The 144179-nt window shown below is 43.5% G+C and overlaps 1 protein-coding gene and 1 long non-coding RNA gene across 4 annotated transcripts; both read right to left on the bottom strand.

The window, feature by feature from the left end:
- Positions 1 to 28672: 28672 nt before the first annotated feature.
- On the bottom strand, positions 28673 to 104218 carry LOC140193833 (guanine deaminase-like). The gene is made up of 14 exons (XM_072250987.1): positions 103919 to 104218; positions 96125 to 96213; positions 94798 to 94972; positions 92848 to 92935; positions 88951 to 89056; positions 72855 to 72882; positions 69151 to 69258; positions 67676 to 67783; positions 66715 to 66812; positions 62227 to 62294; positions 57217 to 57363; positions 37590 to 37708; positions 37465 to 37492; positions 28673 to 31592 (listed from the first exon to the last, which is right to left on the bottom strand). Exons 1-14 carry the CDS (start codon positions 104048 to 104050, stop codon positions 31525 to 31527), a joined length of 1362 nt encoding a protein of 453 aa, XP_072107088.1. The 5' UTR covers positions 104051 to 104218; the 3' UTR covers positions 28673 to 31524.
- A 12796-nt stretch (positions 104219 to 117014) lies between these two features.
- On the bottom strand, positions 117015 to 127873 carry LOC140193832 (uncharacterized). 3 transcript variants are annotated; one of them, XR_011884957.1, is made up of 4 exons: positions 127527 to 127873; positions 121088 to 121208; positions 120550 to 120712; positions 117015 to 118743 (listed from the first exon to the last, which is right to left on the bottom strand). It is a non-coding gene; the product is annotated as an uncharacterized lncRNA (long non-coding RNA). The 3 variants fall into 3 exon arrangements; XR_011884956.1 differs by lacking the exon at positions 121088 to 121208 and having other exon boundaries at positions 117015 to 117830; positions 118629 to 118743; positions 127527 to 127869; XR_011884955.1 differs by lacking the exon at positions 121088 to 121208 and having other exon boundaries at positions 127527 to 127858.
- Between the last annotated feature and the right edge of the window lie 16306 nt (positions 127874 to 144179).

Below are 144179 nucleotides of genomic sequence, written 5' to 3'. Positions count from 1 at the left end.
GAGAGGAAATTTGGTAGAGGTATAGGAGTTGATAAAGGGCATAGAGTGCATAGTCAGCACCTTTTTTCCAGGGTGGCAATGGCAAATACAAGAGGACATACTTTTATGGTGATTAAAGGGAAGTATGGTGAGGTATGGTGGGGTGGGGGAAAGAGAGGAGGTGAGATAACTGGGGTAGTTTTTTTTAAAAAACACACACACACACACACACACACACACAGTGGAAAGTGCCTGTAATGCACTGTGGCAGGTGGTGATAGAGGCACATAATTTCGGGACATTTTAGATACTCTTAGATAGGCACACAGATGAAAGGAAAATGGAGGGCTATGTAGGAGGTAAGGATTACATTGATCTTGGAGAAGGTCATAACGTTGGTAAAACATCATGTGCCAAAAGGACCGTACTATGCTACATTCTTCTGTGTTCTATATTCCAAAATAGATCAATAACCCAGAAAGAGATTACTGAGTGTACACAGTGGCCATTTTATTAGGTACATCTGCTCATTAATGCAAATATCTAGTCAGCCAATCACATGGCAAAAACTCAATGCATAAAAGCATGCAGATATGGTCAAGAGGCAAGTTATTGTTCAGACCAAACATCAGAATGGAGAGGAAAAGTGATCTAAGTGACGTTGTCAGTGGAATGATTGCTGGCACCAAACGGGATGGTTTGAGTATCTCAGAAACAGATTTCCTGGGGTTTTAACACACAACAGCCTCTAGAGTTTACAGAGAATGGTGCACAAAACATCCAGAGAACAGCAGCTCTATGGGTAAAAGGGCCTTGTTAATGAGAAAGGGCAGAGGAAAATGGCCAGACTGGTTCAAGTGGACAGGTAGGCAGCAGCAAGTCAAATAACCACATGTTACAACAGTATACTGAAGAGCATCTCTGAAAGCACAGCACATCGAAGTGAAGTGGATGGGCTACAGCAGCAGAAGCCCTGTAGTTAATAAAGTGGGCATTGAGTGCATTTTGTGGTTTTATTTATGTGACTCGGCAGAAGGTACTCAAGATTGTATTTTATTTTAGAGAATTTATAAAATACAAATTTTTCAGAATAAAGAGAAAGTCTAACCACTACAATAATATAAATTGTTCCACTTTGTAGCAACAGCTCAAGTTAATAATAATGCCAAATTTTCACGAATTCAAATAATACTTGTGTCATTAATAGAAATTATACCCTACATATGGTTAGGTCACATCTTTCATAATTCTCTAAGTCATTAGTTTAATCAATTGCCTCATTATGATAAAGACATCTGTGTTTAGACCTGAGCGCACAGTGTATGAGCATCAGCTGTTCACAACATCCACTGCTGCACATTCAGTTCAGACAGTGGATCTGGTGGACTGAAACTAGCAGTCAATATGCTTGCACTAATTTCTCCACTCTCTCTTTCACAGTATTATTCTGACAATATTACATGTTCCTATCTGTGCAAAGCAGCTAGAAAAACATGCTTTGGTTGACATTCATGTCAGATATACTGAACCTAGTATACAGTTATGTAACCAAACATAGTAACGATCAAGCTGTTTCATTTATACTGGCTGTTGCTCAATCCTCAAGATTCAAGCTAGAAAAGTTCAGTTCTCCCTGGGCTGTCATCTGTTTGCTCTTCAATGGTGCATTAGTTTGTTGGTTGGATACACAAGTTAAAGTCTCAATGGACTTTGCTCTGTCGCTCTCATCATCACCATCAAAATCAGAGTCATCAGTACATTCAGCATCTCCATTGCCTTCGCTCCCTTTTATGCAACTTCTTGTGTCAGGATCTGTTTCAGCATCACCTTCTCTATTTTGGGTTTCTGAAGAGGACAATCTGAGAAGTGGGGAGAAAAAGATACGTCAGCTTCCTTATTCAGCAAACATGAACAGAAGGAAAACAATACATGATTATTTTTGTCCCAATATTATCGAGAGACAATTTCTTTTATTAAAAAAGAGTGTAGTCAGAGTTGCAATTGCAATAGCCAATTTTCATCCATCAGGTTCTTCAAAGAGAAGTCAGAAATATTAAGCAGAGAGCAGTTATTATCTATCTACAACTGGTTGTGAATTGACCGAATAACTAATCCATTTCAGAGGTGTCAATCAGATTGCTGTGGGACTGGTATTTGAAGCCAAGACAAATTAAGCACAGATGTTCTACCCAAATAAGGAAGGGTTTTCATGGGAGTCTGAATGTTTTACAACTTTTTATTCCAGATTTCAATTTAACCAGGTACCATGCTAGGATGCAAATGCATGTCTGCAGATCCGTAATGCAGCCTCTTGAAACGGGTACAACCAAATATCCACTGTGGTGTCCATCCTTGACAAGATAAACACTCTCTCATAACACCAAGGAAAATTCCTCTGCTCTTTTCTACAGAGTACCATGGAGGTTTATGTTCACTGGAGGGTATAGCTGTTATGAACTTGGATTTTAAGAAGGCTTTTGACAAGATGCCACACAAGCCCATGATATTGCAGGAAAGATTCTAGCATGGATAAAGCAGCGACTGATTGGCAGAAAGCAAAGAGTGGAAATAAAGGGAATAAAAGAGCAGGTTGAAAAAGTAATTGTAGGATCTGGGGCTTTATGAAGAGAGGATTTAAGAGCAAAGTCATAATGAGCCTTCATAATACTTGGTATGGACAGAATGGCCTCTTTCTATGCTATGGTTATTCTGTAATGGTGGTCCTCTTCAGCTCCCCGTTGGAAAATTTATCTGTAGAGCAGTTTCCAGCACTCCAGTTTTTGTACAGCTCGTCTTCCTTTTGGCACATTGATTGTATTGTTGTCCTACTGTGAATGCCTGCAAAAATAACCCAGGTTGTACAGTATATGGTGACATACATGTACTTTGATAATAAATATATTTTGATATCTTGTCCTGTGAATTGGATCATCACAGTGAAGCAGCAGGGCAAGAACAAGCCCTACCCACAAAACTGAAGAAACTGATAGTCAGCTCGTAAATGCTGCTGGGGTGGCTGACTCTCAATGCCATCAAAATCGATGCTAGAAGTCTCTCCTCACATGACAGGACATTTCCCCTCACATGACAGGACAGTATAGAAGTCTCAGCTTTTTAATGGAATGAATTTGAGAAAGAGTATAAATGTCGTCACTACTAAACAGACATGTTTAGTGCTTCCAATCATGGTTGAATTTCTGACATAAAAATGTGGTTGAAATAGTCATGTCCCAAATGCACACGTCACTGTTGAGGCCAGTATATTGATCCAACCTCTCCCCCCTACCCCCATCCTTTTTCCCTCTGCTCCTAACCCACACAATTCTTCTGACATCATCACCAGCCCCCATTACCTTGTTTCTTTCCCCTCCCTCAGACATTCAATCTACACATCACCCACACATTCCTTCCAGAGATTCCCTCCCCCACTGTTTCCAAATGCCCATCTCCATAGCCTCAAAGGGACATAGGCTATAGATTCGGGGGAGTAGATTTAGGACGGAGATGAGGAGAACTGCTTTTCCTCGGACAGTGGTGAATCTGTGGAATTCTCTGCCCACTGAAGCAGTAGAAGCTACCTTAGTAAATATATTTAAGGCAAGGTTGGATAGATTTTTGCTTAGTAGGGGAATTAAAAGTTATGGGGGAAAATGGCAGGTAGGTGGCCAGATCAGCTATGACCTTATTGAATGGCGGAGCAGGTTTGACGGGCCAGAGGGCCAACTCCTGCTCCTATTTCTTATGTTCTCACTTGATTCCATGTTCCACCTTCATTTATCATCAGATTCCGTTATCAGCACCCCTTAAGGTTTCTAACCATCACCCCTGTTACCATTTCTACTTTCCCTTCCTCCACCTGCCTATTACTCTTGACTAGCTAGCTCTTGACTCACCTCCTTATACTGGACATCATCCGCCTATCGTTCACTGCAGATATACACTGCGGTGAAGGGATATGTAGGCAGCTTGCCAGTGTCAGGAAATACTGTAGAACCTTATCTCTTAGTTTCCCCTACCTTTCTGCTTCTTGTAGTATTTTTACTATACAAGAACATCTACATCAGTGTTTACTCCAGAAATTACCAACGGTTCACAGGAAATCTGGGCCAAAGGAAGATGTTAGAGTGCCACCCGACAGCAGAGAATGATTTAGCACACAGCACTTTTCAATCTCAATAACATGTTGCTGCCAGTTCCCAAATGTAAGAAAATACAAAGATTTCTGTATTTAGTTGCATTAAGTATCTGAAACATCAAATGTTATGCTTTTCATTGTCTCCTACCAAAAATCTGCAAAGAACAGCAAAGCAATCAAAAATACCAAAATGATTTTTGTTTAGCAGAAGGTATCAACAGACACAGAGCCATTTGATCAGATTGAATTGATTTATAAATGTATCATCTCTGTCTCACTCTCTCCTCTGGATCAGAATGCTTCCTCTCAAACTAAGCTTCCTTAGCTGGATGCAAAATATCCAGTGTCACAGTTAGAAGAGCAAAGAATCTCTCCCCTGTGTCCCAAGGTCATTACCTATACTCCACAGCCATTAAAATACAGTACATTAACTCCCCTAGGTTGTAGGAGACAGGTAACTGGGTGACTGTCAGGAGAAGTAGAGGAAATGCACAACAAGTGCAGAGTACACCTGTGGCCATTCCCCTCAATAATAAGTATACAACTTTAGATACTGTTGAGGGTGACGAACACAGTGACTATCTCTAGCATGGAATCTGGTGCTGTAGCTCAAGAGTTGGGAGGTGAAGAGGATTGCCCTGTTGATTGGAGATTCTATAGTTAGAGGAACAGAAATGAGAGTCTGTGGGTGCAATAGAGACACCCAGATGGTATATTGTCATTCTGGTACCAGGGTCAGGGGTATCTTAGATCAGGTCAATGGCATTCTCAAGGGCAAAGATGAGCAGCCAGAAGTCTTGGTGCATATTGGCCCTAATGACATAAGTAAACAAGGTGAGGAGGCTGGGAAAAGAGCTTTTAGGGAGCTAGGTAGAAAGCAAAAGAACAGGATCTTTAGGGTAGTAATCTCTGGATCGCTGCCTGTGTCACGCGCCAGTGAGGACAAGAATAGGATGATTTGGCACCTGATTGAGTGACCAAGGAACTGGTGCAGGGAGCAGGGGTTTAGATTTATAGATCACTGGGATCTCCGCTGGGGAAGGTATGACCTGTACAAAAGGGTAGGGTTACACCTGAACCCAAAGGAGTCTCATATCCTTGCAGGCAGGTTTGCGGAAGGGTTTAAACTAATTTGGCAGGGGGATGGGAACCAGAGTGATAGTGCTGAGGTCCAATCACAAACAAGAGAAAATCTGCAGATGCTGGAAATCCAAGCAACACACAAAATGCTGGAGGAACTCAGTAGGTCAGGCAGCATCTACAGGAAAGAGTACAGTCAACGTTTTGGGCTGAAACCCTTCATCAGGACTGGGGGGGGGAGAAAAAAAGAGTCAGAGTAACAAAGCAAGGGGGAGGGGTGAAGTAAAGAGCTGGGAAGTTGACTGGTGAAAAAGATAAAGGGCTGCAGAAGGGGAAATCTGATACTGGAGGACAGAAGGCCACGGAAGAAAGAAAAGGGGGAGGAGCACCAGAGGGAGGCGATTGGCAGGCAAAGAGATGAAGTGAGAAGAAAATGGGATTGGGGGAATGGTGAAGTGGAGGGAGCATTATTGGAAGTTCGAGAAATCGACGTTCATGCCATCAGGCTGGAGGCTACTCAGATTGAATACAAGGTGTTGCTTCTCCAACCTGAGTATGGCTTCATCACAATTGTTCGTGATTGGAAACTTGGATGTCCAGCACCTGCAGGTTTTTTTCTTGTCTGTGAGTGAAAGTCGTTATGAGGCCACACTAGCCTGTAGAACCTACCATCTCCAATGCTGGCAGGCATGGACATCTCCAGACCACGTTACCTGCTGCCGACTTCAGTGGTTCTAACGATCCTGAGCAGATTCAGAAACCAGACTCCATCGCCATCGATGGGGGTTCCAACGACCTCAGACGCCCTCAGTGGCGATTGTGCAACCTCCAACTCTGCCTCCTGCCTTGACCAACAGCATCTCCAATCCAGGTTTTCACGTGCTGCCACTGGAAACGTCTCCCTTTCCCCCACCACCACTGCAATCCCGTGTCCCTCAGGTCCCACCGCCAGCTCCTGGGTCTGCAGAGACTTCCTTTCATACCACCTTCCCTGAACACTCCAACCCTCCCCCCGACACCATCAACCCTCTTCCCCGCTCTGATCCCAGCTCTCATTCGTGCCGAGTCTTCACCATCTCCTCTGACATACCCCTTTCTGAGGCAGAATGTTCTGTCCTCAGCAAGGGCTTCACCTTTGTCCCCCTGCACCCACACCTCTGAGTTTCGCGCCTGCCATGACACTGAGCTCTTCTTCTGCCGCCTCTGCCTCCGGCCTACTTCTTTGGCAAGAGCTCTCCACCCTGCACTGATGACCTTTCTCCTGTTTTCAACCCTCTTCCTCCTCCTCCTCCTCTTCCTGGAGGCACCACTCTGGTCTTCTGCTTACTGATCTTTTCATTGTTAACTGCTGACGTGACATCAACCGTCTTGACTTCACCACTCCCCTCTCCAATTCCAATCTCACTTCTCTCCACTTTCTTTGCACCAATCCTAACCTCACCTGAAATCCACAGATTAGTGGGGGGGGGGGGGTGTGCTGTAGTAGTCTGGAGGACTAACCTCTACCTTGCTGAGGTCCAGTGACAACTGTCAGAAACCTCCTCTTACTTAACCCTCGAACAGAACCCCACTAAGGAGCACCAGGCCGTTGTCTCCCACACCATCACCAACCTTATTAACTTGGAGGATCTCCAATCCACTACCTCCAACCTCTTAGTTCCCTTACCCCGCACCTCCCGTTTCTACTTCCTACCCGAGATCCACAAACCTGCCTGTCCAGGTAGGCCCATTGTTTCTGCTTGTTCCTGCCCCACTGAACTTGTACCTGCATACCTTGGCTCAGTTTTATCCGCACCCCCCCCCACCCCACCCCACCCCCGGTTCAGTCCCTTCATGACACTTTGCACACTCTTAATTATTTCAATGATTTCAAGTTCCCTGGCTCCGAGAATCTTACTTTTACTATGGATATCCACTGCCTTTACACCTCCATCCTCCACCAGGAAGGCTCAAAGCTCTCCATTTTCCATTTCTTTCTGGACACCAGACCCAACTAGTTCCCCTCCACCACCACTCTCCTCCATCTGGCAGAACTTGTCCTCTCTCTCAATAATTTCTCCCTTAGCTCCTTCCACTTTCTCCAAACAAAAGGTGTAGCCACCGGTACTCGCATGGGTCCCAGCTATGACTGCCTTTTTGTTGGCTATATAAAACAGGCTGTGGTCCAAGCCTACACTGGTGTCACTCCCCAACTTTTCCTACACTTCATCAATGACTGCATTGGTACTGCGTCCTGCACCCACGTGGAGCTTGTCCACCTTGCCTCCAAATTCCATCCTGCCCTCAAATTTACCTGGTCCATTTTCAACACTTCCCTCCTCTTTCTCAATCGCTCTGTCTCCATCTCTCGAGACAGCTTATCCATTAATGTACCATAAGCCCGCTGACTCTCATAGCTACCTGAATTATACCTCATCCTTCCCTGTTACTTGTAAAAACACTATCTCCTTCTCTCAATTCCTTGGTATTGACCGGATCTGCTTTCAGGATGAGGCTTTTCATTCCAGAACCAAGATGTCCTCCTCCTTCAAAGAAAGTGGCTTCCCTTCCTTCACCATCAATGCTGCCCTCAACCGCATCTTTCCATTTCAGACACATCTTCCTTCACTCCATCCTCCCGCCACCCCACCAGGGATGGGGCTCCTCTTGTCCTCACCCACCACCCCACTAGCCTCCGCGCCCAGCACATAATCCTCCATAATACCCGCCATCTCCAGCAGGATCCCACCACCAAGCACATCATTCCCTCCTCCCCCCCCCCACCACTTACTGCTTTCCACAAGGATCGCGACTCCCTTGTCCGTTCGTCCCTCCCACTGATTTGCCTCCTGACACTTATCCTTGCAAGCGAAACAAGTGCTACACCTGCCCCTAGTTTATGTTCACCCGAACCCAGAGAGGCAAAGGTGGATGAAAGAAAAGTTGTGGAGAAAGCGTGCCAACAAGTTTCTTCAGTACTTGAGGATGGTAGTGTACACTGTTGGCATTCAAACCACATCAGGGACATCCAAGTGAAATCCCTCATTCTAGAACATGCTAGTGAACAAGATGGATTGGCACTGCAACTTATCCAAGCAGAATTCCCAGTTGAAAGACGAATCTGGACCAACACTCGATCCTGGTGTTTCTGGACAGCGCCAATCAGTCCAGACCAGAAAACTGGTGGAATATTATCAAGCTGGCTTTGCCTGAAGATCTACAGATGGAGAGATGTCCTATCCACCAGATAGCAGTTTATTGTTAAACTGGGAGCTTAACATCCACTGTATCAAACGGACAGGCAGGTAGGCAGAGGGGGTGGCGTGGCTCTGATGGTAAAAAATGAAAAGAAGTTACATAGGTGTTGAATCATTGTCATGTAGCTCAGAAACTGCAAGGGTTAAAAGACCCTCATGGGAAGTTGTATACAGACACCCCAAATAGAATCAGAATCAGAATCCTTTATTATCGCCAAGTATGTGGACACATACAGGGAATTTGATGCCAGTTTCCCTGAGCTCTCGTTCTACAGAATCAAAAAGCAAACAAAACAATAGTGCAAATACTCGTGAATTATATGCAATGAGGTAAGCCTGTGTATAGAAACATAGAAAATAGGTGCAGGAGTAGGCCATTCGGCCCTTCGAGCCTGCACCGCCATTCATTATGATCATGGCTGATCATCCAACTCAGAACCCCGCCCCAGCCTTCCCTCCATACCCCCTGACCCCCGTAGCCACAAGGGCCATATCTAACTCCCTCTTAAATATAGCCAATGAACTGGCCTCAACTGTTTCCTGTGGCAGAGAATTCCACAGATTCACCACTCTCTGTGTGAAGAAATTTTTCCTAATCTTGGTCCTAAAAGGCTTCCCCTCTATCCTCAAACTGTGGCCCCTCGTTCTGGACTTCCCCAACATCGGGAATAATCTTCCTGCATCTAGCTTGTCCAATCCCTTTAGGATCTTATACGTTTCAATCAGATCCTCCCTCAATCTTCTAAATTCCAACCAGTACAAGCCCAGTTCATCCAGTCTCTCTTCATATGAAAGTCCTGCCATCCCAGGAATCAATCTGGTGAACCTTCTTATGTACAGGTGGACTTGGTTTATAATAGACTAAAATTCAAGTGTTCATAAGACTGTTGGCATACGGAAAGAAACTGTTCTTGTATCTATTTGTCCTGGCATACAGTGATCTAAAGCGCCTGCCAGAAGGAAGTAGTTGGAACAGGTGATGTCCAGGGTGTGATGGGTCTACAATGATGCTGCTTGCTCGCTTCCTGACTCTGGATGCATACAAGTCCTGGATCGAGGGCAGCTTCACACCAATAATCCTTTCTGCAGCCCTGACAGTTCTTTGGAGTCTATTCTTGTCTTGTTTGGTAACTGATCCAAACCAGACAGTGATGGATGAACAGAGAACAGACTGGATTATTCCTGAATAGAATTGAATCAGCAGCTCCTGAGGCAGGTTGTACTTCCTGAGTTGACATAGGAAATACAACCTCTGCTGAGCCTTTTTGATAAGAGTATCCGCGTTGGGTGTCCACTTCAGGTCCTGGGAGATTGTGACACCCAGAAACCTGAAGGTCTCCACAGCAGACACAATACTGTTGAGTATAGTGAGTGGGGGGAGTATTGGGGGGCTCTTCCTAAAGTCCACTGTCATCTCCACAGTCTTGAGCGTATTTAGCTCCAGATTGTTCTGACCACACCAGAGGGCCAGCTGTTCCACCACCCGTCTGTATGCAGACTCATCACCATCTCAGATAAGGCCAATAACAGTTGTGTCGTCTGCAAACTTCAGGAGTTTAGCAGATGGATGCTGTGAGGTGCGGTCATTAGTGTAAAGGGAGAAGAGCAGTGGGGGAAGCACACATCCCTGGGGGGCACCAGTACTGATTGTCCGGGTGCTAGAAATGATGCTCCCCGGCCTCACTTGCTGCACCCAGTCAGTCAGGAAGCTTGTGATCCACTGACAGATGGCGGGGGAGACAGTGAGCTGGGTGAGTTTGGAGTGGAGGATTTCTGGCACGATGGTGTTGAACGCCGAGCTGAAGTCAACAAACAGGACCCTTGCAGAAGTTCCTGGGTTGTCGAGGTGTTGTAGTATGTAATGCAGTCCCATGTTGACTGCATCATCCACTGACCTATTTGCCCGATAAGCAAACTGCAGGGGGTCCAGCAGGGGGCCTGTGATGTCCTTCAGGTGAGCCAACACTAGTCTCTCAAAGGACTTCATGACCACAGATGTCAAGGCAACAGGCCTGTAGTCATTTAGTCCTTTGATAGTGGGTTTCTTAGGGACTGGAATGATAATCGAGCGCTTAAAGCAATGAGGGACTTCACACAGCTCCAGTGATCTATTGAAGATCCGTGTGTAGACGGGGGCCAGCTGATCAGCACAGGTCTTCAGGCAGGAGGGCGACACGCCGTCTGGGCCTGGCGCTTTCTTGGTCTTCTGCCTCCAGAACAGCTGACTCACCTCCCTCTCACAGATCCTGAGTGCAGGTACAAGAGGGCTGAAGTGAAGGGGAGGGTAGGGGGAGCAGTTTTTGTAATGTGGGGTGAGAAAGCGGATACTGAGATATCGGGGTGATGGATGATGGGGATTGCAGGTAGGTCTGTGTTTTGGCTGGGGCGAATGAAGGTGTCGAATCTACAATAAAACTTGTTCAGATCGTCAGCCAGTTGATGGTTCTCCACAGCCTGGGGGGAATGGTTTCTTGTAGTTGGTGATCTCTTGGAGCCCCTTCCACACTGACACTGGGTCATTGTCTGAAAACCTGTTTTGCAGTTTTCCAATGTAGCGCTTCTTCGCTGCCTTATTCTCCCTTGTCAGTGGGTACCTGGCTCGTTCATACAGAAGCCTGTCCCCTCTTCTGTACGCCTCTTCCTTCTCCCGACGAAGCTGCCCGAGTTGTGATGTGGACCAGGGCTTGTTGTTGTTGAATGTGCAGAAGGTTTTTGCTGGAATGCACGTCTTCACAAAAACTGATGTATGAGGTCACGATGTCAGACAGGTCATGAAGATCTGTAGCTGCAGCCTCAAAGACACTCCAATCCGTGCAGTCGAAACAGGCCTGAAGTTCCAGCTTTGACTCGTTGTTCCATCTCCTGACTGTCCCGATAACAGGCTTAACCAATCTTAGTTTCTGCCTGTATGTGGGGAGAAGGTGAACCAGGCAGTGGTCAGAGAGTCCCAAGGCTGCCTGTGTAACAGAGCAATATGCATCCTTTATCGTCGTGTAGCAGTGGTCTCGTATGTTAGTGTCCCTAGAGGGGCACTTAATATGTTGTCTAAATTTTGGCAATTCGTGGCCAAGGTTTGCTCTGTTAAAATCACCAAGAACAATGAGCAAGGAGGCTGGATGTTTGTTCTCCACTTTAGTTATCTGGTCAGTCAGGTGTTGTAGCGCCTCCCTGACGCAGGCCTGAGGTGGAATGTAGACACCGACCAGAATAATTCACCAGAACTCCCGCGGTGAATAAAACGGTCTACAGTTTTTAAGAATTGTCTCTAGATGTGAAATGCATGATTTTCCTAATACTGTGACCTCCGTGCACCAACCTTCGTTTATGTAGAAACAGATTCCGCCTCCTCTCCCTTTCCACGAGAGTCCCGCATCTCGGTCCACTCGAAAGAGTTGGAATCCCAGAAGTTGCAGTGAGTTGTCCGGGATGTGCTCACCCTGCCAAGTTTCAATAAAGCACAAAGCGGTGGATCTGGAAAAATCGCCGCGAGTTTTATTGAGTAGCAGTTCATCCATCTTGTTGAGAAGAGAACAGACATTTGCCAGGTGAATCGACGGGAGCGCAGATCGAAATCCCCGCTGTCTGTTTAACGAGCGTGCCAGCTTGCTTCCCTCTACGGCATCTTGCACACAGACCAGTCAGAGCTGCTGCAGCACCTCGGACCAAAACCTCCGTAAAAGTATCCATAAACGGTGGAGAACAGTTGGTGGCAGATTCACTAATCTTTAGAAGTTCCTCTCTGCTGTATGTAATCAGAGAGGAATCACAGGAGACAGGGCAAATCAGAAAAAAAACAGCAACAGTACCAGAGCAACACACATCAAAGTTGCTGGTGAACACAGCAGGCCAGGCAGCGGGCCGAGACCCTTCGTCAGGACTAACTGAAGGAAGAGTTAGTGAGAGATTTGAAAGTGGGAGGGGGAGGGGGAGATCCAAAATGATAGGAGAAGACAGGAGGGGGAGCTTCTGGCCCAACGAGCTGTATCGCCCAGCAACTCACCTATTAACCATAACCTAATCACAGGACAAGTTACAAGGCCTACTAACAGGAACATCCTTGGGATATGAGAGGAGAGCGGAAGGGGAGGGAAGTACAAACTCTGAGCAGTAATAGCATTTCATGACCTACAACAACTAGAAGGACAAAGACAACAAAAGCATGGGATCAGAACCATTCAAAACTTGTCTCCCAAACCACAGATTAATTGGATTTAGAAATATATCACCAGTCACTCATTGTCACTGGGTCAAAATCCTGTAACACCCTCCACATCTCAAGGACTGCAGCAGCTCAAACTGAGCTCACATCTCTTGAATAAATAATAGATATCATATTAAACGTCTTTTATTATCAAGTGCCTTTTAGAAATCCAAATGTACAATATCAGTTGGTTCCTTTATATCCACTCTACTAGTCACAAAACTAAACTCTAAATTTGTCAATTCACCTTGCTTTATTATGGACCTTAACAATATGGTTCTACTGATGCTATTACTTGCCAATGACAAATTTTCTCCTTCCATTCTTGAATATATTTGTTATATTTGTGGTTTTTCCGATCCACTGAAGCCTATACAGAAATTGGGAAATTTCTCTGAGTACAACTATTGCATCTGTTACTAATCTGCCATTTGCATTTTAGAATGCAAACCATTAGGGTCCGAGGAACTATCAACCTTTTATCTCATTACTTTGCAGCTCTTCCTTTGAGATAGCAATTGCTTTAAATCCCCCTTTTCATAAAAGATCTTCTATCATTATTTGGATGCTTTAGACTCTTATCATAAAAAAACAAAATATTTGTTCAAAGTCTCTGCCATTTCCTTAATTTTCCAAATTTCTGCACGAAGGAACAAAACTTCAGCAACTTTTCATGTATGTGGATATGAAGAACAAGAGGTGGGTAAGAGATAAAATCTTGCTTTCACTGTCTGTAAGGACTGAAAGGTGTTATTTTCAGGATAAAACAGTTCAATGAAAACAGCTGTTAACTCCACTCCTTTTAAAATAACTGCATAAGCCAGCACAAGCTACTTACAGATGCACAATCTCCTCCTTCTTCCCACATTTGGCACAGAGCTCCAGCTTGAAGGCACATGGTTTACACATAATGTGGTACGAATCCTTCACCGTCTTCTGAAGGCATTTAACGCTAAGAAGGATTTTGAATAATCAAAAAGTCATGAAAAAGGTTCCAGACAATATTTCAAATAAGAACAGAGGCTCAGCCTATAAGTAGTGTTTTAGTAGGATCTTTAAAAAAAACGCTTGAGCAACTTGAAATAGAGGTATTATATTAAAGAAAGAGGCAGATCAGTCCATTTGATTTGCCATGGTACAAGTCACTTGGTTGAATTCCAAACCTCCTAGTTTCCACATTAATGCAATTATTTAATGTTTTCAAAGGAAATGACCCAACTTGAATAATCGTACTTTTGCTGAGCTGCAGAGATAATCCATCATCATTTTCCACACTGTATCTGGTTCATAAACTGCAGTAGGTCACTGCTTAACCTTTTTAATGGTTACTGATTGTAACAATGATGAGCTTGGTTTAAGATTGATTAAAAGAATCACCTTCAAAAGACAATGTTCACACCTTTCTCTTTCTGGTCTCTACTGATCTTGTAAACCCAAAATGTTCTGGGTTACATTTCATAGTGTCCAACCAAAGAAAAACAAAATCATTGTTTAGCTAATGAACACCACTCTGCACATCGTGTACAGTTCAGGCCACTCCATTGCAGGAAGGGTGCAGAAAATGTCCATCGAGAATGCTGTGTGGAGTAGAAAGCGTTACTTATAAGATTGGACAAACTTGTATTCTCTGGGGTGTTAGCGGCTGAGAAGAGAACTTAGAGGTTTATAAAAATATGAGAAGCATAGATAGCAGGAATCTGATTTCCAGATACTACCAGGGACATAGCTTTAAGGTGGAAGGAGGAATGTTTAAAGGCAATGTGCAAGGCTTTTCCCCACCACAAATAGTGGTGGTTGCCTGGAATGTGCCGTCAAGGCAATAGTGAAAGCAGATATGACAGTGGAACATGAGGAACATTCAGTGAGGCAGATTAGCACAAGGAATGGAAAAATATGAATTTGTAAAGGCAGGTAGGTTTAATATAATTTGAAATTATGGTCAGCACAGGCACCATGTGACAAAGCTTCTGTTCTTGTCCTATGCTCTGAGAAATGTCTAGCTGCAGAACTCCTCCTTCCCCTCCCCCACCTCACTTGACAGGCATTGCATCTACTTCATACCCCGCACATTGATTGTGAATTCACTGGAATTCAGAAGGATGAGGGGGGATCTCATTGAAACCTTTCGAATGTTGAAAGGCCTAGACAGAGTAGAAGTGTAAAGGATGTTTCCCATGGTGGGAGAGTCTAGGACAAGAGAGTACAGCCTCAGGATAGAGGGTTGCCCTTTCAAAACAGAGATGCAGAGAAATTTCTTTAGCCATAGGGTGGTGAATTTTTGGAGTTTGTTACCACATGCAGCTGTGGAGGCCAGGTCACTGGGTGTACTTAAGGCTGAGAATGATAGGTTCTTGATAGGACATGGCATCAAAGATTACGGGGAGAAGGCTGGGAACTGGGGTTGAGGAGGTGAGGAAAAAAAGGATCAGCCATGTTTGAATGGTGGAGCAGACTCAATGGGCCAGATGGCCTAATTCTGCTCCTATATCTTATGGTCTTATGCAGGGAGAAATCCTACAGGAACCAGCAGTGAGAGACTGAGAAGTTAATAAAGAGGGAGAAAACTGGCAGATGATAGCAAAACAATCAACGAGGGGTTTCATGAATATAGAAAAAGCAAGAGGTAGCTGATGTAAATGTGGGACCTCTAGAGAGAGAGAGAGAGATTGGGGAATTAACATGGACAGATAACGTAAATCAATACTTTGCATCGGACTTCTGTTGGATGACAAGGATGTCAGATGAACTGAACCCAATGGTAGAAATGACTGCAGTGATAGTGGAAATATTGGTTGAACTTTATTTTTAAATCTCTGAGTTCTGGGAAGAAACCAATGGATTGTAAAACTGTGTGTGTCTAAGGTAAGAGGGAGATAAAAAGCAGGAAGCTACAGGCCTGTTAGTTTAACATCTGTTGTTGTCAAGATGCTGAAGTATTATCAAAGAAGAAGTGCCCATTTATTTAGAGAGGCCTGATGTCATCAAGCCAAGTCAATATGTTTTTTTGAAAGGTAAATCATATTTGACAAATTTGCCAGAGTCCTTCAGGGATGTAATAAAAACAGTACACAAATTTGGATTTTCAGAAGGCACTTGATAAGGTTGGTGCACATGGCATTAGGGGGAGCACACTGGTGTGGACTGAAGATTGTTTATCACACAGAAGACAGAGAGTTGAAGTTACCAAGACTCCTTTATTTCAGACTGAAAGGGTATAACTAGTGGGAGTGCCCTAAGGATCAATGCTCGTCCTATAGTTATCTATGATTAAACCAGAGGAGGAGGAGGAAGTAAAGTCCTTAGTACACAGGCTTGCCAATAAGTTTGGTGATAAGCATGGTTTGGTGATATTAGGACTTTGTGACGCTCATATAAATAGACTGTGTGAGTGGAAAAAAAAACTTGGCAAATGTCATTAGACGTGGGGGAATTGTGAGGCTATCCATTTCACTAATGGGAGTATAAAAGTGAAATATTATCTAAATAGAGAATGAACAAAATACTGAACTATAAGACCATAAGACATTAGAGCAGATTTACACCATTTGGCCAAGGTAATCTGCTCTGCCATTTCATCATTGCTGAACCAATTTTCCTCTCAGCCTCTCCCCTTAACCCTTCATACCCTGACCAATCAAGAATCTGTCAACCCCTGCCTTAAATATACATAAACACTTGGCTTCCACAAAGAATTCCACAGATTCACCACTGTCTGGCTAAAGAAATTCCTCCTCATCCCCGTTGTTAAAGGATGCCCCTCTATTCTGAGGTATCTGGGTGTTCTTATGCTCAAAGCTCAAAAATTTAGCAGGCAGGTGCAGCAAGTAGTTTGGAAGGCAAATGCCATATTGATGTTTATTGCAAGAGGGTTAACATTTAGAAATAAGAAAGTACTGATAAAGCCAAGCCTGGAGGATTATGTACAACTTTAATCCCTTTGCTAAGGAATGGACATAAAGGTAGTCCAAAAGTCCAAAAGATATTCACTAGGCTAATTACTGGGATGATAGTGTTGTCTTATCATTCAGTGACTAAAGAAAATATAGTTTGAAGTTGAGAAAAAAAGAGGAGTGATTTCATTAAAACATCATGAAAGGACAGGATGGGGTAAATACTAAGATGTTTTCACTTGGGAGAATATTGAATGCAACCCACAGTTATAAGACTAGGGGCAGTGAGTTAAATCTGAGATGCATAGGAACAACTTCTTGCAGTGGGTATTAGGTCTCAGTAATTCTCTACCTGAAGGGTTACGGAGACTATGCCATCAGTGCGATTTAAGAAGTAGTGGGCAAATGTACGAAAGATGTATGAAAGACTGGGGAAGTGAAACTGGCAGAAAAAGTGAGTTGATCTCATCTGCCCAGTCCGCCGGAGCTAACTTTGCATGTCCCTATCTCAGCAGAGTATGAGGCTGCCGGCTACCCTCACTTGGTTTAGCCTGCCTGTTGAAGAGATGTACTGGGGTCTGGCTGCCATCACATGGAAACAGCTACTTGCAGCTATAGGTGAGAATTGAGCATCCAGTGGGAGCCAAAGGTGAATGAGCTGCCCCAGAATGGACGCTACAAGCTCCTTCAGTGGTTCTGCCCCTCACTGGACACCCCACATACCCCAAACTGTTTACATTAATCCTGTATTAATGCAATTAATTCTCTCATCACTTCATCCAGATTCCCCCACCTGAGGACAGGTTATGGTGGCTAGTTCATCAACCAACTTGCCTGTCTTTGAGATGAAGAAGGAAACCAAAGCACATGTGGATACGATCACAGGGCGAATGTCTGAGTTCCCCACCGTTAGTTACAAGGTCAGGATCTGGTGTTCTGATGCAGTAACTGTGCCAGCTGTGTCACTCTTCCCCCTCTTGTTATGTCACTATTCGCGCTGCCTCCAATTCCATCCTTGCTGACATAAGACCAAACTTCATAGGTACAAACTACAGCTTTTGTTGAAAAGTCAGGAAGAATCAAAAAGGGCATCATCTTGAAATTCCCACTTTGTCCATATTGTGATGGATAGTTCCAAAATCTGCCCAGACCCATGCAAGGCTGATCCAAGTTATTTTATCAGTCACTCTTCCTGTTCTTTCATTGTTTGCAGCCTTCTAATTCCATACATCTCATTGCATCATACTGCAAACTCCTCTTCACTAATTGTCCCACACCTCACTGAGCTGTAGGCACCCATGTTGTCAATGTTGCCCCTCAGACAAATTCCATCTATGTCTCAGCCTGCCCAGTCTCTCACTGGTCACCTGCGCTCAGGATGATATACAGTAACCAATTAACCACCAACCATCTTCTGGATTGCCAGCACAAGCTGGATTACCCAAGCAGGAAACTCCTCCAGTCAAGCAAACACTACAGTCACTGAAGCTACAAGGAAGCGGGAGACAAAAGAGAGTGCAGCCGCTGGATTCTGAAGCAACGATCAATCTGCTGGAGGATCTGTGGAGGGAGATGGGTAGTCAATGTTTCTCCACGGATGCTGCTTGACCCGTTGAGTTTTTTCCATCAGATTGATTCTTGCAAGGAAGCACCTCTATTCTCAGCACTACACTACTTTGCTCGTGCTCAGAATACATCTATCTGTCCCGTTTCCCCACTTACCTCCGTGGAACATATTTTCTCTTTCAGATGCCCATTAATTTCCCCCAGCTCTTCTGCAACCCATTCCTGTGAAACCTCCGCTACCACACACTACCATCAATTGCATCATCACAAAACAGGAATACTATGCTTGATTCTTTCCCTCCAACCTGAACAACATCAGTGACTTCAAGGTCTGGGGACCCTTCGCAGCCTGGGCTTCTGATTACGAGATGTTCAGAAGATCTGGTGACACTACTATTACCAACATCAGTTCCAAACAACCCAAGTGGACCCTGGATTCCATCGCCATCAATGCCGGTTCCTACGACTCCGGACACTGTCAGACTGCAAAATTCATGGCCCCTAGTTCCAGCTCCAGTCTGAATCTTGATCGTCAGCACCTCCTAGCTGAGACCTTACTTGCTGCTGCTAGATGCCCAGTCCCCCCTTCCCCAACCACCACTCTGCAACCCCATGTCTCTCAGGCTGTACCATCAGCTCTTGGGTTCTCAGAGACTCCGTCTTCCTCTTGCCCCACCTCCTCTGAACATCCCAACCTTCCTTTCAACTTTGATACCACCAGCTCTAATCCTAGCCGTGTCTTCATCATTCCCTCCAGCCTTCCTTCTCTGAGGCAGTACTACATGTGAGTAAGAGCCTCACATTTGTCCCCCTTTGCCTGCACCCCAGTGAGTTCCACACCTGCCACGACTCAGAGCTTCTCTTCCACTGCCTCTGTCTCCGAGCCCACTTTGGCAGGGATTCCACTCGCCGCGCTGATGTCCCCTTCTCCCAACCTCAACCCTTTTTCTCTTCGTGGACCCCTGCTCTGGTTCTTTTCCTGCTCTGGATCTCTCATCTCGACTTGCAGATGAGTTATCAACTATTTTGACATGAGCATTCCTCTCTCCTCCTCGAACCTTCCCCCCTCTGAATGCACTGCCCTCCACTCTCTCGGCACCAATTCCAACCTTACTATCAAACCTACAGACAAAGTGGGTACTGTTGTACAGAGACACACTGACCTCTACCTTGCTGAGGCCAGGCAAAAACTCGCAGACACCTCCTCATACCTACCTCTCAAAGAGGACTTCCACTCCAGACTATCAGAAAACTGTCGCCGACACCATCACTGATTTCATCCACTCTGGAGAACTCCCAGTCACTGCCACCACTTCCCTTATCCTGCACTGCTTGCTTCTGCCTCCTACCCAAGATCCACACATCTGACTGCCTAGCTAAGCCCACTGTCTCCGCCTGCTCCTGTCCCACTGAACTCATTTTCTCCTATCTCGATTCCATTCTATCCCCCCTTGGTTCCAACCAACATCCCCTCCTACCAACATTCACAACTCTTCTCATCTCTCGATCTCTTCAGTAACTTTCAATTCTCTGGCCCTGACCACCTCATTTTCACTGTGGATCTTCTTCCCCTTACCCCACCTTTTTATTTTGGTATCTTCTCAGTCTTGAAGAAGGGTCTCGGCCTGAAATGCCAACTGACCATTCATTTCCATTGATGCTGCCTGACCTGCCAAGTTTCTCCAGCATTTTGTGTATGTTGCTTTGGATCTCTCCAATATGACACAATTTCTAATTCACTCAACCACTCTTCCTTCTTGCCAACCCAGCCCAGAGCCCAGGTCCCCCAGCCTATGAGTTGTTTGGCCCTCTCTGCCTCTGCACCCGCCATTTTCCTATGTGCAGTGTCAGCACTGGCTCTGATCCCAGGTAGAACATTTCATCACATGGTTTTAATCATAGTCATAGTCATAGTCATACTTTATTGATCCCCGGGAAAACTGGCTTTTGTTACAGTTGCATCATAAATAATTAAATAGTGATATGTAAACTATGCCAGGAAATATGCTGGGATTATCTTTTAAAAGTTTCCTGCCAAACAACATTGTAAAAATGTATCTTTGTTGGCAGAAATGAAACCCATAAAAGAAGATATGAATGCACCTGTGTCAATTTGGTTCAAACTTTGTGTTTGTCACTCTATAATGAAAATGAACTGCAGATGAAGATTGCTCCCTGAAGTGGAGGACAATGATAAGTGGTGTGTCTCAGAAGTCACCGGTAATGAATCTGAGAGACCTCGTGCACTGTTCATTGAAGATCACATCACAGGATAGAGAGGGTGATGAAGAACAGGCATTTAACATGCTGACATTCATCAGCCGATGCATTGAGCATAGGAGTTAGGACATTATACTGCAGTTCTATAAGTTGTTAGTGAGGCTGTGCTTGGAGTACTGTGTACAGTTTTGGTCTCCAGTTATAGCAAAGACAACGCTAAAGCGGAAAGAGTGAAGAAAAAAATGATGAAGATGTTGCCAGGTTGAGAGAGCCAGAGTTACAGGGGCAAGTTGGCAAGTCTATGTCTTTATTCTTTGAAACATGGAGAAATGAGTGTTTGAGGCAGGTACAATAGTATCATTAAGAAGTACTTGAACAGGTAGATGGAGGGTTTGAGCCAATTGAAAGAAATCTTGACTATCTGTTGGACAACATAGTTGGCATAGGTTGATTGGACCAAAGGGCCTGTACTTGTGCCGTGTTGCTCTGTGACTCTATGACATGGCCTGGTTAATAAGTTAATAAGTTGGTTGAGTCTGGGGAAGCATAATGAACAGATCACAGAAAAAGCAGGATTTCCCGGTGGCCAGCCATTTCAATTCTACCTCCCATTGCCATTCCGACATGTCAGTCCATGGTCTCTTCCACTGTCACAATGAGGCAACACCTTATATTTCATCTGGGTAGCCTCTAACCTGAATCCATGAATATCGATTTCTCCTAGTAATCAAATTCCCCACCCCCTTATACCCCACTCTTTCTTACATCTTCCGACCTATCATCTCCCCCCGGATCCACTCCTCCTTCCCCTTCTCCTTTAGTCCACTCTCCTCTCCTATCAGACTCCTTCTTCTCCAGCCCTTGAACTTCACTGATCATCTTCTAGCCAGCTTCCTTGCCCTCACTCTCACCTTTTTATTTTGGTACCTTTCCCCTTCCTTCTCAGTCTTGAAGAAGGGTCTCAGCCCGAAATGCCAACTGTCTACTCATTTCCGTAGATACTGCCTGACCTGCCGAGTTCCTCCAGCATTTTGTGTGTGTTGCTTTGGATCTCTAGAAGATGTTGCAATTTCTATCTCTCCCAAACACACTCTCCTCCAAAACTCACCCAATCATGGACTCCAGTCCAAATCTTCTATTATTCCACTCACCCAACCACTCTATTTAACCCTGACTCCAGTCCTCCTTATAAACTCCCTTCCTGACACTGAACATTATTAAATGCCCTATCTATCCCTCTCACTCGACCATTCTCCTCTCTTGTCAACCCAATTCAGAGCCCAGTCCCTCAACCTATGAGTTGCTTGGCATCCTCTCCCTCTGCACCCCCTACTTTCCTATGTGCCAGTGTCAGCACTAGATCTGATCCCAGGTGCAACATATCACCACATGGTTTTATGCTGTGATCATCCTTTAAGTTTCCTGCCAAGAATCATTGCAAGAATGGGTAATAAATACCTTTGTTGGTAGAAATTAATCCCGTAAATGATAAAAATGCATGTGTGTCAGTTTGGTTCAAACTTTGTGTTAGTCAATCTATATCGAAAGTGAACTGGAGATAAAGTCGAAACCAATGACAATATACCACAACTCTTTCTCTAATCTCTGCTTTCTTCAACATCAGATTTTTGTGTTTTCCCTTTCACTTCTGTGCTTTCCCATTAAATCCTGTGTCTTCTGGCTTTCTTGGCTTGGTTCATTACCAAAACGGCTGCACTTCAGTTGATCAACATGAACTTGTGAAAGTCATACGGAAGAATTTTGCAGGAATATATCCACAAGTGTTATTTCTGTGCAATTCCATAAGGCTGTTTATAATGTCCACCTCAAAAGGCTGCCAAGTTGAAACTTTGTGGAACTGAAGATGAACCAGTTTTTATTTCAGAAGGGTTACAAGAACAGGCCAGGGGACTACAGACAGGTCAGACTGACATCAATAGTTGGGAAGTTAGAACTTAGAACATAGAACATAGAAACTTACATCACATTGCAGACCATTTGGCCCACAATGTTGCGCCAACCATGTAACCTACTCTAGAGACTGCTTAGAATTTCCCTAGGGCATAGCCCTCTATTTTCCTAAGTTCCATGTATCTATTTAAGAGGCTCTTATAAGACCCTATTGTATCCGCTTCCACCATTGCTGCCGGCAATGCATTCCACACACCCACCACTCTCTGTTTGAAAAACTTACCCCTGACATCTCCTCAGTGCCTATTTCCAAGCGTCTTAAAACTATGCCCCCTTGTGTTAGCCATTTCAACTCTGGGAAAAAGCCTCTGGCTATCCACACGATCAAAGCCCCTCATCATCTTATACACCTGTGTCAGGTCACCTCTCATCCTCTGTTGCTCCAATGAGAAAAGGCCAAGTACACTCAACCTATTCCCATAAGGTATGTCCTCGAATCCAGGCAACATCCTTGTAAATCTCCTCTGCACTCTCTCTATAGTGTTCACATCCTTCCTGTAGTGCGGTGACCAGAACTGAACACAGTACTCCAACTAGGGACTGACCAAGGTCTTACATAGCTGTAACATTACCTCACGGCTCTTGAACTCAATCCCATGGTTGATGAATACCAACACACCATACGCCTTCTTAACAGCGCTGTCAACCTGCGCAGCAGCTTTGAGTGTCTTATCAACACTGACTCTAAGATCTCTCAGATCCTCCACACTGCCAGGAGTCTTACCATTTATATTATACTCTGTTTTCAAATTGGACCTACCAAAATGAACCATTTCACATTTATCTCGGTTGAAGCCCATCTGCCACTTCTCAGTCCAGTTCTGCATCTTATTGATTTCCTGCTGTAGCCTCTGACAACCCTCCAGACTATCCACAAACACCACCAACCTTAGTGTCATCAGCAAACTTACTAACACACTCTTCTACTTCTTCATCCAGGTCATTTATAAAAATCACAAAGAGAAGGGGTCCCAGAACAGATCTCTGCGGAACACGACTGGTCACCGACCTCCATGCAGAATACGAACCATCTACAACCACCCTTTGCCAATCTTTGCAAAGTTAATGGTGGAAATTCTGGAAGATATAACCTACAGATATTTGCAGGGACAAAGTTTGCTTTGGAGGAGACAGCATGACTTTATGCATAGAAGATCATGTTTGATGGATTATTTAAGGTTCTTATTTTGAAGGGGTAAACAGAAGGGTAGATGAGGGTTGACCATAAGATATTGGAACAGAATTTGGCCATTCAACCCATTGAATCTGCTCCAGTAGGGCAGAGTATATTGGGTATTTGGATTTTGGAAGACTTTTGTCAAGGTCCCGCATGGCAAGCTGATCTGGAAGGTGAAGTTCCTTGGAATCCAGGAAGAGCTAATTAGGTGATTCAACATTTTCTCAGTGGTGGTCGAAGATGGTTTCCCGCAATGGAGGACAATGATAAGTGGTGTGCCTCTGGAGTCAGTTATTGGGATCCGTGTTATTATGTTAATGGTTTTGGATGCAATTGATTGCACGAGGCTCAAATAGTGAGTTTTCAGATGGAATGAAATTAGAAGGTGTTGTTGAGAATGAAGAAGATTATCATAGATGATGGGGGGTCTTTATCAGTCAACAAGTTGAGCCGAAAAGTGGTAAATGAATTGCAATACAGGTAAGTGTGACATGATGCATTTGGGAAAGCCAACCCACCATAGAACATTTACTATGAATGGTAAGACACGACAGAGCATCATGAAACGGAGCCACCGAGGAATACAAGTGCACCGTTCATTGAAAATAGGGTTGCCAACTTTCTCACTCCCAAATAAGGGACAAAAGTAGCAGTCAAATCCTGACGAAGGGTCCCGGCCCGAAACATCGACTGTGCCTCTTCCTATAGATGCTGCCTGGCCTGCTGCGTTCACCAGCATTTTTTGTGTGTGTTGATGGGACACTTGTGTTTACCCCGAGAAAGACTACCATAACCATGAAGCCTTGCGTGGGCACCTGTGTGCGCATACATGACGTGTGCATGCGTGTACGTGCCGGTTTTTTTCTACAAATCGGTTTTGGCTTAATCTTTCCGATTCTGTTAAGTGAAACTACACTGTACATACATTATTTCTACTTTATATAGGCTGTGTATTTATCATATCATTCCTGCTTTTACTATATGTTAGTGTTATTTGATATGATTTGGAAGGTTACTTTTTGGGTCTGGGAACGCTCAAAAATTTTTCCCATATCAATTAATGGTAATTGCTTCTTCGCTTTACGCCATTTCGGCTTACGAACCGTTTCATAGGAACGCTCTACCTTAGTGGGGGAAATACGGGATAAGGAAGGTTCCATATGGGACAAACCAATTTATCCCAATATACAGGATGTCCCAGCTAATACAGGACAGTTGGCAACCCTAATTGAAAACCACATCACAGGGTAGAGAGGGTGATTAAGAACAGGCATTTAACACTCTGGCATTCATCAGTCAATGCACTTGGCATAGGAATTAGGACATTATATTGCAGTTTTAATAAGTTGCTAATGAGGCCATGCCTGGAGTACTGTGTACTAGTTACACGAAAGACATTGCTAAATTGGAAAGTGTGAGGAAAAAAATTATGAAGATGCTGCCAGATCAAAAGAGCCAGAGTTACAGGGGCAAGTTGGCAAGTTCTCTATTCTTTGGAACATGGGGTAAAGAGTGGTGACTTCGAGAAATTTTTAAAATTATGAGAGACACAGGCAAGATGGATGATAACAGCCTTGTCCCCGGTGTAGGGAAGTGTAAAACTAGGAGGCATAAATTTAGGGGATGGTTTAAAAGCAACCTGAGGGGCAACATTTTCATGCAGAATGCAGAGAGTCCATGGAACGAGCTGTCAGAGGAAGTGGTTGAGGCAGGTACAATAGTATCATTTAAGAAGCACTTGAACAGGTATGTGGAGGGGATGAGCTTGGAGGGATGTGGGCCAAATGCAAGAAATTTTGACTATCTGCTGGACAACATAGTTGGTTTGGGTTGATTGGACCGAAGTATGTGTATTTGTGCTGTGTTACTCCATGATATGGCCTAGTTAATAAGTTAATAAGTTGGTTGAGTTTGGGGAAGGATAATGAACAGATTTCCAGAAAAAGCAGGATTTTCCGGTGGCCACCCATATTAATTCTACTTCCCATTCCCATTCCAACATATCTGTCCATGGCATCCTCTACGGTCGCGATGACATCACTCCCAGGTTGGAGAAGCAAGATCTTGTATTCCGTCTGGATAGCCTCCAACCTGATGGCATGAACATCGATTTCTCGATTTTCCAGTAATTGTCCCCCCTTCACCATTCTTCCATTCCCATTTCCCTCTCTCATCTTATCTTCTTAACTGCCCATCACCTCCCTCTGGTGCTGCTTCCCCTTCCCTTTCTTCCATGGTCTTCTACCCTCTCCTAACAGAGACCTCCCATCTCCAGCCCTTTGTATCTTTCAGCAATCAACTTCTCAGCTCTTCACTTCACCCCTCCCCCTCTCCCAGTTTCATCTATCACCTACAACCTTGTACTTCTTCCTCCTCTCTCCCCACCTTCTTGCTCTAACTTCACAACTTTTTGTCCAGTCCAAATGAAGGGTCTTAGCCCAAAATGTTGCCTGTTTATTCTTCTCCATACTCACAACACGCTGGAGGAACTCAGCAGGTCAGGCAGCATCCATGGAAAAGATCGGTCGACATTTCGGGCCGGAACCCTTTGTCAGGACTGTAGGGGGAAGGGGCAGAGGCCCTATAAAGAAGGTGGGGGGAGGGTGGGAAGGAGAAGGCTGGTAGGTTCCAGGTGAAAAACCAGTAAGGGGAAAGATAAAGGGGTGGGGAAGGGAGGCAGGGAGGTGATAGGCAGGAAAAGTGAAGAAAGAATAGGGGAAAACATAGTAGAAGGAGGCGGAACCAAGAGGGAGGAGGTGGGCAGCTGGGGGAGGGGGCAGAGTGACATAGGGATAGGGGAAGGGAGGGGAAGGGAGGGGGAGGGAATTACCGGAAGTTGGAGAATTCTATGTTCATACCAAGGGACTGGAGACTACCTAGACGGTATATGAGGTGCTGCTCCTCCAACCTGAGTTTAGCCTCATCATGGCAGTAGAGGGGGCCATGTATGCACATATCTGAATGGGAGTGGGAAGCAGAGTTGAAGTGGGTGGCTACTGGGAGATCCTGTCTATTTTGGTGGACAGAGCAGAGGTGCTCGACGAAGCAGTCCCCCAATCTGCGCCGGGTTTCACTGATGTAGAGGAGGCCGCACCGGGAGCACCGGATGCAATAGATGACCTCAACAGACTCACAAGTGAAGTGTTGCCTCACTTGGAAGTACTGTTTGGGGCCCTGAATGGTGGCAAGAGAGGAGGTGTAGGGACAGGTGTAGCACTTGCGCTTACAGGGTTAAGAGCCAGTTGGGAGATCAGTGGGGAGGGACGTGTGGACCAGTGAGTCACGGAGGGACCGATCCCTGCGGAAGGCAGAGAGGGGTGGAGAGGGGAAGATGTGCTTAGTGGTGGGGTCCTGTTGAAGGTGGCGGAGTTGTGGAGGATAATGTGCTGGATCCGGAGGCTGGTCGGGTGGTAGGTAAGGACAAGGGGAACTCTGTCCCTGTTGTGGTTGTGGGAGGATGGGGTGAGAGCCGAAGTGCTGGAAATGGACGAGATGCAGGTGAGGGCATCATTGATGACAGCAGAAGGGAAACCACGATCCTTAAAGAAAGAGGACATTTGAGATGTCCTGGAACTGAAAACCTCATCCTCGGAGCAGATGCAGTGGAGATGGAGGAACTGGGAATAGAGAATGGCATTTTTGCATGTGGTGGTTGGGAAGAGGTATAGTTGAGGTAGTTATGAGAGTCAGTGGGCTTGTAGAAGATGTCAGTGGACAGTCTGTCTCCAGAGATGGAGACCGAGAGATCGAGAAAGGGGAGAAAAGTGTCCGAGATAGACCAAATGAATTTGAGGGCTGGGTGGAAGTTAGAAGTAAAGTCGATGAAATTGACGAGCTCAGCATGGGTGCAGGAAGCAGCACCAATGTAGTCGTCAATGTACCGAAGGAAAAGTTGGGGAGCAGTACCAGAATAGGTTTGGAGCACAGACTGTTCCACATAATCAACAAAGAGGCAGGCATAGCTGGGGCCCATGCGAGTTCCCATAGCTACAGCCTTGGTCTGCAGAAAGTGGGAAGAGCCAAAAGAGAAGTTACTGAGTGTGAGAACCAGTTCCGCCAACCGGAGGAGGGTAGTGGTGGTGGGGAGCTGGTGAGGTCTATTATCCAGAAAGTAGCGGAGGGCTTTGAGGCCTTCTTCATGGGGAATGGAGGTATATAGGGATTGGACATCCATAGTGAAAATGAAGCTGTTGGGACTGGGGAACTGGAAGTTATTGAAGAGGTGGAGGGCATGGGATGTATCCTGGATGTAGGTGGGAAGAGACTGAACTATGGGTGACAAAATGGAGTCCAGGTAGGCAGATACAAGTTCGGTGGGACAGGAGCGGGCAGAAACTACGGGTCTGCCGGGACAGTCAGGCTTGTGGATCTTGGGGAGGAGGTAAAACCGAGCGGTACGGGGTGTGGGAATTATGAGTTTAGTGGCTGAGGATGGAAGGTCTCCAGAGTTGATAAGGGCGGTGATGGTACGGGAGACAATGGTTTGATGTTTTTTGGTGGGGTCCTGTTCCAGGGATAAATAAGAGGAGGTGTCAGAGAGCTGCCGTTTGGCCTCAGTGAGGTAGAGGTCCGTCTGCCAGACTACTATAGCACCACCTTTGTCAGCACCCTCCCCCAGCTGCCTACCTCCTCCCTCTTGGTTCCGCCTCCTTCTACTACCCATTGTGTTTTCCCCTATTCTTTCTTCACCTTTCCTGCCTATCACCTCCCTGCCTCCCTCTCCCCACCCCTTTATCTTTCCCCTTACTGGTTCTTCACCTGGAACCTACCAGCCTTCTCCTTCCCACCCTCCCCCCAACTTCTTTATAGGGCCCCTGCCCCTTCCCCCTACAGTCCTGACGAAGGGTTCTGGCCCGAAACGTCAACCGATCTTTTCCACGGATGCTGTCTGACCTGCTGAGTTCCTCCAGCGTGTTGTGAGTGTTGCTTTGACCCCAGCATCTGCAGATTATTTTGTGTTTTTTATTCTTCTCCATAGATGCTGCCTGACCTGCTGAGTTCCTCCATCATTTTGAGAGTGGTGTCAGGCTCTTATTACTGATGCCCATAATGATCTGTGACGGGTCCACAGTTAGTTCCTATCTTGATTCAGATGATGTGATTGAGCCTGAAGTTAGTTTGATTCAAGTTAAGGTTGCACATTTGCTCTTGGATGATGCGAGCATTTAGTTTTGTACTTCACTGCAATACTGACACAACAGACATATTTCAATAGCATTTCAAGCTCTTAAATTTCTGTAACAACAGTTTTTATTTGACATAAAAGACAGAGCATTTTAATGATCAATGAAAATATCATGCTTGCTTAAACAATACAGATATGCCACTTTGCAAAGTTTTTAATAGGTACATGCCAGTGTATAAACCAGTTGTGTCTTGATTGACAACATGAATTTGCAATGGAAACAAACAAAGACGTAGCTTTAAAAACATAAACCTTTTCCCTCTATATTCCACATTTGTGCTTGAATCCAAGTTCTTCTCATGTTTCCTTTCCTACCATTAGATAGTTACACAGCTGCCCACATTCTTCATTGCAGTGTTACAACCTGGCATGTGGCTTAGTACAAAGGGAGACCTCAATATCTTAACGTGAAAAGAGCAAGGCAATGTAAGTACTATTCTGTTTTTATGTAATTGAAGGGTAAATTTGTTTATGGGGTTTCAAATTCATTTAAATAATTTGCTTTTGGTTTGCATAGCTTGGAACCAAATCACATTGTTCAAATTTGTTGCCGTCAATTGAGCTGAATGTTTGATCCATATTTGCACTATCATGTCACACCTTAGTTATCTGCTTCAGCTCCTGCCTCAGTACATCCATAGACTTATTGCCATTAGTATGACTGTTCAAACACTGTACAATTCAGTCACCATAACTTTGATTCTGGAAAATTCAAGTCATTCAAAAATTCTGTTGCTTGCATTGCAGTTCATGCCAATTACTTACAGGCTTAAGCTAGACCCTAGTTCCTGCCCTTATCCTACTATATCTCTGTCATTTACTTCAGCAGTATAAAATAATTTATTTTATTAGATAATTAATGGCTTATTTGTTCTAGCCACAGCATTTCCAAACTAATTCAATCCACCTTTGTTGCCCATGCCTTCAACTAGCAAGACTCAAAGTTCTGATACTCTCTCTCTAAACCTATCTCCTTGACCAAGTCTTCCGCCATGTTATAACTTTTGCAGTTCAGTATCATTGCTTTTGGATGGGTTAAGAGAGTTGTTATAATTGGATGCTATTGTTGTTATTGCTGTTGGACTACTTGCTCCTCCACCCCCAGTACACCCACTTCCTCAAACCAATCAGGAAATCTTCAACAGTTACACAAGTTTTCATTCACTGAGACACCAGCTGTAGAATTGCAGAATGCATTTAAACCTTTATACACAATTACACATGATTTGACTGTCTGATTCCAAGCACTTTGCCTTAAGAGGAATATTAAAGTTTTGACCAGGATACAGGGCAGATCAAGCGGGATGGTCCCAGGGATGAGAGACTTTGGTTACCCAGGGAGCCTGGAGAAATGGAATTGTACATTTCTCGGCAGAGGAGGTTAATTGGGGGATTACCAGAAGAGTTAGAAACCAAAGGATGTAGCTGGCAATTGTGAATGCAGCCCAGTCCATCATGCAAACCAGCCTCCCCTCGACTGACTCTGTCTATACTTCTTGCTGTCTTGGAAAAGCAGGACCCCTCCTATACCCCAGTCATTCTCATTCTCTCATCCACCCCCCCCCCTCCTCCACTGGGCAGAAGATACAAACGCTTGAGAACATGTACCACCAGGCTTAAGGACAGTTTCCATCCTACTGTTAGCCCCACTTATATGCTAAAGATGATCTGCCTATCTACCTAGTCATGGCAAATCAAGAGCTAGATGGCATAGGTTTAAGATAATGGGGGAAAGATTTAATAGGAATTTCAGGGGCAACTTTTTCATTCGTGTAGAATGAACTGCCAGAGGAAATGGTTGAGGCAGGTACATTAACAATATTTAAAGTGTATTCAGATAGGTACATTGATGGGGGAAGTTTAGAGCAGGGGTTTCCAACCTTTTTTGATAACATGGATGCCAATGATTAACCGAGGGGTTCGTGGACTCCCGGTTGGGAACCCCTGGTTTAGAGGGATACGAGCCAAATGTGGGCAAATGGACATCCTGGGTAGCATGGACAAAATATTTCCCCTCAGGTCGCTAATAAATCTCTCCACTCTTGTCTTAAATCCCTTTGTCTACCCCTGCACTTTCTCTGTAACCACAATACTACCTTCTGCATCCTGATTGTTTTCCCTTTTGCACAATCTCGATACATGGAATGATCTGAAGGATGGCAAGCAAAAACCTTCACTCTGTCTCAATACATGTATCAATATGAAACAATTAACAACGGTTCAGTTTGAGTGCTCTATTCCTGTATGACTCTATAATCCAACTGAAAGTGGGAGCAGATTCCAGGGGCTTTATTGTTTCCATCTACTCCTATTTCTCACATTCTTAATTATTTAAAAAGAAAAAGAAACTATTTTCACTCTCTGTGCTCTATCACACTCCCTGTCTCTGCAAATGCTTGTGTTACATCTTTCAGTCCTATGTCAGCTTTCCTTTCCTAAGGCAGTCCTCAGGAAGTGTGACTGAGCTCAGCATCCTGGAATTAGATAATACCAAGATCACAATCCTAGGATTTGGGAAGACTGAGCTCACAGTCCTGAATTAGGAAATGCCAGACCTGTCCTGCTCCCAGTTTCCAAGGGATGATGTGAACCCCTGTCAGTGAGGTTCACATCAATGGGAAAGCCAATGGAAGGAGCAAAATAATCCAAAAAAGCCAAGGGGAAATGTTACAGCTGAAACTCTGCAGAGCGCCAAACCTAAGGTGCAAATGTGAATTAGTCTGGCTGAAAGAAATTGTCATTTAAAGCCTTAGATATTTTTTTTAAATGTCAGCTCAGTAAGCAAGCAAGTGTGTATAGCAGGACAAAGATGCCTCTTATATATCAGAGGCTCCCTGTGATTGGACAGATTATCTATCAATGCCTGTGTTCTGTGATTCTTAAACTAGGCTCTGGAAAAAGGAAACACTTGCTTGCCAGCCACATAGACCTCCGACATGTTCCGGTCGTCTCCTGTAACAACACAAATATCAAAGGAATGAAGCACATTTTCATTCTGGAATGGTTAACTGTAAAAGGAAATGGTCTTTCTATACTAAGCAAAATGCTGTTGACTCTTCAGTCTGCTTCCACTGCAATGGTCTGCAATGCAATGATGTTCTCACATGAAAAAACCTTCTAGTTTCTTGAAGTAAATACAGGATTTGGGAATGCTGAGCTTGTGATTCTGGATTAAGGAAAATTGAGCTCATGGATTTCATTCCTCCTTAAACCTGAGCTGATCCACACTTTGCTACCCGTATCCTAACTTTAGAATCAGATTTATTGTCACTGACATATGACGCGAAATTCATTGCTTTGTTGCAGCAGTACAATGCAAAAACATAAAAATCTATAAATTACAGAAAATAAATAAACAGTGCATATAAAAAGGAATAATGAGGTAGTGCTATTGGGTTCATGAACCATCCAGAAATATAATGGTGGAGGAGAAGAAGCTGGTCCTAAGTCACCGTGGGTGTCTTTGGGATCCTGTACCTCCACCCTGACATTAGTAACAATAACCATGACCAGGATAATGAGGCTTCTTAATGATGGATGCCACCTTCCTGAGGCACTCCGTCTTGAAGATGAACTCAGTGATGAGAAGCCTTGTACCATGGTGGAGCCAGCTGAGGCCTCAAGCCTCTGCAGCTTCTTGCGATCCTGTGTTTTGGCGTCTCCATATCAGGCTGTGATGCAGCACTCAGAGTGCTCTCCTTTGTACATGTACAATCGGTCTCCATGCTACAGGACTGCTTTGACGACGTCAACTGGAATGTCTTTCATAATGAGGACGTCTTGGAGTTCACGGATGGGGTCATGAGCTTCATCTGGAAGTGCATCGAGGATGTTGTCCCCCAGAGGTCAGTCAGGAACGTGTCTGAATGACTGACGTCCTGTCACACTCACCTCAATAATAAGCAAATGTTTTGAGAGGCTGGTCAAGGACTTCATCTGCAGCATGCTACCACCCACACTGGACCCCCTACAATTTGCCTACCAACACAACTGATCGACAGATGCTGTAATAGCCACAGCTCTGCACACCATCCTTACACATCTGGAGAAGGACAATGCTTATTTGAGAATGCTGTTCTTCGACTACAGTTCAGCATTCAACACCATAATTCCCTCCAGGCTTGACAAGAAGCTCAAAGACCTCAGCTTTCACCCTACCTTGTGCAGCTGGAACCTGGACTTCCTGTCAGATCGCCAGCAGGTGGTAAGAGTGGGCTCCCTCACCTCTGCCCCTCTGACCCTCAACACAGGAACCCCTCAGAGCTGTGTACTAAGCCCCCTCCTTTACTGTCTGTATACCCATGACTGTGCTGCCACCCACAGCTCCAATCTGCTAATTAAATTTACTGATGATACTACATCGATTGGCCTAATCTCAAATAATTATGAGGCAGCTTACAGAGAAAAAGTCATCATCTTGATACAGTGGTAATAAGAAAACAACCTCTCCCTCAATGTTGCAAAAACAAAGGAGCTGGCTGTGGAATACAGGAGGAATGGAGAAAGGTTAACCCCTATTGACAGCAGTGGATCCGGAGTTGAGAGGGTGAACAGCTTTATGTTCCTCGGCATACACATCACTAAGGATCTCACATGGTCTGTATATATTGGCTGTGTGGTGATAGAAGCACAACAGCACCTCTTTCACCTCAGACGGTAGTTGGTATGGGCCTCCAGATCCTAAGAACTTTCTACAGGGGCACAATTGGGAGCATCCTGACTGGCTGTATCACTGCCTGGTATGGGAACTGTACCTCCCTCAATCGCAGGACTCTGCAGAGAGTGGTGCGGACAGCCCAGCACATCTGTGGATGTGAACTTCCCACTAGTCAGGATATTTAGAGTGACAGGTGTGTAAAAAGGGCATGAAGGATCATTGGGGACCTGCGTCACCCCAACCACAAACTGTTCCAGCTGCTACCAACCGGGAAATGGTACCGCAGCATAAAAGCCAAGACCAACAGGCTCCGGAACAGCTTCTTCCACCAGGCCATCAGACTGATTAACTCATGCTGATACAGTTGTATTTCTATGTTATATTGACTGTCCTGTTGTACATACTATTTATTACAAATTACTATAAATTGCACATTTAGATGGAGACGTAACGTAAAGATTTTCACTCCTCATGAATGTGCAGGATGTAAGTAATAAAGTCAATTCAGTACAGAATTTTGTAGCAGTCTGGTGACGTTCTAATTCTCCTGAAACACTTACTGAGTAGAGCTGCTGGCGTGCCGTCATCATGATTGCGTCAATGAGTTGGTCCCCGATAGATCTTCTGAGATGGTGACTCCCAGGAACTTGAAGTTGCCCACCCTTTCCACTGCTGATCCCTCAGTAAGAGGCCCTCAGCTGCACCAAGCCCTTTTCACATATCAGCTCCTGTTGACCGACCCTGGCTCCCGGTCTGGTAACAGCTGATTTATAAAAATCCTTCATGGTCTTAGTGTCCTGATAATCCCTGCAGCCTTCTCTGGTTCTGTGATCAGACAGCACGGCAGCACAGTTAGTATAGCTACTGCCTCACGGCTCCACTGTCTCTGGCTCAAAGCTGAACTCAGCTAGTGTCTGTCTGGAGTCTGCGCTTCCTCCCTTGAGTCAGGAGTTCCTTCTGGGAGCTCCAGCTTCTTTCCCTGTCCTAAAGGCATGCAGTTAATTGATGACTGTAAATTGTCCCTAGTATCTAGTTTGAATCCAAGAGGAAGATACTGACACGATGAAGGGAGCCCTGAACACTACCAGAGATGGAGGACCTCCATTGCTGCCCTAAACACCAGTGGCGTAATGGGCAGTAAAATGCATAGTTTGAATTGGGGGTGGGGAGTTGATGGGAATGTGGAAAGTATAAAATGGGATTAGTGTACATGGGTGCTTGGTGGTCAGCACCAACTTGATGGGCCAAACAACTTCATTCCATGCTGTAAGAAGAGGGATTTCTTCAGCCAGACAGTAGTGAATCTGTGGAATTTGTTGTTACAGAGGGATCGATATGCCCAGTCATTGATGCATTTAGGTATTGATACATTCTTGATTAGTGTGTGTGTGTGTGTGTGTGTGTGTGTGTGTGTGTGTGTGTGGGCGGTTAAGGGTTACAGAGAGAACGCAGGAGAATGGGGTTGAAAAAGAGCAGTCAAGATTGAATGATGGAGAAGATTAGATGAGGCTGAATGACCTAATTTTGCTTCTATATTTTATGGTCTTAGGTGCCTATGATTCAAAACTCTGTGATCTTTGTAGACTTGTATGTATGCTTTAGTTAATGGAGATGGGGGTCAAGCTGCTCTGTAATTCTGTCACTACACCTCTCTTTAAGTACCTTAATCCATCAGACCATTGTCTCCTGCACCATCACCAACCCCGTCAATTCTGGAAATCTCCCATCCAATGCCACCGGACTTGTAGTTCCCTTACCCTGCACTGCTCATTTCAACCTCCTACCCAAGATCCACAAACCTGATTGTCCAGGTACACCCATTGTTTCTGCTTACTCTTGCCCCACTGAGCCTGCGTCCGCAAAGCTCAATTCCATTTTACCCCCTTGGTTCTGTCCTTTCCCACCTACATCTGCAACACTTCACATGCTCTCGATCTCAACAATTTTCAATTCCCTGGACATGACTGCCCCTTTTTCACCATGGATGTCCAGTCCCTATGCACTTCTATCCCCCATCCAGTAGACCTTAAAGCTCTCTACTTCTTTCCCAACAACAGACCTAACCATCTCCACCACCACCCTCCTCTGACCGATGGAACTGTCCTCACACTCAACAATTTTTCTTTTGGCTCCTCCCACTTTCTACAAACTCAGGGTGTAGCCATGGGCTTCTGGATGGGCCCTAGCTCTGCCTGCTGTTTTATCAACTACGTGGGACAGTCCATGTTCCAAGCCTTCCCTGGCAATACACCCCAGTTCTTTCTACATTGATGATACATTGATTACTGCATTGGTGCTGATTCATGCACCCATGTTGAGCTCATCTATTAAATCAACTTCCATCCTACCCTTAAATTCACTTGGTCCATTTCTAACATCTCTCTCCCCTTTCTTGTTCTCTTTGGAGACAAATTGTCCATCGATACCTTTTATAAACCTATTGATTCCATGGTTACTTTGACTGTACCGCTTCCCAACATGTAAAAATAGCATGTCCTTTTCTCAATTCTTTTGCCTCGACTACACCTGTTCCTAGGATGAGGCTTTCCTTTCCAGAACATCAGATATGTCTCATTCAACAAGCGGGGTTCCCTTCCTCTGCCATTGATGCTGCCCTTACCCACATTTCCTCCATTTCCCAGACATATACACTTACCCTCACCTTCCTGCCACCTTAACAGGGATACAGTTCTCTTGTCCTCACTTACATCACCATCCCATGAGCCTCCACATCCAACACATCATTCACAGCATCCTCCACCATCTGGTATTAAACATTTCAACTCTAGGAAACAGATACTCTCTGTCCACTCAATCTATGCATCTCATAGTCTTGTAAGCCTATCCCCTCAGCCTCCAGAGCTCCAGCGAAAACAACCCAAATTTATCCAACCTCTTGTGATAGCACATGCCTGCTAAACTAGGCAGCATCCCAGTCAACCTCTTCTGCACTCTCTCCAAAGCCTCAACATACTTCCTATGGTGGGGCAACCAGAACTGTAGGTATTACTCCAGATGTGGCCGAACCAGAGTTTTATAAAGTTGCAACATAATATCCTGACTTTTGAACTCAATGCCTTGACTAATAAAAGCAAGCAACCAGAAAGACATCCCAAGCTATTTGACCAGTGCAGAACAGCCAATCATGGAAGTACAGAAATTTACAGTATTTAGTCTATGAGCAGCTGATAACGTCATTCAGATCAATCTGTCTGCAGCTTTCAATCCATGACTCTGTCTCTGAACCAACATATGACCTGTGGAACTAGAGGAGCCAACACACTTGACCAATGTTATACAACCATCAAGAACGCTTGGCTGGCTGTACAACTACTTCTGGCTTATAGGCAGAGACTGAAGACGGCAGTACCAGTGGTGAGGACCAAGAAAATGTGGTCAAGGGAGGTGGAGGAGTGCTTGGAGGATTGTTTTGAGTCCGTGGACTGGACAATATTCAGGGATTCATCTTCGAATCTGAATGAATATGCCACAGTTGTCACCAACTTCATCAAGACTTCATGAAGACCTGTGTAGATAAATCTGTCTTTGAGAACATATCAAACATACCTAAACCAAAAAGCTGTGGATGAGCCAGGAGATTCATAATCTGGTGACGACTAGATCTGTAGTATTCAAGACCAGTGATCCAGAACTATACAAGTCCAGGTGCGACCTACAGAAGGCTATTTTAGCAGTGTGAAATAAATATTCATTTAATTGCCCTATTTGGTTCTTTTTCACATTTATAATAATTTTTATGTATTTACATCGTACTGCTACCGCAAAACACCAAATTTGACATCATTGATTTATCAGTGATAATAAATCTGATTCTGCTAAATCTGAAATTAAATTTGTCTTGACTAATCTTTCCTGTTTTGTTCCCTGGCAATGTCCTTGTTAATTATTTCTATACCATCTTCAGTGCTGTCACAAAGCTTCTGAAGTTAAAAAATAAAATTTGACATCAAGCTGTAAGGAAATATTAGGAAATTAGCTACAAGCTAAGGAAAGAATGAGGTTTTAAACAGTATTTTAAAAAAGGCAAACTTTGACTTGCTAAGCTCCTCCAGCATGTAGTGTGTGTTGTTTAAAAGTGAGTCAACTAATGCTTATAGTTTAATGAAATTGAAGTGGCATTTGTAATTAAATTGTTTCACAACTCACCTAAGAATAGAAACTTCTGAAAGATATCCTGTAAAATCAGCAAAGAGAAATTCAGTGACATGTGAAAACACAAACGCTGAAATGCTTTCCAACTTTGCTTAGGAATGGGTTCACAGAATCCTTACCATCAGGGTGTCCTCAGGAGATATTTCAAACGGAGAGCTTGGGATGCCAGTGTTGATCAGAATAGCATCAAAGTCCTTTCCCACCTCAAAGTTTCCCGTCAGCTTATCGAGGCCCAAAGCTGTAAAAAGCAAAATTATCCTCCATAAAGAACGTGTATAATTTATAAAAGGGAACACAGTTACATGAAGGGCCGGAGCCTCGGTAGCATAGCAGTTAGTGCGACACTATAACAGCTCAAAGTTCAAATCCGGTGTCCTCTGTAAGGTGTCTGTACGGCATCCCTGTGGAATGCGTAGTTTTTTCCCGGGTGCTCTGGTTTGTCCCTCAGTTCAAAGATATACCATGTAGGTTAATTGGTCATTGTAAATTGTCCCATGGTTAGGTTAGGGCTAAATCAACTTGTCATATGTATGGAAATATTGAATAAAGGACTCCCGAGTTTCCTCAAATTTGATCAAGGAATTAACTGTGCTACTCCTCATTTTTTTTCTAGGTTTAAACAAGCTATAGTTTGAGAAAACCATTGAAATGTAGTAGGGGGATCAAAATCTTTCCATTTAAATAAAATGGATCTTCTGGCCATCAGCGTAACAAATGCTATCAAACGGCAGGTTGAAGATGATAAATAATTAGAATCAATCATTGGTAATCTAAAAATTGCAGTAATAGGATGGAGTTGTAAATCAATATATAAAACTGCTGAAACAATACCAAAGATATCTTTCCAGTATTTTTTCAAAAGAGGGCAGGACCAAAACATATGGGTTAAAGAAGCAACCTCAGAATTACATCTGTCACACATAGGGTTTATATGGGAATAAAAATGGGCTAATTTATCTTTTGACATATATATAACTTAAGTTGATTTTCTTTTTGAATCCTTTTTCCTAATATCTAATTGTTTATGGAAGGAGCAACGGAGTCAAGGACAGAATAATTAATTATAATTGACAAATTATGGCAGCCCAGTTTTTTTTTTCTGTTTTGTTTTCTGCTTAGCTTAGGGGTTTTTTCTTTTTGTTTTTTTTTTCTTGAACAATCCTTTTGAACTTTTTTTTCGGTTTCAATTATCGAGAGATCGGGAGGACCTGTCTGGATATGATATTTGAAACTTACGTTTGTATATATGATTGCTATTATTGTAATCCTGTTCTCTTGGTATTGTTATTATTGATATGTTCATTTAACTGATTAGAATGCAATAAAACGATTTGAAAAGGAAGGTTAAGGCTAAATCGGGGTTGTTGGGGATTGCCGGGATGGCAGAGCTCGAAGGGCCGGAAGAACCTACTCTGCGCTGTCTCACTAAATGAAAAATTAAACGAATAGACAGGATTGTTACCTTGAAGCGGAATGCTTAATAGATACTAGAGAGGTTGTTTAACCTCTTGCTTCTCTGATACCCACCAGCTTTAAGCAGGTTCTATTATACCAGTGCCCAAGGAGAATATGGCAACCTGACTCAATTACAATGATCCAGTTGCACTTACATTCATTGTGATGAAGTGCTTGGAGATGCTGGTGATGAAACTTATCAACTCTTGCCTCAGAAGTGACTTGGATCCTCTCCAATTTGCCTACCATTACAACAGGTCAACAGCAGCTGCCATTTCACTGGCTTTTCACTCAACCTGAAACACCTAGCCTTTGAAGATGCATATATCAGGATGCTCCTCACTGATTGCAGCTCTGCATTCAACACTATCAACCCCTCAAAACTAATCAGTAAATCCAAACCCAGGGCTCCACACATCCTTGTACAGCTGAGTCCTCGATGTCTTCTCTCGCAGTTCAGATCGGCAACATGTCCTCCACAATCTCCATCAGCGCAGGTGCACCACAAAGCTGTGAGATTAGCCCCCTGCTCTATTTGCTTTAAGCTTATGACTGTGAGACTAAGTATAGCTGCAACGCTATATTTAAGTTTTCTGATAACACTGCTGTTAGGCTGAATCATCAGGGGATCAGAGGTGGTGAGGTTCAGCAACTTTAAATTCCTCGTTGTTATCATTTCAGAGGACCTGCCCTGGTTCCAGCATGCAACTCCCATTACAAAGAAGGTGTAGCAGCAACTCCATTTTCTTAGAAGTTTGCAAAGATTCGGCATGTTATCTAAAACTCTGAAAAGCTTCTATAGAGGTGCGGTGAAAGGTATACTGACTGGTTGCATCATGCTCTGGTATGGAAACACCAATGCTCTCAAATGGAAAAGCCTACCAAAAGTAATGGATGCAACCCAGCCCATTTTGGTTAAAACCCTCCCCACCATTGAGCACATCTCCAAGAAGCATTGTCACAAGAAAGCAGCATCCGTCATCAAGGTGGGAGGAGAAGATGGCAGCGCGCGCAGCTCTCTGGTGAAATGATATCGTATTGGTAAGTAGGATGCCGTGCACAATTCTGATTTCATGGAGACAGACGTGAGAAGGCACAGAGGAACATATGGAGAAATTCCTGAAATGCCCGGTTCGCTGCCACTGCTACTGTGCGATTGAGAATCTCTGGAGGGAAGGCCTCAAAATTTCCGGCTTTGCCTGCTGCTGGCAACCAAGGCTGGGGTCGAAGTGTTCGGCAGAGATGGTGCTCGGTACTCGGTGTCGGAGGGCTGGTTGGAGCTCGAAGTTTTCGGACGACTCAGAGTTGGACCATGGTCGGGCATGGCAGGGAAAGTTTTCTTCCTTCTCCCGTCTGCGCGAGATGTGGGACTTTCGAGAGACTTTGAACTTTTTTACTGTGCTCATGGCCTGTTCTCCATCAAGTTATGGTATTGTTGCATTGTTGTAACTATATGTTATAATTATGTGGTTTTTGTTAGTTTTTTCAGTCTTGGTCTGTCCTGTGTTTCTGTGATATCACACCGGAGGAATATTGTATCATTTCTTAATGCACGCATTACTAAGTGACAATAAAAGAGGACTGCGTGTCCTCATAATCTAATCTAATCTAAGTACCCCCACCATCCGGGTCATGCTTTCTTCTCACTACTGCCATTGAGGAAGTGGTGCAGGAGCTTCAGGACTTACACCATCAGGTTCAGGAAAAAAAACTGATTTCCCCTCAAACATCAGGCTCTTGAACCAGAGGGGAAACTTTACGAAACTTCACTCACCCTAACACTGAACTGGTTCCACAACCTATGGACTAACTTTTAAGGACTCTACAACTCATGTTCCTGATATTGAGTGCTTACTCATTTACCATCATCATGGGCACTAGCTTCCCCAGCATCCATTAAATCTCAGAGGCAATGCGTCAGCATCTGTCATTGAGGACTCCCATCATCAGACAATGAACTCATGTCCACTACTCCACTACAGTGGCTTCTGGTTATTTGGCTATTGGTTAATCGAGACAGCTGTTAATTTAGAACAACACTTAGAAACAAAAACTAATCAAGAAAATCGCAGTGATTCCCTTTGTTTATTTAGGATACTATGCTGCTTAACTGAGACAGGAAGCTATTGCAGAACAGGTTTGAACCAGCTTCAGTTGTGTGCACTTGCATGGCAGTTAGACACTACACAGCACTTCAAGTGAACAGTTTTTAAATAGCATCAGTTGCATGTGTTTTTGTTCAAAAAGCAGTGTTTCTTGTCACTGACAGATGGTGAGAAATAAGGAGAAAGACAATTCAGAACTGTTTTACTCACTACGGTTTTAAGCAATCGGGCTTGGAGCTGCCAGAAACAGCTGTGAGTGAAAATGAAATGATTTCACTACTTCAACAATTTAGGCACTACGAAGAATTTGAAGGTATCGACAAACACCCTGAATGTTCCAACAAAAAATGAAGATTCGGAAGACGCAACCATCGAAAGCATTGTACGAAGGCAGTCTATTATCTGCACTGGGTGTCTGCTCTGATTTTGTTCATTTACAGTCAATCAAAAGAAAACAGCAGAGCACACTGGATGAATTCCTCCGCTGATAACTATTAGGAACCAATAAACAATTTTATAGAACTAGTGTTCGAATTTGTTCTGTCCTTCATTTAAGTACATAATTTGTTATTAGTTAAATGGTGGTTTGTCTTTTTTATACCTTTTGCACTATTTACATGAAACCGGCTAGTTGGGAGGCCACTTAATTGGGCCAAAATTTGTCCCAATTAGAGAAATCCACTGTATCTTTTTTTTTGCTCTCATTTTCTAATACTTATTTAATTTTTAAAAATATGTGTATTTCTTATTGTAGTTTATGGTTTGTATTTATTATTATGATTGCAATGTACTGTTGCCTCAAACAAAACAAAAATCATGCCATAAGCCAGTGATATTAAATCTGATTCTGATTCAGATCTTTCTGTTTTTGGATTTGCACAGTCTGTTGTCTTTTGCACACTGGTTGTCTGTCCGTCTTTGTTGTGAGTGGTTTTTCATCGATTCCATTGTGTTTCTTTGCGTTTACTGTGAATGCCCACAAGAAAATGAATCTCAGGATTGTATATGGTGAAATACAGTATATGTAATTTGAAAATAAATCTACTTTTACATTTGAAGGATAAAGTAAATAAGAAAAAGAACATTCACCCAGAGAATGGTGGTTTCTGGAAATCATTGTCTGAAAGGACGGTGCGGGCTAAGCCTCCCCCCAGCATTGATAAAGTAACTGGATCATCACAGTATCATGGAAATTTAGAGCAGAGGAGGAAGTCATTCAATCAATCATATGTACTTCAGCCCAAAAACCTATTTAGGTATTCAAGCTGGAGGTCTGTAATTAGTGGAGTTCTTCTCTGCTGGGACCCCTGCTGCTTGTGATGTATATACATGACCTGGATAAAGATGTAGATGGGTGGGCTAGTAAATTTGCAGATGATACCAGAATTGGCGGAGTTGTAGATAGTGTAGAGGACTGACAAAGAATGCAGCACAAGTTGCAGATATGGGCTGAGAAATGGCTGATGGAGCTTAACTGAGAGAAACGTGAGGTGTTGCACCTCGGTAGGGCAAAGGCAAGGAGAGAGTACAATGTAAAGGGCAAGGTCCGTAACAGAGTTGCTGAGCAGAGAGAACTGGGATCCAAGTTGTAGCTGCTGAAAGTGGCTACACAGGGTGATAGGGCAGTTAAGAAGGCTTATGGGACGCTTGCTTTTATTAGTCGAGGCACTGAGTTCCAAAGTTAGAAGGGTATGTTGCGACTATATAAAACTCTGGTTACGCCACATCTGGAGTATTGCATGCAGCTCTGGTCTCCCCATTATAGGAAGGTTTTTGGGACTTTGAAGAGAGTGCAGAAGAGGTTCTTCAGGATGCTGCCTGGTTTAAAGGGCATGTGCTGTCACAAAAGGCTGGATAAATTTGGCGTAGGTAGGAAGGTTTGGTTGTTTTTGATTTGCTTTTTAGCTGGTTCAGCACAACACTGTGGGCCAAATGGCCTGTTCCCTAGCTGTACTGTTCTATGTTCTACGTTAATCCTACTCCCAGCTCTTAATCCAGAGTCCTGTAGATTATGGCTCATCACACAGCCGTCCAGCTACTCTTTCAGTCTCATTTCGATTTCTGCCTCCACTAACTCTCAGCACTGATAAAACGACGTGAAGCAGTACTTGAAGACCCACTACCTCCAAGGCTGTGGACTGGGTGGCCACCCTGGGGAAAATGGATGAAAGGACTTTTTTCTCTCACTGTTTCCCTGATGGGATGACATGGGATGACAGTAAGCATGGGAATGCAGCTTTCAGATGGAATTCCTAAAGGGCTTAGTTCTTGCTGTGGAGGAAAATGCAATATAGCAGGAGGAGGCAGCAGTTACATGCAAGAACACAAAGGATGCTGAGGTACTGCAAGGTCTTGGAGTACATGATGCGTACTACACTTGCAGGGCTGGTTTTGCTCAGTCATGTTGACCAGCCACATCCTCCACCACCAGAGTTTGTTTAGCCCCAGTGGTCAAAATCAATGAATGGTAAACATTGGTTATCAAAGGAACACAGTGTTTCATCACTCTTCACCTTCTGTATAAATCAATACTTTCCCAGAAAGCAGAAGGCTGATTGTTGAACCAATAAATGGCTATAAAATAATGAAAGGCTTTGAGAATTATAACATCTAGAAACCCATAAGACCATAAGACACAGGAGCAGAATTAGGCCATTCAGCCCATTGAGTCTACACTGCCATTCCTTCATGGCTGATCCTGGATCCCACTCAACCCCATACACCTGCCTTCTCACCATATCCCTTGATGCCTTGACCAATCAGGAAATAGCCAACTTTCACCTTCAATATACTCACAGACTTGCCCTCTTTACCACAAACTCAACCTGTAAATTAACCTTCCAGGGGTCTTGCACGAGGACTCCTAAGTCCCTCTGCACCTCTGATGTTTGTACATTTCCCAACACTGTATTCCATCTGCCACTTTTTTGCCCATTCTTCTAATTTGTCGAAGTTCTGCTACAATCACATTGTTTCCTCAGTACTGCCTACCCACCCACCCTCAAAGCTATCAGTTCCATTATCCAAATCACTGACAGTGTGAAAAGTAGCAGTCTCAATACTGACCCTTGAAGAACACCACTAGTTACAGGTAGCCTATTAGAAAAGGCCCCTTTTATTCCCACTTGCTGCCATCTGCCTGTCAGTCATTCCTCTATCCATGCCAATATCTTTCCTGTAATGCCATAGGATTTTATCTTGTGTATGGCACCTTATCAAATGCCTCTGAAAACCCAAGTAAGTGGCATCCACTGCCTCTCCTTTGTCCACCCTGCTTGCCACTTCCTCGAAGAACTCTAACAAATGTGTAGGGCAAGATTTCCCTTGACAGAAACCATGCTGACTTTGACTTATTTTATCATTAGTCGCCAAGTAGCCCGAAAACTCATCCTTACTAATAGACTCCAACACTTTCCCAACCATTGAGGTTAGGCTAACTGGCCTATAATTTTCTTTCTTTTGCCTCCCTCCCTTCTTAAAGAGTGGAGTGAAATTTGCAAACTTCCAGTCTTCTGGGACCATGCCAGAATCAAGTGATTCTTGAAAGATCATGACCAATGCATCTATTATCTCTTCAGCAACCTCTCTCAGGACGCAGGGATGTAGTCCATCTGGTCCAGATGACTTATACACCCTAAGACTTTGAGTTTGACTAGCGCTTTTTCCTTTGTGATAGCAATGGCACTCACTCCTTCTCCCTGACACTCATGGACCTCTGACACACTGCTACTGTCTTCCACAGTGAATACAATGCAAAGTACCACTAAGTTCATCTACTCTTTCTTTGTCCCCCCATTACTACCTCACCAGCATCATTTTCCAATGGTCCAATATCAACTCTCACCTCCGTTCTACTCTTTATTTAACTAAAAAAACGTTTGGTATCTTTCTTTATATTATTGGCTCGTTTGTCCTCATACTTCATCTTTTCCCTTCTTATAGCTTTTTAGTTGCCTTTTGTTGGATTTTAAAAGCTTCCCAATCCTCTAACTTCCTGCTCACTTTTGCTACCTCATATGCCTTTTCCTTGGCTTTTATGCAGTCCTTAACTTCCCTTGTCAGCCACGGTTGACTACGCCTGCCATTTGAGAACTTCTTCTGTGGGACAAATCTATCCTGTGCCTTGTGAACTATTCCCAGAAATTTCAGAAATCTCTGCTGTGCCGTCATCCCCACCAGTATCCTCCTCCAGTCCACCTGGGCAAGCTCCTCTCTCATGCCTCTGTAATTTGCTTTATTCCATTGAGATACTGATTCATGTGACTTAAGCTTCTCCCTTTCAAATTGCAGTATGGATTCAAAGGTTACAAGCAGAAGGAATTCAACAAATTCTCTCTCTCGCAATCCGACACCAACCTGATTTTCCAATCCCCTATGTCACCTCTTTATAAAGACATAATTCCATCTCTTACTAACAGAACAACACCACCTATGCCTTCCTGCCTGTCCTTTCGATACAAAGTATATACTTTGATGTTAAGCTCCCAACTATAGCCTTCTTTCAGCCACGACTCAGTGATGCCCACAACGTCACACCAACCAATCTCTAATTGCACCACGGGTTTGTCCAGCTTATTCAAAATGCTACGCGTATTTAAATACAGCACCTTCATTCCTGCATTCTTTGCCTTCTTGAATTTTGACTCTGTGGTACAATTTAACTCTTTGCTCTGTCTGCATTTGTACCCAATCATTGGCTTATCCTTCTTACATTCACGTTACACCCATCATAGAACATAGAACATAGAATAGTACAGCACGTTACAGGCCCATCGGCCCACAATGTTGTGCCGACCCTCAAACTGTGCCTCCCATATAACCCCCCCACCTTAAATTCCTCCATATACCTGTCTAGTAGTCTCTTAAACTTCACTAGTGTATCTGCCTCCACCACTGACTCAGACAGTGCATTCCACGCACCAACCACTCTCTGAGTAAAAAACCCTCCTCTAATATCCCCCTTGAACTTCCCACCCCTTACCTTAAAGCCATATCCTCTTGTACTGAGCAGTGGTGCCCTGGGGAAGAGGCGCTGGCTATCCACTCTATCTATTCCTCTTATTATCTTGTACACCTCTATCATGTCTCCTCTCATCCTCCTTCTCTCCAAAGAGTAAAGCCCTAGCTCCCTTAATCTCTGATCATAATGCATACTCTCTAAACCAGGCAGCATCCTGGTAAATCTCCTCTGTACCCTTTCCAATACTTCCACATCCTTACTATAGTGAGGCGACCAGAACTGGACACAGTACTTCAAGTGTGGCCTAACCAGAGTTTTATAGAGCTGCATCATTACATTGCAACTCTTAAACTCTATCCCTCGACTTATGAAAGCAAACACCCCATAAGCCTTCTTAACTACCCTACCTACCTGTGAGGCAACTTACAAGGATCTGTGGACATGTACCCCAGATCCCTCTGCTCCTCCACACTACCAAGTATCCTGCCATTTACTTTGTACTCTGCCTTGGAGTTTGTCCTTCCAAAGTGTACCACCTCACACTTCTCAAGGTTGAACTCCATCTGCCACTTCTCAGCCCACTTCTGCATCTTATCAATGTCTCTCTGCAATCTTCGACAATCCTCTGCACTATCAACCTTTGTGTCATCTGCAAACTTGCCAACCCACCCCTCTACCCCCACATCCAGGTCTTTAATAAAAATCACGAAAAGTAGAGGTCCCAGAACAGATCCTTATGGGACACCACTAGTCACAATCCTCCAATCTCTCCACCACAACCCTCTGCCTTCTGCAGGCAAGCCAATTCTGAACCTACCTAGCCAAACTTCCCTGGATCCCATGCCTTCTGACTTTCTGAGTAAGCCTACTGTGTGGAACCTTGTCAAATGCCTTACTAAAATCCATATAGATCACATCCATTGCACTACCCTCATCTATATGCCTGATCACCTCCTCAAAGAACTCTATCAGGCTTGTTAGACACGATCTGCACTTCACAAAGCCATGCTGACTGTCCCTGATCAGACCATGATTCTCTAAATGTCCATAGATCCTATCTCTAAGAATCTTTTCCAACAGTTTTCCCACCACAGACGTAAGGCTCACTAGTCTATAATTACCCAGACTATCCCTACTACCTTTTTTGAACAAGGGGACAACATTCGCCTCCCTCCAATCCTCCAGTACCATTACCATGGACAATGAGGACATAAAGATCCTAGCCAGAGGTTCAGCAATCTCTTCCCTCACCTCGTGGAGCAGCCTGGGGAATATTCCATCAGGCCCCGGGGACTTATCTGTCCTAATGTATTTTAACAACTCCAACACCTCCTCTCCCTTAATATCAACATGCTCCAGAACATCAACCTCATTCATATTGTCCTCACCATCATCAAGTTCCCTCTCATTGGTGAATACCGAAGAGAAGTATGTCTTGGGGTTTTCCTTTACCCTACTCGCCAAGGCCTTCTCATGCCCCCTTCTTGCTCTTCTCAGCCCCTTCTTAAGCTCCTTTCTTGATTCCCTATATTCCTCAATAGACCCATCTGATCCTTGCTTCCTAAACCTCATATATGCTGCCTTCTTCCACCTGACTAGATTTTCCACCTCACTTATCACCCATGGTTCCTTCACCCTACCATTCTTTATCTTCCTCATCAGGACAAATTTATCCCTAACATCCTGCAAGAGATCTCTAAACATCGACCACATGTCCATAGTACATTTCCCTGCAAAAACATCATCCCAATTCACACCTGCAAGTTCTAGCCTTATAGCCTCATAATTTGCCCTTCCCCAATTAAAAATTTTCCTGTCCTCTCTGATTCTATCCTTTTCCATGATAATGCTAAAGGCCAGGGAGCGGTGGTCACTGTCCCCCAGATGCTCACCCACTGAGAGATCTGTGACCTGACCCAGTTCATTACCTAGTACTAGATCTAGTATGGCATTCCCCGTAGTCAGCCTGTCCACATACTGTGACAGGAATCCATCCTGGACACACTTAACAAACTCTGCCCCATCTAAACCCTTGGAACTAATCAGGTGCCAATCAATATTAGGGAAGTTAAAGTCACCCATGATAACAACCCTGTTATTTTTGCACCTTTCCAAAATCTGCCTCCCAATCTGCTCCTCTGTATCTCTGCTGCTACCAGGGGGCCCAACCCTGCTCTCATGACTATACCCCTTCCCCACACAAAACCACCACAGTGGGCTTCACAGCTGAACAGGTGAGAAGACAGCTGAAACGTCTCAACACAAGCAAGGCTGCAGGACCGGATGGTTTCAGTACCAGAGTGCTCAAAGCCTGTGCCCCTCAGCTATGTGGAGTACTTTGCCATGTATTCAACCTGAGCCTGAGGCTCCAGAGGGTTCCTGTACTGTGGAAGACGTCCTGCCTCGTCCCTGTGCTGAAGACGCCACGCCCCAGCGGTCTCAATGACTACAGACCGGTGGCATTGACCTCCCATATCATGAAGACCCTGGAGAGACTTGTTCTGGAGCTGCTCCGGCCTATGGTCAGGCCACACTTGGATCCCCTCCAGTTCACCTACCAGCTCGACTAGGAGTTGAGGATGCCATCGTCTTCCTGCTGAACCGTGTCTACGCCCACCTGGACAAGCCAGCGAGCACTGTGAGGGTCATGTTTTTTGACTTCTCCAGTGCATTCAACACCATCCGCCCTGCTCTGCTGGGGGAGAAGCTGACAGCGATGCAGGTGGATGCTTCCCTGGTATCATGGATTCTTGATTACCTGACTGGCAGACCACAGTACGTGTGCTTGCAACACTGTGTCCGACAGAATGATCAGCAGCACTGGGGCTCCACAGGGGACTGTCTTGTCTCCCTTTCTCTTCACCATTTACACCTCGGACTTCAACTACTGCACAGAGTCTTGTCATCTTCAGAAGTTTTCGGATGACTCTGCCATAGTTGGATGCATCAGCAAGGGAGATGAGGCTGAGTACAGGGCTACAGTAGGAAACTTTGTCACATGGTGTGAGCAGAATTATCTGCAGCTTAATGTGAAAAAGACTAAGGAGCTGGTGGTAGACCTGAGGAGAGCTAAGGTACCAGTGACCTCTGTTTCCATCCAGGGGGTCAGTGTGGACATGGTGGAGGATTACAAATACCTGGGGATACGAATTGACAATAAACTGGACTGGTCAAAGAACACTGAGGCTGTCTACAAGAAGGGTCAGAGCCGTCTCTATTTCCTGAGGAGACTGAGGTCCTTTAACATCTGCCGGACGACGCTGAGGATGTTTTACGAGTCTGTGGTGGCCAGTGCAATCATGTTTGCTGTTGTGTGCTGGGGCAGCAGGCTGAGGGTGGCAGACACCAACAGAATCAACAAACTCATTTGTAAGGCCAGTGATGTTGTGGGGATGGAACTGGACTCTCTCACGGTGGTGTCTGAAAAGAGGATGCTGTCTAAGTTGCATGCCATCTTGGTCAATGTCTCCCATCCACTACATAATGTACTGGGTGGGCACAGGAGTACATTCAGCCAGAGACTCATTCCACTGAGATGCAGCACAGAGCGTCATAGGAAGTCATTCCTGCTTGTGACCATCAAACTTTACAACTCCTCCCTTGGAGGGTCAGACACCCTGAGCCAATAGGCTGGTCTTGGATTTATTTCATAATTTACTGGCATAATTTACATATTACTATTTAACTATGGTTTTATTACTATTTATTATTTATGGAGCAACTGTAACGAAAACCAATTTCCCCCGGGATTAATAAAGTATGACTATGACTATGACTATAGAATACCCCCAATAGAGTAACTGCTCCCTTCCTGTTCCTGACTTCCACCCATACTGACTCAAAAGAGGATCCTGCTACATTACCCACCCTGTCTTTAGCTGTAGTAGTATTCCTGACCAGTAATGCCACCCCTCCTCCCCTTCCCACTCCCTCTATCCCTTTTAAAGCACTACTTTAAATCATCTACTTGTAAGCCTACTGACTCATCGTCAGCTTTATCATACTGCTTCCTAACCCACTGACATGTTAATTTAAACCACTTCCAACAGCTCTAGTAAACCTGCTGCAAGATTATTGATCCCCATTGGATTCAAGTGCAACCTGTACCTTTTGTACAGGTCCCACCTGCCCCTGAAGAGGGCCCAATTATCCAGAAATCCCAAGATTACTACTCTTGAGGTCCTGCTTCTCAGCTTCCTTCCTAACTCTCTGTATTCTGTTTTCAGGACCTCCTCCATTTTTCTACCTACGTCGTTGATACCAATATGTACCATGACTTCTGGCTGCTCACCCTCCCTTTTCAGGATATTGTGGACACATTCAGAAACATTGTGGACTCTGACACCTGGGAGGCAAACTACAATCCATGTTTCCTTTTCACGTCCACAGAATTGCCTGTCTGTCCCCCTGACTATTGAGACCCCTATCACTGCTGCCATCCTCTTCAGTTCCCTACCCGTCTGAGCCATAGGGCCAGACTCTGTGGCAGAGGCACGGCAGCTGTTACTTCCCCCAGGTAGGTCGTTTCCCTCGCCCCACCCCAGTACTCAAAATGGAGTACTCATTATTGGGGGGGGGGGGGGGGAGTCCACAGGAGTGCTATCCACTATCTGATGTTCTCCCTTCCATCTCCTGACAGTCACCCATTTATCTATTTCTTCTAGCCTTGGGGTGACTACCTCCCTGTAGCTCCTGTCTATCACTGCTTCACTTTCCCTAACAAGCTGAAGGTCATTGAACGGTCCCTAAGGAGCTTCTTCTCGATGCACTGAGTGCAGATGTGGCCAACAGGGAGGCTGAAAGTCTCCAGAACAGAAAACTAGCTCTGTAAACATACTCCCTATTCTCTCAAGATTTAAATAAGAAATAAGGAATGAATTTACCTACTTACCTGGCCTCCGCCTGTTCTCGCCAAAGCCACGTTAAGCCAAAGCCTTACTACTCTGCCTCAGTCTACTCCGACAACGACTGCTCCCATGATGACTGATCCGCTAGGCGGTACCTCTTTTTTCTAGAGACTGGGTTTTTAAGGCTCTTCACCGGACACCCTTTCTTCCGTCTCTCACCCTCCTCCTCTTTTTGGACGCTCCGCACTGGTTCTCTGCCTGTTCTGGTTCTTTTCATCTTGAATTTCCAATGAGACATTAACTAGTTCGACTTCAGCAGTCCCCGCTCCTCCTCAAACTTTATCCCCACTGAATGCACTGCCTTCTACTCACTCCGCACCAATAACATCCTTAACTTCAAATCCACAGACACTGTGTGTGCTGTTGTACTGTGGCAAGCTGGCCTCTACCTTGCTGAGGCCAGGCGGCAACTCTCAGACATCTCATACCCACCCGTTGAAGTGGACCCCACTTTGGACCATCAGGAAACTGGCTCTGACACCATCACCAACCTCATCATCTCTGGAGAACTCCCATCCATTGCCACCAAATTCATAGTTCCCATACCCCACACCGTTCACTTCTTCCTCCCACCCAAGATTCACAAACCTGACTGCCTAGATAGGCCCATTGTCTCTGCCTGCTCCGGCCGTACTGAACTTGTGTCTGCATACTTCGACTTCACTCTGTCCCCCTTGGTCCAGTCCCTTCCACTTACATCCGCAACACTTCTCATTCTCTTAATCTCCTCACTAATTTTCAATTCCCTGGCCCTGACCGCTTCTTTCTCAATAAAAGAACCAACCAGTTCCCCTCTACCACCACCGTCTTTCATCTGGCAGAACTGGTCTTTACCCTCAACAACTTTTCTTTCAGCATCTCCACTTTTTCCAGACCTGAGGTCTAGCAAGAGGCACCCACGTGAGCCACAGCTGAGCATGCCTATTAATTAGATCAGTCCATGTTCCAAGCCTTCACAGGTAAAGCTCCCCTCAGCTACAGTGACAATTGCCTTGGTGCTGCTTCATGCACCCACACTGAGCTCGTCAATTTCATCCACTTTGCCTTCAACTGCCACCCTGCCCTAAGGTTCACTTGGTCCATTTCTGACACCTCTCTCCTCTTTCTTGATCCCTCTGTCTCCATCTCTGGAGACAAACTGCCGACTAACATCTTTTATAAACCTACAGGTTTCCACATGATCTTGACTATAGCTCATCCCACCCTGTCTCCTGTAAAAATGCTATTCCGTAAGATCATAAGACATAGGAGCAGAATTGGCCCATTTGGCCCATCGAGTCTGCTCCGCCATTCAATCATGGTTGATCCTTTCTCCTCCTCCTAAGCCTCACTCTCCAGCCTTCTCCCCGTAACCTTTGATGTCATATCCAATCAAGAACCTATCAAGCTCTGTCTTAAATACACCTAACAACTTGGCCTCCACAGCTGCCTGTGGTAATAAATTCCACAAATTCACCACTCCCTGGCTAAAGAAATTTCTCCGCATCTCATTGTTGAATGGATACCTCACTATCCTGAGGCTGTGCCCTTTGTCCCAGACACCCCCATCAAGAGAAACATCCTTTCCATATCTACTCTGTCTAGGCCTTTCAACATTCAAAAGTTTTCAATGAGATTCCCCCCTCATCCTTCTAAATTCCAGCAAGTACAGACCTAGATTTATCAAACGTTCCTCATCTGATAACCCTTTCATTCCTGGAATCATCTTTGTGAACCTTCTCTGAACCCTCTGCAATGCCAGCACATCTTTTCTTAGATGAGGAGCCCAACACTGCTCACAATACTCAAGGTGAGGCCTCACCAGTGCCTTAAAAAGCCTCAGCAACATCTAGAAACTCAGGTCTCATCTCATCAACTCATCTCAGGTCTCTGTAAGAAATCCTCAGATAGCTGCAGTTCATTCAGAACACTGCTGCTAGAGTCCTCACTAAGACCAAGAAAGTAGAACTTATCACCCCAGTTCTCAGATCACTACACTGGCTTCCTGTCCATCAGAGGATTGACTTCAAAATATTACTTCTGGTTTATAAAGCACTGAATGGTCTAGGGCCAAAATACATCTCCGATCTCTCGTTGCATTGTGAACCTTCCTGAGCTCTCAGGTCATCTATGCTTTCTGTCCCCAGGGTCAAAACTAAACATGGTGAAGCAGCTTTGAGTTACTATGCTCCACATAACCTTCCAGAGGATCTGAAGTCTGCCACAACTTTAAGCTCTTTTAAATCAAGACTTATATCTTGTTCTATGTAAAGTGCTTTGCACTGCCTTGTGTTTGAAATGTGCTATATAAGTAAACTGCCTTGACCTACATGCTGATTTAAGAAACCTCCTGGATGCACCTATTAAATTCTGCACCATCTAAACTTATTGCATCAAGTCTACATTGGAGAACTTCAAGTCACCCATAGCAACGATCTTTTTTTTGCTCTTTTCCCTAATCTGCTTGTAACTCTGTTCCTTAATGTCCCAGTAGTTATTGGGGGTCAGTCGTATAATCCCATCAATGTGATTGCACCTTTCTTATGTTTGAGTTCTAACCATAAAGACTCAGTGGATGAGCCCTCCATTGTGTCCCTTCAGAGTGCAGCTCCCGATTAATAGCACAACTCCCCCTCTTCCTATGTTTTTTTAAATCTTCTTCTTTATCTTTTCTAAAGCACTGAAACTGGCGCATTAAGCATCCAGTCCTGTCCCATGCTCTGCCAAGTGTCCTTGTTGTTCTATGTACTCACCCATGTTATAAGTTCATCAACTTTACATTTAGTACTCATGGCATTAAAATGCTTCAACTCATCCTTCCCATTGCATCCATTACTTGCCCTTCCTTTCTTACAGACTTAATCATTACGACATCCATCTTTCTCTCAATCCCCCCACTTTCTGAACCAGTGCTTTGGTTCCCATCCCCCTGGTTTACCCAAACTAGATTAAACCATCTCGAGCAGCACCAGTGCACCTCCCTATTATATCTGAAGGAGAAGGTTAAAACAATGGGCCACAACTCTTAGGATAGTTCTTCTGAAATCCAATGGAGAATCAAGAAGAAATTACCACACCAAGAATATGGAATTTATTTAAGAGGAAGCTGGATACAGGAGGAAGAAAGGAATGGAAGCATGGGTCTTGGTGTTTTGCAATTTGGAAGTTCTTTGGAAGTCAGGAATGTGTCATAAAACTTGTCTTAATTGTTACACAAAGAATGAACAAAGAAAGAAGAGCTGAGAGAACAAAGAAGTCATGGTTATCTTCTACAAAAACTAGCTCAGATTAAAAACAACGTGTCAGTGATAAGAATTAGCCTGTAAATTAGCCAGATTCAAGCGATGCAATACCTGTTGCAGAAAAACTAAGAAGCTGCAAGTAAAATGCAGAAGCAGCAAGACCACGATCACTGGAAAATTCACTAAACAGTTACATGCTTATAGGTGATTCTATAAAAATACAAGCAAGCAGAGGAAAGTTAAACTACAAGAGAAATAGCCATTCTACACCCTGATCTACACCGTGGTGAGATGAAGAGGGCTGGAAGGAGATATGTGGAACATAATAGCTGCATGTCAGTTGCATAAGAACTAACATGCCACTGTTGGACCAAGTGACCAATTTCTGTAATGCAAAGATGTGGAATCGATAATGGGTAGAGCTGCGTAACACTAAGGGCAGAAGACGCTGGTGGGAGTTGTGTACAGGCCACCTAACAGTAGTAGTGAGGTCGGAGATGGTATTAAACAGGAAATTAGAAATGTGTGCAATAAAGGAACAGCAGTTATAATGGGTGACTTCAATCTACATGTAGATTGGGTGAACCAAATTGGTAAAGGTGCTGAGGAAGAGGATTTCTTGGAATGTATGCGGGATGGTTTTTTGAACCAACATGTCGAGGAACCAACTAGAGAGCAGGCTATTCTGGACTGGGTTTTGAGCAATGAGGAAGGGTTAATTAGCAATCTTGTCGTGAGAGGCCCCTTGGGTAAGAGTGACCATAATATGGTGGAATTCTTCATTAAGATGGAGAGTGACATAGTTAATTCAGAAACAAAGGTTCTGAACTTAAAGAGGGGTAACTTTGAAGGTATGAGATGTGAATTAGCTAAGATAGACTGGCAAATGACACTTAAAGGATTGACGGTGGATATGCAATGGCAAGCATTTAAAGGTTGCATGGATGAACTACAACAATTGTTCATCCCAGTTTGGCAAAAGAATAAATCAAGGAAGGTAGTGCACCCGTGGCTAACAAGAGAAATTAGGGATAGTATCAATTCCAAAGAAGAAGCATACAAATTAGCCAGAGAAAGTGGCTCACCTGAGGACTGGGAGAAATTCAGAGTTCAGCAGAGGAGGACAAAGGGCTTAATTAGGAAGGGGAAAAAAGATTATGAGAGAAAACTGGCAGGGAACATAAAAACGGACTGTAAAAACTTTTATAGATATGTAAAAAGGAAAAGACTGGTAAAGACAAATGTAGGTCCCCTGCAGACAGAAACAGGTGAATTGATTATGGGGAGCAAGGACATGGCAGACCGATTGAATAATTACTTTGGTTCTGTCTTCACTAAGGAAGACATAAATAATTTTCCAGAAATAGTAGGGGACAGAGGGTCCAGTGAAATGGAGGAACTGAGGGAAATACATGTTAGTAGGGAAGTGGTGTTAGGTAAATTGAAGGGATTGAAGGCAGATAAATCCCCAGGGCCAGATGGTCTGCATCCTAGAGTGCTTAAGGAAGTAGCCCAAGAAATAGTGGATGCATTAGTGATAATTTTTCAAAACTCGTTAGATTCTGGACTAGTTCCTGAGGATTGGAGGGTGGCTAACGTAACTCCACTTTTTAAAAAAGGAGGGAGAGAGAAACCGGGGAATTATAGACCGGTTAGCCTAACGCCGGTGGTGGGGAAACTGCTGGAGTCAGTTATCAAGGATGTGATAACAGCACATTTGGAAAGCGGTGAAATGATCGGACAAAGTCAGCATGGATTTGTGAAAGGAAAATCATGTCTGACGAATCTCATAGAATTTTTTGAGGATGTAACTAGTAGAGTGGATGGGGGAGAACCAGTGGATGTGGTATATTTGGATTTTCAAAAGGCTTTTGACAAGGTCCCACACAGGAGATTAGTGTGCAAACTTAAAGCACATGGTATTGGGGGTAAGGTATTGGTGTGGGTGGAGAATTGGTTAGCAGACAGGAAGCAAAGAGTGGGAATAAACGGGACCTTTTCAGAATGGCAGGCGGTGACTAGTGGGGTACCGCAAGGCTCAGTGCTGGGACCCCAGTTGTTTACAATATATATTAATGACTTGGATAAGGGAATTAAATGCAGCATCTCCAAGTTTGCGGATGACACGAAGCTGGGTGGCAGTGTTAGCTGTGAGGAGGATGCTAAGAGGATGCAAGGTGACTTGGATAGGTTGGGTGAGTGGGCAAATTCATGGCTGATGCAATTTAATGTGGATAAATGTGAAGTTATCCACTTTGGTGGCAAAAATAGGAAAACAGATTATTATCTGAATGGTGGCCGATTAGGAAAAGGCGAGGTGCAACGAGACCTGGGTGTCATTATACACCAGTCATTGAAAGTGGGCATGCAGGTACAGCAGGCGGTGAAAAAGGTGAATGGTATGCTGGCATTCATAGCGAGAGGATTCGAGTACAGCAGCAGGGAGGTACTACTGCAGTTGTACAAGGCCTTGGTGAGACCACACCTGGAGTATTGTGTGCAGTTTTGGTCCCCTAATCTGAGGAAAGACAACCTTGCCATAGAGGGAGTACAAAGAAAGTTCACCAGATTGATTCCTGGGATGGTAGGACTTTCATATGAAGAAAGACTGGATGAACTGGGCTTGTACTCGTTGGAATTTAGAAGATTGAGGGGGGATCTGATTGAAACGTATAAGATCCTAAAGGGATTGGACAGGCTAGATGCAGGAAGATTGTTCCCGATGTTGGGGAAGTCCAGAACGAGGGGCCACAGTTTGAGGATAGAGGGGAAGCCTTTTAGGACCGAGATGAGGAAAAACTTCTTCACACAGAGAGTGGTGAATCTGTGGAATTCTCTGCCACAGGAAACAGTTGAGGCCAGTTCATTGGCTATATTTAAGAGGGAGTTAGATATGGCCCTTGTGGCTACGGGGGTCAGGGGGTATGGAGGGAAGGCTGGTACAGGGTTCTGAGCTGGATGATCAGCCATGATCATAATAAATGGCGGTGCAGGGCCGAATGGCCTACTCCTGCACCTATTTTCTATGTTTCTATGTTTCTAAATCTCATTATAATTTTAGTCAAATTACAAAATGGGGATTGTACACAGTTTCTCACCTTTACTGCCACCAAGCGTTGCAAGTTTGAATGCTTCCCTATACGAAAGCTCCTCATAATCTGGAGAGGTTAAACTCAGAATCTTGGACGTATCAATGGCTCTCCGTACAGCATCAAGTATTGAAGGCGAGTAACCACCTGAAACATCTAAAACAGAGTTTCGTATCATTTCAGCATTGCACATCAGAAAAGTAGCTGAAAGGTGAATAGTTGTCAAGGAGATACCTTTGAACTGCAGACTAAGAAGATCAGGTAAGAACAAAGTGGTTCTGCTGATTTTCTCCTTGTGAACGAGCCAACACCATAAACCACAAGAGACATTACAGAGGGTAGAGATGATATATGGAATTGTATTACCTGTTGCTGGTGTAGGTTCCAACCAGGACTCTCCTGAGTGAGCCCATCTCTGTCCTTTGGTGGTCCACTGCACTTACCTGCTCCATCACTGCTGATAGAAGCTTGTGCTTCTGATGGTGGGGGATATTAGATTATGTGCACCTGACCTTCAGCAGTGCACAAGGGCTGAGTCATCTTTAGGACCTTCCCTGCTGATACCCATGAAATTCTCACCTTAGTGTCTTCAGCTCATTTCCCTACATGCTTATGATCTTTTGCTAGCATTACACACAGAAAGTTTGGAAATATGTATTCCAATAGTCATGGTCTAGTACATTAGTTTCTAATTTAGAGCCATAGAGTCACAGAAAATGACAGCATAGAAACAAGTCCTTTGGCCCATCTCATCCATGCCAAACCATTTAAACTGCCTAGTCCTATCAACCTGCGCCCAGACCAAGGCCCTCCATTCCCATTCTATCCATGTATCTATTCAAACTTCTCTTTAATACTGAACTCAAAATTGCATCCATCACTTATGCTGACAGCTTGTCCACACTCACACCACCTTCTAAGTGAAAACATTTCCTCTCATGCTTTGCTTAAACTTTTCACCTTTCACCCTTAACCCCATGACCTCTAGTTATACTCTCAAACAACCTCAGTGAAAAAAGCCTGCTTGCAATTACCCTATCTATCCCCCTCATAATCTTCTACGTTCTAGGGAATAAAGTTCAAACCTATTCAATCTTTCCTTATAAGTCAGGTCCTCCAGATCTGGCAACATCCTTGTAAATTTTCTCTGTACTTTTTCAAATTTATTTATATCTTTCCTATAGGTAGATGACCAAAACTGCACACAATACTCCAAATTAGGCCTCACTAACCACTTATAAAACTTCAACATAACATCCCAACTCCTGTACTCTATATTTTGATTTATGAAGGCCAATGTGCCAAAAGTTTTCTTTACAATCCTATCTACCTCTGACACCACTTTCAATGAATTATGAACCTGTATTATCAGACCCCTTTGTTCTACCGCACTCCTCGGTGCCCTACTGCTCACTGTGTAAGACCTACCCTGGTTTGTCCTCCCAAAGTGCAACACCTCACACTTGTCTGCATTAAATTCTATCTGCCATTTTTCAGCCCATTTTCCCAGCATGTCCAGATCACGCTGCAAGTTTTGTTAGTCTTCCTCACTGTCCAAATCACCCCTAATCTTGGTGTCATCCGCAAATTTGCTGATCCAGTTTAGCACGTTATCATCCAGATCATTGATATAGATGCCAAACAACAAACGACCCAGCATCAATTCCTGAGGCACTCCACAAGCCCAGGTCTCCAGTCAGAGAGGCAACCATCTACTACCACTCTCTGGCTTCTCCCACGAAGCCTATGTCCAATCCAATTTACTACCTCATCTAGAATACCAAGTGACTTAACCTTCTTGACCAACCTCCCATGTGGGTCCTTGTCAAATGCCTTGCTGAAGTCAACGTAGACAACTTCCACTGCTTTGTCTTCAGCAACATTACTGTAACTTCCTTGCAAATCTCTATAAGATTGGTTAGATACAACCTACCATGCACAAAGTCATGCTGACCATCTCTAATCAGTACCCGCCTATCCATATACTCGGGTATCTGGTCTCTTGGAATACTTTCCTATAACTTTCCCATTATTGATGCTTGGCTCACTGGCTTATCATTTCCTGGTTTATTCTTCGAGCCTTTCTTAAACAGTGGAACAACATTAGCCATCCTTCAATCCTCTGGAAACTCACTTGTTGCTAAGGGTGATTTAAATATCTCTGCTAGGACCCATGCAATTTCTTCACTTGCCTCCACAGGTTCCAAAGGAACACCTTGCTATGCCCCAAGGATTTATTCACCCTAATTTGCCTCAGGACAGTAAATAACTCCTCCTCTAATCTGTATCAGTTCCATGAGCTCACTTCTATAGACTCTGTATCTGTCTCCTGAGTAAATACAGATGTGAAAAATCAGTTTAAGATCTCCCCCATCTCTTTTGTCTCCACGCATAGATTAGCATTCTGATCTTCCAGAGGACCAATTTTGTCCCTTCCAAACCTTTTGCTCTTAACATATCCCTTAGGATTCTCCTTCACCTTGTCTGCTAGGGCAACCTCATGCTTCTTTTAGCCCTCCCGGTTTCTTTCTTAAATGTCCTCTAGCATTTCTTATACTCCATAGCATCTCATTTGTTCCTACTTGTTAGGCACCTCATTTTATTTTTTAACCAGGGCCTGAATATCTCTTGAAAACCACAGTTCCCTAAACCTGTTATCCTTTTAGAATAAATGTCAAAATGAATGTGCCTTTTATTCTGATGGGCACATACAAGCTTTGTACTTCCAAAATTTCACTTTTGAAGGCCTCCCACTTACCAAGTACACCTTTGCCAGAAAACAGCCTGTCCCAATCCACACTTGCCACATCCTTTCCGATACCATCAAAATTGGCCTTTCTCTAATTTAGAATCTCAACCCGAGGACCAGACCTATCCTTTTCCATAGTTACCTTGACACTAATAGTATTATAATCATTGGATAGAAAGTGTCCTCCTACACAAACTACTGTCTCCTGCCCTGTCTCGTTTCCTAACAGGAAATCAAGTATTGCACATTTGTTCATTGGGGCTTCTATGTACTGCTTAAGAAACTTCCACAAACACATTTGACAAACTTTATTCCATCTAGTCCTTTTACAGTATGGGACTTCCAGTCAGTATGTAGAAAGTTAAAATGACCTACTGTCACAACTTTTTGTTTCTTGCAACAATCTGCAATCTATCTACAAATTTGTTCCTCTAAAGCCGGCGACTGTTGGGTGGTCTATAATATAGCCCCATTAATGTGGTCATACCTTTCTTATTCCTTAGTTTCACCCATAAAGCCTCACTAGAAGAGCTCTACATGTACAATCTAAGGACTACCATGACATTTTCACTGACTAGTAGTGCCACCCTTCCTTTTTTGATCTCTCCCGCTCTGTCACGTCTAAAACACCGGAATCCCAGAATACTGAGTTGCAAGTCTCACAACTGGCTACAAAATCATAATTCCAAGTGTTGATCCATGCCTTGAGCTCATCTCCCTTTCCTGGGGACCCAAGTCACCCCAACCACAAATTGTTCCAGCTGCTACTATCCGGGAAATGGTACCCCAGCATTAAAAGCCAGGACCAACAGGGTCCAGCATGGCTTCTTCCACCAGGCCATCAGACTGCTTAACTCATGCTGGCACAACTGAATTCCTATGTTATATTGACTGTCCTGTTGTACATTTATTATAAATTACTATAAATTGCACATTGCTCATTTAGACACCACCACGTTGAATGGAGACATAACAAAGAGAGTTTTACTCCTCATGTATATGAAGAATGTAAGTAATAAAGTCAATTCAATTCAATACTTCTTGCGTTCTTCCATTACTTGGAGGACTCTAGGTTCCAATCTCCTGACAGGGACATGGGCCATAATATTCTGGCTGGCATTTGCCTGGTCATCAGGGAGCTCTGCATTGATAGATGTATTGTCAAAGATTTACGGGACATGGACGTGGCCTCCTTAGTCCACCACGTCTGTGCCATCATCTGGAACCTATCTTTACCAATCCCTTGTGGCCCATAGCATTCTATGCCATGGTACTCCAAACGCAGATGAGATGTTAAGACTGAGGCCCTACCTGCTCTGTCAGGTGGATGTAAATATTCCATGGCACTCTTTCAAGGAAGAGCAGGGTAGTTGTCATGTTTAGAGTCATCAAGGGGTGCAACACAGAAACAGGCCATTTGCTCGTTGACCATGCCAACTATTTACATCTATCCCACATTTAGCTCATCTTTTACTCCACTCAGGTTCCAATTAATCATGCCTGGATTCTGCCACTCATATATACAATTGAGACAATTTACAGTGGACCATCGACCTACCAAACCACACATCTTTGGGTTGTGGAGTGAACCCGTGGGAGAACATGCAAACTCTGCACAGGCAGCATGCTAGTGCAGGATTAAACCTGGGTTTCTTGCACTGTCAGGCAGTGACTCTATAAACTGCACCTCTTCTCTCCGATGTCCTGAGCTATCACTTAATTTAACTCAGATTTAGATTCGGATCACATTGAAATTCCTTACTCAGGTGAACCTTACAGAGTAAACAGTATACATGACAATGATGCATACTGCAATCAGTGCGAAACAACAGAATGGCACAAGTTAGCAGATAGTCCCACACCCATGAATCTTCTCTGCTTCTCTCTAGCTTTTGTCTCATTTGATTAAATAAGCATTTGCTTATTTTTCAACATTGATGTCTGGTTCCAGATTCTTCCACAAGAGGGAAATTCCTCTCTTCATCCTCATTGTAAAGATCCTCAGTTTCGAGCAAGTCTGCTCTCACTCCTCTGAACAGCATGGTGAAGGTACTCCACCAGACTGGTGGGTAGGGAATTATAGGATTTAATCCCAGCAACTAGGAACCCGCAATATGATGCATCCACGTTCTGTTCAGAAAGCTCCAAAGCGGTTTGTAGTCAATGAAACAATTTTGAAGCATTATTGACTGTTGAATTAAAGAGACAAGAAGACAAAGAAGACAAAAGGTGCACACCTGGTCCAGAGACAAAAAAAATGGTTTACCTACCTGTTCCTAGCCCCACATTTACTTTGTGATTCAAAGCCCTTCGTACATCCATTAAACCGCTGCACAGGCTGGAGGGTGAAAGAGAGAAATCATGCCCCAGTATGTCTGTTATTCACACAGATTCTAACAACAAGCACGTACAACTAACAATTGCCCATCAGCACTAACAGGCTCCACTGGATATTGCTAACACTGGAATCATGGAGTTGTGGTGTGCCAAGTTTTTCATAATAACATTGCTCACTTCTCTGGTAAATCTTCCATTAATGTCCGTATCTCTGCTCCATAGCTCTCTCAGCTCCCCCAGCCTCTGGAACCAAGGTTCCACCCATGACACAGGTTTTACCGTGCAGTCTGAAGGCTAAACCAAGTTAGTCACCAGTAAGCCTAATGGGGAATTTGGGAGAAAGTGCAATACCGCAGAGTGGAAGGTTCGTTACCGCGGAATGCGGGAGGTCTGTCACCGCGGAGTGCGGGAGGTTCGTCACCGCAGAGTGGAAGGTTTGTTACCGCAGAGAGCAGAAGGTTCGTTACCGTAGAGAGTGGAAGGTTTGTTACCAAGAATGGAAGGTTCCATATAACCATATAACCATATAACCGTATAACAATTACAGCACAGAAACAGGCCATCTCGGCCCTTCTAGACCGTGCCGAACTCTTACTCTCACCTAGTCCCACCGACCTGCACTCACCCCATAACCCTCCATTCCTTTCCTGTCCATATTGTTGTCCAATTTAACTTTAAACGAAACATCGAACCTGCCTCAACCACTTCTGGTGGAAGCTCGTTCCACACAGCTACCACTCTCTGAGTAAAGAAGTTCCCCCTCATGTTATCCCTAAACTTTTGCCCTTTAACTCTCAACTCATGTCCTCTTGTTTGAATCTCCCCCACTCTCAATGGAAAAAGCCTATCCACATCAACTCTATCTATCCCCCTCATAATTTTAAACACCTCTATCAAGTCCCCCCTTAAGCTTCTACGTTCCAAAGAATAAAGACCTTTCTCTGTAACTTAGGTGATGAAACCCAGGTAATATTCAAGTAAATCTTCTCATACTCCTCTATTTTGTTGACATCTTTCCTATAATTCGGTGACTAAAACTGTACACAGTACTCCAAATTTGGCCTTACCAATGCCTTGTACAATTTCAACATTACATCCCAACTCCTATACTCAGTGCTCTGATTTATAAAGGCCAGCATACCAAAAGCTTTCTTCACCACCCTATCCACATGAGATTCCACCTTCAGGGAACTATGCACCATTATTCCTAGATCCCTCTGTTCTGCTGCATTCTTCAATGCCCTACCATTTACCATGTATGTGCTATTTTGATTAGTCCTACCAAAATGTAACACCTCACATTTATCAGCATTCAACTCCATCTGCCATCTTTCAGCCCACTCTTCTAACCAGCCTAAATCCCTCTGCAAGCTTTGAAAACCTACTTCATTATCTGCAACTCCACCTATCTTAGTATCATCTGCATACTTACTCATCCAATTTACCACCCTATCATCCAGATTATTAATATATATGACAAACATATAAAACAACATTGGACCCACTACAGATCCCTGAGGCACACCACTAGTCACCGGCCTCCAATCTGACAAACAGTTACCCACCACCACTCTCTGGTGTCTCCCATCCAGCCACTGCTGAATCCATTTTACTACTTCAATATTAATACCTAACGATTGAACTTTCCTAACCAAACTTCCGTGTGGAACCTTGTCAAAGGCCTTACTGAAGTCCATATAGACAACATCCACTGCTTTACCCTCGTCAACTTTCCTAGTAACCTCTTCAAAAAATTCAATAAGATTTGTCAAACATGACCTTCCACGCACAAATCCATGTTGACTGTTCCTAATCAGACCCTGTCTATCTGGATAATTATATATACCATCTCTAAGAATATTTTCCATCAATTTACCCACCACTGACATCAAACTCACAGGCCGATAATTGCTAGGTAGACTCTTAGAACCCTTTTTAAACAATGGAACAACATGAGCAATACGCCAATCCTCCGGCACCATCCCCGTTTCTAATGACATTTGAAATATTTCTGTCAGAGCTGCTACTATTTCTACACTAACTTCCCGGTTCATTACCGCAGAGTGCGGAAGGTTCATTACCGACAGCGCAGAATGTTCGTTACCGAGAGTGGAAGGTTCGTTACCAAGAGTGGAAGGTTCGTTACCGCAGACCGTGGAAGGTTCGTTACCGCAGACTGTGGAAGGATCGTTACTGAGAGTGGAAGGTTCGTTACCGCAGACTGTGGAAGTTTCGTTACCAAGAGTGCAGAACGTTCGTTACTGAGAGTGGAAGGTTCGTTACTGAGAGTGGAAGGTTCATTACCGCAGACTGTGGAAGGTTCGTTACCGAGAGTGGAAGGTTCATTACTGCAGACTGTGGAAGGTTCGTTACTGAGAGTGGAAGGATCGTTACCGAGAGTGGAAGGTTCGTTACCACAGACTGTGGAAGGATCGTTACCGAGAGTGGAAGGTTCGTTACTGCAGACTGTGGGAGTTTCGTTACCAAGAGTGCAGAACGTTTGTTACTGAGAGTGGAAGGCTTGTATTGCAGAGTGCGGAATGTTCGTTACCGAGAGTGGAAAGTGCGTTACCACAGACTGTGGAAGGTTCATTACTGAGAGTGCAGAATGTTCGTTACCGAGGGGGGAAGGCTTGTATTGCAGAGTGCGGAATGCTCATTACTGAGAGTGGAAGGCTCGTTACTGTAGAGAGTGGAAGGTTCGTTACTGAAAGTGGAAGGTTCGTTACCGAGAGTGCAGAACATTCATTACCGAGAGTGAAAGGATCGTTACCGCAGAGTGTGGAACATTTGTTACTGACAGTGCGGAATGCTCGTTACCGAGGGTGGAAGGCTTGTATTGCAGAGTGCGGAATGTTTGTTACTGAGAGTGAAAGGATCGTTACCGCAGAGTGTGGAACGTTCATTACCGAGAGTGCAGAATGTTCGTTAGTGAGAGTGGAAGGTTCATTACTGCAGACTGTGGAAGGTTCGTTACCGAGGGTGCAAAACGTTCGTTACCAAGAGTGGAAGGTTCGTTACCGAGAGTGCAGAACATTTGTTACCGAGAGTGGAAGATTCGTTACCGCAGAGTGTGGAATGTTCGTTACCGAGAGTGTGGATGGTTCGTTTCCAGGAGTGTGGAACGTTCGTTCCCACAGAGAGTGAAACGTTCGTTACTGCAGAGTGTGGAACGTTCGTTACCGCAGAGTGGAAGGTTCGTTTCCAAGAGTGCAGAACGTTCCTTCCCGCAGGGAGTGGAAGGTTCGTTACCGCAGAGTGGAAGGTCTGTTACCGAGAGTGCGGAAGGTTCTTTACTGCAGAGTACAGAATGTTTGTTACCCAGAGTGGAAGGTTTGCCCCCAGTGAATGGCTGAGTTTAAAGGCAGAGACAGATCTATGCAGAAGTGAGATATGTATGAAAGATCAAGGAATAAATGACATGGTTATAATTTGAACTAAAGAGGGGTATGGAGAGACTTATGAAAACATCAGTATAAACAAGCTGTGCTGAATGGCCTCCCTCAATGCTGTACCATGCAATACATTAAAATATATACCTTTAGAAGAGAGACAAAATGTTTTGGAATCTTCAGGGACCTAGCTGAGAATCCATTGGGGGATCAATCAACATCTAGACTTGGGAATCAGGTTAGCAAATAACCATCAGGGCAGGGAGCAAGGGGCCTAGCAAGAGCATCTGCCAGAGCTATTGTCCAGACAGGAAACAAAGTTCCTGAGATTAACCAGAACCTGACAATCCTCATCCAGTCCAGGCACTTTCAATACCACCACACTCCTAGAAATATTGCACATCCCATGCACAGCTCAATGACCGTAGAATCTGATTTCCTTTTAAAGATTCACACAACACAGAAATAGGCCATCCATGCTGACCATGAATCCTAAATCAACACTGATCCCTTTCTATTCACCTTGTGTTCCCACTAACCTGCACCATGCCTTACCACTCATCTACACACTTAGGGTAACTCACTGTGGCCAATTAATCTACCAGCTCACACATCTTTGGGATGTGGAAGGTAATTAGAGTACTAAGAAGACTGCCATTGAGTGACTGGGAGAATGTGCGGATGCCATACAGACAAAACCCAAAGTCAGGATTGAACCCAGGCTGCTGGAACTGTGAGGCAGTAGGTCTACCAGAGTGCCACAGGGCTGCCCCATTACGAATGTTGATTGCTTGATAAAGTTTAACTGCACTGTCTGAAATAGTGCCGTGGGAAGGCAGGAGGCGCCTCAGCTTGATGCTTCATTGAAACGAAGGCACCTAAGTCAAAGCAGCACTCCCTTAGTGTGGCATGGGATCACTGGTCTGGACTTCTGTGTTCAAGTTCCTGGCGTGCAACCTTAAAGCCAAATCTCGACAGAATATTAAACCAAGAGTTCTTGTTGTACTCATTTTTTTTTCGGATACTCACGATATGTTAGAATTGGGACAGTGTGCAATGCCAGCTCCTTTCCTCTGGAAGAGTTCAAGCTCCTCATCGGAGAGGTAGACTCCATGAGCCATGATAGTCTGGAAAGACATTGTAGTTGATGATGAGCTCTTGATGAGAGGCTCCTTTAAAACTCTTACACAGACGGTGGGAAAAATCCAGAAAAATAGGCAGAGACTCAAAGGGGGAGTGTACGATAAGAATGCAAGTAGATGTAGGAGTAGGCCATTTGACCCCTTGTTCCTGCTAAACTTTTCAATTAGGTCAAATATATTCCAGATCACTGTCTTCAATATACTCATTAAAAAAAGCCTCTACAGCTCACGGCAAGAGAATTTCAAAAACTTCCTCTTTCTGACGAAATTTCTTCACATCTCTGTCCTAATAGAGAACAGGTAAGGAATTTTTCCTCTATTCACACCACTAGTTCCATAATATTAGACAGCCATCCTACTCGAAATCACAGCCCTCTGCGTGAGCTATAAAAAGGAGGCAAAATCTGGGGGAAGACTGTTTGTGAAATCTATTGGTGACCCTGGTTGAGTGACAAGTATCAGTCTTAGGATATCATGAAAAAATTCCCCACTTCTTTGCAAAATAACATTGTGGATCAATACACACACCCGAGGAAGGGCTTTTAGGGAATTAGGGAAGAAGGGTACCTCCAACAATCTAACACTCTCTCAGTACTGCAGCTGGACAACGATTCTGGATAGGTGCATGAATCTGCTACCTTCTGAAATTGCAACATGAACATCATGCTCTGTGTGCAACTGATATATAATTAGCAACAATGCCCAGGAACACTCCAACTAGCAGCCCTGCTTCCAGCTTCTTATCTTGGGAAACTTGGGCTGGAAACAAGGACCACAGATATATGTTGAAAGTGGATGGCAGTGGAAGGTTGGGAGGTTAGATTCTTTAATCTGCAAGAAGTACTTACCTTATCATTCAGAAGGCCGTGGACATCATAAACTTCGGAATAATTCTTGCAGTTTGGAAATAGTTTGTTCACAGCATTAATCTCAGGCTGAGTCTCACTGATATGACTCTGTTTATGAAAGAAAACACGTTTCAGGCAACTACAAGTCTATGGAGAGTAGAATAAAGGAAACCAATCAAGAGCAGGTTGGAAGGTTATGTTTATAGGTAGCAAAGAGTAAGGATGAAGGTTTCAGCAACAGATGAGGTGAGGCTAGAATCACGTAATGTCTCAAAGGTAAAGAGCTCTTGACTTTATTTCTAATAGGTTGAACCATGCTGGCTGTGACTGGCAGTTCTGATCAGAGCCTTCGGGATCCAGTCAATTAACCCACAGTAAATGCTGGACTTTGATACATGTGCAAGAGATATGGAACTATTGGACCAACCTTTGGATTCACGGAGCAAATCCGTCAGCTGAATTCCCACCCCGTCTCCAGATGGACCCTAGTGGCAGAACCCAGACTCACTGAGTCTTCGTGGGAATTCTAGGGTATGGATTGAAGAGGTTATGGAGAACTTAATTAAACTTTTAAAAATATTTAGCTGTTTTTTAAACGTCTGTAACTATTTCTAAATGCTTAAAACAAGAACGGCAATTGTAATAGTTTTTGTGTGTCAAAATGTCAGACATATAAAAATTGTAAAAGGCAACAACAGAAGGCCAAAGCTGCTCTGTCAGCTCCGCCCATTAGGGGCACTTTGAGGCAAAGCCTTTGCACTACAGTGGTACCAGCCAGCTCAAGGGGTGTGCTGCAGGGTTCCAGAGTATGAAGGACCAGACAGATTGGTGCATCATTTCCGGCAGTGTTTGCACAGAAACTTTTATTAATAATGTCATATCTTTGACTGCCAAGGACAATCATACCATGGAAAGACCACGATCATCCACGTCATACGACATGGCACATAATGAATAAGCGAATACCTTTGAAGTAACATAATAAAACAGGTCCTCTCAATCTGGCCCAGGTAACCACAGGAAACAGTGGACCATGATGCAGGGCAGAGAGAACAAACTGATCCCATCTTTGTTGTCTTCATATGACAGAGCAGCAGAACAAAATCTGAAGAGCATGCCAAGTTTATCTGGAAAAATTATTTGTATTTTAAGACATAATAATCAGCAAATATGAAATTGGTATTAATAGAAATTGCTGCTGAATATTGTATCTTGACTAATATAAAGTCACAGAGTCAAGGATAAAGTAAATGAAGAGGGACAGCAACAAAGACCAAAGACTGAAGGGCTGATGACCAGATGGTACAGGCTTAAAGATGGCCAGAAGCACCAGAATTAGCAGAAGAAAATGCAATGAGTGGTTAAAATTGGAAAAGCAGCCTGTTAGTGTGGACAGAAGCAATAGTGCACAACTGTACAAGTACTAGCAGAGAACATTGGCAGGAATAGGGTTCGGGGTGCATTATATGCTGTACCTGAATGTTCAAGTTATTGGCATTTGCAAATGTCCCTATTTGTTTCAATAACTCAGAAGAGCAAGACAGCGCAAATCGAGGGGTCACAATAGGTCTCACCAGAGGATACTAAAACAGAAAATAAATCAGTAAATACCACTAGTTACACACTACCATCAAACTATAAAGTCTAAAATTATTGCTGTCTTTGAATTAACATAAAAATAGAAAATGCCGGATATAATCAAGAGGGCAGGCAACATTTGTGACAAGAGAAAAACACAGACTGATATGGAACTGTGGTAGCTTTTAGTCAAGTGCAGAGGCAAGAAACTTGGCAAAGTTCTGTGCTTGGATCAAAGACAGGAGAGAGTGAATGACAGCAGTGATGGTTGAGCAAGATAACAGAGAGTAGTAACTGAAGGGAGTTACCAGTCTCTTCACAGAATCAGTCCCTTTGACCCATTAAGTCTGCACTGACCATCAAGTACACATTGACACCAATCCCATTTTACTGTGCCCAAGTTCACATCATCTCCCACACCCCCCAGCCCCCACCCCCACCCCTAGATTCTATCGCTCACCAAGACTTTAGGGGCAATTTACTTTGTCCAATTTACCTAACATCCCACATCATTGAGATGTGAGAGGAAACTGGAGCTCCTGGGAAAGCTCACTTGGTGATAGGGAGAACGTGAAAACTCATCATAGGCAGCACCTGAGGTCAGGTGCAAACCAGGGTTTCTGAAGCTGTGAGTAAGCTAGTCACATCACTGTGCTGCGCCAGTCTGAACTCCAAATAACCAATAGAAAGAAAGGGTGCAGTTCCTTGATCTCACATTGAAGAGCATGGAATCAAGAACAGAGAGGTGATAGGTCAGATAATTAAAGAGACAGGCAGCCCAGAGCTGTGGTCATGCTTGTACAAATAGCTGAAGTAATCAGTAAAGCCCTTGCCCACTCAGAGTTGGTACCCCTTTCAGTGTACTAGAGAAGCTTCACAAGCATTAAATATATTACAGTGAGCTAAATTAATTTGAATACTAGACCCACACAGAAAGGAGTTGCCTGCTGTGGTCAATGTTCACCTTTGGCCTTTGGTACCCAGGAAGCACCAATCAGTCATTGGTAGGCCCCAGGTGATGAGGCCTCAGCCATTGTACCACCCCCTCTTTTGACCAGAGGATAGACTGGTGGGAGTGTATGTCATCTCCTCTTAAAGGTAGGAATGTAGAGTCATCATCTCTACAAGAGGATATTCAGACTGATCAAAAACAGTTATATTTGATGTAAGTAGTTAGCAAAACTTAAAAAAGAATTATTACTTTTGCCAAATCGGGGTCAGGAATTATCAGTCAAATGAAGAGGACTCTGCACCTGTGGCCAGTGGAATCCAGAAGGAGAGCAGTGGGCAGATCCACTGGAATCTGTCCCAACATTACAATGGTTTGGTTATAATCAAGAGGGCAGGCAACATCTGTGGCGCGAGAAAAACAGGACTTACAGTAATTGGAAATGTTCCCAGAGAAACAGAAAGGATCGTGAGGAAGGCTTTTGGCATACTAGTCTTTATCAGTCAGGTATCGAATTGGGGATATTATGCTGCAATTGCACAAGATGCTGCTGAGCCCATATTTTGAACATTGTGTTCAGTTTTGACCATCCTCTGAAGGGAAAATAACCTTAAACTGGAAACAGCATAGAAAACATTTACAAGATGTTGTTGGAGCTCAGGGTACAGAGTTACAGAGAGAGGCTGGGCCGTTTGGAACTTCAGTCACTGGAGCATAGGAGACTGAAGGGTGACCTTGTAGAGGTATATAAGTTCATGAGGGGCATGCTGTAGATAGGGTGAATGCACAGAGTTGTTTTCCCAGGGTTAGGGAATAAAGAACCAGACAGCCGAGATTTAAGGTGAGAGGGAAGAGATCTAGTGGGGACCCAAGGGGCAATTTTTTCACCCAGAGGGTGGTCCATAAAGGAAATGAGCTGCCAGAGGAAGTGGTTAGGGTGAATACATTAAAAAGACAGTTGGCCAGGTACATGATCAAGAAAAAATCTGCAGATGCTGGAAATCCAAGTAACACACAGAAAATGTTCCTCATCTTTTTTTTCTCCAGTCCTGCTGAAGGGTCTTGGCCCAAAACGTTGACTGTACACCTTTCCATAGATGCTGCCTGGCCTGGTGAGTTTCTCCAGCATCTTGTGTGTGTTGCTTAGGCAGGTACTTGGATAGGAAATCTTTAGAGGAAAATGGGCCAAACGTAGGCAAACGGAACTAGAAAGTGGGCATCATGTTTGCATAGATCATTTGGGCCAAAGGGCCCATTTTCTTGCTGTACAACCCTATGTTCCCTCCTGAACCACCATTATAGTCCCAACTCTGAGTGAAGACATTTCTTTGCATCTTAATCTTAATAAATAGCCAACCCCTCCATAAAATCTGATGAAAACTCAATAACGTGAAACTGTTCCTGTTCCTTTCTCCAAAGTGGGTATCAGAGTCCCTTTCTACTTTATTGTTTCTATTATACAATCCAGCACCTACAGCACGAGTTATTCTGGAAATTAAAATTATTACAGGATTTCCTATAATACAGATGCTTTATAAATGCAAATGTAAATATTTTAAAGGTTGCAAATACTCAGATGATCACGTAGTGACTGTGAAAGAAGAACCAGTTAATTGCTGAAGTTAAGCACAGCTAATGCAGAGGCATAATAAGGCACTGGTTGGACTACATTTGGGATATTGTGAGCAGTTTTAGGCTCTGTATCTCAAAAGAGATGTGCTGGACTTGGAGAGGGTGCAAAGGAGGTTCACCAGAATGATCGAGGAAATGAAAGGCTTAATGTATGAGGATAACTTCATGGCTCTGGAACTGTACTTGGAGTTCAGAAAGATCAGGGGGAATCTGCTCAAAATCTTCTGAATGCCAAAAGGCCTGAATTAAATGGGCATGAAGAGGATGTTTCCATTTGTAAGAGAGTCTGGGATCTGAGGACACAGCCTCAGAATAAAGGGAGTATCTCTTTAGAAATAAGGTGACGAGGAATTTCTTCAGCCAGAGGATAGTGAATCTGTGGAATTCATTGCCACTCAGGGCTGTGGAGGCCACGTCATTATGTATATTTCAGGCAAAGATTGATAGGTTCTTGATTGGTAAGGGGAATATGGCCTAATTCTGCTCCTATATCTTGTGGCCTTCAGGTCCGGGACATTTCATTTGAACTTGGAAAGAGAGAACCATAGCTAGCAGAATCATAGATGTAGATATACATAGAGAGCAGAGGAGTTTCAGCAGGCTCTTTTTATATTCATTCAAGGAGTGTGTGCCCTCCCAAATTGTCCTCATTAAGATGGTAGGAGTGAGCTGCTTCCTTCAACTGCTACAGTCCTTGAGATCTGTGTACACCCACAAGACTACTTGGGAGAGAGATCCAGGATTTTCATGTAGTGACGGGAAAGAAATGGAGATATATTTCCAAGTCAGGATGGTGTGAGGAATAGTACGGGGAGAAACATAGGGGCTTTCTCAGATGGAATCCAAATCTGAGACAAGGTTGAGCCAGGATATTCAAGGTGCCAGTTAAAGTTTGGATGAAGCTTCCTTGTGTGCACAGTGTGTTGCTACTGGTAAGGCTGAAGGTCATGTCTTTGAGGCCAGATAGTACAAAAAGAAACAAAAGGAAGGGTGAACCAAAGAAAGGCGAGTCTACCTTACCTTCCGTTTGGCCAACTCAGCAACAAATCTGTGAGGAATAATAAAAATTCAATGCCTGCATCACACATTGCTTTGACTTACATAACATAAACTGTACATTGAGTATTCTTCTACACCCTCCCCGCTGGACAGATCAAGGATAGAAATCTCTAGCCTTCATCTTCCATTCCCCTGGGTTTGACAGTCAATAAGTAATCCTGTATATTTTCCACCAGCTTCAATGAGGTTCCACCTCCAGATACACCTTCCCCTCTGCTCCATTTCACAATTTCAATGTCAACGTTCCCATAATGACTCCCTTTCCCACTCTCCTATCACCATGAACTACATTCTATCTCTTAATATTTTCCTATACTGATGTGAGAGTTGCAGCATCTTCTCTTTTACTTCATCTCCTCCACTCGTCCAGAGCTTCAAGCTCCCCTCAGGGATGCAACTAATCCAATTGGGCTTCAGAGTTCATGACCTTTCTGTTGCCTGTCACTTCAATTTCCTATCCCACTCCCACTTAGATCTAGCTGTCTGTGCCCTCATGAATGGTTGTAGTAAGGCCCAAGGTAAGCTTAAGAGACAACAATTCACCTTCTACCTGCACACCTTTGCAGCCATTGGGCTTAATGGTGAGCTCAACAAATTCAGATAGTTAGCTTTCTCTGCTTGTAAGATTATCCATCTGCAAAGTTATGTCAGTTTTCCTCTCTCCACAGATGCTGCTGGACATCTTCAACATTCTCCTTTTGGTTTTGAGTCTCAGCCACTGCTCTCTCTAAGCTGCACTGTAACTGAAATGCTCCCATGCACATAGCCTTTGTTGCCATGCAGCTGGAATTTTCTTCTATATAATGTTAATATAATTTTGAAACTATGCTGATATAATTTTAAGATCTATGTTAATATTAATTATGTGCTATTTAATATAATCTATAAAAGTTCTGAACAATAATTGTACCACATTTACTTTGAAACGTTTTAGAGCTTCAATGTATTTACATTGTCAGTGCTTCGTTATAACACTGTTACAAACTGTAACAGTAAACACAGAATGGAAGTTGGTAGCTCATTGCTAATAAACCGCCAACCTGCTGAACACCAACACCATCTAGTCAAAACGTGTTACTTTTGTCATTGTGCCTCTCAGTTGTTTCAACTGCCTGACATAGTTTGCTTGTGTTGTGAGTTGTGGTTTGTGATTGTTTGATGTGTATATTGCCAAAAAAAAACATTAAAGTGCTGTTCAGTTTTCAGGCCATGTAAAAAGTTCCTGCACAGAGCAATGGTTGGTCTGCACAGCTGTAAAAAAAGATTAGAGGGAATGTTGGCCTCAGCAACTGCTCTAACCCGTATTTCACAGCTTTAACATGTCCCTTTGTTTTCTCACTCTAAGTTATTTCATTCATCTATCAATCAGAAAGCTCTGCAAAACAGAGGAATCACCTCATCAGCCCCAGCATCACCCTATAAAAGTCTAGCACTCTGCTACCAAATGATTCAGAAATCCTGATGGTTCAGAATTTCCTTAGAAAAGTTGCTTCATTCCCTTCACCCTCACTGGAAACCCATTTCCTGCACTCCATAATAATACCAAGTAACATCAAAATTGTACTGTATAGCCTACATTATAATAAGGGACTACTTTATGCTTTGGTAACACGTCATTGCATAGGCGCGTATTGAGCATGTGCTATTAGGCTCATATTGATCTGTATGTGTGTGCTGAGCTTGGATTCTGCCAGAAGAGATCCATGAAACTTAGCTCCTGTCTCCAGCATTTTTATTAATAACATTGTTGTGTAAACAGGCCACACACACAACAAATTGGCGATGAGAATTATGAACCTACATCTTATCGGAACACCGCGTTTTAGTTGATAATGACACTTGGAGAAGAGAGGGAAGGGAGATGAAAAGGAACGACACACGCATCTATATGGAGTGAGCTCATTGCGCTAGCAAAAGGGACACGAGTCAAAAAGAAAACAAGGGGAAAACTAGGCTAAAGTAACATAACAAAGGTGGCGATGATTGGAACCATTACAGCATTTGACAGTGGCATTGAAGACTGGGCAACTTACATTGAAAAAGTGGAGTTATATTGTGATGCTAACAGTGCATCGGTCTTGCCGAAGAGTCTTGGCCTGAAATATCGACTGTACTTTTTTCCCATAGATGCTGCCTGGCCTGCGGAGTTCCTCCAGCATTTTGTGTATGGTCCCAGTTCAATTGTAGTTTAATCAGAAAAACATATATTCTGCTTCTGAGCTACTATTTAACACAAACACGACTATAAAATTAGAGCGCCACAGTAGCATAGCAATTAGCACAAAGCTATTACAACTCAAGGCATTGGAGTTCAGAGTCCAATTACAGCATCCTCTGTAAGGAGTCTTTGTACATCCTCCCTGTGGAATGTGTGGGTTTCCCCTGGGTCTTCCAGTTTCCTTCCACAGTCCAAAGACATGCTGATTTAGTTAATCAGTCATAGAAAGATAAAAATCTACAGCACATTACAGGCCTTTCCGCCAACAATGTTGTGCCAACCATGTAACCTAGGGGTCCCCAACCTTTTTTGCACTGTGGACTGGTTTAATATTGACAATATTCTTGCGAACGGGCTGACCCCGGGGGGGCGGGGTAGTGCTGTCAACGGACAGGAGTAGCAGTCAAATATGTTGCGTTTACCCCTAGAAAGACTACAATGACCATGAAGCCTTGCGCGAGCACCAGTGCGCATGCGTGACTTGCGCATGCGTGTACGTACCGATTTTTTTCTACAAATTGTTTTTTGGCGATTCTGTTCGGGGGGTGGGGTGTTAATCACGACCGGAATATAGGTGATAAGTGGCTAATACACTCAATTTTGTTTCTAAAAGGGTTTATCTAACAAATATAATATTAAACACACAGCGCATATTTTCCTCGCATGAATATAGTGATAAGTCAATTATCAGGGGAGGACAGGGGAGCTTGAAGTAAGTAGTAGAGGCAGGTTCGATATTATAATTTAAAGAAAAATTGGATAGGTATATGGACAGGAAAGGAATGGAGGGTTATGGGCTGAGTGCAGTTTGGTGGGACTAGGTGAGAGTAGCGTTCGGCATGGACTAGAAGGGCAGAGATGGCCTGTTTCCATGCCGTAATTGTTATATGGTTATATGAGTCACTTATAAATTAATAGCATCATAACATTTTAAGTAACATTTGGATATAAAACACACAGCGCATATTTTCCCTATATAAACATATAAAATCATTGAAACACACCAATATCGCTGAACCAGTGGGAGCCCTGGGCTTGTTCTGCAACAAGACGGTCCCATCGAAGGGTGATGGGAGACAGCGATACTCAAAGGGGGTTCCTTATGTCCAGTCTATTCCGCAATTTAGTTTTCGTTGCATTTATTGCAGAGATATGATGTTGGAAATGGAAGCAACGTTTTCAGTGCTTTCGTGGCTACCTCAGGATATTTAGCCTTGACTTTGATCCAGAATGCCGGCAGAGATATTATGTGAAACATACTTTTCAGCCCGCCATCATTTGCAAGCTGGAGGAGTTGATCTCCTTCCCGCGCTGACATGGATGATGCGCGGGTAATGACCTCGCGTGCGTTCAAGCTCAACAGTGGGCGTGACAGGGAATGAGGAAAGGTGCAGCTGACTCCTATCGCCAAATCATGTCGTTTCCTCGCGGCCCGGTAGCACATGCTTTGTGGCCCGGTGGTTGGGGACCGCTGATGTAACCTACTCTAGAAACTGCCTAGAGTTCCCCTACCGCACAGCCTTCTATTTTCCTAAACTCCATCTACCTATCTAAGAGTCTCTTAAAAGACCCTATTGTATCCGCCTCTACCATCTTTGCTGGCAGTGTATTTCACGCACCCACCTCTGTCGATGTCAAAAAACTTACCTCTGACGTCCCCCTTATACCTGCTTCCAAGCACCTTAAAGCTATGCCCCCTCGTGTTAGCCATTTCAGCCCTGGGGAAAAGCCTCTGGCTATCCACATGATCAATGCCTCCCATCATTGTAAATTGTCTTGTGATCAGGTTAGGGTTAAATTAGGGATTTTGGGGGATGGGCTGTGCGAATTGAAGGGCTTGAGGGGCCTATTCCATGCTGTATCTCTAAATAAACAAAAATAAAAATAAATAAAAGCCTCACAGACTACCCCCTATGCAGAGATACCAAATGACAGAACCAAGCTGCTGTGATCAACAGAAGTCATCCACTCAGTTTGAAATAATGTAATGAACAGACTGAATAAACTTGCCAAATTCACATTTGGGCTGAACATGTTTTACCAGTACTGTGTGACCGAATTTCATTATTTTTAATCCAGGTACTCTTATCATTTACCAAGAAAAAAGCAACCTCTGAAAGTTTGCCTAACTCTTATCAGATACCAACAGAAATGTACTGGATTTTAATAATCATTAAACTATTGTAATGCACGCAAAATGCTGGAGGGATTTCCAGCATCTGCAGATTTTCTCTTGTTTACATAGAAACATAGATAATAGGTGCAGGAGTAGGCCATTCGGCCCTTCGAGCCTGCACCGCCATTCAGTATGATCATGGCTGATCATCCAACTCAGAACCCTGTACCAGCCTTCCCTCCATACCCCCTGATCCCTTTAGCCACAAGGGCCATATCTAACTCCCTCTTAAATATAGCCAATGAACTGGCCTCAACTGTTTCCTGTGGCAGAGAATTCCACAGATTCACCACTCTCTGTGTGAAGAAGTTTTTCCTAATCTCGGTCCTAAAAGGCTTCCCCTTCATCCTCAAACTGTGACCCCTTGTTCTGGACTTCCCCAACATCGGGAACAATCTTCCCGCATCTAGCCTGTCCAATCCCTTTAGGATTTTATACATTTTAATCAGACCCCCCCTCAATCTTCTAAATTCCAATGAGTATAAGCCTAGTGCATCCAGTCTTTCATCATATGAAAGTCCTGCCATCCCAGGAATCAATCTGGTGAACCTTCTTTGTACTCCCTCTATGGCAAGGTTGTCTTTCCTCAGATTAGGGGACCAAAACTGCACACAATGCTCCAGGTGTGGTCTCACCAAGGCCTTGTACAACTGCAGTAGTACCTCCCTGCTCCTGTACTCGAATCCTTTTGCTATAAACGCCAGCATACCATTTGCCTTTTTCACCGCCTGTTGTACCAGCATGCCCACTTTCAATGACTGGTGTATAATGACATCCAGGTCTCGTTGCACCTCCCCTTTTCCTAATCAGCCACCATTCAGATAATAATCTGTTTTCCTGTTTTTGCCACCAAAGTGGTTAACTTCACATTTATCCACATTAAATTGCATCTGCCATGAATTTGCCCACTCACCTAACCTATCCAAGTCACCCGGCATCCTCTTAGCATCCTCCTCACAGCTAACACTGCCGCCCAGCTTCGTGTCATCCGCAAACTTGGAGATGCTGCATTTAATTCCCTCATCCAAGTCATTAATATATATTGTAAACAACTGGGGTCCCAGCACTGAGCCTTGTGGTACCCCACTAGCCACTGCCTGCCATTCTGAAAAGGTCCCGTTTATTCCCACTCTTTGCTTCTTGTCTGCCAACCAATTCCCTATCCACATCAATACCTTACCCCCAATACCGTGTGCTTTAAGTTTGCACACTAATCTCCTGTGTGGGACCTTGTCAAAAGCCTTTTGAAAATCCAAATATACCACATCCACTGGTTCTCCCCTATCCACTCTACTAGTTACATCCTCAAAAAATTCTATGAGATTTGTCAGACATGATTTTCCTCTCACAAATCCATGCTGACTTTGTCCGATGATATCACTGCTTTTTTGTTTGTGATCATTAGACTATAACTCATTGAGTATAGCTACATGACTATTAAAATGTCAAGTGGTAATTGATCTGAAACAGAGAAGGAAGCTCCTTCAAAGCCTTAAGGCTTAATGTCAAGATGCCCTCAGAGCTCTCGTGGAACTGTGCGCTTCAGTTCATCTAGTGCCAGGCATAGTGCATGTTACTCCACTCCCATCACTATCAGCACTCTGAAAAACATTGCTCCTCTCCTCTCCTCTGTGAACTGGCCAGACTCCTTGATAGTTTTATACTACCAGTGCATCGGGACATTCTATCAGCAGTTCAGGACTTTCAACCTTTCCGAACTTTTGACTTGTTTCTTACTCAGCTGTATATGGAATGGACAGCTGGAGGAACTGCATCATCTCTGACTTAGCTGAGTATGTCCAGCATTTTCTATTTGTAACATTGCCAAGTATCTTTTACCCGGCTATCTGCACCTTTCTGTGAAGCACTGAATCGGTGCAGGTAAATGATTATATCTACACCATCTACAGTACATTGCCCAAAGAACAGAGAGGGAATTGCCCAGTTATTCCACTTCCAAATGAATCTGAGTGAAGAAGCTAGCCTCAGGGGAACATTGCATACATGTTTTAGGGACATGACCTTGGCTTAATGAGCAGGTTCCAGGATGGTGTTCGAACATGCAAATTCCACTAACAGAGCTGCTAAACAAGCCAACTTGTTTCAGTTTATGATGGTTCAGTGGGCAGAATGCCGACTGTTCTTGACTCAGCTCTAGGAGGGCTATTCGTCCATGCCCCACACCAGAGACTGTATTTCGGTAGCATTCAAACAGAGTCCAAGTCAAGGCAATGCTGTAGGAGGTACCACCTTTCAGCAGAGACATTAAATCCAGGACTCATCTGCTCTCTCATTGATGTGAAGAACCTGATGGATTTACTTTGAAGATATAGAGATATCCACCCTTCAGCCCACTAAATCCATGCTAACCATCAAGCACTCAATCATACTAAACCCTTATTTTTAAATTCTCCCGACATTTCCCTTCAACTCTCAACAGATTCTATAAGTCTTCTACAAGTTTGGGGAAATTCAGAGTGGCTAATTAAACTACCACCCCGCAAGTCTTTGTGATGAGGGAGGAAACTGGAGCACCCCGAGGAAACCTACATGGTCCGAGGGGAAAGGTGCAAACTCGTCATAGGCAGCACAGGAGGTCAGGACTGAACCCAGGTCACTGGCCCTGTGAGGCAGCGCCTCTAATAGCTGAGCCAGTGTGCCGTCCAGGAGAGCTCCCCTAGTGACGATGGGATGAATTACATTTAACAATAAAACCCAAATCAACCATTCCTTGAAGCAAACAAACATGAGGTAAATATCAAGCAATATTAAAAGTTCTTTTGCGGTTTGTGATATTTCAGTTATTACCATGACCATTTATTTGTACATTCTTCAGTCTTATTAATATTCTGAACTCTGTATTATATTTATAATATTAATTCAAAATTTGCTTTCTACATCCTGTCCTGTCTGTGGGAGTTCCTCAATACGATTGGCTCTGCCACCTACTTAATGGAATCACAGAGAAGCGTCAGCTGGTTCCTTTGATCTGATGCCTGATTTTGGAAAAAGGAATGCCTGTGTCACAAAGACCATCAAATCTTACAGGAGAGGGCCTCGCTCCACCATTTACTGGGAATTCTAAGCCCATCATTTTTTTATAATTATAGGAGAATTCTATATGCACTTACATTACTTTCTCCTATCTTCCAGTTTCATATATCCCATTTACTGATTGGTGCATATTTGCAATGAAGCAGGAAATAATGAGTCCACTTTGATGATTCTGTGCAAAGTGTAACAATATCTTCAAACCCTGTGCAACAGCCAAACAATAGCTACCCAATTTAAACTTTTGAATAGTTATGCTCTACAAACCTGCCAAGAACTTTCCTGGTGAAGACCATGCTCGCCCACATCATATGACATGGTACATAATGGAGAAGACTCTACAAACCAACATTCTCAAAACCTATAGTGTGTTAGCAACCGAGAGGCCATATAACAACCACTGCTTCTATATAGCACCAGTAACGTAGCAAAGCAGCACAAGATAATTCACTGACGGATTATCGGACAACAATTAGGTTGGTCCATTTGGCATGTTGAAGACAAATTCTTCCCTATTATTCAAACTTAAAGTCCTAGAGCTGTACAGCAAAGGAATGGCCCTTCGGACCCAAATGCCGATACCAAACTTTAATGTCCATTTACACTAATCCCAGAAAGTATTTATCCTTCTATGCTTTGCTGACTTAAGAGTCTGTCTAACACCGCTACACTTCTTACACGTAGTATTCTGTTTGTTCATGGGAGGTGAATTTTACTGCTAGGCTGGTGTTCATTGTCCATTCAAAATTAACCCCAAACAAATATTTCAGAATCATTTACAAATCAGTCAGATTATTGTGAGAACATAAAGGAAAGCAGATGCTGGAAAGTTGAAAATAAACATCAGGAAGATCTCAGCGGGCCAAGCAGCCTCTGTGGAGGCAAAGCAATAGTTGATGCTGCAGGTTACGATCCTGCATCGGGCCAGGCATGTCACAGTCAAAAGAGCACTTCGAGAGTGCAGTCACACTTGTAACAGATTCACCAGCATTGCTCGCATGCTTGTACAAGTAGGTAACGATCATGACTTGCACTGACTGGACTTGCAATCCTTCCAAACGAGTGCTTCAGGTGCAATAAGGAAACACATTATCAAACTGAAATATTTCACCAACTACAGAATTCAAGAGGGTGGAGGTGGATATTTTGGGGGGAAAGGGAGGGAGGGAAGGGAGGCAGGGGTGAAGTCAGGACACAGACAAAGAGCAGAGAAAATCTGGACACTGTCACAAAAAGCTGAAGCAACTGGTGGGCACGAGGATGATGGGGAGCTAGGTGGAGGCAAAGGTAGGATCGGGAAGTGGGGGATCTTGAAACAGTCTTCCACATTGATAGCTTTAGGCAAGAGTATTAAGTACTTAACTAATTAAAGTGTATGGAGTTAAAGTCCAGATCAACATCCATCTGATCAAACAGTGGATTAGATGAGGAGAGGCTAAGTTAGCTGTCCCTGTTCCGTGATGCTTTGGCTGCTGTTGTTTTTATTTCAAAACTCACAAGGTACTTGAAAGTGAAGGGTGCAGGAACACTGTGTGGAAAGTGTACATTAATTACAGATTCTGTCCGGTTTTGGGGCTACTCCACCAGCAGTAATGGTACTTGTTATGTTACGTAACTCCAACACATTAAACTAATGCAAAGGAAAACGAGAGAGCCAAGAGATGAGAGTCTTAAGTTTTGTTCTTTGCTTTAAGCGAGGCACATGCATATCAGGTGGTGGCATCACGATGTATGCAGTTCACTTATTTTTGTATATAACCCGTAATGAATTATTTAAACAACAAGAATGCTTAATCAAACAATATGTTTACAATATTACTCAAATATTAAAGGTGCCGCTGCTGACTGTAACATCAAACAGCGAGTTGCTGGTCTCCCCTCTTGCTGTAGCATGAGTGATATCTTTCTCTCCCTTGTCAGTGGGAGAGAGCCTGTGGCATGTCGAACTGTCAGGTGAACAGTGGATTTTGATGGACTGCAGACCATGGGCTCTTTGAGGACTTTGCTATTGCTCGCTTGCCGGGTGGTGGGGGAGGAGGCAGAGGCTTTGCTGAAGCAGGCGGGAGAGAGTTGATGCTTCACTGCTGCTTGGGCATGGGAGGGAGGGGGGCTTTGGGGTTCTAACATTTTCCTGTCATTCATTATTTAGGGTATTTCTTTTGTTTGTGTGGATGTCTGCAGACAGTATGAATTTCAGGTTGTATATTCTCTGATATTAAAAATGGAAGTATTGAACCACTGATGTTACTGAAATATTACATATGCAACAGTACTAAGCAGAGGTTTAAGTTCGAGATGATTGTACAAGCACAGTAAAACTCTAAAACTTGTCAATCAGAGATAAATCTAATTCTAGCAGTACAAGGGCTGATGTTGATAATTGGCAACTGTTATAACGCAGGAAATATTATTGCCATCTGTAACAGTAATATTGCCAACAGCAATATCTCTGAAACAAAAATGTGTCACAGACAACGCTGTTGATTTTTAATGCAAGATAAATATTAGGCAGGACACAAAGCAAAATCTGTGTGACCAACATATCCTTTGATCCCTTAATATTCAAAAATCAATCCTGAATAAACACTGTGATCAAGCACTGACAGCCGCCTTTGGTAGAAAATTCCAAAAAACTCATTAGACTCCACGTGAAGAAGTTCCTTCTCTTCTCTGTCCTGAATGGCTGGGCTCCTTATTGTGAGACAGTAACTGCTGACTCCTGACTCATCAGCCAGAGAACACATTATCCTTGTGTCTACCCTGTCAGACCCAACAAGAATTCCAAACTTGAGAAAGTGTAGACCCAGCCTGCTCACTCTTTCATTAGACAAAGTACCTACTATCTTAGAAATCAACCTGGTGAATATTCTCTGCCCTCCCTCTGTAAGTACATCCTACTTTACACAGGGAGTCCAGACCTGTACACAACTTTCCAGGTGTACTCTTACTCATGGTCCTTTCAATTGGAGCATGGCGCCAAACCCTCTTGCAGACCTTCAGTTCCTGGAAATGTATCAGTTTTTAAAACATACTTAGACTTATAGACAGGAGTACTGCAAACTTCTGGGACATTTGTGGACTCAAGGCCTTAAGCCACAGTGTCACCTGTCAGCAGTCGCCATGAGTGAGGCATTGAAGTCGGTTCACCCCACCGGGGCAGTGAGGTGCGGGGTCCAGGCTGGAGTCGGTGCTGCCCCCAGTGTTCACTTGGCTGAGGACAGGCTGTATCGTGGTCGACTGCATCAATGACTCAGGGTCTGTTCTATTTATTATTTATAGAGTTTAAGAGTCGTGATGTAATGATGCAGCTCTATAAAACTCTGGTTAGGCCACACTTGGAGTACTGTGTCCAGTTCTGGTCACCTCACTATAGGAAGGATGTGGAAGCATTGGAAAGGGTACAGAGGAGATTTACCAGGGTGCTACCTGGTTTAGAGAGTATGCGTTATGATCAGAGTTTAAGGGAGCTAGGGCTTTACTCTTTGGAGAGGAGGAGGATGAGAGGAGACATGATAGAGGTGTACAAGATAATAAGAGGAATAGATAGAGTGGATAGCCAGCGCCTCTTCCCTAGGGCACCACTGCTCAATACAAGGGGACATGGCTTTAAGGTAAGGAGTGGGAAGTTCAAGGGGGATATTAGAGGAAGGTTTTTTACTCAGAGAGTGGTTGGTGCATGCAATGCACTGCCTGAGTCAGTGGTGGAGGCAGATACACTAGTGAAGTTTAAGAGACTACTAAACAGGTATATGGAGGAATTTAAGGTGGGGGGTTATATGGGAGGCAGGGTCTGAGGGTCGGCACAACATTGTGGGCCGAAGGGCCTGTAATGCGCTGTACTATTCTATGTTCTATGTTCTACGTACCCCATAAGCTTTCTTAACTACCCTATCTACCTGTGAGGCAACTTTCAGGGATCTGTGGACATGTAACCCCAGATCCCTCTGCTCCTCCACACTACCAAGTATCCTGCCATTTACTTTGTACTCTGCCTTGGAGTTTGTCCTTCCAAAGTGTACAACCTCACACTTCTCCGGGTTGAAATCCATCTGCCACTTCTCAGCCCACTTCTGCATCCTATCAATGTCCCTCTGCAACCTTCAACAATCCCCTACACTATCTACAACACCACCAACCTTTGTGTCGTCTGCAAACTTGCCAACCCTCCCTTCTACCCCACATCCAGGTCGTTAATAAAACTCACGAAAAGTAGAGGTCCCAGAACAGATCCTTGTGGGACACCACTAGTCACAATCCTCCAGTCTAAATGTACTCCCTCCACCATGACCTTCTGCCTTCTGCAGGCAAGCCAATTCTGAATCCACATGGCCAAACTTCCCTGGATCCCATGCCTCCTGACTTTCTGAATAAGTCTACCATGTGGAACCTTGTCAAGTGCCTTACTAAAATCCATATAGATCACATCCACTGCACTACCCTCATCTATATGCCTGGTCACCTCCTCAAAGAACTCTATCAGGCTTGTTACACACGATCTGCCCTTCACAAAGCCATGCTGACTGTTCCTGATCAGACCATGATTCTCTAAATGCCCATAGATCCTATCTCTAAGAATCTTTTCCAACAGCTTTCCCACCACAGACATAAGGCTCACTGGTCTATAATTACCCGAACTATCCCTACTACCTTTTTTGAACAAGGGGACAACATTTGCCTCCCTCCAATCCTCCAGTACCATTCTCATGGACAACGAGGGCATAAAGATCCTAGCCAGAGGCTCAGCAATCTCCTCCCTCGCCTCATGGAGCAGCCTGGTGAATATTCCGTCAGCCCCGGGGATTTAACCGTCCTAATGTATTTTAACAACTCCAACACCTCCTCTTCCTTAATATCAACATGCTCCAGAACATCAACCTCACTCATATTGTCCTCACCATCATCAAGTTCCCTCTCATTGGTGAATACCGAAGAGAAGTATTCATTGAGGACCTTGCTCACTTCCACAGCCTCCAGGCACATCTTCCCACCTTTATCTCTAAACGGTCCCACCTTCACCCCTGTCATCCTTTTTTCCTTCACATAATTGAAAAATGCCTTGGGGTTTTCCTTTACCTTACTCGCCAAGGCCTTCTCATGCCCCCTTCTTGCTCTTCTCAGCCCCTTCTTAAGCTCCTTTCTTGCTTCCCTATATTCCTCAATAGACCCATCTGATCCTTGCTTCCTAAATCTCATGTATGCTGCCTTCTTCCACCTGACTAGATTTTTCACCTCACTTATCACCCATGGTTCCTCAACCCTACCATCCTTTATCTTCCTCACTGGGACAAATTTATCCCTAACATCCTGCAAGAGATCTCTAAACATTGACCACATATCCATAGTACATTTCCCTGCAAAAACATCATCCCAATTCACACCCGCAAGTTCTAGCCTTATAGCCTCATAATTTGCCCTTCCCCAATTAAAAATTTTCCTGTCCTCTCTGATTCTACCCTTTTCCATGATAATGCTAAAGGCCAGGGAGCGGTGGTCACTGTCCCCCAGATGCTCACCCACTGAGAGATCCGTGACCTGACCCGGTTCATTACCTAGTACTAGATCTAGTATGGCATTCCCCCTGGTCAGCCTGTCCACATACTGTGACAGGAATCCATCCTGGACACACTTAAACTCTGCCCCATCTAAACCCTTGGAAATAATCATGTGCCAATCAATATTAGGGAAGTTAAAGTCACCCATGATAATAACAACCCTGTTATTTTCACACCTTTCCAAAATCTGTCTCCCAATCTGCTCCTCTGTATCTCTGCTGCTACCAGGGGGCCTATAGAATACCCCCAATAGAGTAACTGCTCCCTTCCTGTTCCTGACTTCCACCCATACTGACTCAAAAGAGGATCCTGCTACATTACCCACATTTTCTGTAGCTGTAATAGTATCCCTGACCAGTAATACCACCCCTCCTCCTCCTTTACCCCCTCTCTATCCCTTTTAAAGCACTGAAATCCAGGAATATTGAGAATCCGTTCCTGCCCGGTGCCAGCCAAGTCTCTGTAATGGCCACTATATCATAATTCCATGTACGTGTCCAAGCTCTCAGTTCATCACCTTTGTTCCTGATGCATCTTGCATTGAGGTACACACACTTCAGCCCTTCTGCCTTACTACCTTTACACCGTTTATTCTGCTTCTCTTTCCTCAAGGCCTCCCTGTGTTAGATCTGGCTTTATTCCATGCACTTCTTTCACTGCTCTATCACTCCGGATCCCATCCCCTTCGCAAATTAGTTTAAACCCTCCCGAACCATGCTAATAAACCTACCTGCAAGGATATTGCTCCCCCTCAAGTTCAGGTGCAACCCATCCAATCTGTACAGGTCCCACCTTCCCCAGAAGAGATCCCAATGATCCAAAAATCTAAACCCTGCTCCATGCACCAACTCCTCAGCCACGCATTCAACTGCCATCTCCTCCAATTCTTACCATCACTGTCACGTAGCACTGGCAGCAATCCTGAGAACACCATCCTTGAGGTCCTGTTCTTCAGCCTTCTGCCTAGTTCCCAAAACTCACACTTCAGGACCTCATCCCTCTTCCTACCTATGTCGTTGGTACCAACATGTATCACAACTTCTGGCTGCTTTCCCTCTCGTACCAGGATGTCGTGCACCCGGTCAGAGACATCCCGGACCCTGGTACCCAGGAGGCAACAAATCATGCGGGTGTCCTTCTCACGTCCACAAAATCTCCTGTCTGCTCCCCTGACTATAGAGTCTCCAATGACAACAGCTCTCCTCTTCTCCGTCCCACCCTTCTGCACCACCGGGTCAGACTCAGTGCTGGAGGCCCTGCCACTGTGGCTCACCCCTGGTCAGTCATCCCTGCCAACAATATCCAGGACAGTAAACTTACTGCTCTTCCCAATAAAGCCAAGCTCTGAGAGGTTAGCAATTGAAACAAAATCAGAAGTCTAAAACAAAAACAGATTACAAAGAGTGAACATTTTGGTATAGTATTTCCAAATTTCTATCCTAGTGAACGCTCAGCTACATAATTAATAATGAAACTCTACTTCTGACCACAGCACTTAAAAACAATAAACCATATCAACAGCAGCAGCACTGCTTTACATTTCAGTCAATGCTCAAGCATCAACCTGTTGGTATGATACCCCGATTCCCATTCCTGTCCTGCTACGTCTGTCCACGGCCTCTTCTTGTGCCCAGGTAAGGCCACCCTCAGGATGCAGGAATAACACCTAATAATCCATCTGGGTAGCCTCCAGCGTGATGCCATGAATATAGATTTTCTCCTTTCAGTAAAAAAATTTGCCACCATCCCCTCTTGCCCTATTCCCCATTCTTACCTCTTTTCACCGACCTATCACTCCCCCCTCCCGTGTCCCCTCCTCCTTCCCTTTCCCCTGTGGTCCACTCTCCTCTCCTATTAGATTCCTTCCTCTCCAGCCGTTTACCTTCCCCTCCCACTTGGCTTCACCTAATCACCTTCTAGTTAGCTTCTTCAGCTCCCGCCATCTTATGATTCTGGCGTCTTCCTACTTCCTTCTCAGTCCTGAAGAAGGGTCTAGGCCTGAAACATCGACTGTTTATTCACTTCCATAGATGCTGCCTGACCTGCTGAGTTCCTCCAGCATTTTGTATGTAATGCTCAAGTTGTACCTTACTGAATGAAAAGAGAGATGTGGATTTAAGTGGTTCTTTTCAGCTGAGGAAGCACTTTTTTGCACCTGCCTGTAGGACACATGACAGCCAATCAGGACACACCGTACTCAATCAGCAAAATGTAAAATTGTTGGTCCATTCACTCCTTTCTGGAGGTATCAGTTGAGGGATGAATTTTGACCAGGATACCTAGATTAACTTCACTGTACACTGGTGAGACCCGACGTAGATTAAGGACTGCTTTGTCGAGCTCCTCCACTCCATCCACGTTAGAAAGTATGTCCCAGTGGCCAACCATTTTAATTCCAATCCCCTTTCCCATGTCACGTATTGGTCCATGACCTCCTCTACTGTAATGATGAAACTGTTCTCAGGTTGGAAGAGTAACACCTCATATTCTGTTTGGGTGGCCTCCAACCTGGTGGCATGAACATTGATTTCTCCAACTTCTAGTAATTTCTCCCCTCCCCTTTCTCTCCATTTCCATTCCCTATTCCGGCTCCCCCTTACTCCTTTTCTTCTCACCTGCCCATCACCTCTCTCTGGTGCCTCTCCTCCTCCCCTTTCTCCTATGGTTCACTCCCCTCTTCAATAAGATCCCTTCTCCTTCAGTTCTTTACCTTTTCCATCCATCACCTCCTAGCTTCTCACTTCATCCTCCCTCCCCAATCCTCTTACCTTCCACTCACCTAGATTCACCTGTCACCTTCCAGCTTGTACTCCATCACCTCCCCCACCTTCTTATTCTGGCTTCTTCCCACTTCCTCCAGTCTCAGCCCAAAACAGCGAATTTATTCCTCTCCATGTACGCTGCCTGACTTGCTGAGTTCCTCCAGCATTTTGTGTGTGTTGCTATAAACTTTACAGCAATGGATGATCTTCGGAATTTGGTTGCCAAGTGAATGGACAGGGAGTTGTTTGAAAGTTCCTCTGTTTGATAAACTGGGGAGACTCAGAAGTAACACATTACCTTTCTGTTTCCTTTACTGATTCCTCTGTTGCTTCAGTATACTCAGTATAAGCAAAGTTATTGTCCATGCATACTTTACCCACAAAAGCTCGCTGGCCAAATTTATCTGTATCAAAAAATAGAAAGAAAAGAAGCACTAATTTCTCAAAGTTTGCTGATGGTGGAAATGTCTTTTTTGTTACTCTAGCATAGTGGAATCGTTCCTGATGAAGGCATCAGAGAGGACTCACCTATTCTTCTTCAAGATAGCTCTTAGGAGCTTTGTGTCTAACTCAAAGAACAGAAACAGCCTTAGTTGAACAATCATCTGAAAAGCTGCCCACCCAGTAATGCGGAAGTCCTTTGGTGCAGTGTGAGCTTCATGAACAATGGCTGCCAATAGACGTGGCTAATTTAGCAGCTCCCTGCTGTCCTGAAGGCAAGGATATTGAAGGTTCAGTTCTCCAAAAATGAGAGCACTCAGCAGAGCTGAGATACCATAATGTGGTACTGAAGGATTTTTGCACAGTTGGAAATACTGCTTTTACTGATGATACATAAACTGAGGCTCTTTTTGCTCTATGAAGTGGGCATAGATGTTCAATGGCAGGGTTCTCCCTCTATCCTCGTAAATACACAGTATATCCCTCAGGAACATCATGAAATAATATAATTTGTGGAAGCTTTCTCGGGGTAAATTAGCTGCCATTTTGACTACTTTTCAAAACTACCTCATTGATTGAAGCTGGCCATTTGGCCAATCTACCTTTGATGCTCGACTCAAGCTGCTCCCGTGCCTCCTCCTCAAAACCACCATCGTAGCCTTTTTCAGCGGCCCTTACGTGCATCTATGCTATTCAGTGCAACCACTTCCTATGGTCTCAGATTCCACAGCCTAGCTGGGTCACTTCCTTAGCTCCTCCCTCTTCCAGAATTCTTTCTGTCAACCAGCTTCCCAATGCTCTCAGGCTTACTGCTCTAATTACTCACTCCACTGCTCTGCTCACCACTCACCCTTCCAGCTCTTGTTCTCTGTTCTGACCCCCTTTTCCTGATCCTTTCTCCATCTCTCCAAACTCCACCGCACCAACCAATAATGCCCTGGCATGGCCGTTTGTCAGTGTTGTCAGGCAAGTTTTAAACTGGAATGGCAAACGAATATGAGCCTAAGCAATGTAACTAGGGAGAGAGTAAAATGAGGACAGGAATGAAAGAAAACAAGGGCCGCAGTACAAAAAAAAGAGTAATATGATTAAAACTAGCAAGAAGGCAATGCTAAGGAGCTTTAAAAACATAAAAAAAACTACAGTGCATCAGTATCAGTGCATAAAACATTTGTCATAAGGTAGATGAACTAACTGCACAAAGTGAAGGGAAATTATCTGATATTCATTAGGAGGACATGAATGTAATGGGTTAAAGCTGGATGCTTGATATTTACCTTTCAGGGAGGATACACAGGAAGGGGAAGATAGTGGGGCAGTGCTATTAATAAGAGGCAAAATAAATATGGGTATGAAAGAATACCTAGGAGATGCTGTGTCACTTTGCACAGAGGTTAAAAAAAAAGACACTGGCAGGAATTGTGTACTGACCCTAAATGGTGTAGGAAAGGATGTAAGTCAATGGTGATACATGAAAAAGAGCTATTATGGGAGACTTCGACCTTCATGTAAATTGGGTTAATCAAGGTGAAATAGAGAGCTACAGAAACTAATTCAGTGTCTGCATTTGGGATAGTTTCTGAGAACAATATGCTATGGGCCAACCAGGAAAAAGGTTAAGATCCTCTCATGAGTAATGAGATAGGGTTTATAAATGACACAAGAGTAAAAGATTCCCTGGAAGTTAGTCATAAGATATTCAACTTTCAAATTCTGGTTGCGGTCAAGAGCATAGGCTTGGAAACAACTATGTTTAACCTAAACAAATGGAATTACAATGGAAAGGGAGTGTTGGTTAAAGAGGGCTCAGGGAAGACTATGGGCACATGATGACAGGGACTTGAAAGAAATAATTCAAAATCCTCAGTAAATCTCTCTCATTGGAGGAAGCGTAAGCTAACCATGTCTAACTGCAGAGGTTAAGAACAGTATTAAGTTGAAAGAGAAGTAGTTAAGTAGTCCTTAACCCTATGTCAGTCTACACTGGTGAAATGGTAGCAAAGAGAATCAGCAGCATTAAATTCCTGGGCACTTACATATCAGATGATCTATCTGGGGCCCAGCACGCAGATACAAATTACAAGGATGGTGTGCCATCATGATGGCTTAGATTCTCACCCAACATTCCAACAAATTGTTTATAGATGTACTGTAGAAAGTTTATAACTGTGAGTTGTATCCTGGTCTGGTATAGTAAATGGCACATCCTTCCCAGCATCAAAAATATCTGCCCAAAGCATTGCCTCAAGATGGCAACATCTATCATTAAACATCCTCACTATCTAGACCAGACCAATAGGCAGGAGGTACAGAAACTTGATGTCCCACAACACCAGTTTCAAGAACAGCTACAGTACTTCCCTTCAACCATTCAGTACTTGAACCAACCTGTGCAAACTCTTATCACAACTTCAGTACAACAATACTGTGATCACTTTGACTACTTTGCACTACAAAAGTCTTTAATTTCTGTTGTAATTGTGCTTTTCTTGCAAAAACTGTACATGCTTATGTATATTCAGTTTATGTTTTTCTTGTGAATGTTGTAAATGTGAAGCTTTGTGCCTGGGATTTTGCTGAAAGCAATTTTTTCATTGCAAGTGTGCATATACATTCAGTGACACTTCATCAGGTACCTCCTGCACCTAATAAAGTGGCCACTGAGTGTATGGCCGTGGTTTTCTGCTGCTCTAGCCCATCCGCTTCACGGTTCAATGGCTTGTTCATTCAAAGATACTCTTCTGCACACCACTGTTGTAATGCATGGTTATTTGAGTTACTGTCACCTTCCTATCAGCTTGATTCATTCTGGCCATTCTTAAGTAAAGTCAAGTCAAGTGAAGTTTACTGTCATTTAATGACATACATGTATATAACATTAATAACCATATAATGTATATAGAAACAAGACAAAGTCTCTTTGAACCAGGGCGTAAAGCACATAACACATGATAACTTATGAAGGTAAGGATAAAATCTACTGATGAATTACACATAAATAACAAACTAAAATGCATTAATATTAAATATTGTAGGGTACAGAACAGATTAACTGGTGACACTTTGAATACAATGCGGCCAGGAGTTCAGAAGCCTAATGGCCTGGGGAACTGTTTTTCATCTTGACTGTTCTTATTTTTGTGCATCATAGTCTGCTGCCCAACGGCAGAAAGTCAAAGTGGATGACCTCTCTCACTAACAAGACATTTTCACCAAAAAACTGCCACCCTCTGTTTTTTTTCGTGTTTTCCACACCATTCTCTGTAAACTCTAGACACTGTTGTGTGTGAACACCCCAGGAGGTCAGCAGTTTTTGAGATAATTAAACATCTCTGTGGAGTCTGCGGAACAAACTCAATGGGCCAAACAGCCTAATTCTGCTCCTATATCTTATGATCTTAAGGCTTCTGTCTGGCACCAACAATCATTCCACGGTCAAAGTCACTTAGATGACGTTCCCCCGCCCCCACCCCTATTCTGATATTTGGTCTGAACAACAACTGAAGCTCTCGGCTGTCTCTGCCTGCTTTTATGAATCGAATTGCTGCCACATGATTGGCTAATCAGATATTTGCATAAACAAGCAGGTATACAGGTGCACATAATAAAGTGGGCACTGAGTCTATATACTTGTGCATTTGACAATAAACTTGAATCTGACTTTGAAATCCTTTAAAGCTATTCAGGTGCAGACATTCACTAGATTGTGTAGTTGCTATCTATGAAATGAATAGATTTGGGATAAACCTCTTACCAATGATGTCACAAAGCTTTAAAGATGAATCAGTATGGATGGTTGCAAAGTAGCATGCAGTAGTTGTGCCATTTCTCAGTGTTCTTTTCTGTTGAATAATGAAGTTGTTATTAGTGGGAAGTTTGTTCTTACTCTTCTGCCCTTTCCAAGCTCTCTCTTGTCTGAGTAACAGAAAATCACTGACGGGCAAAGAATGTTACCTGCAAATTCTTTCTTCATCCATTGGACTAAATACAGCAAAACGTAGTGCTGGATTCACTGTGATGTGTCAATATAAATGCACTGAGCAAACCAGATGGAGCTGAATTTATAGTCATTTGTTTTTATACAGATTTTCGTGGGAAGGTTACAGTGCAGGAAGAAGACATTCAGCCCATCAAGTCTGTATCAACTTTATGGAAGAGAAGTTCAGTTGCTCTCACTGTCCCATCCTCTCTTCATGAGCCTGTTTAATTTTCCTACGACCAATTTTGAAACACAGCATTGAATCTACTCACTAACACCTCCAGGAGCACTTTCCAGAGAGTAAAAACATTTTTCACTGTCAACCTTGGTGCTTCTACCAGTAAACTTTACCCCCTTCTGTTCTAGTTGTTGACCCCACTGCCATTTGGAATTGTCCACAAGTATGAAGCCCCTCATTTCTGGAACAGGCCATTTGGCCCTATCAGTCTGTATGGGGGTTTATCTTTCACACATATCCCTCTTTGTCTCACCACCTTCAGTAAACCCTTCCAGCTCTTTCTTCTTTGTGCGTTTATGCAGTTTCCCCTTAAATATATCCCTGTTATTTTCCTCAAATGTTCCAGTCCATTATAAACACTCAACACATCAAGAAATATCTCAAGAATTCATTATTGGATTTGTTCATGATTTAATATTAACAATGATCTCCCATAAATGGAGACATTGCTCCATTAACCTAATTACACCTTTCACTTTTCTGATGAAAGGAGCCCCAGCCCATTCAGTCTGATAGTTCTAACACTCAATTTCGCTATCACCTTGTGATCATTTTTGTTGCTCCTGCTATTCATTTATACTTGTTCTGTAACATGCAGCACAGTTTTCCAAGTGTGGTCAAAAACAAGTTTCAACACAAGTGAAACAGCCTCTCTGTGTTTTTAATTCCTTTCCTCTAAAAGTGAACCTCAGGTGCTGGCTTCTTCTTAGCTTTCTAATTATATTAATTACCTGTATCATTTCTTCTAGTGCTTTGTGAAATATGACCACTTTATTCTAAGGATTACATACTGCATATGTTGATTTGAAAACCAACCTCAGCAGACTGGCTAAAGTGATGGAGGTGGAAGCCTGCAGCTTTTTCCCACCATGCCTGGAGACTCTTGAAGCTTGGATGGACAGTACACAAAATCCTATGAAAATTTCTGGACACTTTAGAAGGTTTCAACTCTAAAAGGGATTAGCAGAGATAGACATCATGGTCAACCTGGATAAAATTGACTGGGACCTGTCCCATGAAGAATTACTCTTATGATATATTGATTCTAGAGGGCATGCAGTGTAATTTTTCCAGAATAATAAGAGCTGGTCTCCAAGAGTTAAATTGCATAGGCTAGAACTGTGCACCTTGAAATAATTAATCAATTTGATTTAAACTTCAGGATTTCAGAGGAACAGACAATGTCACTATCTTTTGTATTTCCAGTTCTGAAAAGTCTAGAAACATTTTTGTTTGGATACATTTCTGGTCATAGTATGTTAAAAATTTGCAAAAAGTCTGTGATGCCATGTCGATTATTCCTTTAAATTTGAGGCTTTTATTTAAAAATTGTCAATGGACATGGGGTGAACATAGGTGTGTGGAGTTAGGTTTGCATCTCATTGAGTGGGATAACAAGCCCAAAGCACTGAATGGCTGCCCGATTCCCATAAGTGTCTACTTTCACCAAGTGATGCAAGACAATACTTGAAATATGGTTTACGTACCACTACTTTGGTGTAAATATCCTCTGCAAACTTCAGGTCTTTGAATTTGGTTTCAGTGGGGAAGGTGTACTTGATTAGCCATTGAAGGAGTGACAGATCCAGGCAACATCCCATATTGGGATATTGGGGGGCATGGATGTGGGTGTCAACCAGTCCCGGAATAAAGAATTCCTGCCTGAATGAAGAGAGAGCAGATAGTTAATGACATAGCTTACTTATTGGCATAAACCTTTTTTCATTGCAGTTGACCAGGAGGACAAAGGGAGAAGACATGGGTTGGTTAATGACCAACAGGAATGTTTTGGTTAAGCCCATAATTGGTTGGCAAATAACAACAAAGCAATGACCTATGAGTTATCTTAAAAAAAAAATAAGATTACAATGCTCGGAACTCTTGGATTGCTGCAGCCAAAATATTGGTAAAATTTTGTGAAATGTTATGATTACATAGAATTAGAGCACAGAAAAAGGCCATTTTGCCTTACTAGTCCTGTTAGTGTTTATCTTCCATGTGAGCTTTTCCCCCACTCATTTCCATTTCGCTGGTCACCATAACCTTCTATTTCTTTATCCACCTCTGAAATGCATCTCTTCTGTTTGGTACAGCCAAACTCTGTGGGGATGAGTTTCACACTCTTCCCATGAGTTCAATAAATGTGTTGCCCTGAATTCTATATCTATCTCTGATACTGATGGCCAACAGTTCTGTGCTAGGAGAGGTGCCCTGGTTTAACCTACATTCAGGGTCACGATGAGCTGCGGAACCCAGAGGGAGCCAATGAAAACAATGATGCAGGACAGGATGATACCACCCGTCCAGCACATGGGAACCCTAGGCTTTCATTTCCCCATTGACACTGCCACTTGTGCCAGCAACTAGTAAACAACAACTTGCCTTTGCAAAGCATCTTCAGGTGAGTGGAGAAAGATTCTTTCCACTCACAGGGCAACAAATTACCGGGAGGGGGGGGGGTGTTGGTGTTGGAGGCAGGTACAACAGCAACAATTAAAAGACATTTGCAAGATTACATGGATCGGAAAGGTTTAGAGAGATATGGGAAGCTTTAGTGAAAAACAGAAAACAGAATGCACAGTGATTATATGGGCATACAATCAACAATGATTCAGACAACAACAAAATGATGGAGAAGTGGAGCCACAAACATGGTAATATTCAGGGTCTCATGTTGCAGGTGTACAATTACACCACTGGATTCTATAATTGGAAGGTCTCGTGCATTTTTCTAGATTTTCACTCTCTTTCCCCTGACATTGTGAACCACTTGGCCAGTGCGTGAGGACTTCATAACCTACAGTGTGCTCTAACCTTGGCTGAAGCACTCGGACCGTATCCCTCTTGAAATGCCACTTCGCTGACAGTTCTTCTTCTTTATCTGCAGTATCGATGAATATGATCTGCAACAGAAACAGGAAAAAATCTGATTCTGTTCTGCTGGTTCTGAAGACACTTAGTTTCCCTTCAAAAGAACATAGGTTTTCCAACCATCGAAAAGATCTGCACCTGGAGAGAAATAAAACTGTCAGTGGGTCAGGCAGCATCTGCGGAAAGGGAAACAGATTTACCATTTAAGGTTGAGGTCTGTCATTAGAAATGGGAGTAGTTAGAGATTAGAATAAGATGTCAAATGCTGGAATATGGAAAATAAAACAATCTGCTGGAGAAACTGTGTGAGTCATGCAGCACCTGGGGAGAGAAATGGACAGCTGAAGTTTTGGCTCAAGATCTAGACTGAAAAAAGGGGACTTGACCTGAAACACAGCTGGCCATTTCCCTCCACAGACTCAGCAAGTTCCTCCAGATGTTATTTACTGCTGGGAGTGTTTGAAGGTAAAAGATGCAGAGAAAGCAGGTGTTGGAGTAGGGATCGAAAGTAAAATGAGAATTAAAGGGAAAGTCTGTGTGTGAATGGAAGGCAGGAAGATGAGAAGGTGAAAGAGGGTGACAGTATGAGATGAACAGGGATGGTAACAGGGAATAAAGCTGTAAATGTAGAATAATTATCTGAAGTTATCAAAGCAGCATACAATGAATGCTGGAAATCTGAAATGAAAATGCCAGAGAAGTTGATTATCTGAAATGGTTACAGTCAGTATTCCATGGAAGGTTGCAATGCGCTGACTGAGAAGATAAGGTGCTACTTCTTGAGCTTTGTTGGATTTCAACATCGAGAGATCAGAGCAGGAATGAGAAGTGATTCATCTCAAGTTATATATGCATGTGAGCAGTGACTGGGGAGTTCAGGAAGATCCGTCCTAACAACTTTAGGTGCCCTGTACGGGCAGCAGTTACGAGAAGCTGTTTTTATCATCATGTTGGTCTGGGAGTGTAGGAATAGGAAATGTCTTTAACAAAAAGAAGGAAGGAAAATTCACATCTCCAACACTTTTAAAGCAGCCCAAAAGACTCTGTAACCACACAGGTATTATTAGAACGTCATAGCAAGTTTCCATCAATAGTAGTGTGACAACACCTTGGCTAGCAAGTAAAGTTTGAAACAAACTTCCCTACCCTTCCTCGCACCTGCTTGGGAGGTCAGATCCGGTTTTATCTCAATGACACTACTGAAATTTGTCACCATTTGAAGCAGATTTATCTTTTATTCCCAGGCAGTCTAATCCCTCATTTATTGCTCAGCTTCAAATGCTTTTGCTAAAGTGGCCATGAAGCAGCGTTTTAAGTAATTGCCATCCCCACAGTATGCATGTTTCAGGATTTATGTCCAGGAAAGGTAGGCCAGTAAAGTATCCACAAGTCTGGATATTGGGTAACTTGAAGGGAAGCACAGATGGCATACCTCCTACTCGTCTCTCTCGAGGTGGGAGACACTGTTCCCTCCAAATTGCATTGGTGTGCGGCTACACAGTAACTGAAATGCTCCCGCACACATAACCTTTGTTGTTACGCACCTGGCAATTTCTTTGATATAATATTAATATAATTTTGAAATTATGCTAATATGACTTTGAAATCTGTGTTATAAGTCCAGAAGATAAAGGAGCAGGATTTGGCCATTTGGCCCATCAAGTCTGCTCTGCCATTTCATCATGGCTGGTCCAATTTTCCTCTCAGCCCCAATCTCCTTCCTTCTCCCTGTATCCCTTCTTGCTCTGACCAATCAAGAATCTATCAACCTCTGCCTTAAATCTACATAAAGACATGATCTCCACAGCTGCCTGAGGAAAAGAATTCCACATACAGTATTCACCACTCTCTGGCTAAAGAAATTCCTCCTCATCAGCATTCTAAAAGGATGCTCCTCTATTGTGATGCTGTGTCCTCGGGTCTTAGACTCTCCCACAATAGAAAACATCCTCTGCACATCCACTCTATTAAGGCCTTTCACTATTCAATAGGTTTCAATGAGGTCAACCTCATTCTTCTGAGTTCTAGTTGAATACAGGCTCAGAGAGATCAGACGCTCTTGATATGACAAATCATTCAATCCTGGAATCACTTAAGTGAATGTCCTTTGAACCCTCTGCAGTTTCAGCACATTCCTTCTAAAATAAGGGTCCAAAACTGCTCATAGTATTCCAAGTGAGGTCTCACCAGTGTTTTATAAAGTCTCAACATTATATCCTTGCTTTCATATTGGGATACATGGGTGTTACTCTGGTTGGTAATTAGTGGTGAGTGGTGTGCCACAGCTGAGCCCGCAACTGTTCATGATATATACATTAGGAAGAGGTACAGTCGACGTTTCAGGCCGAGACCCTTCGTCAGGACTAACTGAAGGAAGTTAGTCCTGACGAAGGGTCTCGGCCTGAAACGTCGACTGCACCTCTTCCTAGAGATGCTGCCTGGCCTGCTGCGTTCACCAGCAACTTTTATGTGTGTTGCTTGAATTTCCAGCATCTGCAGAATTCCTGTTGTTTGCATGATATACATTAATATTCTGGAAGAGGGGGCCAAGTATAGTGTATCTAAGTTTGCTGATGACACTAAATTGAGTGGAAAAGCAAATTGTGCAGAGGATACATAGAGCCTACAGGGAGATAGAGATAGGTTAAGAGAGTGGGCAAGGGTCTGGTAGATGGAGTATAATGTCGGTAAATGTGACGTCATCCACTTTGGAAGGAAATTGGAAGATCAGATTATTATTTAAATGCTAAAAAATTGCAGCATGCTGCTGTGCAGAGGGACTTGGGAGCGCTTGTGCATGAATCACAAAAGGTTGGTTTGCAGGTGCAGCAGGCTATCAAGGCGGCAAATGGAATATTGACCTTCATTGCTAGAAGGATTGAATTTAAGAGCAGGGAGGTTATGCTGCAACTGTATAGGGTACTGTTGAGGCTGCACTTGGAGTACTGAATGCAGTTCTGGTCTCCTTACTTGAGGAAGGGTATATATATATATATAGTACTGGCTTTGGAGGTGGTACAGAGGAGGTTAGACTATGAGGAGAAATTGAGTCGCTCGGGGCTGTACTCATTGGAATTCAGAAGAATGAGAGGAGGTCTTATGGAAACATAAAATTATGAAAGAAATAGATAAGATAGAGGCAGGAAAGTTGCTTTCACTGGTAGTTGAAACTAGAAGTAGGGGACATAGTCTCAAGATTCAGGGGAGTAGATTTAGGATGGAGAGGAGGAGGAACTGCTTTTCCCAAAGAGCGATGAATCTGTGGAATTCTCTGCCCAATGAAGTAGTGGAGGCTACCTCAGTAAATAGATTTGAGACAAAGTTGGATAGATGTTTGCATAGTAGGGGTATTAAGGGTTATGGGGAAAAGGTAGGTGGGGGGATGACTCAGATCAGTCATGATTTTATTGAATGGCAGAGCAGGCTCCATGGGCCAGATGGCCTGCTTCTGCTCCTGCTTCTTATGTTCTTGTGTCTATCCTGCTTGTTATTTCTTCAAAGTATTCCAACAGATTTGTCAGGCAAGATTTTCTCTTGAGGAAACCATGCTGACTACGGCCTACTTTGTCACGTGTCTCCATGTACCCTGAGACTGCATCCTTAATAATTGACTTCAACATCTTCCCAACCATCGAGGTCAGACTAACTGGTCTATTGTTTTCTTTCTTCTGCCTTTCTCCCTTCTTGAAGAGTGAAGTGACATTTGCAACTTTCCAGTCTTCAAGACACATTCCAGAATCTAGTGATTCTTGAAAAATCATTATTAATGCCTCCATGATCCCTTCCACCACCTCGTTCAGAACCCTGGCATATATACCATCTGGTCCAGGTGACTTATCTACCTTCAGAGATTTCAGTTTCCTAAGAACCTTCTCTCTACTTATGGTAACTTCACACACTTCATGACTTCTGACACCTGGGAACTTCTACCATACTACTTCTGGTTTCCACAGTGAAGACTGATGCAAAATACTTACACATTTGTCATTTCCTTGTCCCCCATTACTACTACTCCAGCATAGTTTCCCAGCAGTCGATATGCACTCTTGTCTCTCTTTTACACCTTATGGATCTGAAGAAACATTTGGCATCCTCTGTAATGTTACTGGCCATCTTACTTTCACATTCCATCTTTAACTTCTTGACTTTTTTTAGTTGTCTTCTATTGGTTTTTAAAAGCTTCCCAATCCTCTACCTTCCCACTAATATTTGGTCTACTGTATGCCCTTTCTTTGACTTTTATGTTGGCTTTGACTTCTCATGGTTATGTCATCTTTCCTTTAGAACAGAGGTTCCCAACCACTGGGCTGCAGACCGGTACCGGGCCGCAAAGCAGGTGCTACCGGGCCGTGAGGGAACAATATGAGTCAGCTGCACCTTTCCTCATTCCCTGTCACGCACTGTTGAACTTGAACATAGGGTTGCCAACTATCCCGTATTAGCCAGGACATCCTGTATATTGGGCTAAATTGGTTTGTCCCAATGCGGGACCGCCCTTGTCCCATGTTTCCCCTGCTAAAGTAGAGCGTTCCTATGAAACCGTTCATGCTGAAATGGCGTAAAGCGAAGAAGCAATTACCATTAATATATATGGGAAAAATTTTTGAACGTTCCCAGACTCAAAAAATAACCTACCAAATCACACCAAATAACACATAAAACCTAAAATAACACTAACATATAGTAAAAGCAGGAATGATATGATAAATACACAGCCTATATAACATACAAGTAATGTATGTACGGTATAGTTGGGAAGATTAAGGCAAAACCGATTTGTGTAAAAAAAAATCGGCATGTACGCGCATGCGCACATCACATATGCGCACGTCACGCATGCGCACACAGGTGCCCGTGCAAGGCTTCATGGTCATGGTAGTCTTTCCTGGGGTAAACACAAGTGTCCCGGGATTTGACTGCTTCTTTTGTTCCTTATTTGGGAGTGAGAAACTTGGCAACCCAACTGTAAAAGACACGTTGAGGTGAGTTTAACCCTACTTAAACACCCCCCCCCCCCCCCCCCAGGTTGGCCGGTCCGCAAGAATATTGTCAATATTAAATCGGTCCGCCATGCAAAAAAGGTTGGGGACCGCTGCTTTAGAATACATCTTTATCTTTGGGATGTATATACCCTGTGCCATCCGAATTGCTTCCAGAAACTCCAGCCATTGGTGCTCTGCTGTCATCCCTGCCAGTGTTCTTTTCCAATCAATTCTGGCCAACTCCTCTCTCATGACTCTGCAATTCCCTTTACTCTGCTGTAATACTGATACATCTGACGTTAGCTTCTCCTTCTCAAACTTGTGAGCGAATTCAATCATGTTATATTATATAATTGGTTCCTTAGAATTATTATAGCCTGGGGTGGTAATGGGAACAAGCTCCCACTGCCTATGAAATGCTCCCAATGGCGTGCACCTAAAATATCCTCTGACAACCAAATCCAGCTCCTGGCCTTCACGTGTGGCTTAGCTACTAAGCCTGGTGGAACTGTTTCTACTGACAGGAGAAGGGGAAAAGGTGAGTTACCTGCACCTTAAAACCAGTCGCTTTGGGCAGATGGTTGGCAGCTCATCTAGGAGAAGGAAAACTCTGATTTCAAACCTCGGCTATACTCACTCACAGGCAAGGCTTTGGGACTAAACCCCGAGGGAAAAAATGGAGCTAGAGTCCCTAAGGCAGTCCTATGTTGAGTTCAATGCAACTGGTAACTCCTGCAGTGCTGCTGGTACCAAACTGTATCGTGGTCTGCTGTTCCTTTGGGTTCATCAGATGTGTGGAGAGGAGAAAGCTTGGTACATGAGTAGCAGCTTGCTATCCATATGGTACTGCCCAGGCTTGTGTATCTAGACAGCTAGGATGCAATATCCATGGTCAACTCTGACTAATGGAGGCCTCAGACACAGAGTATTATATAATTATATAATATAATTGTGTAGTACCCTGTAATTAATTGCATTAATGAATATAATCCATAAAATTTCTAAATAATAAACATGCCACAACCTTTACCTTGAAACATTTTACAGCTTCAACATATTTACCTTGTCTGTGTTTCAAGTTACAACACTGTTAGAAATTGTAACAATAAACACAGAATGGAAGTTGGTAGCTCATTGTTAATGAACCTCCAGCCCTCTGAATGCCAATGCAATCTAAATATTCATAGTATGCATATTACAAAAAAAAATTTAGAGTGCCTCACAAAAATTTCCTGTTCAGAACAATGGTTGGTCTGTGCAGCTGTAAAAAAATTAGAACATTGCGGGCAGAGATCCTGGAAACTAATAATCTTGAAAAGTAAAGTTGAATTTTGTGCACAAGTCTCTGGAGTGAAACTTGAAACCGTTTTCTGGATCATATCTGCACACCTGAAGCAGATGCCAGAGCTGCATAATGATATTTAGATATTACTGCATGCCAGGTTAACGAATGAGAACTTTGGGGGGGGGGATAACTTCATGTTCAATAATCACAAGGTATACAAATGAAATTTGGAAATATAGCAGACTTTGTTTTTACCTGGACATTTCATTTAGATAACTTGGCTGTGGCTCATTTCCAAAAGTCTTGCCTCTGAATCAGTAACCGTGGGTTCACGTCCTACTCCCTCGTTATCCTTATCACGGGATTTGTGCTTAGGCGATTATGTGCGGGTATCCTCCCACCCGTTCATTTACAGCTCTGATGTTTTCCGCACTCACCCTCTCTGTCCCCACACCTCTCTCCAGCCCTTTCCTCTGATCTTCCACTCTCGCACCTTTCCTTTCTCCTCTTCCCTTTATTCCCCACTCTCCTTCCAACTCTTGTGTTGTGATCCCACCGCACACTTTCACCCCTTCCCATTCCCTTTCCCAAATTCTTCTTCCTTAACATTTCCTAACCGCCGACCAGAGTTAGAATACCTCTACACAATATTTATAAAGTCCCTTTTTATGGAAAATAGCCCTTGGCCACGATTTTCCAACGACTGTGACACAGGTGTTCGGTTATTGCCGAGGTGCAGAGCGAGAGACACCAGAGTGGATGAACAGTTCACTGGCTTTTAATAAGAACTGTGCAGAATTAAAGGAAGATCGATAACGCTAGAACGACGGGGGCGTTAACTAAAACTCTCAAACTGAAAGCTAACGCCAGCACTGCGGCAAGGAAGCAGTAATCTGACACTAATTCCGCTCCATTACAGCGCCGATATAAACGGTAGTCTTCTTTCACGGAACAAGATAAACAGGAAGAGTAGGCGTTACTGTGCTTTTGGTCATCTATAAGACTGGGACGAGAGTTACCGTAAATACGGTCACATTGAATTGCCTGGACGTGCATTCTTGCGAAGCGATTGCCGAGCCTTTTCCGCGGCCCGCCTGCGGGAGAGCGCAGAGTCCATGGTTGTAATGTTCGTTTTCTAGAAGGTGGTAATGCACCCGATTCCCAGTTCTAAACGAGGACTAGTCGAATTTACCTCTACAGGCTACATTGACACCAAATGAAATTGTAATAAAAAGAATTGCATTGAAAAGTATAATTGATTGATAATGCACGCATTCTTCTCCGAAAACGTGATTCCCCATCCATACGCACACGACTGGTTTCTGCCGATCTTTGGGCGCAGGGAATTCGTTACACTAATATATTGTCAAGTATTTCATTTATACTGAAAATCGAACTAAACCATTGATCCCTCTTGACCCAGCGATTTAAAAAACCAACCACAGTGGAAATGTGAATCGGTGTCCGTACCTTTCCCAACTCGTTGACTCCCACAATATAAGCGTCCAAACTCTCCACTGGAGACGTATCTGTGGAGTGGATGAAGGTCCCCCTGAAAACCTGGAGGCAGTCGCCGCGATCCTTAGGAGTTTGGGTGGCCATAGCTTTAACTGGAGGGGTGAGCTTTGTTGTCAGTACCGGGCAGCGAATTGATCCCACAGTTTCAAGAGGAGCAAATGATCAGCCACCCTCACCAGCTCCGAATCGAAGCAGTCTTTGCCCTGCTTTGCATTTATGAACGTAGGTCGAACGCGTTATTGTCTTTGCTAAAACTCTGACGGCGTAGTGACATCAGCGCGGGACTTCGGGGCGACAGGTTGTGAGTTCGAATCCAGCCGGCTCTCATCCGTGCTTGGGTTGTGTTCAGCTAACAATTCGACCTCGATGGGCTCCGCCAGGTTTCAGATGCCCAATCATATCAAAAAAATCGGTGCAAAAAGCTTGTTATGACTCCACCAGGATGCCACAGAAGTACAGCAAGTTAACATTTGCACTTCTCCTGCTACAACTATTAAGTGACAGGGAAGGAAGAACAAAGGGTGAAGACCGTGATAATGCAGGTTGTAAGTAGAAGCCATAGGGACAATACATCACATTTAATTTAAATTCTCTTAATTGTGTAGTTTTCAATTGCAATGGTGGACCAGCAGCATAGAGTGGCAGGCAAGAGCTTCTAGATGGTCTAGATTTCCCAGATGGTAGGTAATCAGCAGAACCAGGAGGTGGCAAGTAGTGGAGCTAGGGCTAAGGGGACGCAGGGAAGAAAGAGGAGTCTTCTGCTGAGGGGAAATTTTGAAAACAAAGGAGGAAACATGGAAAACAATAACCATAGTGGTCAGGGAAGATCAAAACACAGTCTTAGAATGGGAAAAAACAAAAATGAAAAGATTTTTTGATTGCATGCAACAATTTAAATTTTAATAAAGTACATGAATATGGAACAAAATTAAATAACTGGATAGGATCTAATAGGCAAGCTGTTTTAGTAAATCAGGGAATTAGGGATGCAGATAACAATGCAATAATCACGGGGCAGCGGTTTAATCTGATGTTGCGGTGTTCGTCAAGCTTTGCAATTAGCTTATAGACGTATCTTTTTTTAATTTCAAAATATACTTTATTCAAAAATAAAATTATATACAATAAACCATTCAATAATTTTCCATCCTTTACCTACGCTTCCTTTATAGTCAGTACATGTCCATACTTATGGCCACCCACGTGGCACTCCAGTTGTTTGCCTTACCACATCATTGTTGAGGGGTATACTCCCCACCACCCGACCCCTCCCACTCCCATGGGTGAAGAAACCTATACCGTGGTCTTTCCCCACCGGGCCCTTGCGGTTGCTGCACCAAGTTTCAGTGCGTCCCTCAGCACGTACTCCTGCAGCCGAGAATGTGCCAGTCGGCAGCATTCTCCCACGGACATCTCCATGTGCTGGTAGATCATCAAGTTTCGGGCCGACCAAAGAGCGTCTTCACCTTGACTGGAGATATCCTCAGTGCGCAGTTGTTAGTGTTTCTCTCTGGAAGAGCGCTCGTTTATATAACACCACCCCCGCCACCAGCTCGCCCGCTTTCGTCTTGATTCCCATCCCTTCAGTTCACCTTTGAATTCTATTGGGTCGGGGGTTTTTTTGGTCTTAGGGGTTCGTAGATAGCATCTATTTAGATACGTTTGCTTACGGAATTATTAGAGAACCCAGCCTCTGAAAATTCTCATGCTTGCTTTGTGTTTGCCTGCGCCAGAACCTCTGCGGTGCCCCGTTTAAAATGGTCCTCGTGTACCCGTAAACGTCCTGTCTGGCCGACGTAGTCCTTGTTGCATTCTCCACGGGTGATCCTGTACACCACATTGCTTTTGTCGGTTGTCTTTCCTTTCTGGTATCTTGATTCTTGAGATGAGCTGCCTTAGAGATGCTGTTGGTTTGATCTACTTATAGACGGGGAAAACCAGATTAGCGGCATTTATGTGGAGGACAAAATACATAGAAAGCATAAGGGATGGTGTTCACAATCAATCTCTTGACGGAACCCAGATAGTTTTGTGATTGGGAGTTGTACAATGAGAAAAGAGCCAATTAATAAGCTTAGATTATATCACAAGCCCTGCTGGTCTGTGCACCTGTATTTGTTAATTATTTTCTTATCTAGAGACTTTAAGCCCTTGTGCTTTCTGTTTATTTTGACTGGCATGGACTGTGATTATTTAAAGGGGACTGCTGATTTCCACTTGTCGCGGGGTCCTGTGATTCGTCACATAGTGTCAGTCAGTCAAGCCATTGACGGTCTGTTGAAATTCCTTGCCTACCACCCCATGAGCTTCTGCATCCAACACATCATCCTCCACAACATCTGCCATCTCCAAAGGGATCCTACCACCAAACATATATTTACCTCCTCACCTCTCTCCATTTTCTGCAGGGATTCACTCGTCCATTTGTCCCTCCCCACTAATATCCCTCCCAGCACTTATCCTTGCAAGGAGCCAAAGTGGTACACCTGCCCATTCACCTCCTCCCTCATCTCCTTTCAGGACCCCAAGCAGTCCTTCCAGGTGAGACAACGCTTCACCTGTGAACCTATTTGGGTCATCTATTGTGTCCAGTGCTCCTGACGTGGCCTTGTCTACATCGGTGAGACCTGTCGTAAATTGGGGGACCGCTTTTTGGAGCACCTCTGCGCTATCTGCCAAAAGTGGAACTTCCCAATGGCCAAACATCTTATTTCCAATTCCCATTCTCTTTCTGACATGTTGGTCCACGGCCTTCTCTTGTGCCAAGTTGAGGCCACCCTCTGGGGGAAGGAGCAGCACCTGGGTAGCCTCCAACCTGATGGCATGAATATCAATTCCTCCTTCCAGTTAAAAAAAACCTCCCTCCTCCTCATCCCCTCTTCTTCTATTCCCCACTCTGGCCTCTTACCTCTTCTCACCTGCCTATCACCTTCTCCTGGGTCCCTCCTCCTTTCCTTTCTCCTATGGCCCACTCTCATCTCCTGTTGGATTGCTTCCTCTCCAGCCCTTCATCTTTCCTCTCCAACTGGCTTCACCTATCACTTTCTATCTATCCTCCTTCCCCCCCCCCCCCCGCCGCCTTTTTTATTCTGGCATTTTCCCATTTCCTGAAGGGTCTCGGCCTGAAACGTTGATGTTTGTTCATTTCCATAGATGCTGCCTGACCTGCTGAGTTCCTCCAGCATTTTGCGCATGTTGCTTCCTATGAATAAACTTTTGTTTCTGTCTTTACATGGGAGCTTATCATTCCTCCACACCTGGGTTAGTCGTCTGTCAGCGCACACCATGACGGTAGTATCCCACCATAAGTGGACTCAGTGGAGGTTCAACAGAGGCTTGGACATCAGTCGGCTGGAGGTGAGGGTGCCTTCTATTCTCAGTGCTCGTCCTGAGTTTACATTCCAAGTTCCCCAAGGCTACCTTCTGAGTTTCTTGAGTCCATGTTCTGAGTCAAGGCTCTGAGCTTCTCTAGTCTATGTTCAAAGTTGTCATGGTTTCCTGGATCTGCCATGAGCCTCCAAGTTTCTGCGGACTATTCAATTTCCAAGTTATTTTCATAGTCCGTGAGTTATATGCTATGTTCCTGAGTTTGCCAGCCCTGTCTTGAGTTCCTGAAAACCGTCTTTTCATTTCGATCAGAAGTCTATCTATAACTGGATAGAAACAGTGCTTGCAAAAGTCATCTGAGGATGTGACAGGTCTGCGTTCAGTTTGGCCTCAACAGCAAAATCACGTAGGCGGCGGGGTGGCTGGGCCTGTCTCCTTTCATGTGGTCTGCTCTGTATACCGGCCTTGATGCACAGGTCCCTAGCTCTTGTCTGAATTTCACTCCATGATTCCTCACCCCGTTTTGCTGAGAGTGCATCGATAACAGACTGAGCCAAGTCCACAGCAGATGAAAGCTCCAAACTGGGAGATTGTAGCTGGTCTGACATGAACTTGGTGACTTGGAATAAATCCTCAAACAGAGTGAGAAGTAAAGCAAACTGCTCGTCAATCAGTCTATTTACAGCTCTGGCCTCCATTTTCCTCCGTGCATTTGGTTGACCCATAATATCCTGTATTGTAGCTAGAATGACAGGGGTGATTTCCTTATAGCCCACAAAGCTGTATACTGCCATGCCCAGCGTGTATCTGACAGTTTCTTCAACTCCACGGGCTGTGCAGTTGGTTCCAGTTCTCTCTGTTTCTTCGTGAAAAGATCGTGGGCAACAGAGTTTGAAAAGAAGTTGTAAAGCAGCTGCACAATTTCAAAAAACTCACCCGCTTGTGGTACATTGTTCACAACATCCACTAAGACAAGGTTAAGTCTGTGAGCATGGCAGTGTATATATAATGCCTGCGGGATCTCTTTCCTGAACCTCCCTTGGACCCCGTTATTGCACCCAGACATCACTGCTGCCCCATCATAACACTGACCTATACACGCATTCTTATCAATAACACACTGGGCGAGTGTCCGTTCAATGCTTTTAAGAAGCAGCTCTGTGTCCAACCCTTCTGCTGGAGTGAAGTGCAAGAATTCTTCAAGCACTGTTTCGTTATTCAAATACCGCACCGCCACTGATATTTGCTCCTTTTTACTCAAGTCTTTACTTTCATCCACCATGATGGCAAAATGTCCAGCCTGCTTGATTTCTGCACTTATTTGATGTCTGACCATATCTGCCATAATACCCATAACTTCATTTTGGATATCATGATGGGTGTTTTTTCCATTTCCAGGATTGTCCTCTTTTTTTTTTTTAGGTACAGTCTTATCAAACTTCCCAATTACACTGAGCAACTCAACAAAGTTTCCCCTATTGCCAGATCCATCATCCTCCCAGTGTTCTCGCTGGGCAATGCCTTGGCACGCATAATATTGTAGAGACTCAGCTACTGCTCTCATACACTCACGATTTTCTTGGACAATCTTTGCATGTACTTTATCAAGCATATTTCCGGATCTTGAACCGTCTTGTCTTCTCAATCTGAATTCAGCCCCACTGTCGTCCTCATCCCCACTTCTTTCTGCATGTCACTTTCAATTAAGACAGGCTCAGGCTGAGACACCACTGATTCCTTTGGATGAGGTCGTTTCCTGACTAAAAATCGATCCATTTTTCACGCCGGCCAAAATAACGCACGTGCCAGGCCCACGCTAGCTGTAAAAGCACAATGTGCGTGTGTGGCATCCGTTAGTCTCACGAGACCATGGATCTGTGCCTGGATGTATACTATCAATCTCTCGCGTGAGTGAGAGTGAGTGACATCACCACCTTAAGTGATCTTAGTTCAGCTTAACTGATCTGAGGACGGCAAGAGCAGGACATTGACAATGAACGAATAAGCAGAAGTGTAGAGTGGATGTGACCTTAGACTAGCACAGAGACAGAGCTTGTAACTTTATTGCTGCATGGGTGCTATGGTAATTAGGGGCGCTGTTTCACTAGATCAACTGGAGAAACAAGCTGTATTCAGAACTATACAGAGAAAGCAAAGCAGCTGCAATTTGTATGTCAATTTTCAGTTAATTTCTTGGTGGTGCTATGGTGGTGCTATTGTAATTTCTGCTGGTGCTACAGCACCAGCTAGTGCCACCTCAGCGCTGCCCTTGGCTTGTAAACATTTTCCAGGAACAGGACCTTCCCTAAACTGGGAGAAAGTCTACAATTTCCTGCACTTTCTGAAAGCAGCTATTTTAACATTGGATTGTCAAACATTGTCTTTATACAGTGAAGTGTTTTAAAAGTGTTTTCCCCACAGGCCTTCTGTCAAACAGTGCTTTTGGCTGACCTCACTGTTCGTATTCTTGCCCACAGGGGGGACTGGATTCGAGTGGGTCTCTGCTACCCAAAAGAATCTACCTTCCAGGTCATGGCTGACATCTACCAAAGGCAAAACTCAACAGCCCACAGTGTGGAGGATTTCCAAGAGGTTGCTTCTCTCGTACAACTGCAGAATAAACCGGAGGAGAGAAAATACTACTTTGACAATAGTACTGGGTATGTTACTCTTTCCTTTTGAGTATCCCCTGTAAAGTAACATTGACAATTGATCAGTTTTTCTCACTTGCTTTTCTTTGACTGCCTAACTCTATTTTCTTCAGCTTTACTGCCTGTGAGATGAAGACACTGTGCATCCTTGTTCACCATCGAAGTGACAAAGGTCAAGGTGCTGAGATACCCCTAGAGTTAAAATTGTATTACAGTCTATTTGATTGGGCTCCCATGAAGTACCTCAGCATGTTATGTGGCTGCAGTTCAAAACAGCAAAGTGGATCACAAAGACAACTGTTGACATGCAAGTTAGTTTTCCCTTGTGCCTTATCTTAACTTGTGTGCTTAATGTGCTGTGGTTTGCAATCTGAATGGTTGAACTGTATGGTAACGGCTGACGTCACCGGTGTCACAGCGATGGAACTACACCTGACCTGTGTCGTTGAATGAGGGCGGGGGAAGTCTGCTGCTTGTCGGACATTGGCCCGTCTTGATTCATCAAACAGGCTTGGCTGTGCTGGTCCTTGCAAAGGTTAAAAAGGTGACTGGTATTTGCCATCCTGTTCTAGATGGGAACTTGAAGAGGTTAGGGAGAAGGGATGAGATTGGCGGGTGTACTCCACCTTGCCTACTTTGAGGTCATCCTGTATTTCTCCTTGATCTATTTGGAAGCTATTGTCACCCACTCGCAGTAAGACACCTACAGTATATTAACTATTACAGGTTGACGCTTCTAATGTGGGTTGTTACAGAAGTGACTTGCATCGTAAACAGTGATTCTCCCTATCACTTGTTGGTCTGGATCCGCAAGTGAGTAGGTGCCTGATTTGTTATATTTGATGTCAACACTCCAACCTGTGATGTTTGGAGAGGTGATGTCATTCTGACTTACTTTCTGATTGCCTGAGCCAGTCCTGAGGCTCTCCAGGTCTTTCGGTCCACTTGGCTCATGCATTTGAAGGTTATATTCATGCAGGCTTGAAGTGATGGGAGTCAGCAGGGATCTGTGGAGAGATGGGGCTGGTGGTGGGTAGGAATACACAAGCACAGCATCCAGCTGTAAGGAAAAACTGCGCACAGCCACGAGGCAAGATACTGGGGAGAGACCCATGCAAGCCTGCTGACTGTGGTGCCTACTTAAGGTCAGGAATTTGGAAGGGTCCCTGCTGATTTTTGGACCAGGTGTGGAAAGGGTCTGGAACTAGTGGTGTAGGCATGTTCACCTCTCTATGTTGTGGTGCACTGACATTCTAGGCTACAGCAAGAACAATTGCATTGCAGCTACAGACCCAAGTTTTGGGAACATCTGTTATCCTGCAGCTTAAATTAAACCCAGAACTTTACCCCATCCTCAGGAGGTTCTGAAGCTCCTGACAGCTGAAGGATCACCTATAAGACTTGCTCCTTGCAGGAATGTACTCAAATAAGTGTCTGGCCATCTGTTGTTGGAAAGATTTCACTCTCCTCATGCCAACCTAATCAAAGGCTGATCTGAGGGGATGGAGCATTGTGTTTGGCTGTAGAGATTAGGAATTGTTGACTTTGTTGTGGTTTTCTCTGCTTGGGGGGGAGGGCAGGCCTGAGCTTCAATTTTGAAGAGCATTAGGTAGACCTCTTTATGGCTGACACAGATACTGGGAAGAAAAATTTGGCTTCAGAGATTCTCAAGTGTGTATTCGGGGAATGAATGATTCTTTGTCTTGGGTACTAGCTGCTTCTGTGTGGACCTGGACTATATTCCCTTAAGGTGAGAAGATTGAGGGCTAAATTAATTGTGATGTTTTAGATGATTAAATTGAGAGGATGGGGGAAAGAACAACAGTTTCATTTGGAGGGCAAGCCTAGAATAAGGGGTATAACTGTTAGGCATAAAACATGGAGGAACCATCACAAACTCATAGTCATAGTCATACTTTATTGATCCCGGGGGAAATTTGTTTTCGTTACAGTTGCACCATAAATAATAAATAGTAATAAAACCATAAATTTTAATAGTAATATGTAAATTATGCCAGGAAATAGATCCAGGACCAGCCTATTGGCTCAGGCTGTCTGACTTTACAAAGGAGGAGCTGTAAAGTTTGATGGCCACAGGCAGGAATGACTTCCTATGACGCTCTGTGTTGCATCTCGTGGAATGAGTCTCTGGCTGAATGTACTCCTGTGCCCAACCATGACATTATGTAGTGGATGGGAGACATTGTCCAAGATGGCATGCAACTTGGACAGCACCTTCTTTTCAGACACCACTGTCAGAGAGTCCAGTTCCATCCCCACAACATCACTGGCCTTATGAATGAGTTTGTTGATTCTGTTGGTGTCTGCTACTCTCAGCCTGCTGCCCCAGCACACAACAGCAAACATGATAGCACTGGCCACCACAGACTCGTAGAACATCCTCAGCATCCTCCCACAACCCCTGATGATCCTATGATTTCACATGAGAGAATCCTTCAGGAAGGTGAGCCCATGGAAAACATCCAGCCCAGACAGGGCTAAGACCTGGGCTGATCAGCTGGCTGGAGTGTTTAACCTCCCGCTTAGGCTCGCTTCAAGTAGGCTTCAATCATATCATTGCTTAAGAAGAACGCAGTAACCTGCCTCTATGACTACCATCCAGTAGCACTAGCATCCACTGTGAAGAAATGGTTTGAGAGGTCGGTGATGAAACACGTCAACTTCAACCTGAAAACTGATTTGGAACCACTCCAGTTTGCCTACTGGAGCAACAGGTCCATAGCAGAAGCCATTTCATTGGCTCTTCAATCAACCCTGGAACACTGGGCATCAGGATGCTCTTATTCGACCACAGTCCGGCATCCAATACCATCATTCCCTCAAAACTATTCAATAAGCTTTAAGACCTTGGCCTTAATACCTCCTTGTACAGGAGGTCTGGGAAGAAAGACAAGGGGGGGGGGGACCCAGAGGATGGGCAAGAGGTATATTCAGAGGGACAAAGGGAGAAAAAGGAGAGTAAGAGAAAGAATGTGTGCATAAAAATGAGTAACAGATGGGGTACGAGGGGGAGGGGGGGCCTTAGCGGAAGTTAGAGAAGTCGATGTTCATGCCATCAGGTTGGAGGCTACCCAGACGGAATATAAGGTGTTGTTCCTCCAACCTGAGTGTGGCTTCATCTTTACAGTAGAGGAGGCCGTGGATGGACATGTCAGAATGGGAATGGGATGTGGAATTAAAATGTGTGGCCACTGGGAGATCCTGCTTTCTCTGGTGGACAGAGCATAGATGTTCAGCAAAGCGGTCTCCCAGTCTGGATCTCTCTGGGTCCCCCCCCCCCTTGTCTTTCTTCCCGGACCTCCTGTCCCATGATCCTCTCGTATCCCCTTTTGCCAATCACCTGTCCAGCTCTTGGCTCTATCCCTCCCCCTCCTGTCTTCTCCTATCATTTTGGATCTCCCCCTCCCCCTCCAACTTTCAAATCCCTTACTCACTCTTCCTTCAGTTAGTCCTGACGAAGGGTCTCGGCCTGAAACGTCAACTGCACCTCTTCCTAGAGATGCTGCCTGGCCTGCTGTGTTCACCAGCAACTTTGATGTGTAGAGTTGTTGGTGCATGGGTAGCAGTGGCTTTTCTTGCTGGAATAGCTTCCACCATTTTGGAGCTTAGTCCACTACTGCCATGACATCTGAGTATCACTGACAGTTTGGTAATGTACTGCTCTTGTAGGTGCAAAAATGAACCACGCGGGACAGGCAACCTAATTGTGGTAGTTTTTCTGCTGTTCCAGAATTTGTTTTTTGGCAGAGCGTGCATTTTTCCAACTTTTGTTGAGCTTGTGTCTTAAAACTTTGGATTGCATCTCCACTGGGGAAATCTATTGATCATTTTGTTTTATCCAGTGTGTCCTAAGAAGTGTATCTGCTGTGCCAGGTAAGGAAGCAACAGAATTGGAGCTACCAGTCTGTGACTATTTCCATATCTCCATGCTCCATCGCTGTTTAATTCCCCATCATTCTTCAACCAGAACCATTTTTCTTCCTTGGAGCATTGAGCTTCCACTTCATGAATATCTTGTATAAAAATATACGACAAAGAATTCTCATTTGTTACCGTAACTGCAGTTGCTGAGTTCACTTCATGTGTTCTCTGTACTTCATTTAATTATTCGGCTTATTTCTTTTATTTTATCCCTTCCCATGCTGTATTTTTTGCAATTTCCACTGTTTTCCATTGTAGACATTTTGGAGTGGATTTTATATTTTAATACAACCACTTTTGGTGGCAATTGTATGACAACCATTAGTTTCTGTTCTAACTGGCTATTCTTCAGTGGGGGTCAAACTTAGGCTGAAGTTTCTAAAGTTGTGAACAATTCCAAAAGCATATTGAGAATCTGTGTAGATGTTAGCTGATATTCCTTCTGCCATGTTACAGGTTTCACTCAGGGCTTCCGGTTCTGCCTGTTGTAGAGAGGTACCAGGTACCAGGAGCTGTGCCTCTTGATGCCAATACTTCGGTTTTAGAAACAGCGATCCATCCCGCTATTCAAACTCCTTCCTCACTTGTTGAGCAGCCATCAATGCACAAAATCAGATCTGTGTTCAATACAGGCATTTCTTTCTAATGCTTTTCATCTCTGCAGCATGTTACTGCCCTTGCACAGTCATGGTCATCATAGTCTCCATGTGTGGAAGTAACATTGTAGCTAGATTCACTGGACTTGCTCACTGGATGATTGTATTAGGTGCCTCAAGAACAGTAGGCCATTTGGACTAGTGGTAGTGGTTACCTAAGAAGCCCTATTGATTGTCAGTAAAGTGAATGCAGACATCAAACATGCAAAACTTGATCAAGCATAATGCTAGAAATAACCATGACTGCCAGATAGATTGCCTGTACTGCTCATAAATATGAACCCCAACCTAATGCTACATTATCAAATTTGGCAGAGTAATAACCAACGAGATGCTGTTGGTCTCCATGTTATTGAGTCAAGACTGTTGTCTTGTACAGGGTACATCTAATTGGCGTACGGGGTAAATAGTTTACCCTGTATCGGGGTTCCTAATGCAGTTACAGTACATAATATTGCCTCTCAAGTCTGAAATGCTTCCAGTGCTGTTCATTAAGAGTCATAGGGTCATCCGATGACTTGTTGTCCTTCAGCAGATTGTTGAGTGGTTGGGCAATTTCGGCATGTGAATCAACCCATGCTCTGCTGTAGTTGCACAAACCCAGAAATGATATCGGAGTTGCTGGGCTGTTGTAGGCGGTTCACCTATCTGACAGCCTTCGCATGATCCTCTGATTTCCTGCTTACCTTGGGAAATTTTCTGTCCCAAGTACACTACTTCTTGTTGAAGTTGTGCCTTGTCCAAATTTGCTTTGTGACCCTTAAGTAATCGAGCAAATAAAGCACATCATGTTCAAGTTGATCTGCGGTATCAGATGCAATCAAGGAATCAAGGCATCCTCCACAGACAGTATAAAAATCCAGTCAATGGCTGGCAGGTCCCTCAGATGTTGCCTTAGTACCATGTGGTAGACAATAGGACTGTTGTGCAGCCCTTGTGGTAGCCTTGTCCACTGGTACAGTTGTCCATTAACTGACAACCATAGTTGACATTAAGGTGCTGGCTTCAGGGAACTGAAATTATTAGTGGATCTGCCAGCAGAGGGGTTAACTTGTCAATACACTAAATCCACTGTCAGTCTCCAGGTGCCATTCACTTTATTAGGCCAAATGGACTGTTCGATAAGACCTCAAATGGGAGCCTGTTCTTCCAAACAACTCTTGTAAATTTTGTTCGTCTCCTATGTTGTCATCAGCTCTGAGTCAACTGTCTGGATTTCCTGACAAAACAACATAGTAGCCAGAATTTGGGTGCCAGCATGTGGGTGCAATCTGTAAATGTTCTTAATACGCTGAAGTTCAGACCAAGCTCTGACTACCTCCTTTTTTTGTTGGGTATGTGGAATTTCTTTGGATCATTTATCAATCTTTTCTGGTTCAGGTGGTTAGAAACGTAGAAACATAGAAAACCTACAGCACAATACAAGCCTTTTGGCCCACGAAGCTGTGCCATACACGTCCTTACCTTAGAAATTACCTAGGGTTACCCATAGCCCTCTATTTTTCTGAGCTCCATGTACCTGTCTAGTGGTCTATTAAAAGACCCTATTGTATCCGCCTCCACCACCGTTGCCGGCAGCCCATTCCACGCACTCACTACTCTCTGCGTAAAAGAAAAACTTACCCCTGACACTTCCTCTGCATCCATCATCAGGGATCCGCACCACCCGGGTCATGCTCTCTTCTCGCTGCTGCCATCAGGAAGAAGGCACAGGAGACTCAGAACTTGCACCACCAGGTTGTGGAACAGTTATTACCCCTCAATCATCAGGCTCTTGAACCAAAGGGGATAACTTCACTCAACTTCACTTGCCCCAACATTGAAAAGTTCTCACAGCCTATGGTCTCACTTTCAAGGGCTCTTTGTCTCATGTTCTTGATACTTATTGCTTATTTATTATTATTATTTCTTTCATTTTGTATTTGCACGGATTGTTGTCTTTTGCACATTGGTTGAGCACTCAAATTGGTGTGATGTTTCATTGATTCTATTATGGATTTATTGAGTATGCCCACAACAAAATGAATTGCAGGATTGTATCTGGTGACATATATGTACTTTGGCAATAAATTTACTTCACTTTGAACTTTTGAATTCAAGCAGTTTGAGATAAGCTGATTAAAAGGATTGAACCTGTCAATATAGTTGGACCACAGTTCAGCTAATACTGGTAAGGAAGACATGTAGAAAAAAAAATATGAAGCAAGGGAATGTATTGAAAGCTAATGATGCGAGGTACAATCTATCCTCAAATAAATCGTAAAGGGGCAGTGAAAACTTATGTACCAGTCTCCTTTCCTAGGCAATACAAAGGAAACCCATCAACAATGGGATCTAGTGATGGAAAATCAACAGATAAGTGGGGTGGATCTAGACAACCGTGAATACACGATAATAAGAGTTATGATTAAAGGACAAAGCATAGTTAACGATTGGACCAAGGAAATAAGAGATGAATACAAGAATGGGAGATTCTTTAAAAAGTATTTAATGAAGTTGTTGGTTGGTTGGCATCCACGTCTCGAAGGACAATGGGTGATGATGATCATAATCACAAGCCTGGGCGGAAGGTATGGAGATCCTGAGATGCCCAGTTGTCAAGATCTCCCTCTCGTCCTCACCAGTAGTCCAAAGGAAAGCTCATAAAGCAATACGTTTGGCACCAGCTTGGCGACAGGTGCTGTCAGAAGGATGTTCAATGATGTCCAGCTTCCTTAGGGGCTCCACTGCGGATTTGCTGTCTGAGTTTACTCCCATAAGCCCTCATCTCTCCTGAGGCTGCCCACAAGGCAGTGAGGCTGTTTACCCATAGCTGGGGATCTGGTTCATGAGCACCAGGGTGTGCCCACACACCAGTGAGGCTGCGTGCTACGTGTGCAGGGGCCAGACCTCCTCCCCATCCTCTGTAGTTCAGTCTGAGTCCGAAAGGAGTTCAGTTTCCGTGTGTCACCAGCGAGGAGGCACCACATGAGGCTTGTTGTTGGAGAGGCTATGTGCTGGTAGGGAGAGACCTACACACTCGGCTCTCCTTTTCGCGAGACTGCTAGCCAGCGGTGGAAGCTGAAATTGAGAGCGACAAGCGCTCCCCACTACACTACCACTCTAGATGTGTTACAACAACCAGCTTGACAGTATTTTACTATATATTACTAAAAAGGCCAAACTAAGTTAGGATAAAGAATGCAAAGAAGAATCTGAGTGAAATTGCTAAAGTTATGAATAATGAAAGAACCTATAAAAACTTAAGTAACAAAATGAAATTGAGTTTCGAAGAGCTGGAAGATAAACCTGTAAGTAATGACAAAAAGAACAATATTGAATACTTTTTCACAATTAATACCATGGAAATTATGAAAAACATGACATAAACCACAGGAAGGAACCAAAAAGAATGAAAATAAATATAAGGTAGAAAGAAGAAGCAGCTGTTAAAAGTCTCAAGGAGGATTGTTCCAGATGGAATTCACTTGTACATACTGCACCATCTATTATAAAGAATCACCAGCTGGTTAAAATATTGCCAATCATAGGAAAGAAATCATAATTTTTTTTACAGATGCAAAAGATAAACACACCAGGAACTGAAAATAAAATAAACAAGGCCTGGATTCTGATGAGAATCAGATTAAAATCTTTTCAATGTTTTCTTACTACCAATCATAAATGCTTGCGGGAAATTGGCATTTATGTTGGCTATTGAGTAATAAGGGATCACTGTCTCATTTACATAATGGGCTATTTTGAATTTTTCAATTCTCAAATATTGTATAGGCAAACTTGGCTAGTATAGGGAGCACCAAAGGTTTCTCCTCAATTGGTGATGGCAAGTGTCCTTTTTTGTGGAAATGTGACTAATTTGTCCAAGTTTGACGATTTGCATTTTTATAAGTCTCCAAATCACTAACCAATGTCCCAGTGACCCACTTTAGATAGTACATATGATGTACCAGCAGATAATCAGATAATTGTGCTAATTTAAAGAGATTAAAACATTGCAAGGAAATATTGAATGACATTCAGGAATTTTTTCTGAGCAGTCTACAGTGACATAATAACAGAGAAAAGGGCATGGAAAAAAGTACCTACCAACTGAGAGAGATGAAGAGGCTGGTGTGAGGCATAAAACAGAATAGTCCAATGGGCTGAATGACATTTTATTTTTGGTGATGCAGACTGTGTAATTGAATAGAATTTCTTTTATCTATCAAATAAATAAAAATACTTAAATATAATTTAAAGAAGCTGGCATCTTGGTAGCTAATGTTTTATCTTCTAAATCTCTATAATCCATCCAGATTAAATTAAATCATGAATTTAGTTTGTGACTACTTAATAGATAACAGTTCATTCATGGATTTGCAAGAGGTCCAGTGCTTATTACTATTCAGCAGTAGCGTTTTAATTAATACAGAATAAAAATTGTTATGCGTTTAGATTCCTTAAACAGTGGACAGATCAATTAACAGTTATATAAATTGAGACAAGAACAGGAGTTTATAGGTTAAGGGTGAAAGGTGAATATTTAAGGGGAGCCTGAGGCAGAACTTCTTCACTGAGAGGCTGGTGCAAATGTGAACAAGCTACCAGCGGAAGTGGTGGGTGCAGGCTCGATTTCAACACTTAAGAGAAATTTGGATAGATGCATGGATGGGAAGGATAGTCCAGATGTGAGACAGTGGACTAAGCAGAATAATTGTTTGACATGGACTAGACGGGCCAAAGGGTTGTTTTTGTTCTGTAAGCATGTAAAACTTATATTTTTGTATATTACAGACCAGCAACCAGCATCCAGGCTGACTAGAGCTGATTTGGACGAGCTCACCTTTCTGAACCTCTAGAATGATTAAATCAATGAGATCATAAGTGATCTATACACTAACTCTGTGGATTTTAATTCATTTGCTGAACAAGAAACCAAACTTATTTTTGTTATTTTCAATTGCTCCCTCCATGTTTCAGGTTTTCACTCTCTGAATAGTCTGGCTCTAATTTTAGCCCCCTCCATTTCAGGACTGTCATCAAGAAGAAGAAAGATTCACTGTTTCATAAATCCTCATAATGAAAAGGTGGATACTCCTAAATTCTTCTCCTTATGTGGAGATTGCAGTAAGGCAAAGGTTAAAATAATGTGCTGATAGAGACAGTGTGCAGACATTGTAACAAAGCAACACATGGCCTTGAGAACCTAGTTCCCCTCTTCACAGGTTGGGACTTAAAATCAGCAGACAAACCTAGACGGGATAAGAATGCATAGGATTATACCACACACACTTGCTATTGGACAGTAAGTTTACTAATTCCAAGGCAATTGTGACCTTTAACTTGGGTTTTTTTTCATTATTAATACCTGAAAAAAGGAATTGTGAGTGGTAGCTATTGTATACATGCAAATAATGGAATTCAAAGGTGCACAAGTTTCCATTGGATCAATAACTGTATAAAAATCCCCATTCTGATATGTCAGACATTTTAATTCCACGTCCCACTCCCATTCCGATATGTCACTCATTTTAATTCCACGTCCCATTCCCATTCTGACATGTCTATCCACGGCCTCCTCTACTGTCAAGATGAAGCCACACTCAGGTTGGAGGAACAACACCTTATATTCCGTCTGGGTAGCCTCCAACCTGATGGCATGAACACTGACCTCTCTAACTTCTGTTAATGCCCCACCTCCCCTTCGTACCCCATCATTTATTTATTTATTTATTGTTTCTTCACTCTTTTTTCTCCCTCTGTCCCTCTCACTATAACTCCTTGCCCATCCTCTTGGCTCCCCTCCTCCTTTCTTTCTGCCTAGGCCTCCCATCCCATGCTCCTCTCCCTTCTCCAGCCTCGTATCCCTTTTGCCAATCAACCTCCCAGCTCTTAGCTCCATCCCTCCTCCTCCTGTCTTCTCCTGTCATTTCGCATCTCCCCCTCCCCCTCCCACTTTCAAATCTCTTACTATCTCTTTTTTCAGTTAGTCCTGATGAAGGGTCTCAGCCCGAAACGTCGACTGTACCTCTTCCTATAGATACTGCCTGGCCTGCTGCGTTCACCAGCATTTTCTGTGTGTGTTGCTTGAATTTCCAGCATCTGCAGATTTCCTCGTGTTTGCGTTTAAAAATTGACAATTTTGATTGGAATTTTCAATACAGTTTGGTGACAGGGGCTGAACTGTTGTCCTTGTCCACATGTAAATAAAGTGTAATTAAGAAATTAGTTAATGTTGTCCAGTTAAACATTAACAATGCTTCAACCCCAGTACACCCACAAAAACATGTAGATATACCCTATGTTCTAAAAATAGTGACATACATTAATAAATGTTTCAGTATTTAATGGAAAATGATATTAGCTAATAACTTATTTTTATTGAAACTTACGGGTTGTAATTGGTTTTGAAATGACAAGATGCAGTTGTATAAACAAAAACAACCTTAAAATAGAACAACGCATCACAAGCAGCCGGTTGGCTGAAGTGCATGAAAGCCCATTGCGGTACTGTACAGGCAATGATTGGTTCCGCAATGTCTACGTGCATATCTGGGACAACTTACAGAAAAACACAGCAAGCCAGCTGATAACAAAGACTGAATGCATTCTGCATCTTGGTTCCAAATCACCCCAAAGTTCAGAAATGGTCCGATTATCCTATGCCTGGTCTCAATGGCTTTTGAACTGGAAGACAGAATTACAGATTTCCAATGGCCTGCAGGTTACTGCGTTCATAAAGTTATTACTCAGGGAACATGGATGCAATTAGTTATCTTTCAGCATTGGTAGAAATGCTACCAGAGCAGAGAAGTGGTCCTGAATGAAGCACACTGCATGAGTCATAAAATGCAACCATTCAACGGATCAGTGATCACAGACGATAATTGCAAACACTCAGTTATGAATTGTCAGATAACTGTAACACCTTGAGCATCACAACTTTTAAAAATTGATTAAATTAAAATTTTTTAAAACTTCAAGAAATTGACTTATATGGAGAGGCAGATAGATAAACAGCCATCAAGTTGAAATGCTAACTCTTCCATGCTACAAAAGCTTTAAAGATTTTCCAAAATTCAGAATTCCACCTTCCTTGGCATGTTGCTTTAATTCTTTGCCACACCACATTATGGGATATCTACAGTATGATTCTTTAATTTTGTTGAAACATCACTGAACACTATTAACAACATTTCTCTTTCCAAGATCTTACATAACCTGGCAATTATTTCCAGCACTTGAGTTATTTACACTTCTGCATTAACGTACAAGGGCGAGAAAGAAATCTGTGTGAGGGCAGGAGCCATTAAAAGGGGCAGGGCTCGCTGCGTGTGAGTTTCACTTGGAAAAGTGAAAAGAAGTTCGATTTAAATGGAGCAGCCATTGTTGGAGTGGACAGGGTTGGAGTGGGTGAATTGAGGCTTTGGCTCAAGAGGCTTCAGCAAGAAGTGGCTGAGGCCAAAATTTACTCCTGGTAAGCTTCTTTTCTTTCTTCGCTATTACATAGGTAGAACAGCAAGAATGGAACCCCGGGCAATTGTGTGCTGCTCCTGCATGCTTGTGGAAAGTCAGGGTGACCCCTCAAGTGTCCCTGATGACTACACCTGCAAGAAGTGCATCCAAGTGCAGCTCCTTGCAAGCCACATTAGGGAACTGGAGCTGAAGCTGGATGGCCTATGGATCATTCCAGAGAAAAGGAGTTGATAGATAGAAGCCACCAAGAGACAACCACACCATAGCTGCATGAGGCAGATAGCTGGGTGACTGTCAGAAGTGGAAAAGTGAGTTAGATAGATACATTTATACTGAACTTTGTACTAAGTACACATATATCACCATATATGTTACCCCTGTGGCTGTTGTCAATAATAAATATACCACCTTGGATACTGTTGGGTGGGGGTGGGATGAACTACTAGGAGAAAACTGCGAAGTCCAGGTCTTTGGCACTGAGCGTGGCTCTGTGGCTGAGAAGTGAAGGGGGAGCAGAGGAGTGCAGTGGTGATAGGGGATTGAATAGTTAAAGGGTACAGACAGGAGATTCTGTGGATGTGATACTCTGGATGGTATGCTGCTTCCCAGGTGCCAGGTTCAGGGACAACTCAAATCAAGTCCACAGCAGTCTTAAGGGGGAGGGAGAGCAGCCAGGCATAGTGGTGCATCTTTCTGCCAATGAGATAGCTGGGAAAAGAGAAGAGTGAATATAGAGCGGTAGGAAGGAAGCTAAAAAGCAAGACTTCAAGGATAGTAATCTCTTGACAGTTGTCTCTGCCACATGCCAGTGAGTATAAGAATAGGACGATATCACAGGTGGAACGTGTGGCTGAAAAATTAGTGTGGGGAGCAGTTATTCAAATTTGTGGATCATTGGGATCTCCTCAGGGGAAGGTACGACCTGTATAAAAGGTACAGATTACACCTGAACTTGAGAGGGACCAATGTCCTTGCGGGCAGGTTTGCCAGAGCTGTTGGGGAAGACTTACATTAAGTTGGCGGGGAGTGAAAACGAGAATGATAGGTCAGATGATAGAGCAGTTGGTGTAAATATAGATTCAATGTATTGAGAGACTGTGAGGAAGGATATTCAGTGAATGGGGCATAACAGTCAATTGGATGGGTTGAAGTGTGTTTCCTTTAATGTGATAAGTATCAGGAACAAGGGGTGATAAACTTAGAGCATGGATCAGTACAGGGAAATACGATGTCGTGGCCATTGCTGAGATTTGGCTGTTACAAAGGCAGGAATGGCTGCTAGACATACCTTGTTAGTACAAAAGTGGTTAGTATTTACATGGGAGACTAGGTTCGATTTCACAGTGGGGAGTTCCGAAGATTTTTGAGGTGGCACAGTAGGATAGCGATTAATGCAATGCTGTTACAGTATCAGTGATCCAGGTTCAGTTCCTCTGCTCATGACTGCATGGGTTTCCACAGGGTGCTCCAATTTCCTCTCACATTCCAAGGACATACAGGTTAGTAGGTTAATTGGTCATGTGGGTATAATGGGGTAGTGTGGGCTTGTTATCATGCTGTACCTCTAAATAAATAATAGGGTGGGGGGGTAATAGAGGAGGGGTGTGAAATTGCCAGTCAGGGATAGTATCAGTAGGGACACTGTTGATCAGGGTTGACCATGGATGTTGTGTCCTACTGTTTACACAAGCCAGAGCAGTACGATATGGAGACCATGCATCAGGCTCCCCCTCTCCACACAGCTGAGGAATCCAAAGGAACGGCAGAGACCGATACCGTTTGGCACAGGTGGCATCACAGGGGTTGCCAGTCAGCATTGTACTCAACATGGGATGGCCTTAGTGACTCCAGCTCTGGATTTTTTCCTCAGAGTTTAGTCGCGAAGCCTTCCCCATGAGGGGTATAGCAGCAAGGCAGCGGAGGTTTGAAATCAGTTTTCCTTCTAGATGAGGTACCGATCATGGCTGACCAGGGGCTCTGCCTGAAGCAACTGGTTGTTAGTCACCAGTAACCAGTCTTCTCCCCTTCTCCTGTCAGTAGAAACAGTTCCACTGGGCTTAGTAATTAAGCCACACGTGAAGGCTAGGAGCTGGACTTGGTTGCAAAGGTTATTTGAGAGACACGGCATTGGGAGCATTTAATGGGTATTACCACTTATCCCCCCTACCCACCTCTGGCTATGGCGACCTTAAGGAGCCCAGAACTGTAAACAGGTTGACTAGAGGAGAGGCTTTATAGGACCGGTACTACACAATGACCCTGATCAGGTGACATATCTCAGTGGGTGAACATTTCGGAGCTTATTTACATAACGTGTGTCGAATCCTTCCTGTCGACACCTTCTGCTACATCTTGCACAAATGAGACCACAACTCCCTGACCTTCAGCATAGCCTTGGATGGTAGTAGACGGTATGGGGAAGTATTTAATTGGAAGAGGGCGAATTATAATACTATTAGGCAGGAACTTGTGACCATAAATTGGGAACGGATGTACTCAAGGAAATGTGCAATGGAAATGTGGAGGTTGCTTCGGGATTACTTACATGGGTTTCTGTATAGGTTTATCCCATTGAGTCAGGGAAAGAATGATAGGGTAAAGGACCATGGTTGACAAGTGAGGTGAAACATTTAGTCTAAAGGAAGAAAGAAGTATTCTTAAGATTTAGAAAACAAAGATCAAACAAGGTACTGGAGAGTTATAAAGTAGCCAGGATGCAACTTAATAAGGGACTTAGGAGAGGTAGAAGGGAACACGAGGTCTTGGTGAGTAGGATTAGGGAAAACCCCAAGGCCTTTTATATGTAAGTATAAGGATGACTCTTTCCCCGTGGGTTGTCACCTTGTCGTGGTGGAGAAGCTTATGTGGTTCTGTGATCCCGAGAGCAATGGCGTCTGGAGCTATGCTCCTGGTAGGGTCACCCATGGCGGTAAGGTCGAGGGTGAGATCCCTGACGAAGAACAATCCAACCAAGACCTCAACGGTGGAATAGGCGGACAAAGTTACTTCGAATTCAACGGCTGTGAAGGCGGATGGAGGCTGCAACAAATCCATCAGCTCCAATCCTCATGGCTTCCATGCCATTGGAATCAGTTGGTTGATTTGTAAAGTATCGTGTGCTTCTTGGAGCGCAATGTCAAGTACACGTTAAACAAATACATGCACAGGCGTCTTCGCTCTGTGGGCCACTTCTTCAGAATGAAGACCATCATCCTCGATCTTGAGGGATAGCCACAATGATAAGGATGACCAGAGTGAGGGTAGGACTGATCAGGGATAAAAGAGGAAACGTGCCTGGAGTCGGAGAAGGTAGGGGAGGCCCTTAATGAACATTTTGTCTCCGTATTCACCAGAGAGAGGGAATGTGAGGTCAGCTTAGAACAGGCTAATGTGCTGGAACATGCTGAGGTTAGTGATGCTGTAACTTTCGAAAAGCATTAGGATACACAAGTTCCCAGATTACTACAGGAAGTGAAGAAAGAGATTGCTGCACTGTCGTCCATGATTTTTGAGTCCTTAATGACCACAGGAGTAGTAGTAGTACCAGAAGATAAGAGGATGGCAAATGTTATTACTTTGTTCAGGAAAGTGAGTGAGGATAACTCTGGGAATTATAGACCACTGAGTCTGACATCAGTGTTGGGCAAAGTATTGGAAATATTTTTTAGAGAAAGGAATTGTGAGCATTTGGAGAAGCATAGTCTCATTAGGAATAATCAGCATGGCTTGCTGAGGGGTGGGTCACACCTTACAACCCAATTGACTTTTTTGAGGAAGTGATAACACAAATTGAAGGTAAAGCAGTTGATGTGATATAAATTGACTTTACTAAGGCACTTGACAAAGTTCTGCATGGTAGCCTCATTTAAAAATCTACAGAAATGGGATCAAGAAAAACTTGCATGGGGATTCTGCAGGGAGCGCTCATGGAGTGAGGTCGTCTCTCTGGCTTCGCTCCATTCCCGTTATCCTTTTTAACCTATGATCTCCTTGATCTAATCAACTTTAAGTACACCAGAAGACTTACTTTATCTCTCTGAATTATCGATTAATTGACTTCCTTTTGTCAATCGCAACTTTTGAGCTTAAAGAAATGAGTACGAGATCTAAAACCAAAGATGGGAAAGACGCTGCTGGGAACGGAGGAAAGAAGAAAGGTGACTCTAAACCAACGGAATTAACTTACGAAGTTATGGTGAAGTGTTTGGAGGAAATGTTTGAGCAGCATCGGATAAAATTATCTGAAAGTTTAACTGCTCAATTTGAACAACATCGTCAAAGCCTTAATGAAGATTTAAAATCAATCACGGAATCTTTGAAATTCCTGAATGCTGATGTTCAAAAACACGATGCAAAAATTTCTGAGCTGGATACTAAATCTCAGAAGACGGATACAAAAGTTGAGATCTTAGAGAAGAATCTAGCTTCGACTACTAAACAGCTCCAACAACTTAAATCCAAAGTTATTGATCTTGAGAATCGATCGAGAAGACAAAATTTACGTTTAATTGGCCTACTCGAGGATGTTGAGGTTGGAGATCCTGTAATATTCTTTGCTCAACTTTTAAAGGATTCGTTCGGTTCAGTTTTTCCCAACGATCCTCCATTACTCGATCGCGCCCATCGTATACCGTGGGTAAAGTCGGCAGCGGCTGTTTCCAAACCCAGACCAGTTATTCTTCGTTTCCATTATGTTAATGTTAAAGAACAACTTCTCCAGATCGCTCGTCGACAAGGGATGATCAAGTATCACCAGCATTCCTTCAGGATAGTTCAGGACTACAGTCCTGAAGTGAAGGAACGACTGACTTTTAAACCTTTAATGTCGGAATGCTGTCAAAAAAATCTCAAACCGGCACTACTGTATCCTGCACGACTCAGAATCTCTCTTCCCGATGGAAATCGTCGTGTTTTCCACTCTACAACTGCCGCTCGGAGCTTTTTGGATGATAATTTCCCATCTGATACAGACACCCTCTCTTAATCTGTGTTTGGTGCTTTCAGCACCAATTTTTTTTTCTCTCTCTGGTGTTTTTCTTCAAAATAAACCTTCTACTACTGTGCGATGAAGGTTTTATATAAGTTTAAGATTTTTGTTCTTTGTTCTTTACTATAGTGATTATTCTATAACTTATATAGAATATTTATCTTCTGTGAATAACATCACTTTCCCTTAGTTAACCTTTTGTTTTAATTTATCCTTTTTTGTTATTACTAATGATCCGATCCGACGGTCATTTGTAGTTATATGCTTCCTATTTTTGATTTTCGCATAATTAAAATGGAGACTTGTCTTTCTTTTTCTATAATTTTTATTTTTTTTCGGGACGCCATGTTCTTATGCTTCTTCTTCCCATAATCCAGTTTTCTTATTTTGGAAGCGTTTTTTTATTTACTCGTTTATAATTAACTAATTATATGCACTGATACTGGTTTCTTTTATTTTATATATTTTAGTAATTTTTACTATGGAGACTAATTTACAATACTGTTTATTTTTCACATATTAGTCTTTGGGAGGTCACTTACCTAACATATATTTTTGGAGTTGCCCCGTGCAGAAATGGGTTTAAAGTTAATATTAATTAGCGCTTTCTTCAGCCTTCTTTGGCTCAGTTCGGGTTTCTACTTGGGGTTGGGGGAAAGGGTGGTCTTTTTCTTTTTTAATTTTTTCTATTGGGCTGATTCAGAACTACAAAGATGTCCCCAGTGTCGAGATTTCCGGTTCCTCTCTAATCATGTATTCCTCTTCCGATTTCATGAGCTCACATTATGGTTAACCCCTTACTCACCAAAGGGTTAATTTTTAGTTATGGCTCATTCTATTAATTTTGTCTCTTGGAATACAAATGGTTTAAACCATCCAATAAAACGGAAAAAGATTTTCAAAATATTCCAAAGACTGAATGCTCATATTATCTTTGCTCAAGAGACTCATGTAAGGAAAGAGGACAGTCAACGCTTCTTTAAGTTTTGGAAAAAATAACAATACCACTCAAATGCTCAAGCCAAAATTAAAGGCGTTTCAATTTTTATTGATCCCTCAATTACATTCATTCATCAAGACATCATTTCAGATCCTAATGGCAGATTTCTGTTAATTACGGGGGTACTTTTTAATAAAAAGGTCGCTATGGTTAATGTTTACGCTCCAAATGTGGATTATCCTGAATTCTTTAAACATTTACTTACTTCCTTTCCCAATTTAAACAAGTATATGTTGATAATGGGCGGTGATTTTAATTTATGTTTGAATCCCATGTTGGATAGATCCACAAGTAGTCCGGCTTTACCGAATAAGTCGGCTACTATTATCAACTTTTTTATGTTGGATGCTGGGATTTCAGAAATTTGGAGATTTCTACATCCAAATGATAAGGAATTCTTTTTTTCACATGTTCACCGTTCTTTTTCCCGAATTCATTATTTTCTGATTGACTCTCGTTTGATTCCATATGTAGTTGATTGTAATTATGACATTATTGCTATTTCAGATCATGCTCCATTGAAACTTTCCATCAAGTTAATGGATACCTTTTGTACTACCAGACAATGGCGATTTAACCCTATTTTGCTTCAAGATCAGGACTTTGTCAAATTTATAAAGGAGCAGATTGATTTCTTCTTTTCAACTAATACTACGGATGAAGTTTCCAACGGAACTGTTTGGGACGCCTTTAAAGCTTATATCCGTGGTCAGATTATTTCCTATTCGGCCGGTTTGAAAAGACGTATTAATAATGAAATACTTCTACTGGTTGATAAAATTAAAGAAGTTGATAAAAAATATGCTATTTCTCCTAGCAAGGAGCTGTGCAAACACAGAGTTGAACTCCAATTGGAACATAGCTTATTATTAACATCCTTGATCGAAAATGAATGAGAACTAGAAGTGATTTTTATATTCATAGTGATAAATCGGGTAAATTACTGGCTAACCAATTGAAATTTGATTCGGTTAAACGTCAAATTACTAAGATCCGCAAACGGGATGATACTTTCACAGTTGATCATGTTGGGATAAACCAAACCTTTCAAGAATTTTATACCTCTTTATATCATTCTGATTTTCCTCATGATTCTAATTTCATGCATGATTTTTTAAGTAAATTGCGTTTTCTGAAACTATCTCCCGAAGATTGCCTATCATTAGAAACTTCCATTTCAGAGGAAGAAATAATAACTGCAATCTCATCATTAAATTCCGGTAAAGTACCCGGTCCCGATGGGTTTACAGTGGAATTTTTAAAATTTTTTTCCTCCATTCTTTCTTCTAAGTTGTCTAGAATATTTAAGGAAGCAATTAGTTTAGGTAAATTACCACAATCGTTTTATGAAGCCTCTATTTCCTTAATTCTTAAAAAGAATAAAGATCCTACGGATTGTGCATCCTACAGACCGATATCTCTTCTGAATGTAGATTCAAAAATTTTTTCAAAAATTCTAGCTACTAGACTGGAGAAGGTGTTACCTCAAATTATTTCCATGGATCAAACCGGATTCATTAAAAATCGCTATTCATCTTTTAATATTAGGAGGTTAATGAATATTGTTTATACCCCCTCACTTACTACTCCGGAATGTATTATCTCATTAGATGCTGAGAAAGCCTTTGACAGAGTTGAATGGCCTTATTTATTTAATGTTCTTGAGAAATTTAATTTTAATTTGACATTTATATCTTGGATTAAATTGTTATATTACTCCCCGGTAGCCTCGGTCTGTACAAATAATTATAGATCTCCTTTTTTCCGTCTTTTTCGCGGTAATAGGCAAGGTTGCCCTCTTAGTCCTTTACTATTTAATATTGCTCTTGAACCTTTAGCAATTGCTATCCGTGACTGGCCAAATATTGTTGGTATTACCCGTGGAAATGAAATACATAAACTATCATTATATGCAGATGATTTGTTGTTATATATCTCTAACCCGGAGAAGTCAATTCCTGCTATCTTAGATCTGTTAGCTCAATTTAGTAACTTTTCTGGTTACAAATTGAATCTTAGTAAGAGTGAATTATTCCCTTTAAATAAGCATGTACCTATTTATGGACGTTTACCATTTAAATTGGTTACTGATTCATTTATATACTTAGGGATAACAATTACCAAAAAATATAAATATTTATTTAAAGCTAATTTTTTACCTTTAATTGATCAGATTAAACTTTTATTTACCAAATGGTCCCCAATCTCTTTGTCTTTGATTGGTCGGATTAATTCTATTAAGATGATCATTTTGCCTAAATTTTTGTATATATTTCAATCGGTTCCAATTTTTATCCCAAAATCTTTTTTTGATAACGTGGATTCAAAAATTTCCTCATATATTTGGCAGAATAAAAATCCTAGGTTAGGTAAAAGATATTTACAGAAATCCAAGAAGGAGGGGGGACTTGCCCTCCCAAATTTTAGATTCTATTATTGGGCAATTAATATTCGATATTTAAAATTTTGGCTACAAGATTTGGACGCATCTTTAAACCCTCATTGGGTAAATCTTGAATCTAATTCATTACAAGGGTTTTCCTTGGGTTCGGTCTTAGGAACTTTACTTCCTTTTACTTCTTTTAAATCATATAAACAAATGAATAACCCAATAGTTAAACATACTTTACGTATATGGTTTCAATTCCGAAGATTTTTTGGGTTTAATCAATTCATTCTAGCAAGTCCCATTATATCAAATTTTCTTTTTCAACCTTCCATGATGGATCAAGCTTACTTTGATTGGAAAACCAAAGGTATAATATCTTTTCACGATTTATTCTTGGATAACTGTTTTATGTCTTTTGATCAACTCTCTAATAAATATAACTTACCCAGATCTCACTTTTTTAGATATTTACAGATTAGAAACTTTTTAATTACTGTCTCTCCTAATTTTCCACACCCATATCCAATGGGCACTTTGGAAAAAATCTTAGACTTAAATCTTTCTCAGAAAGGTGTAATAGCAATTGTATATAATATAATTATGAATTTATGTCCTGATGCCTCTAATAAAATTAAAGCTGACTGGGAAAGAGAACTTGAGATTAATATACCGACTGAAAAATGGGAAAAAATTCTTCAGTTGGTGAATTCATCCTCTGTATGTGCTAAGCATAGGTTGATACAGTTTAAAGTAGTTCACAGGGCTCATATGTCCAAAGATAAACTATCTCGTTATTACTCTTATACTAATCCAATATGTGACAGATGCCAGTCTGAGATTGCTTCTTTAACTCACATGTTTTGGTCATGTCCCTTGTTGGAGAAATATTGGAAAGATATTTTTGATATTATTTCAACGGCCCTAAATCTAGACTTACAACCTCATCCAATTACTGCTATCTTTGGATTACCAATGATAGACTCAAATAATTTAACCTCTTCATCACGAAGGATGATTGCATTTCTTACTTTAATAGCTAGAAGGTCCATCTTGTTGAATTGGAAAGAGATCAACCCTCCTACAGTATTTCATTGGTTTTCACAAACTATGGTGTGTCTGAATTTGGAGAAATTAGAAGTACAGTTTATGACCCTTCTATTAAGTTTGAAAAAATTTGGAGGCCATTTATTCAGCATTTTCATTTGATGTAATTTGATCATTTCCAAACTGGTTTTATTTCTCTGTACTGTTGTTGGAGGGGAATGGAGGCGTCGACGCTGAGGTTTTCTTCTTTTCCATTTTTAAGTTGTTAGTTTTGCCCAAGTCTTTTAGTTTAGTTTAGTTGTTTTTTTTTCTTTTGGGGTGGGTTTTTTTTTCTTTTTTTTGTCTTTTTCCTTTTTTTTTTGCTTTATATTATCCGTGATCAGTTCTACATGTATGGGAGTTTTGGTAATTTCCACTATTTGGTTTTGCAATTACTCTTTTTTTAAGTGTAACAATACATCTCATATTATCTGTATTATTGCTATGTTTTGTTTCTATATTTTGAAATTAATAAAAAGATTGAAAAAGAAAGAAGAAAAACTTGCATGGATTTAGCTTGGCTTGCCACACAAGACAGAGAGTGGAAGCAGATGGAGTGTATTCTACCTGGATTTCTAGGACCCCTGCTCTTTGTGATTTTTATAAATGATTCAGATGAGGAAGGGGAAGGATGGGTTAGTAAGTATGCACATAGGTCGGTGGTGTTGTGGATAGCATTGTCATAGTAACCTATGACAATGGGACACTGAGAGGATGCAGAAGTGGCCTGATAAGTGGCAGATGGAGTTCAATCCAGGAAAGTGTGAAGTGATACACTTTGGAAGGTCAAACAATGGCAGGATCTTGGGGCCCAAGTCCACAGATCCCTCAAATTTGCACGCAAGTTATTAAGTCATACAGCAGCTCTCTGGGCAGTATTCCCTGGAGTTCAGGAGAATGAGGGGGGATATCATAGAAACATTCCAAATTAGATATAGCAAAGTTATTTCCCATGGTAGGAGAGTCTAGGACAAGAGGGCACAATTTCAGGATTAAAGGATGTCCTTTTAGAACAGAGATACGGAGAAATTACTTTAGTCAGGGGGTAGTAAATCTATGGAATTTGTTGCCACATGCAACTGTTGAGGCCAAGTCATTGGGTATATTTAAGGCAAAGATAGATAGGTTCTTGATTAGCCAAGGCATCAAAGGGTATGGGGAGAAGGCAGGGGAGTGGGGATGACTGGAAGAATTGGATCAGCCCATGATTGAATAGTGGAGCAGACTCGATGGGCTGAATGGCCTACTTCTGCTTTTTATGGTACATTAGCCTTCATTAGTCAGGAGATTGAGTTCAAGAGCCGTGAGATAATGTTGCAGTTCTATGAGACTCTGGTCAGACCCACACTTATAGGATTGTGTTCTCTTCTGGTCATCTCATTGCAGGAAAGATGTGGATGCTTTAGACAAGATGCAGTCTGGATTAGCAAACAGATCTTCTGAGGAAAGGTTGAGTGAGTTACCTTCAGGACAAATGAGGATGAGAGGAAATTTGGTAGAGGTATAGGAGTTGATAAAGGGCATAGAGTGCATAGTCAGCACCTTTTTTCCAGGGTGGCAATGGCAAATACAAGAGGACATACTTTTATGGTGATTAAAGGGAAGTATGGTGAGGTATGGTGGGGTGGGGGAAAGAGAGGAGGTGAGATAACTGGGGTAGTTTTTTTTAAAAAACACACACACACACACACACACACACACAGTGGAAAGTGCCTGTAATGCACTGTGGCAGGTGGTGATAGAGGCACATAATTTCGGGACATTTTAGATACTCTTAGATAGGCACACAGATGAAAGGAAAATGGAGGGCTATGTAGGAGGTAAGGATTACATTGATCTTGGAGAAGGTCATAACGTTGGTAAAACATCATGTGCCAAAAGGACCGTACTATGCTACATTCTTCTGTGTTCTATATTCCAAAATAGATCAATAACCCAGAAAGAGATTACTGAGTGTACACAGTGGCCATTTTATTAGGTACATCTGCTCATTAATGCAAATATCTAGTCAGCCAATCACATGGCAAAAACTCAATGCATAAAAGCATGCAGATATGGTCAAGAGGCAAGTTATTGTTCAGACCAAACATCAGAATGGAGAGGAAAAGTGATCTAAGTGACGTTGTCAGTGGAATGATTGCTGGCACCAAACGGGATGGTTTGAGTATCTCAGAAACAGATTTCCTGGGGTTTTAACACACAACAGCCTCTAGAGTTTACAGAGAATGGTGCACAAAACATCCAGAGAACAGCAGCTCTATGGGTAAAAGGGCCTTGTTAATGAGAAAGGGCAGAGGAAAATGGCCAGACTGGTTCAAGTGGACAGGTAGGCAGCAGCAAGTCAAATAACCACATGTTACAACAGTATACTGAAGAGCATCTCTGAAAGCACAGCACATCGAAGTGAAGTGGATGGGCTACAGCAGCAGAAGCCCTGTAGTTAATAAAGTGGGCATTGAGTGCATTTTGTGGTTTTATTTATGTGACTCGGCAGAAGGTACTCAAGATTGTATTTTATTTTAGAGAATTTATAAAATACAAATTTTTCAGAATAAAGAGAAAGTCTAACCACTACAATAATATAAATTGTTCCACTTTGTAGCAACAGCTCAAGTTAATAATAATGCCAAATTTTCACGAATTCAAATAATACTTGTGTCATTAATAGAAATTATACCCTACATATGGTTAGGTCACATCTTTCATAATTCTCTAAGTCATTAGTTTAATCAATTGCCTCATTATGATAAAGACATCTGTGTTTAGACCTGAGCGCACAGTGTATGAGCATCAGCTGTTCACAACATCCACTGCTGCACATTCAGTTCAGACAGTGGATCTGGTGGACTGAAACTAGCAGTCAATATGCTTGCACTAATTTCTCCACTCTCTCTTTCACAGTATTATTCTGACAATATTACATGTTCCTATCTGTGCAAAGCAGCTAGAAAAACATGCTTTGGTTGACATTCATGTCAGATATACTGAACCTAGTATACAGTTATGTAACCAAACATAGTAACGATCAAGCTGTTTCATTTATACTGGCTGTTGCTCAATCCTCAAGATTCAAGCTAGAAAAGTTCAGTTCTCCCTGGGCTGTCATCTGTTTGCTCTTCAATGGTGCATTAGTTTGTTGGTTGGATACACAAGTTAAAGTCTCAATGGACTTTGCTCTGTCGCTCTCATCATCACCATCAAAATCAGAGTCATCAGTACATTCAGCATCTCCATTGCCTTCGCTCCCTTTTATGCAACTTCTTGTGTCAGGATCTGTTTCAGCATCACCTTCTCTATTTTGGGTTTCTGAAGAGGACAATCTGAGAAGTGGGGAGAAAAAGATACGTCAGCTTCCTTATTCAGCAAACATGAACAGAAGGAAAACAATACATGATTATTTTTGTCCCAATATTATCGAGAGACAATTTCTTTTATTAAAAAAGAGTGTAGTCAGAGTTGCAATTGCAATAGCCAATTTTCATCCATCAGGTTCTTCAAAGAGAAGTCAGAAATATTAAGCAGAGAGCAGTTATTATCTATCTACAACTGGTTGTGAATTGACCGAATAACTAATCCATTTCAGAGGTGTCAATCAGATTGCTGTGGGACTGGTATTTGAAGCCAAGACAAATTAAGCACAGATGTTCTACCCAAATAAGGAAGGGTTTTCATGGGAGTCTGAATGTTTTACAACTTTTTATTCCAGATTTCAATTTAACCAGGTACCATGCTAGGATGCAAATGCATGTCTGCAGATCCGTAATGCAGCCTCTTGAAACGGGTACAACCAAATATCCACTGTGGTGTCCATCCTTGACAAGATAAACACTCTCTCATAACACCAAGGAAAATTCCTCTGCTCTTTTCTACAGAGTACCATGGAGGTTTATGTTCACTGGAGGGTATAGCTGTTATGAACTTGGATTTTAAGAAGGCTTTTGACAAGATGCCACACAAGCCCATGATATTGCAGGAAAGATTCTAGCATGGATAAAGCAGCGACTGATTGGCAGAAAGCAAAGAGTGGAAATAAAGGGAATAAAAGAGCAGGTTGAAAAAGTAATTGTAGGATCTGGGGCTTTATGAAGAGAGGATTTAAGAGCAAAGTCATAATGAGCCTTCATAATACTTGGTATGGACAGAATGGCCTCTTTCTATGCTATGGTTATTCTGTAATGGTGGTCCTCTTCAGCTCCCCGTTGGAAAATTTATCTGTAGAGCAGTTTCCAGCACTCCAGTTTTTGTACAGCTCGTCTTCCTTTTGGCACATTGATTGTATTGTTGTCCTACTGTGAATGCCTGCAAAAATAACCCAGGTTGTACAGTATATGGTGACATACATGTACTTTGATAATAAATATATTTTGATATCTTGTCCTGTGAATTGGATCATCACAGTGAAGCAGCAGGGCAAGAACAAGCCCTACCCACAAAACTGAAGAAACTGATAGTCAGCTCGTAAATGCTGCTGGGGTGGCTGACTCTCAATGCCATCAAAATCGATGCTAGAAGTCTCTCCTCACATGACAGGACATTTCCCCTCACATGACAGGACAGTATAGAAGTCTCAGCTTTTTAATGGAATGAATTTGAGAAAGAGTATAAATGTCGTCACTACTAAACAGACATGTTTAGTGCTTCCAATCATGGTTGAATTTCTGACATAAAAATGTGGTTGAAATAGTCATGTCCCAAATGCACACGTCACTGTTGAGGCCAGTATATTGATCCAACCTCTCCCCCCTACCCCCATCCTTTTTCCCTCTGCTCCTAACCCACACAATTCTTCTGACATCATCACCAGCCCCCATTACCTTGTTTCTTTCCCCTCCCTCAGACATTCAATCTACACATCACCCACACATTCCTTCCAGAGATTCCCTCCCCCACTGTTTCCAAATGCCCATCTCCATAGCCTCAAAGGGACATAGGCTATAGATTCGGGGGAGTAGATTTAGGACGGAGATGAGGAGAACTGCTTTTCCTCGGACAGTGGTGAATCTGTGGAATTCTCTGCCCACTGAAGCAGTAGAAGCTACCTTAGTAAATATATTTAAGGCAAGGTTGGATAGATTTTTGCTTAGTAGGGGAATTAAAAGTTATGGGGGAAAATGGCAGGTAGGTGGCCAGATCAGCTATGACCTTATTGAATGGCGGAGCAGGTTTGACGGGCCAGAGGGCCAACTCCTGCTCCTATTTCTTATGTTCTCACTTGATTCCATGTTCCACCTTCATTTATCATCAGATTCCGTTATCAGCACCCCTTAAGGTTTCTAACCATCACCCCTGTTACCATTTCTACTTTCCCTTCCTCCACCTGCCTATTACTCTTGACTAGCTAGCTCTTGACTCACCTCCTTATACTGGACATCATCCGCCTATCGTTCACTGCAGATATACACTGCGGTGAAGGGATATGTAGGCAGCTTGCCAGTGTCAGGAAATACTGTAGAACCTTATCTCTTAGTTTCCCCTACCTTTCTGCTTCTTGTAGTATTTTTACTATACAAGAACATCTACATCAGTGTTTACTCCAGAAATTACCAACGGTTCACAGGAAATCTGGGCCAAAGGAAGATGTTAGAGTGCCACCCGACAGCAGAGAATGATTTAGCACACAGCACTTTTCAATCTCAATAACATGTTGCTGCCAGTTCCCAAATGTAAGAAAATACAAAGATTTCTGTATTTAGTTGCATTAAGTATCTGAAACATCAAATGTTATGCTTTTCATTGTCTCCTACCAAAAATCTGCAAAGAACAGCAAAGCAATCAAAAATACCAAAATGATTTTTGTTTAGCAGAAGGTATCAACAGACACAGAGCCATTTGATCAGATTGAATTGATTTATAAATGTATCATCTCTGTCTCACTCTCTCCTCTGGATCAGAATGCTTCCTCTCAAACTAAGCTTCCTTAGCTGGATGCAAAATATCCAGTGTCACAGTTAGAAGAGCAAAGAATCTCTCCCCTGTGTCCCAAGGTCATTACCTATACTCCACAGCCATTAAAATACAGTACATTAACTCCCCTAGGTTGTAGGAGACAGGTAACTGGGTGACTGTCAGGAGAAGTAGAGGAAATGCACAACAAGTGCAGAGTACACCTGTGGCCATTCCCCTCAATAATAAGTATACAACTTTAGATACTGTTGAGGGTGACGAACACAGTGACTATCTCTAGCATGGAATCTGGTGCTGTAGCTCAAGAGTTGGGAGGTGAAGAGGATTGCCCTGTTGATTGGAGATTCTATAGTTAGAGGAACAGAAATGAGAGTCTGTGGGTGCAATAGAGACACCCAGATGGTATATTGTCATTCTGGTACCAGGGTCAGGGGTATCTTAGATCAGGTCAATGGCATTCTCAAGGGCAAAGATGAGCAGCCAGAAGTCTTGGTGCATATTGGCCCTAATGACATAAGTAAACAAGGTGAGGAGGCTGGGAAAAGAGCTTTTAGGGAGCTAGGTAGAAAGCAAAAGAACAGGATCTTTAGGGTAGTAATCTCTGGATCGCTGCCTGTGTCACGCGCCAGTGAGGACAAGAATAGGATGATTTGGCACCTGATTGAGTGACCAAGGAACTGGTGCAGGGAGCAGGGGTTTAGATTTATAGATCACTGGGATCTCCGCTGGGGAAGGTATGACCTGTACAAAAGGGTAGGGTTACACCTGAACCCAAAGGAGTCTCATATCCTTGCAGGCAGGTTTGCGGAAGGGTTTAAACTAATTTGGCAGGGGGATGGGAACCAGAGTGATAGTGCTGAGGTCCAATCACAAACAAGAGAAAATCTGCAGATGCTGGAAATCCAAGCAACACACAAAATGCTGGAGGAACTCAGTAGGTCAGGCAGCATCTACAGGAAAGAGTACAGTCAACGTTTTGGGCTGAAACCCTTCATCAGGACTGGGGGGGGGAGAAAAAAAGAGTCAGAGTAACAAAGCAAGGGGGAGGGGTGAAGTAAAGAGCTGGGAAGTTGACTGGTGAAAAAGATAAAGGGCTGCAGAAGGGGAAATCTGATACTGGAGGACAGAAGGCCACGGAAGAAAGAAAAGGGGGAGGAGCACCAGAGGGAGGCGATTGGCAGGCAAAGAGATGAAGTGAGAAGAAAATGGGATTGGGGGAATGGTGAAGTGGAGGGAGCATTATTGGAAGTTCGAGAAATCGACGTTCATGCCATCAGGCTGGAGGCTACTCAGATTGAATACAAGGTGTTGCTTCTCCAACCTGAGTATGGCTTCATCACAATTGTTCGTGATTGGAAACTTGGATGTCCAGCACCTGCAGGTTTTTTTCTTGTCTGTGAGTGAAAGTCGTTATGAGGCCACACTAGCCTGTAGAACCTACCATCTCCAATGCTGGCAGGCATGGACATCTCCAGACCACGTTACCTGCTGCCGACTTCAGTGGTTCTAACGATCCTGAGCAGATTCAGAAACCAGACTCCATCGCCATCGATGGGGGTTCCAACGACCTCAGACGCCCTCAGTGGCGATTGTGCAACCTCCAACTCTGCCTCCTGCCTTGACCAACAGCATCTCCAATCCAGGTTTTCACGTGCTGCCACTGGAAACGTCTCCCTTTCCCCCACCACCACTGCAATCCCGTGTCCCTCAGGTCCCACCGCCAGCTCCTGGGTCTGCAGAGACTTCCTTTCATACCACCTTCCCTGAACACTCCAACCCTCCCCCCGACACCATCAACCCTCTTCCCCGCTCTGATCCCAGCTCTCATTCGTGCCGAGTCTTCACCATCTCCTCTGACATACCCCTTTCTGAGGCAGAATGTTCTGTCCTCAGCAAGGGCTTCACCTTTGTCCCCCTGCACCCACACCTCTGAGTTTCGCGCCTGCCATGACACTGAGCTCTTCTTCTGCCGCCTCTGCCTCCGGCCTACTTCTTTGGCAAGAGCTCTCCACCCTGCACTGATGACCTTTCTCCTGTTTTCAACCCTCTTCCTCCTCCTCCTCCTCTTCCTGGAGGCACCACTCTGGTCTTCTGCTTACTGATCTTTTCATTGTTAACTGCTGACGTGACATCAACCGTCTTGACTTCACCACTCCCCTCTCCAATTCCAATCTCACTTCTCTCCACTTTCTTTGCACCAATCCTAACCTCACCTGAAATCCACAGATTAGTGGGGGGGGGGGGGTGTGCTGTAGTAGTCTGGAGGACTAACCTCTACCTTGCTGAGGTCCAGTGACAACTGTCAGAAACCTCCTCTTACTTAACCCTCGAACAGAACCCCACTAAGGAGCACCAGGCCGTTGTCTCCCACACCATCACCAACCTTATTAACTTGGAGGATCTCCAATCCACTACCTCCAACCTCTTAGTTCCCTTACCCCGCACCTCCCGTTTCTACTTCCTACCCGAGATCCACAAACCTGCCTGTCCAGGTAGGCCCATTGTTTCTGCTTGTTCCTGCCCCACTGAACTTGTACCTGCATACCTTGGCTCAGTTTTATCCGCACCCCCCCCCACCCCACCCCACCCCCGGTTCAGTCCCTTCATGACACTTTGCACACTCTTAATTATTTCAATGATTTCAAGTTCCCTGGCTCCGAGAATCTTACTTTTACTATGGATATCCACTGCCTTTACACCTCCATCCTCCACCAGGAAGGCTCAAAGCTCTCCATTTTCCATTTCTTTCTGGACACCAGACCCAACTAGTTCCCCTCCACCACCACTCTCCTCCATCTGGCAGAACTTGTCCTCTCTCTCAATAATTTCTCCCTTAGCTCCTTCCACTTTCTCCAAACAAAAGGTGTAGCCACCGGTACTCGCATGGGTCCCAGCTATGACTGCCTTTTTGTTGGCTATATAAAACAGGCTGTGGTCCAAGCCTACACTGGTGTCACTCCCCAACTTTTCCTACACTTCATCAATGACTGCATTGGTACTGCGTCCTGCACCCACGTGGAGCTTGTCCACCTTGCCTCCAAATTCCATCCTGCCCTCAAATTTACCTGGTCCATTTTCAACACTTCCCTCCTCTTTCTCAATCGCTCTGTCTCCATCTCTCGAGACAGCTTATCCATTAATGTACCATAAGCCCGCTGACTCTCATAGCTACCTGAATTATACCTCATCCTTCCCTGTTACTTGTAAAAACACTATCTCCTTCTCTCAATTCCTTGGTATTGACCGGATCTGCTTTCAGGATGAGGCTTTTCATTCCAGAACCAAGATGTCCTCCTCCTTCAAAGAAAGTGGCTTCCCTTCCTTCACCATCAATGCTGCCCTCAACCGCATCTTTCCATTTCAGACACATCTTCCTTCACTCCATCCTCCCGCCACCCCACCAGGGATGGGGCTCCTCTTGTCCTCACCCACCACCCCACTAGCCTCCGCGCCCAGCACATAATCCTCCATAATACCCGCCATCTCCAGCAGGATCCCACCACCAAGCACATCATTCCCTCCTCCCCCCCCCCACCACTTACTGCTTTCCACAAGGATCGCGACTCCCTTGTCCGTTCGTCCCTCCCACTGATTTGCCTCCTGACACTTATCCTTGCAAGCGAAACAAGTGCTACACCTGCCCCTAGTTTATGTTCACCCGAACCCAGAGAGGCAAAGGTGGATGAAAGAAAAGTTGTGGAGAAAGCGTGCCAACAAGTTTCTTCAGTACTTGAGGATGGTAGTGTACACTGTTGGCATTCAAACCACATCAGGGACATCCAAGTGAAATCCCTCATTCTAGAACATGCTAGTGAACAAGATGGATTGGCACTGCAACTTATCCAAGCAGAATTCCCAGTTGAAAGACGAATCTGGACCAACACTCGATCCTGGTGTTTCTGGACAGCGCCAATCAGTCCAGACCAGAAAACTGGTGGAATATTATCAAGCTGGCTTTGCCTGAAGATCTACAGATGGAGAGATGTCCTATCCACCAGATAGCAGTTTATTGTTAAACTGGGAGCTTAACATCCACTGTATCAAACGGACAGGCAGGTAGGCAGAGGGGGTGGCGTGGCTCTGATGGTAAAAAATGAAAAGAAGTTACATAGGTGTTGAATCATTGTCATGTAGCTCAGAAACTGCAAGGGTTAAAAGACCCTCATGGGAAGTTGTATACAGACACCCCAAATAGAATCAGAATCAGAATCCTTTATTATCGCCAAGTATGTGGACACATACAGGGAATTTGATGCCAGTTTCCCTGAGCTCTCGTTCTACAGAATCAAAAAGCAAACAAAACAATAGTGCAAATACTCGTGAATTATATGCAATGAGGTAAGCCTGTGTATAGAAACATAGAAAATAGGTGCAGGAGTAGGCCATTCGGCCCTTCGAGCCTGCACCGCCATTCATTATGATCATGGCTGATCATCCAACTCAGAACCCCGCCCCAGCCTTCCCTCCATACCCCCTGACCCCCGTAGCCACAAGGGCCATATCTAACTCCCTCTTAAATATAGCCAATGAACTGGCCTCAACTGTTTCCTGTGGCAGAGAATTCCACAGATTCACCACTCTCTGTGTGAAGAAATTTTTCCTAATCTTGGTCCTAAAAGGCTTCCCCTCTATCCTCAAACTGTGGCCCCTCGTTCTGGACTTCCCCAACATCGGGAATAATCTTCCTGCATCTAGCTTGTCCAATCCCTTTAGGATCTTATACGTTTCAATCAGATCCTCCCTCAATCTTCTAAATTCCAACCAGTACAAGCCCAGTTCATCCAGTCTCTCTTCATATGAAAGTCCTGCCATCCCAGGAATCAATCTGGTGAACCTTCTTATGTACAGGTGGACTTGGTTTATAATAGACTAAAATTCAAGTGTTCATAAGACTGTTGGCATACGGAAAGAAACTGTTCTTGTATCTATTTGTCCTGGCATACAGTGATCTAAAGCGCCTGCCAGAAGGAAGTAGTTGGAACAGGTGATGTCCAGGGTGTGATGGGTCTACAATGATGCTGCTTGCTCGCTTCCTGACTCTGGATGCATACAAGTCCTGGATCGAGGGCAGCTTCACACCAATAATCCTTTCTGCAGCCCTGACAGTTCTTTGGAGTCTATTCTTGTCTTGTTTGGTAACTGATCCAAACCAGACAGTGATGGATGAACAGAGAACAGACTGGATTATTCCTGAATAGAATTGAATCAGCAGCTCCTGAGGCAGGTTGTACTTCCTGAGTTGACATAGGAAATACAACCTCTGCTGAGCCTTTTTGATAAGAGTATCCGCGTTGGGTGTCCACTTCAGGTCCTGGGAGATTGTGACACCCAGAAACCTGAAGGTCTCCACAGCAGACACAATACTGTTGAGTATAGTGAGTGGGGGGAGTATTGGGGGGCTCTTCCTAAAGTCCACTGTCATCTCCACAGTCTTGAGCGTATTTAGCTCCAGATTGTTCTGACCACACCAGAGGGCCAGCTGTTCCACCACCCGTCTGTATGCAGACTCATCACCATCTCAGATAAGGCCAATAACAGTTGTGTCGTCTGCAAACTTCAGGAGTTTAGCAGATGGATGCTGTGAGGTGCGGTCATTAGTGTAAAGGGAGAAGAGCAGTGGGGGAAGCACACATCCCTGGGGGGCACCAGTACTGATTGTCCGGGTGCTAGAAATGATGCTCCCCGGCCTCACTTGCTGCACCCAGTCAGTCAGGAAGCTTGTGATCCACTGACAGATGGCGGGGGAGACAGTGAGCTGGGTGAGTTTGGAGTGGAGGATTTCTGGCACGATGGTGTTGAACGCCGAGCTGAAGTCAACAAACAGGACCCTTGCAGAAGTTCCTGGGTTGTCGAGGTGTTGTAGTATGTAATGCAGTCCCATGTTGACTGCATCATCCACTGACCTATTTGCCCGATAAGCAAACTGCAGGGGGTCCAGCAGGGGGCCTGTGATGTCCTTCAGGTGAGCCAACACTAGTCTCTCAAAGGACTTCATGACCACAGATGTCAAGGCAACAGGCCTGTAGTCATTTAGTCCTTTGATAGTGGGTTTCTTAGGGACTGGAATGATAATCGAGCGCTTAAAGCAATGAGGGACTTCACACAGCTCCAGTGATCTATTGAAGATCCGTGTGTAGACGGGGGCCAGCTGATCAGCACAGGTCTTCAGGCAGGAGGGCGACACGCCGTCTGGGCCTGGCGCTTTCTTGGTCTTCTGCCTCCAGAACAGCTGACTCACCTCCCTCTCACAGATCCTGAGTGCAGGTACAAGAGGGCTGAAGTGAAGGGGAGGGTAGGGGGAGCAGTTTTTGTAATGTGGGGTGAGAAAGCGGATACTGAGATATCGGGGTGATGGATGATGGGGATTGCAGGTAGGTCTGTGTTTTGGCTGGGGCGAATGAAGGTGTCGAATCTACAATAAAACTTGTTCAGATCGTCAGCCAGTTGATGGTTCTCCACAGCCTGGGGGGAATGGTTTCTTGTAGTTGGTGATCTCTTGGAGCCCCTTCCACACTGACACTGGGTCATTGTCTGAAAACCTGTTTTGCAGTTTTCCAATGTAGCGCTTCTTCGCTGCCTTATTCTCCCTTGTCAGTGGGTACCTGGCTCGTTCATACAGAAGCCTGTCCCCTCTTCTGTACGCCTCTTCCTTCTCCCGACGAAGCTGCCCGAGTTGTGATGTGGACCAGGGCTTGTTGTTGTTGAATGTGCAGAAGGTTTTTGCTGGAATGCACGTCTTCACAAAAACTGATGTATGAGGTCACGATGTCAGACAGGTCATGAAGATCTGTAGCTGCAGCCTCAAAGACACTCCAATCC

Source organism: Mobula birostris, unplaced genomic scaffold (genome assembly GCF_030028105.1).
Source record: "Mobula birostris isolate sMobBir1 unplaced genomic scaffold, sMobBir1.hap1 scaffold_911, whole genome shotgun sequence".
Classification (NCBI taxonomy): Eukaryota; Metazoa; Chordata; class Chondrichthyes; order Myliobatiformes; family Myliobatidae; genus Mobula; species Mobula birostris.
Note: the sequence above shows the minus strand (reverse complement) of the source record. Positions and strands in the feature narration are given on the sequence as shown.

Bases quoted from the DNA above. Each gene is read 5' to 3' on its own strand.
- LOC140193833 (XM_072250987.1), bottom strand. From the start codon at position 104,050: ATGGCCACCCAAACTCCTAAGGATCGCGGCGACTGCCTCCAGGTTTTC. The intron at 66,813-67,675 runs GTAAGTACTTCT...ATGTCTTTCCAG, and splicing joins ACGGCCTTCTGAATGATAAG to ACTATCATGGCTCATGGAGT. The intron at 57,364-62,226 runs GTAGGTAAACCA...ACTCTGTTTTAG, and splicing joins AAATGTGGGGCTAGGAACAG to ATGTTTCAGGTGGTTACTCG.